The sequence below is a fragment of the Podarcis bocagei genome, assembly GCF_964188305.1.
Source record: "Podarcis bocagei genome assembly, chromosome: 4".
Taxonomy (NCBI): Eukaryota; Metazoa; Chordata; class Lepidosauria; order Squamata; family Lacertidae; genus Podarcis; species Podarcis bocagei.
In genome coordinates this window covers 40,088,211-40,210,106 of record NC_138128.1, presented here as the reverse complement: position 1 = coordinate 40,210,106, position 121,896 = coordinate 40,088,211, and the positions used below count along the sequence as shown (strand labels likewise).

The 121,896-nt window shown below is 44.0% G+C and overlaps 5 protein-coding genes and 1 long non-coding RNA gene across 14 annotated transcripts; 3 read left to right on the top strand and 3 right to left on the bottom strand.

Annotated features, from left to right (window-relative positions):
• Window positions 1-380: 380 nt before the first annotated feature.
• PFKL (phosphofructokinase, liver type) lies at window positions 381-41,600 on the bottom strand. Of its 2 annotated transcripts, none has more exons than XM_081192589.1 (22): window positions 41,441-41,600; window positions 34,189-34,262; window positions 31,937-32,014; window positions 27,170-27,359; window positions 25,329-25,494; window positions 24,100-24,144; window positions 23,816-23,924; window positions 22,246-22,341; window positions 20,285-20,377; window positions 18,053-18,178; window positions 16,239-16,303; window positions 14,284-14,347; window positions 12,410-12,556; window positions 12,000-12,070; window positions 8,521-8,608; window positions 7,497-7,649; window positions 7,080-7,244; window positions 5,417-5,478; window positions 3,647-3,762; window positions 3,133-3,228; window positions 2,363-2,468; window positions 381-1,473 (listed from the first exon to the last, which is right to left on the bottom strand). In XM_081192589.1, exons 1-22 carry the CDS (start codon window positions 41,544-41,546, stop codon window positions 1,326-1,328), a joined length of 2,364 nt encoding a protein of 787 aa, XP_081048715.1. In that variant the 5' UTR covers window positions 41,547-41,600; the 3' UTR covers window positions 381-1,325. The 2 variants fall into 2 exon arrangements, with proteins under 2 accessions (XP_081048715.1, XP_081048716.1); XM_081192590.1 differs by lacking the exon at window positions 41,441-41,600 and adding an exon at window positions 34,698-34,770.
• Window positions 41,601-46,425: 4,825 nt separating this feature from the next.
• On the top strand, window positions 46,426-54,832 carry LOC308586277 (endothelial protein C receptor-like). 4 transcript variants are annotated; one of them, XM_081192756.1, is made up of 5 exons: window positions 46,429-47,339; window positions 49,147-49,182; window positions 50,088-50,149; window positions 51,382-51,654; window positions 52,499-54,832. In XM_081192756.1, exons 1-5 carry the CDS (start codon window positions 47,068-47,070, stop codon window positions 52,609-52,611), a joined length of 756 nt encoding a protein of 251 aa, XP_081048882.1. In that variant the 5' UTR covers window positions 46,429-47,067; the 3' UTR covers window positions 52,612-54,832. The 4 variants fall into 4 exon arrangements, with proteins under 4 accessions (XP_081048884.1, XP_081048882.1, XP_081048883.1 ...); XM_081192757.1 differs by having other exon boundaries at window positions 47,141-47,339; window positions 50,088-50,339; XM_081192758.1 differs by lacking the exon at window positions 49,147-49,182 and having other exon boundaries at window positions 46,426-47,339.
• A 1,260-nt stretch (window positions 54,833-56,092) lies between these two features.
• Window positions 56,093-69,141, bottom strand: DNAJB11 (DnaJ heat shock protein family (Hsp40) member B11). Its single transcript, XM_081192714.1, has 10 exons — window positions 69,020-69,141; window positions 65,307-65,463; window positions 63,090-63,187; window positions 61,412-61,544; window positions 59,877-60,019; window positions 59,271-59,353; window positions 58,412-58,469; window positions 57,509-57,620; window positions 57,166-57,325; window positions 56,093-56,456 (listed from the first exon to the last, which is right to left on the bottom strand). The coding sequence occupies exons 1-10, from the start codon at window positions 69,085-69,087 to the stop codon at window positions 56,392-56,394; spliced, it is 1,077 nt and encodes a 358-aa protein (XP_081048840.1). The 5' UTR covers window positions 69,088-69,141; the 3' UTR covers window positions 56,093-56,391.
• A 382-nt stretch (window positions 69,142-69,523) lies between these two features.
• Window positions 69,524-80,571, top strand: TBCCD1 (TBCC domain containing 1). 3 transcript variants are annotated; one of them, XM_081192657.1, is made up of 8 exons: window positions 69,524-70,088; window positions 72,212-72,571; window positions 73,267-73,416; window positions 74,293-74,659; window positions 74,765-74,951; window positions 75,065-75,562; window positions 76,852-77,009; window positions 80,112-80,571. In XM_081192657.1, the coding sequence occupies exons 2-7, from the start codon at window positions 72,227-72,229 to the stop codon at window positions 76,979-76,981; spliced, it is 1,677 nt and encodes a 558-aa protein (XP_081048783.1). In that variant the 5' UTR covers window positions 69,524-70,088; window positions 72,212-72,226; the 3' UTR covers window positions 76,982-77,009; window positions 80,112-80,571. The 3 variants fall into 3 exon arrangements, with proteins under 3 accessions (XP_081048783.1, XP_081048782.1, XP_081048784.1); XM_081192656.1 differs by lacking the exon at window positions 69,524-70,088 and adding an exon at window positions 70,095-70,221; XM_081192658.1 differs by lacking the exons at window positions 69,524-70,088; window positions 72,212-72,571 and adding an exon at window positions 72,578-72,722.
• Window positions 80,572-90,275: 9,704 nt separating this feature from the next.
• On the top strand, window positions 90,276-95,733 carry CRYGS (crystallin gamma S). The gene is made up of 3 exons (XM_081191086.1): window positions 90,276-90,515; window positions 93,795-94,037; window positions 95,391-95,733. The coding sequence occupies exons 1-3, from the start codon at window positions 90,495-90,497 to the stop codon at window positions 95,661-95,663; spliced, it is 537 nt and encodes a 178-aa protein (XP_081047212.1). The 5' UTR covers window positions 90,276-90,494; the 3' UTR covers window positions 95,664-95,733.
• Window positions 95,734-106,001: 10,268 nt separating this feature from the next.
• LOC308586177 lies at window positions 106,002-114,899 on the bottom strand. Of its 3 annotated transcripts, none has more exons than XR_014007754.1 (3): window positions 114,139-114,899; window positions 108,907-109,515; window positions 106,002-106,800 (listed from the first exon to the last, which is right to left on the bottom strand). It is a non-coding gene; the product is annotated as an uncharacterized lncRNA (long non-coding RNA). The 3 variants fall into 3 exon arrangements; XR_014007755.1 differs by having other exon boundaries at window positions 114,419-114,899; XR_014007756.1 differs by having other exon boundaries at window positions 114,445-114,899.
• Window positions 114,900-121,896: the final 6,997 nt, after the last annotated feature.

The following is a 121,896-nucleotide window of genomic DNA, read 5'->3' as shown; positions in this document are numbered from 1 at the left end:
GAAGAGTACATAGCTCAGGGCACAGGCTTAGCAGGTTCCAGGTTCAGTTCTTGACATCTGACTGGATCTGTCTGAGACCCTGGAAAGCTGTTGCCAGCCAGAGCAGACAATGTTTGAGGGACAAACAGTGTGATCTAGTAAAAGAAAGTTTCCCATGTTCTTATGTCTTCATCGTGAGGAGACTAGAGGCAGAAGACCCATCACCATTCCTGTCTCTCCATCATGATGTTCCAACTTCTCCCCCAATGGAGAACTTAGGGTGCAGAAGGCTGGTATTCCAGCACAGGACAGCATCATTCCTGTTAGCCCATCCCATGCTGTGAGGTCAGAGACAGTTTCCCCAAACAGGAAAGAGAATCAAACTGAAAACACACAGAGGCTTGGTTCATTGATTTCTTTTAATGTACTTCTAGAAGTCACAAAGCTGTGGCACAGACAAATACAGGAAACACAGGACACTGAGTTCACAGACGTGTATTGGGAAGAGTACGCAAAACGGGTGCCACCATCGCAGCTCTAGCCAGGAAGATGGCTCAGTCAAACCAGTCAGACAGCGTGGAGAAGAGGGTTTTCCCATGCAAATCCATGACACACTGGGCAACCCCAGCCCACCATTCAGACATGCTGCCATGTCCTGGTTGGCATGCATCACCCCAGTGAGGGAAGGTGGGGCAGGGGAAGAGAGGAGCTGCTCCACTGCTCACTGCTACTTTGCAGTATGCTGCTGACATACTTCTGCTAGACAATATCTTTGTGCTGGATGTTAACATGATAGCGGCAGAAGGTCTTGGTCCCAGATCAGACCCATCAGTTGTCTTACAGCACTCCCCAAGTTGGGGAGGCCCTTGGGGACCTCACATTCTCTGTGACTCCCATCTAAGGGACACCCCCTTCTGGACTCCTGCAATCTCCATGGCACCAGGCCCAGAAAGAATCTAAAACCAATCCCCATTGTCCATCTGATTATTGAGTACATGATTCTTTAAATAGTGTCTGAATAAAAGAGTAGCCTGGGAAAGAGTAGCCTGGGATGGACCCTTTCTGGAGTGACTGTGCTGCCTGGAGTGAATAGGCTCCAAAGAGGGAGCCATGGACAGAAGAACACTCACCCTCTTAGGCAGTGAGGAGTATACAGCAGTGGGTATGGAGTGATTCCGCAATGTCAGCCAGGCTGGCCTCAGTCACACTCCTACAGGCTCACAGTGGCACCAGCACTGCACTCAAAAGGCATGAGAAGGCCAGAGGAAGGGGGGGGGGAGTTGTGGGTGTGTGCAGGGAAAAACAATAGAGAACTAGTCTGGGGTGAGCAGAAGAGAAGATTGCAGCTAGAACCCCTTTTCGATGCTGAGCGTGCGACGGGTGACATGCTCAATCTTCCCAGACACATATTCAGTCAGGCTGATCTGGTAGTGGGCCAACATCTTCAGCATAAGGCGCAGGTTCAGCCACCACTGTTCCTTGGGAAGCCTGTGCCTGCAAGAAAGGAGGGGGAAAGCGAAGTCAGCACCAGGGTTCAATCTGAGCTGGGGCTCAGCCCTGGAATGCGTGATGTCGTTAGCAATAAACAGAGCAGCTCTGTGCACCTGTGAAGTCAATTCCCCTCTCATAGTTGGGGGAATTCAAATCTTTGCAAATTGCAACGGGAATTGACCCCAATCTCTACCTCCCAGAGGGATGTACAGATCAGATTCTGTGCTGAACTTCACAACACAGAAGGCTCAAAAAGTGTAGCAAAATGCGTATTTTACAATAAGGTATAAATACAAGTGTGTACTTTGATGGGAAAAGCTTTCGCTAATGTTGTGGGGGAAAGACATCCAAATATACATATTTAAACACTAAACATTTTCTCCTGAAGTTTTTTAAAACTCAAAGAGATTAATGCAGAAATGGGAGGGGGTATGGCTGAACACATGTGAAACTGACACAGATCGGAAACAGACCGTCCTGCCCATATCCTTGTTTACAGGCAGCCTCCACCCATCTGTGGCTGTGGAGCATATCTTAAGTAAGAATTCATCAAGGGAGAGGCAGGCAAGGAACTTGCCCAGCTCACTTTGATGTTCAGTATGCTAAATTCTGAACATTTGACTCCCAGGAGGGATGAAAATGACCCCACCAGCAAACAAGTCACAAGGCTGGCCAGCAAACAGAGAGTACCTCACCATTTCCCAAAATATCTGGGCACTTCCCACTTCCCTTAGAAAGGAAGCACAAAACAGAGCTAAGAGAACTGTAGTTAACGCCTCACAGCCATTCTGCCCACCAGTCCTTTCCATGAAAAGCACTGGCAGGAAGTGTCCTCCCTGCTCCCAGAATCTCACTTTCCGTGACTCAGATGGCAAAAGAGGTGCCTACTTACTCAAAATCTGTGACTTTCTTGAGCTCAGTCACAGGGCTAAATGACACAGCCTTCCTCTTCAGGCCTATCACACAGGCAGAATCGGCAGAATTGGCAAATACCCGGCCTGTGGAAACAGAGAGGACTTTTACGTGTGGTGCCGAGAAATTCTGATGTCAACCAAACGGCTTGCCATTACTTGAGAAGGCCTGGATGTGGCTACCCTGGTTGTCTCCGGCAGAGAGCCAGTAGCTATAGAGGCTCCTGGAACCCCAGCAAGTCAACAGGACTCAAGAAAATTAGTTGCATACTGTTTTCAATGACTATGGGCACACACTGAAATACTGGTCTCGTGAGCAGTCCCCACAGAGCACTCAGTGGCTTCAAAGCACAAGCACAGCAAACCAAGGAGGCCTCACTTTAGGATGGCATCCTCCTCCTCGGTACAGGCAAGGTGCCTCAAATTACAATGGTTCCCTGGGGCGCCACCCTGCACAGTCCTGGCTAGGCCCTGGCAGGGAATGGACCATCTCTCATGGTAAGGGGGAAGGCACATGTGCACAGCAGCCTCCTGGCATTTGTCCCTTACTGAAGGAGCAGTGGTGCTTCACCCGACTCCCTTAATCCCTCTCCTCGGTTGATTAGCAACCATAAAAGTGGTTGACAGGCAGATGGAGGCGTGGTGCATAAGAAGTTCACCTCATTCTGCCAAAGTTCTCCTGAGGATCTTCCCTATTATGAAACACCGGGGTGAATATTTCCGTTCCCAAGGTGATCCTCTCTGAACATACCCTTGCGGTAAACTTCCTTCAACTTCTCCGACATCCACAGTACAGCTTTCACACCCAGCTTGGTGCCGTAGTTGCGGTCAAAGGGGGTTGGGGCGCCTCCCTAGAGACAGAGACAGGGAAATGAAGGGAGTGTCCAAAGGGCGGTCATGCCACTCCTGCTGCAAGGGAGGCCCAGCTGTTCTTCTGCTGGGGCCATCCCACTGAGCAGCCATTTTGCATGCCTCTTCTGCAAAATGAAGACAGTTCAATGAAAACTAAACAAAAAACCCTGGTCAGCTGAAAGCTGGAAAACAGGACCTTGGCATGTACCCCACTGCCCTGAATGGAAGAAGTAGCTGATGAGTGTTTTCATGCAAGACAAAAAGTATTCCGGTTACAAACTCTCAAACAAAAGCTCTGCTGTTTTCCCCAGTTCATATCTGCCTGCCTGCCTTTTCTCCACCAGTAATCTTCTAATCCATTAGAAGTGACTTAGCCTGACACTGCCTTGTGGCTACCCAATATGTAGCAATACTTGCCTGTTGGAGGTGGCCTAGGACGTTGATCCTGCAGTCAAATATTCCTTTCCCTTCGGAGGAGTATAAGTTGTAGAGGAACTCAGTGGTATAGTGCTCGTGGCACTTCTCGTTGCTAAGAAGACAGCAAAAGGGAGAAGGCACTTTAAAACACAGGCAGCTGCCTAATAATACCAAGTCAAAACTCTTAGTTCCTCTAGCTCAGTGCTACTGGCACTTGACAAGCGGTGGAGCTTCAGGGTTTCAGGAAGGAGCATTTTCCCAGCCCTGGTGGGAATCGAACCTGGGGACTTTTGCATGAAATGTATGTGCTTTACCTGCTGCGCTACAGCCCCTCCTCCCCTTTGACGCACTAAGTGAGCATGACTGTATCTCTCACAGAAAATACAGCATAGAAAGCATCCCGGGCCCAACTGATTTAAAATGCTGAAGCCCTCGGTGGCGGAGTCTTGTGTTTTTTATACACTGGCTTTTTCCATACAAGACCTTCTGCCCTCTGATTTCATAAGGAAGGCCCTGCTTCAGGTTTCATCCCCTAATCCACAACAAGAATAAAGGGTGGGGCTTTCTTGGTAGAAATCCAATGAAACACACCAGGGCCAATCATTCATAACTCATTCTTGATCTTGTTTCAGTGACTGGTTCCTGATTGTATGCTGCATTTTTATTGGGTTTTTCAGGATATATGTTTTAGCTTTTAAAAATATTTTCTGAGGTTCTGAATTCTGCACACAGACTTTATCTTAATTCCAAAACAAGGGAAAGACAGTTTTTGGAAAGAAAAATCAAAATGAAGTGAGTTTGTTTGCACAAGTTAACAACGCCAGGGATAAGAGCTTTGGAGAAGAGTCCTTTATGATCCAAGAAGTGTGCGGGATTGAATATTCTTAACGTTTTGCTCTGCCAGGACTACACAGAGAACTGGGTTTCAGGCAAATGCCAACAAAATTTAGACAAAGGAAGCAGAACTAAACCAGTGACAGTGTAGCCAGCTACTGAGCACTGGCAAAACAATTCTCTCCCCTGTACTAGCCTTGCACTTGAGGAATCTCCTCTGCCCTTTTTCCGCAGGACTGCGGTAGAATCCATCAGATCTCCATCCCGGCAGGGAGCCAAGCCTAATCTCATCACATTTCTAAAACCATCCATCTCTTTTCAGTGTTTCAGAGGTTTCTAGGCTGCAATTCCTTCATTTGTGCTGAGTCACTATTCACGCATGCTACAGAGATCCAAGTCTTGGCAATACTCCAGGGATTGGGTCATCAGAGTCACAGAGAACAGTGCCAACCCTGTGATCCAGGAGCAGATGATGGCATCCTGCACTATTAGCTGATGCTTCCCATAGTTCAGAGGCAGTGAACCAAGCTCCCATCATCCCTGAGCATTGACCATGTTGGCTGGGACTGCTGGGAGATGGGAGTCCAGAATCATTTGGAGGGCCACAGATGTTCCTATCACATATATTGTTCAGCATAGTACACTCCCTCTGCTGAACACATCACTTGCTCCCTCCTTTCTTGAGGGAGATAGTCTGAAAAAGACAGTCTGATGAACCCATTTTAAGCCCCAAATCTCTTTATGGCTTTTTCAGCTACCGTCTCAGCCTTTTTAAAAGAGCTGCTGCCATAGCATTGGCACACTCAATATAAAACTGTGTATTCAAAAAAGCTACAGAGATAAAAGTTATTTCAATCCCAGATGACACTGAAGATTTCCATCTTCTTCAAGAACTGAAGCACGGCCGTTTCAGAGCCTTTTCCGCAACTCACCGCAGTACTAGGCCTCTCTGAATGTCTGTTTTCATTTTGTCAGTTAAATGTTCAACATTTGCCTGGAAAGACACAAAGACCAATCGTTTTCATTGGAACAAATTTTGCTGATTCAAGTGAAAACAGCTCTTCAGAAAAAGGAAGAAGGAAATATCACTTCTGAGCTACAGAGAGAATGAGATTAGATAAGACAAGACTATAAATGCTTTGCTCAAGCCTGACTGTGTTAGAATCAACTGTCATTAAGTGCAACAAACAAGTGAAAAGAAAAGGTTAACCAGGAGGGAAACAGAATGTTTTAGCAGTTTAAATAATCTTGGTCACTGTTGTTCTTGATAGCAACACATTTATATGAACAACAGTTGCTGCATTTGTTCCATTGAGATCAATGTAAGTCAGCCTTCCCCAATCTGGTGCCCTGCAGTTGTTGGTGGACACCAACTCCCATCAGCCCTAGCCAGCCTGGCCAATGACCAGGGATGATGGGAGTTGTAGTCAGAAACATCTGGAAGACACTATGTTGCAGAAGGCTGTCTTCAAGTAAACCATTTTATAGCTTGGGTGTATTCATTGCCAGCAAACATGACAAAGGCAAAAGGCTCCCCCAGAATAAGAATGGAAAAAATCAGAAATGGAGAAGTGGTCACCATCAGATGATATATTGCTTTTGTTCTATGATCAGGAGTTTGCTAGCATAAATGCTTGTATAAGGCATGTCTAAGGAGAGGAGAGATTGTTGCCTCAAGCAAGCAAAATGCTTGTCTGATGTAACAGAGCTACTTTGAATTCCATCCTAACTGCCTTGGGCTTTGGAGCCAAAATTTGCTGTAGCGGAAAAGGGTGGCAGAGGGGTAATGCATTCTGCCTCATTTTTAATTTACCCTGTAAAAGGAGACAGACAAGTTGTCACGATGAGCATTGCCACCACACGTGGTCCTAATACCTCCTCTTTCTTTCAGCCAGTTCATCTCACCTGCACTTCCAATATCCAGATAAGTTACAGGATTCATTGGGAACACTTCAGTCTTCTCACAGATGGAACATGACTTATGTAAGAGAGGATGTCTGCATTTTATAGAACTACATATGTAATTTAGGTCTTGCTTTTTCAAATATTGTTTAATAATAATAATAATAATTTTTATTATTGCAGCATAATAATAATTTTTATTATTGCAGCATAATAATAATTTTTATTATTGCAGAAAATGCAGCACCGCCCTCCCTGGCCAAAACCGGGCTCAGAGAGGCTAACGTCAAATGTATAACACATTAACGTAAAATCAGCCAATCAATTAAAATACATCCGGAAATCAGATCAGGATCAGAATAAAATCCAATCAGATGGCAACCAGCAGATTAGGGTTGGGGACCTTAAATGCTCACCAGGCCCAACTGTTTGTGCTGAACTTATACGAGCCTGTGAGAAAAAATTGGGAGGCCACTTTCATCCAAGTTCTTATGAAAGGGGAGGGCTGCAACATGAAGTACACAAATCAATAACAATTTATAGATTCCTGATAAGCCTTGATTTGAAGTTTGGAATTTCCCCCCCAACCAGGATTCATCTTCTTTTCCATATTCCCTCCTCATCCACCCTCAATTATCATGCAGTCCTCTGCCCTTTGCACATTTGACAAATGCAATTCTGCCACCAACACACCTTTAAGTCATGAATGGTGAAAGGATCTTCGTAGACGTAGGCAGCATCAGCTCCTGTTGCAATGCCAGTCACTGTAGACAAGTAGCCGCAGTAACCGCCCATCGTCTCCACAATGAACACCCGTCTTTTTGTGCCTGAGGCGGACTGCTTGATGCGGTCACAGCTCTACAGATCAGGGAGGAAGGAAAAGGATGCTTAGTTGCCCAGGTGTTAAGCTGAGTTTCTGTCTACCATTCTGGGGCAGGTTTTACGTGGTCTGTATTACTCCCCTGCTCCACCTCCTGCCTCCTCTATCTTTCTTGCCAACATTTCTGATATATGCAATAGAAATACACTGATGAAAGAAAGGTTACATAATTCATCTCCCCGCATGCCTAGTTCCCGGTATTCTGCGGCTGCTGGATAGACCCATCTTACCTCCATGGCAGCATTGACAGCTGTATCGGAACCCAGGCTGAAGTCAGTGCCCGGGACGTTGTTGCTGATGGTGGCTGGAATCACACACATAATGATGCAGAGCTCATCATACTGCCCACGTGCTTCCACTAATTGTAGTACTCCCTCATATGCCTGCAAAAGACAAGAGTGGCAGAAATGTAAGCCACATACCCAAGCCTAAGCACTGGTCTGCAAGAAGTACAAGATAAATTTTTTTTTTACACCTCTGAGCATCTGAAATCTAAATTTTGATTGACTCTCTTGAGCTGGGTAGGAGTCATGACCTTGAAACGAACCCTTGGAAACTGGGTATCTATCAGTCCAGAGGTATTTTTGATACATAGTCATTTAAAGCGTATGTTTACTAAAGAGGATTGCAATTGTTGAAACAAAAGGTACTATGAAAAGAGACCAAAAAGAGACTAACTCTATAGATCTCACTATATACTATATTTAACCTAGTCCATCATCACATGGTTTTTATTGGCTGCTTCCCAAGGGTCTAAAGGCAGGAATGGGGGAAAGAGGATGGGGGGGCAAGGAGAAAGGAAAACTCATGTTTGTAGTACATGATAGTGGGGATTACAGGAAGGCCTTGGTGTGGGGAAGAAGGGTTTCTGTGTATGGCAGTTTTAGTTCTTTGGTGGCTGGGGGGAAGAGAAAGGAGGAATTGGGGAAGCAGCAAGTGGAACTGGCAGGGGAGTGGTTAAGGTGGCATTTGGAGATATGAGGGGGAATATGGGAGGGTTATCTAGGTGATGAGTGGAAGAAAGCTGGAAAGGAGGAGGAATTGGGATGGGGAAGGTGGAAGTAGATGGGTTTAAAGGGGCATGTGTTCTATGACTGAGCTGCAGCTCAATGTGGGTAATTCCAGCCTTGCAGGCTGTCTACAGACTGAAGTACCAACATCAGTGCAATCATGCCTGGCCGGCCCAGCTTTTTAGGAAAAGGAGAGAGGCATTTCTCATTCAAATCTGAAAGTGTCCAATGAACTTCTCCACACCTCAAATCCTCCAACAACCAGCAGTGCATGGATGTTAAATTTCCGGACATTTTCAACAATCTTTTCCATGCATGTCTTGGGAAGCGTTCTGGCAAAACAAGAACAAAACAAGCTGTTAGAAGAGCTGCATCACGATGCCTGCCTCTTCCTGCTTTACCGCACCTGCTTAAGAATAGGATTGTCTTAGCACAGTGAAGGAAAAGAGAGGAGACACCAATTCCATGAAGCAGGCAAATAGATCCTTTGAAATCTTCCACATTTAATTTGCTGCCTTACTTTCCAAATAACAGCATAAAGTCAAGCTAGAGCATGCGCCAACGGCCAGCCTTTGATAGGATATGTTCTTTGCCAAGGGAGCAGAGACAGACAGGCTCACTCCCCCAGACTGGCAAGTGCAAGTCATTTAGGAACAATGCACCTTTTGTATTGCTTCCTGCAGAATGAATGGCCTACTGACCAGCAAGAGGAAACATGCTTATTAAACCAACTTCCTCCCACTTTGGCCATGCTAACAATTGAAGAGTACAGTCCAGATACTCTGGAAAAGACTCTTATGTTCAGATAAGCCCAGTAGAATAGGTACTTAGCCAGATAGCTCACAGAAGTCTGTGGTCACTCTTCACCTGCAGTACTAAGCAGAAACGAGGCTGTCTATGTGAGGGAACATAATCCTGGCAGCTCACATAGCAGGTGATTACTTCAGTTGCTACTCATCACACTCCCTTAAGAAATACTGTACTACACAAGTGAAGCAGGGTCAGTATAAGAAAGGGTAAAGATGTCACATGCAAAACTGTTACATTTGCAATGGCCTTGTAAATGATTTGGAAATGAGTTCACGCTTGCAACCTGTGACTGTTGCAGCTTATACAGTCCCTGCATGGGATACAGCAGGGGTCAGCAAACTTTTTTTGGAGGAGGCAGGTTCACCATCCCCCAGACCTTGTGGCAGGCACCCACCCAGCATTGGGGTCTTCTCTCTCTCCCCCAGCCCCTCCCCCCCGCCTACCTATGGTGCTGCTGGCGCAAGGGCTGGCTGGCTCCGGAGAAGCTCTGTGCTCTCCCAACTGCGGCTCCTGTGCCTGCCCTTGCAAGCGGCAGAGGCTGTCGGCGGAGGGACAAGCGGCCCGAAAGGGCTGCTTTGGGCCGCTCATCCCTCCACCGCTGCCAGCCTCTGCCACTTGCAAGGGCAGGCACAGGAGCTGCGGTTGGGAGAGGCGCTGCCCTCTGCCAACCACGGCTCCTATGCCTGCCCTTGCGAGCGGCAGAGGCTGGTGGTGGTGGCAAGAGCGGCCCAAAAGGTGCTCGCTGGCTCCGGAGAGACACTGCCCAAAATGGCACTCAGCCAGCTCAGCCCAGCCCCCTTCCTCCTCTATGTAGGGCGGGCAAAAGGACGAGGAAAACCAGGAGGGAGGGAGGAGATGCCGCTATGTGTGTGTGTGGAAATGGTGCCCCGCCAAAAAAATGGTGGCGCAGGAAAAAAATTAACAAAATTTTTTTACAGAAGGAATCCACACGATTCACGGACTGTCTGTGGACGGGATGCTGAGGGCAATTGGGCCGGATCTGGCCCATGGGCTGTAGTTTGCCGACCCCTGGGATACAGCAACAGGATATACAGTGAAATTATCTGTTAAGCTGACACAGCACAGCTGAGACTGAGGACTGTAAGGAGACAAATCTCTGGAGGACTGAATTCCACAGGGATTCTTGACTGGCGAAACAGTCCAATGAAACTTGTGTCTGTAGCAGATCTGGTTTTGCATTCATTACCAGTTTAAATAAACCAGTTATTATAGAGGCCGCATGCACTTTATGGCAAGAATGTGCAACTGGTGTACATTATCCAAATTCATACTTGCAGTACACATTTTAAGATCCTCTGCCCCATATGTAATTTATAGATGAGTATTTGCATGCACGCAGACCCCATCAGGTTTCAGACGCAATATCACCATTGCCATCACATTTCAAACCCTCACAAAAATTCAGAGCCCACAGGAATAAATGGCAAGCTCAGTAGGTCCCCCTGCCCTGTTTACCAGAAAGGAGAGCAATTTGGATGAGATAATGCTTCCTGTCTGATGGGACTCAAGTCTCATGACACTATTATGCAAACCCAAGAGTTTGCAACATTTAAGACTCACCCTTTCTAACATTGCACAACTTGATTATCAACCTAAAGCAGGGGTGGGAATCTTTTTTGGCTTCACCAATGAGATCCTTATTAGGATCTGCCTTGTGGGTCAAATTTGACAGGTGGCATCATTATGACATCACATGACTGACAGGTGGGCAGGACTGCCCTATTGTCAAAAATCCCTTTCACCCCAATATTAAAGGCGGGGAGCAGGAAGAGGCTTCCAAAAGCCTTTGCAGGCCTCCCTAACCTTTACAGTTAGAGTGAGACTGGGGGATTAAAAGGGAAGCGGGGGAGGAACCTTGCAAAAGCCATTGTGAGCCTCCCACCTTAAGACTTGCAGCATGTGGGTGGCCTATAAAGAAATGAGAGAATGAAGCATGGCAATTCCACATTGAATAACTATTTTGGAAGCCCTCCAAATGAGACAATGAAGAATTGGCAAGGAAGTAGGAAACAGAAAACATTATGTTTGCTTATCATAGAGCACCAAAACATTCAGGAGAAGCAGATAAAGCATTCTATGAAAGAGAAATAAAATAAACAAAGGGCCATGAACTAACAATAATGAAGGATCCTGTAGAGATAATACAGGAGCATGATGACTGTCCAAGAAGTTCAGGCATGCACTTTCCATTTCCGACAGCTGAAAAAATAAGATAGAAGCTTGGCAATTTTAGGTTTGCGTCTAAGAAATGAAGAAGACAAATGACAATGGAATGTTAAAGGGGGAAAGTGTCTATGGAGAAAGCTGGTTATGAGATGACTATGGTAAGAAAAGAATATAGAACAGCAAAGGATGAGTACATAGAAAAACTGACTGTCATAAGCTTGGTATGTTATCAAGAGACCTTTCAGAGAAATATGTTGATATGTTGACAGTGGCCAGCAATTTTTAAGAATAAATCATACAGGAAAAACAACCACACAAACAATTAATTTCCACAACTGGAAGGCAGAGGTAAGATAAGCTGCAGGGGGAGAATTCTTAAATTACAATAGTTCTGTAATAAATTAAGTAGTGATACATCCCTGATCACCTTCATGAAAGGTTGAGAAAGGTTTGCTCTGTTTTAGGTGAAGGACAATTGTGTAAAACTGCTATGCTATGCTATGCACCCCCTGAGATAATAAACTAATTCCATTTTAGAACAAAAGATCCCTTGAAATGAGAGCCAGATTGCATGTGAGAATTGCAGGCTTGCATGCTCACTACACACTTCGTAACAGGTACCAACCTTTTGGAAGGTTTTACCTGTATCGTCCCCTCTTTGAACTCAGTCCTGCAATTTCTCCCCACCTGCAGAGAACCACTCTGTGGGCTGTCATGTCAACTTACCTTTTGGTCCCCAGCATGGATCCTCCACGCCCTAGCCAGCCTGCAACATCGTGCCAGCCCACCTCTCGGATCTACGAGAAGAAACATTTCATTAGACCTCTCATGATTCACCCAGCCATTCCCAACTGCACCAGGTTGTCTTCCAAACCTTGGATTTGAAAGTGAAAGCAGTGTGGTTTAAAAGAAGAAAGATCAAATTGATATTTTGCTTCCTGTTACAACCAACTCCGCCTCACCTCTCCCCCTTCCAATCAGAAATTCATAAATCATGGTGCCAGTTTTGCAGCACAAATGACAGTTGGAGTTCCAAATGAATGTTGCCCTGTAGATGCTCTACCTTACAAAGAAATGAGAAGGACTAGTAGCGGACAGGAGGGAGGACCTCCTCCCTTCCAATTAGAGAGACTCACCTGTCCTTTGCTCAAGCCTTCAAAGCCATCATTCACCACATACATTGTGTGGCCTTGGCAGATCCCAACACGCACAGCTGACCGGACTGCTGCATTCATGCCGGCTGCAGGGGCTCCCACATTCAGAATGGCAATATTGAAATTGCTCTGCCCGGAACAGAAACGGATAATAAACAGCTGGAAGAAGTCATTGTCAGCACTCAGAGGGTGCTGGGAGTGCAGCGAGCCCTTAGGAGGTACCTCTGCTACAAAGCAAGCTATGTAAGAGGACATTGTGCAACTTCCTTGTCCTGCAATACTTCAGGTAAGTATTTTGAGAACTTCAGACAAGATACTGAGTAGCCTTGGCTGAGATGTACCTCACTTCCTTGCATAATCATCTCAAACAAGGTGGTCCAACTTTTCATACCAAGAGTACTTTGGCACAGAACCCAAGGGCTGCAAACTGCCTTGTTGCACAGGGGGAAGGAAGCAAGGCCAAAATTTGACACCCCCTCTCAGTCCTTGCACTGCCTTCCCAAAACTGGCTAAGTGAGGCACAGGTTTTTGGGAAGGAACTGTGAGGCTCTGGCAGGGTCCTAGAGTCCTCCCACCTTCTTCCTAAAGCTGGGAAAGAACTACCTAGGCTTTGGGAAGGAGGAAGGAGGACTCTAGGACCCTGCCAGAGCATTGCGTTTCCTTCCCAAAGTCCAGAACCTCACTTAACCAGCTTTGGGAAGATAGCATGAGGGCAGCGGCGGGGGGCGGGAATAAAATGTTGTTGAGGGCTGCCAAAAAAGGCCACACGCTGGACTACCCTGATCTAAAAGAAATGACAGGAAGACCATATATCAACATAACAATTACAGTTCACAAAGTCTTTGCCTAACTTTTGGCTGTAGAAGAGGATCAAGTTTTTCCACCTTGTGCAAGGAGTTCAGAGCTCCATATAGCAGCAGCAGCATTGGGTCCTACTTCCACCTGCCCTCTCCATCTCTTTGCACCTCTGTTCAGGCGGCTCAGGGAGTCAGGCATAGCACTGCTGCCTATGTCCCTGGGATGAAGCACATATGAGCCAGAGGTTGCTTCTGCATTCCTTTGTTTGACCCTTGAGCAAAACAGATGGCAGCTCTTTCCTGGTCTGTAAGGACACATCCAACCTCTATTGAAAAAGGCTGGGCATGCAAGCAACTGCTTTGAGGCTGCGAGCATCTGCAAATGGGAGGGGGAAATGTCCAAGAGACAGCACTTCTTTTGTGACTGTATTGGAAACCTTTATTGGATATACAGTGTGGATTCTAGCATACACAGGAAGACATTGCTTTTACTGTCTGTGAACATAGAATGCAAGTGCAATTTGTGGACATTTTTTAAAACCTTGCATTGTATCCAATGCTGTGCCAGCAGGGTTCCACTAGTGCAAAAGGACTTCCGTTCCCTTTCCTACCCTGATGGGTTTCCAAAAGCAGCTCTGGAGTGTCCCCCAATATAATTTTGAGTGTGTACAGGGGGTTGGTGGGGACAGGAGAGGAAGTTCCATTGCACACAGAAGTCCTTTTTGGAGCTGCAGCATTGTATAGTTCCGTCCATCATTAAATGTCCAGATGCACCCTCTTGAGGCGTGCTTCCTGCTGCCTTGGGACTTTTGATTTGTGCTTGTGCACACAAATTTATTTATTTATTTATTTATTTATTGGTGGCTTTTTCAAACACTTTCCTTACAAGGAGCTCACAAAAACAAATTAATAACAAAAGCAACATGCTTACAACATGCAACAACAAACAGCAGACCGTGATAAATATGGAAACATTAAAGCAGTAAAAGAAATAACAGCTATTCCTTTCACACTGCAAGAAACCTGCAGAACAAAATCTGTTTCTCTTTGCTTCCTCACCTTTTCCATTGCAGGCTTCTGGTGTGCAAGAAGCTTGTAAATGTTCCAGTTGTTTTCAAAACTCCTGGTAAAACAAGCCCACAATTATATTGGTAATCTTTTATCGTAAGAAACCACCAAAGCCAAGTCTAAGAGACAGAGAGAAATTCTCTTCTCTTTCTTACTTGGACTCTAGAATGCTCCTAAGATGCACATGAACCTCTTTTTAATTCCTTCCAGAAAATGTACCATCACTGAAGTGCATTGTGGATGTAACTTCTCAAATTTAATTTAGCTTTTGCCTGAAAGTGCTGACCTATGGAATCTTCCACCTGTTTCAATTAAGGTAAGTGAATTTTCTACTCATGCATCTTAAAGCATGCTCAGACCTTTTAACTTATATTTGTTTAAACAAAAAATACACACAAGAATATTTGCACTCCCAAAAACAGTCTTAAATTGCTACTCCTGTGTCTCCTTGCCAGGAAGATCACTTAAAGCAGGCTTCCTAATTCTCAGGGAAATTTAGCTATTGCTGGACTCCTTCAGCTATTGTTGTATTCCAAGTACCATTAGCCCCAGCCAGCATGGCCAGAGGTCAGGGATGATCGAAGCAAAAGTCCAGCAACATCTGGAAGGTCACAAGTTCCTCATCTTTGCTCAATCTGGTGTCTTCCAGATGTTTTGGACGGCACAAAGTGGGGAAGGCTGCCTCCCCACTGCGTACAGAATAAATTATTGCCTTGTTTTGCTGCAACTGGTTATCAGTCATTTCCTCAATAAGTTATGTTTCTGTTTTCAAAATAGGCTGATAGTTTATCTAAGCCTTGAGTCTGCTATAGCAGTCACTGTGACACTGTCTTATAGGTGACAGGAAAAAGTGTTAGCCTGCAGTTCCTTTCTTAAGCATTAAGGATTTACTTAAGAGAGTGGCACGACCAGAATACTGGTCAAAAAATTCCCTCTATCTATCTTTGATGTCTAGACTTTCAGTGGATTGCTTATGTAGCCAAAATGGTGCCATCCATGCATGAGAGAGGGTAAAACCCAAGGTACGCAGAAGTACAAAAAACCTTGAAATATGGGAACCCTAAGGAAGGACTCCAAAAACAGCCCTATGAGGGCTAAGTGTGCAGTAGTCATGGAAAGCTAACAGACTCTGAGGAAAAATAGCAGCAGAAAAGAGAAATGATGGAATGGAGTGGCTAGAACTCTAAACAGAACCAATTCTCACCGCAACGTTTTGCATAATTCTGCCCCCCCCCCCAATTTTAGTTTGTATAACACTATATAGTTATGGAGAGATCCTGCCATTGAATGAATGACCAGAACATACATAGTATGTATGTTGTATGTCCACCCAAGTAGTAGTAGAACGGGGTTAAAATAGGAAGAAAACCAACTGCTCGCAATCCAAAACATGTGTGAGATTTATTTGATTCTCGTGAACCAATGATCCATGAAGAAAGAAGGTTAGACACTTAAGACACCCATGTTGCTATTAATGTCAAGGAGATGGGCTGAGTGGGTTGCAGTAGAAAGGAGAATGAAGGAAAAGTAACCATCAGCTCTGATCATTTGGCTCACAATAAATAGGACTGGCCATCAGAAGTTGAAAAAAGAGCACAGATCCACTAAACATCTAGAGATTTCCTCAGACTGTGAATCATGGCTATGGGTTGGGGAGTCAGGGTTTCTCTATGGGCAGGAAAAAAGAGGTAAAGAACTTCTGTAATATTAGAGGAGTTTTTAATGCTTTTTTTGTACCTGACTTCACATTTCCTATGAAAAAACACCTTGGAAATGTTAAGAAAAGAGAACTGAACAAATGAGTAACAAGTTCTTGTCTTTGCTACTAAATGCCAAAGGTCAACAGCAAGACTTGCCTTCATCAGTGTTGTTATTTTAAATGTTAATATAAACAAACAGATGAGAGGAAATTCAATTTCCACCCAGATCCCAGAAACATCTCTCACCTCCCTCTGAGCTGAATTGCTTCATCAAATCTTTTGTCATCCATTGCCTTCTGGACATCTTTGGTCTATAAAGATATTGTGGAGTTGGGGGTTAGAGAATCATAGCGAGGCTCTAGTAGAAATCTAATAAAACCAAGGGTACAGTGAGATTAAGTCATCTTCTGCCAATTCCTTTTCAGGACATTCACGGACACGCTCATCGGAGGGCCATTTCAGGCACAAAGAAAAAAGCGGCAGAAAAAAGGGAGGCTGGAAGGACCAAAGGATTGCAAAAACCCCTGGGGGGTGTATTGCCTTTCTACCCTCTTCTCCAGAAAGGCTGGGCAGGGGCAAACCAAGAAAAAGAACTCTCCCAGGGGGAGTTCACTGGCACAGCCTGTTCCATCATGTATGCCAGACTCCAAATGTGTATAGCCCTGAACAGGCATGGTTCAGGGGCTCTGGAGGTTCTGTGCTCAAAAATCCAAAGTCATACACCCACAAACTCCATGTTGATGGGTTGCAACAAGTTATGCATGCATAGTTGATCTGGGAAGTGGTTTTTTATTTTAAAAAATCTATTTTATTTTGTCAAAAACCGGAAGAAAATGGTTATTCTGGTTAATTATGTTTTTAAACAGTGCTTCATCCCAAAGGATCCCAAGGTGGTAAACAAATGCTCCAATAATATACAACACATAGTAATATTAAAACTATAAAGCAGTAAGTATCGGGGTGGCGGGGAGTAATATATACAATTTTGCTGTAGACAGACCAACCCTTAAGCTCACATATCCCTGAAAAGCTGGAAAGGGGGAAAAAATCAATTCCCCAGTGTGTTGAAAAGCTGACAATATGAGAACAGCTATATCTCCACTGAGAAGGAATTCCACAACTAGAGTGTAGAATGACAGAAAAGGCCCAGCATCACCACAGACCAGGCCTCAGCCATCAATGGGACCATAATAAGCCTTCCTTGCAAAGCTTGACTCAGGCCTCATGGAAAAATATGGGGACAAAAGACAACTGGACAGCTATATATAAGGGTGCAGATGCATGGGGAGAGGCTGGTACCTTTGCTAAACAAGGCTGCATTCAGACATGTTGTTTTTTCTGCTAATTTGATTATAATGTTAGATTTCTTATGTTTCTTTTATGTTGTAGCACATTATGGAACTGTGGCTTTTCAATCAGCATACTACCATGCCATGCTAAATTTTAATGGTGGGAAAGGACACGTACACTGGGATGCCAGCTTAGATTTCGTCATGTGCAGTTACGACACAAACCTCCTGCAATTTTCCATGTGAACAGGGTTGCAAATGGACTCTTTTGGTAGAAACAGTTAAAATGGAAATCAGTGCTAAACTTCCACTAGATTTCCAGAGGTGGTTTTTATGTTGTATAAAAGATCACATAAAACAGGGGAATGAGCAGGTAAGGAAATGTAACAAAAAGCAAAAAAGCAAAAACAACCCCAACTACAGAATGCAAGCTTAGTCATACCTCCCACCCACTGGAAATCTAGCAAAACCTCATACCATGTTTTCAGATTTCTTTCTACGTAGGCTATTTTTCTTGTTTGTTTCAATGAAAGCAAATAGTTTTGGTATTCCGTCTCAGGTGCCATATTCCCTCTACATATGCACAATTCCCGCCCCCCTCCAGAGAACCTTCCAAATATCTGCTTGTTTGCTGATTATCATCGTCATGTGTCAACTGTGAAGCTCCCTGTCACCCCACTCACATATATAAAAATGGAGGCCTCCCCCCCCAAATGCTGTGCTTCTCCACACTGCATATATTTGGCTTCAATGATCATGTGAACTACTCACCACTTGCACACATTCCATTAAGGGTAGGCGCACTGACTGGTTCCCGGAGAGACTGACCACACAGGCAGGAGTGTCTGGTGTTGCTTCCAGCAGTGCCATCACAGCTTCCATCCCCATTTTGCTGCTCTGGGGGACACACAATGCATTTCCAGAGACAGTCAGCTATGTATACCTTGCATATTTAGGCAAATACCATGTCTCTTTGGGATTCTGCAGCACAACATGCTTTGGAAGGTTGGGGCCTTGTCTCACCAAGCACTGGAAATCATACTTCATCCCTTCAAAAATGTGTACATGTTTCAATGTAAAAACCACTGAGACAGAAAGGTGGGGTAACTGTGACGCTAACAAATGCCCACAATTTTCACATCAGCAGCAGCACACAACCTGTATAATATGCATCTCCTAAAGTTACAAAGCAGCAGGACTGCAAAGAAGTGCTAATGGGAAAAGGCTTGCCTTGTAGAAACAAAAGACTCCCAGCAGCAAGAATATGAACTGAGATGATAGGAAGAGCCAGTATACAAAGTTTCCTCTGACAGAAAACACTCTTCCCAGGTGTTCACACATTAGGAGCAGCACAGAATGGCTTTGGTCCACAGCCGCTCCCTCTTACCCAACAAAGTTCTGCAGTGCTATCTGACACGTTCTCATAACAGCTGTTTTTCCAAACTACTGTATTTTCTCTCTTCTTAGTGCACGTTTCTAACTATCATGTCGACCAATCTTGTTTAACAGGCCTAGAGAGCCACCTCTTCAGAGGAAACTGAATACGTGCAACTAATTGGGTTGTTTGCTTTACTGAGAAACGGAAATCTGTCTTTTGCTGTTAGTTCCCATTCTTGGTAGTGGCAGATAGGAGCAGCCTTTACTTTGAGGGCAGTGCTTCCTCTGGGTCACAGGGTCAGCTTGCAAAGATGCCAAGGAGGGCACTGCCAGGCTGCACCAGAAGCTGAAAAATAACTCCTCCTATCCTGTAGAACTGGATAAACCAGCAGTTTGCAAAATTCAACTCTCCAAACACCAGGTTGACCAACTGGGCAAATATTACTGTAAAAACACATCTAATGGACCATTTCCGAAAGAGAAAACATGAAGAAGACGGGACAGAAGGTCATCCCCAGGTCTTAGAACGGTCTAGCCTACAAATGCAGAAAAATATTCACCCACTCCTTTCTTGCGGCACAGGAATTCCTGGTGCAATTTTCCTACCCTGTTTAATAGTGTGTTGTTGTTTTTTTGTGGGGTGGGAAAAGACTGCCTTGTTTCAATACCACTAAGAGTGCAGGAAATCCTCTGGAGCAGTGGGAGAGGTTAAGACAAAAAGAAAACCATGACCTAATGAAAAGCCTCTCCTTCCAAGTCCAGTCCTAAACAAAGAGGGAATAGAAAAAAGAAGTATCTAAGTATTCTGAGCTCTGAATGGAGCTCTGCTGAGAATCTTGCTTTTGACCAGCCAAAACCAGCCAGGGAGAGCTCCTAGCCCTTGCATTATTTACAAGTTAACTACTACTTGCAACAAGATGTGACACTATCTTGAAAGTGAAGACTGCCCCATCCCTGCATTAAAGAAGAATACTGAGATCCTGGAAAATTTCAAGGTTAACAAAGGTTTCTAATAGTGTTAAATAGAAATGGATCAGGCATTCTACACAATGGACTGAAGAACACAAGGCTGTCTCTATGATGCACAGCAGGGTTTATTGTTCAGACAGGTCTAAGTCACACCCAGAGATCTAGAAGCACTAGCCTAAGAGAAGGTCCAGGAAGCCTCTAGATTTAACACCAGAGCCTGCAAAACCAGGACAATTTTTCTGTTTGCTTCCGAGTGGCCAAGCCAAGAACAAACAAAACAAACACCATGAAGGGTGCAGAAAATGCCTTCTTGCCATCCAGTCTACTCCATTTGCCTATTGTGAGTTCTGCATGCCAGTTTTGAAAGAGGACTTGCAGTACAACATACCAGCAGTGTTTCCTTTTAGTTATGGCTTACTTATCTCCACCTATATACAGTGGGGCATAATGCTTGACCAGTGTGGGCGACTGATTTCTAAATGGCAGCAGGGCACGTGCACTCAGTCTGTGAGGTTCCTGCTTTTTTCAGGGTCTTCAGCTCTGACTCGCCTTTCTGCTGCTAACACAACGGCACTTTACCAAGAGAGTGAGAAGCCATTCCTTAGACATACCCTGAACATCCTGGACATCTGGCCAAAGAAAGAGAGTAACACTTACCAGGACACGATCAAATGCTGAGGGGGTCCCACCACGCTGCACATGGCCAAGCACAGTCACACGAGTGTCAAAACCCAGGCGCTTGACAACCAGCTGATCAGAAAGTGGGGGGAGGGAGAAAGAAAATCTGGAATTAAAGTATGCTTACACCCTCCCTGTACCAGATTCCTTGGTAAACTGGGAGAGGGGCTCTAGGTCAGACATTTATTATTACCATCATTATTACTATTATTATCAATTTATTAATCACCTTCTAAACCACTGTTGCACAGCAATTTACATGATGAAATACTGCTAAAACCACAAATATAATAAATACATTTAAAACAAGATCAAGTGAATACTCATAGTAAAGACCCATTTATCCAGTTGCGAAAGCCTCCTGGAACAAAATGCATTCAGCTGCTTGTGGAAAATGCAGATAGTAGGTGCCTGTCATATATTGACAGGAATGCTGTCCCACAGAAGAGGGGTGGCCACAGTAAAAAGCCCTGCTCCAAGTTACCATAGGGCAGGCTTCTGGTACATGTAGGAGAGACTCTCTTTGATCAAAGGGCATCCTGATCAAATTTGCAGATGACACCAAACTGGGAGGGGTGGCTAACACCCCAGAGGACAGGATCACACTTCAAAACGACCTTGACAGATTAGAGAACTGGGCAAAAACAAACAAAATGAATTTTAACAGGGAGAAATGTAAAGTATTGCACTTGGGCAAAAAAAATGAGAGGCACAAATACAAGATGGGTGACACCTGGCTTGAGAGCAGTACATGTGAAAAGGATCTAGGAGTCTTGGTTGACCACAAACTTGACATGAGCCAACAGTGTGACGCGGCAGCTAAAAAAGCCAATGCAATTCTGGGCTGCATCAATAGGAGTATAGCATCTAGATCAAGGGAAGTAATAGTGCCACTGTATTCTGCTCTGGTCAGACCACACCTGGAGTACTGTGTCCAGTTCTGGGCACCACAATTCAAGAAGGACACTGACAAACTGGAACGTGTCCAAAGGAGGGCAACCAAAATGGTCAAAGGCCTGGAAACGATGCCTTATGAGGAACGGCTAAGGGAGCTGGGCATGTTTAGCCTGGAGAAGAGGAGGTTAAGGGGTGATATGATAGCCATGTTCAAATATATAAAAGGATGTCACATAGAGGAGGGAGAAAGGTTGTTTTCTGCTGCTCCAGAGAAGCGGACACGGAGCAATGGATCCAAACTACAAGAAAGAAGATTCCACCTAAACATTAGGAAGAACTTCCTGACAGTAAGAGCTGTTCGACAGTGGAATTTGCTGCCAAGGAGTGTGGTGGAGTCTCCTACTTTGGAGGTCTTTAAGCAGAGGCTTGACAACCATATGTCAGGAGTGCTCTGATGGTGTTTCCTGCTTGGCAGGGGGTTGGACTTGATGGCCCTTGTGGTCTCTTCCAACTCTATGATTCTATGATTCTATGATTCTTGTGGACAGCAGTGATTTATTGGGTGTGTAAGGGATAAGGCGGTCTCTCAAGTAACTTGGTCCTAAGCTGTATAGGGACTTGTATGTTAGTACTAACACCTTGAATGTGGCCCGGTAGCCAATTGGCAGCCAGTGCAAATCCTGCAAGCAAATTGTTTGCCCCACAAGCAACCTAGCCGCAGTTTTCTGCATCAGTTACTGCCTCCAGATCCACTCCAACAACACATGTAACAACACATTGAGTGCATTGCAGTAATCCGTGAGGTTGCCAATGCAATGTTTACATCTGCATTGAAGCTGCAAATGCCCACTTTAAAATTCTCCAGAGCGATTCAAAGCCCGAAGAAAGCTGGGAAGCCCAAGTGAAAAATGGACAGCGTCAAGTTCACAGGATATTTATATACTCAAGATAGTTCCAAAATATGGAAAAGCCTGTTTTCTAAGAACCATGTGCTAAAAAATACTTTCACTGCTATGGCTCTACAACATTAACCAGTTACTTACATCCTTCACGTAGTTAGAAGTGATTGGTTTTCCATTCCTGTCTATGGCACCTTCAGCGATGATGATAATATTCAGCCGGGATCCTCTGCTCCGGGTCTATCCAAAGAAAAATATGGAAGCCAATGATTGATCCATCAGGGAAAGGCAAGAGGCTGTTAATGGAGACTCTCTCATAATCCTAACATTAACACCTTAGGCTTGACAGTCAAGCCTTTCCCCATCAGCAACTTTGCAGCTCAGGGATGGGGAAGTAATGGTCCTCCAGGTGTTGCTGCTCTACAGCTCCCATCACTTTTGAGCATGGTGATGCTGGCTGGGGCTAACAGGAGTTGGGGGTGTCCAACAATATCTGGAGGGCCTAATGTTCCCTGCCCCTGTTGTAGTTCCTGCATGCTGAGAAAGGATGACTAAAGGCAGCTAGGTGGTTCGGTATCTAATACTAAGATATGAAGAATGGTCTGCTGGATCAGGTCAGTGGCTCCTCTAGTCTAGCATCCTGCTCCCATAGTGGCTAATCAGATGCCCATGGGGAACCTGGAAGCAGGCCCTGAGCACAACAGCGCTCTCCCCTCTTGCAGTTTCCAGCAACTGGTATTCAGGAGCATATTGCCTCCAGGAGTGGAGGGAGAATGTAGCCTGGGTGGCTAGCTTCTGATAGCTTTATCCTCCATGAATCTGTCGAATCTTTTTTTAAAGATCCAAGTTGGTGGCCATCACTGCCTCTTGCGGGAATGAATTCCATGTGCTTCGCAAAGGAGTATTTCTGTCCCAGATCTTCCAACATTCAGCTTCATTGAATGTCCTCAAATTCTAGTACAGTGGTGCCTCGCAAGACAAAAAGAATCCATTCTGTGATTCTCTTCGTTTAGCGGTTTTTTCGTCTTGTGAAGCAAGCCCATTGACGGATTAGCGGATTAGCGCTATTAGTGGCTTTTATCGGCTGATCGGATCAGCTGATAAGCGGCTTAGCGGCTTAGAAAAAGGTGGGGGGAAGGGAAAAAAACCCGCAGGAACTCGCAAGACATTTTCGTCTTGCGAAGCAAACCCATAGGAGATTCGTTTTGCGAAGCACCTCCAAAACGGAAAACTCTTTCGTCTAGCGAGTTTTCCGTCTTGCGAGGCATTCGTCTTGCGGGGCACCACTGTATTAGAGGAAGAAAAGCTTCTCTCGATCCACCTTCTCTAAACTAAAAAGCCGCCAATCCTCAACTCTCTCTCTTTTGAGATCCTGTCCTTTCCCCCCCCCCAGCTCCATGCCTCTGCCAGCCAGCTTTTCCTATCCAGTGTCACCTGCATTTATCTGCAGTACAGCATACACACAAAGGAACATCTTCCACAAAGAGCAACACATCAGCAGCACAGAGAGCTCTGGAATGCTGCTGTGAGCTGGTCCACAGTGCATTAATAGATCTGATTCTGTAAGCTCTCTGGAAAAATATATGTGGCCCCATTAACTTAGATGTGGCCACTAAATAAGAGAATATAAATGAAATGCCCCCCCCTTTGTACTCATCAGAGAAAGAGCACACAATTTCATTTTTGTTGTGCAACAGATACCACTGACACCCACCTCACCAAGCCTCTCACACATGAAATCCTCCCAGTCATCCTCAGGAGGTGACTCAGGGATGAAAAGCCAGTCTGCACCAGAAGCCAAAGCTGAAACTAATGCAAGGTACCTGCAGAGGAAGAAGAGAGCTTGTGAATGATGAACCTGGGGCTATCAATCATGGTGAAAGATTTGGGAGATGGGTGGGTGGGTGGCAGGCATATACCCACGTTTAGATTTAATCCCCTAATTGGAAACCCAGGTCTCCCTCAACGAAACCAATAACAAGAGACCTCTCTCCTTACCCACAGTGCCTGCCCATCACCTCCAGCACAAATGTTCTCTGGTGACTGCAAAGCAAAAGAAGAGAATAAAGACTTGTCCAGATGGTCATTCAGTGCATGCTTCAGTTGCATCTTCTCATTACTGCAGTATTTACACACACATTAGCTGGACAGGGGAAGAGACAGCATCAATGCTGGGAGAACGAGCCCACAGATGTGTTTGAGAGCTTGCTGCTGTTGAGCACATTTTTCATTTTATCTTCCTGCCAGTCTCCTAGGCTTTTGAAGGGGACTCTCCCAGGCCTTGGGCTGACTTTGGAAAGAATCAAAAAGTCTCCAGACTTGGGAAAGAACATCTTGCTGCTTACTCAGCAAACCTCACTGTGACAGGGATGAGCACCTGAAGTCACATGCACATTGGAAGCGCTCAGAAGGATGTCACAATTAAGACTCCACATTCTCTCACAGAGGGAGGAGCGACCAAAATCTGTAGAGCCTAGGTTAGAAAACGAGCCACACCAGGGAGGAGTGAGAGGGGAGGTACTGTGGTGTTGCTTCTCCTCCACCTCTCTGAAATAGTGTAGGGTTGTGCATTTTAGCCCAGGAAAGATGCAGTGCACTGCTACTTGTGGAAGGAGCAGAAGGCTGCTGCGGCAGTGGCTGCTTGTCTCTGAAGATCAAGGAAGGCAACCAGGTCTTGCTTCTGAATCATTTGGGCAAGCAGATATTGCTTACATGGTGCCTCCAGCACAGCAGCTCCAAAGTGAAACAGTGTTCATGTGACAAGACTGCACATGTCGTGCAGGCAGGTAGGGATTCACATTTTCTTAGCAACATGTTGCTGAATGAGTGGGGAGAAATATAACATCTCAGCAACACAAGTGTCATCTTTGATGAAGACATCTGTGTACTTGGCTAATGAGTTCCTTTTATAGTGCAAGGAAAATAGCCAAGGGTGGCATTCAATGAAGGTTTACTCAGAATATACTCAATGAAAATGACTAAGTTAGGTCCATTGATTTCAGTGGCTCTAACTTAATTGTTCTGGGTGGTGCAACTATCTGGGAAGGCTCTAATAGGAGTTAGTTCGAGAGAAGCAGGTTCATCACACCTACACACCCCTCGGAAAAATGCTTCCACAGGGCAGGAACTATCTGTTGGTTACATAGCTCTCAAGCTAGTCCTAGGCATGCTGCAGTCTTTTGTAAAGAAATATAGGAAGCAAAAGACCTGAGAAATCATTTGCTGACCTCTGGGCAGTAGTGGTGATTGCGTCAATCACCTCCATGATCCGGTGCAGGGCAGAGTCAGTGCCAATGGTCATATCTGTACCACAGAAATCGTTGTCAATGGAGCCCACCAGGCCCACAATGTTTAAATGACAGTATGTCTGAGACACCTCCTCAGTGATCTTCCCTGAGGAAGAAAGAGAGAGAGAAAATATTAACAAATGGATATGAATGAGAGATGGTCTGTCTAGGGAAAGGACTATGGAAATGACAATTACATATGAAGAGAACATATCCTAAAGTAGAAAATAGGATGGTATTAGCCCAACTGGAAATGGTTAATTGTTAATTTGAGTGAAGTTATATTTCTTTCCTATTAACTTGAGACTGTAAATGAGATTATAACCTTAATGTCTTTTCAACTTGATTTGCAATCGCATCTTGATAATCTGAAAACCATAATTTGGCACTGATAATAGCTTGATTGCAGAATCATGTTTTTAACTAGGGAAAAAAAGAATTTTAAGGAGGAGGGCAGCAAATTAAACCCTACAAATTTAGTTAGCATTGACTCCATTGAGACAGAAAGTTTTCTAAACTCAAGTATAACTAACCTCATATACTAAATGTGTTACTATTGTGTAATTTTCAGAGAGATGAAAAAGCCAGACTCATTTGTTACTTGATTGTTTCCTTTCAAACATCTTGGCCATGGATACACAATATCATGTAACTGAATCACTGGCAAATTTTGTATTCTAAGCTATAAAGATTGCTAAGCAACTTTTTGCAGAATTAAGGAGTGCTCATCTTTAACTTTGCTCTATTTTGTTCTTTTTTAAAAATCATGAACAAAGTAGTGTTCATAGGCTCTCTTGTATATTTGAGTTTCTTTTCCTCTCCATTGTATGAAATCAGTATTTGTTTTTGGAAATTGAAGGTCTGCAAACTAGCAAGAAATTCGAACAGTGCTCAGTGGTCAGGATCCTGTGTGTTTATTTCTGTGCTACTGAAGGTCCCTTCTGCTCACCGCATGCATGTATTGAGGGTAAGCTGGTGTGTAATTGAATGTAAAACACAGTCACAGTAAGTTTCAAGGCCCTTCATAGTGATACATTTTCACAGAAGGTTGAAGTTGTAAGGACAATGCTGCCAGGGAGGTAGTTTGGGGAAATTAAATGGGGGGGAAAGCGTGTATATGAAACTGCTTCAGAACGAGTTTTTAATGACCCATTTTCCTTCTTCGTACCCAGTATAGAGTTTTTGTACTGGTAACCTGCATTTTACGGTTCTTCTATTTACATGATCGCAGCTTTGCACGGAAGCTGAAATAAATAAATGGACAGCGGAGGAAATCCACTCTCTATTTATTTATCCCCACCTCTGTGAAAGTTGAAATTGCAGGCTTACCCAGCTTTGGGAAGGCAGTGCAAGAGCTCTGACAGCACCCCAGGCCACCTGTGAAGTCCATGCCCAGGATACAGTAAGTTGTAAGGGAATCAAGCAAGACATTTTACTCATGACACCCGCCCACCCCAGTTTTTGTTTTTATTTTTGAACTGACACTCAACATTTTGAAGATATTGAGCAATGCATGCTCTGTCCTCAGTGGACTGGGAGTGGGTGGGGTTAAACCAAACCTTTTTTTAGGCAGGGGGTACCTCTAGAAACCTAGCATGCTGATACATCTCTTTTGTTTCTCAAAGGCTCAGTTTTGGCTCCAATTCTATTGGCCTTTACCATGTGGGCTCATTGTTACGAGGATTTCTAACATCCAAGACTGCTATTGGGATTTCTCTGATATAGGCATCAGGTTGACTCACTGGAGTAGTGCTGTGAAAGGAACTAAGGTTCACACGTACCTTCTTTGACCAGTTCCTCCAAAAGACCACCCCACTCTGAGCGGAATATATTTGCACCAGTCAGGCTTCCATCCCCACCAATGACGCACAAGTTGGTGATGCCGTGCTGCACCAGGTTGTAGGCAGCCTGGAGGCGGCCCTCCCGGGTCGTGAAAGCTTTGCAGCGGGCACTGCCAATGATGGTGCCACCCTACAAATGAAGAAACCAGGTGAGAAAGGAAGCTCAGAAGACAAATCGGAAGTCAGCAGACAGATCCACGGTTAAGCACAAAGGTCATCAACATCTTGAAGGGCTGGGAGTTCCAACAGGAATAAAGCAGGGGACTTTCTACAGCTGGGTTGGGGATCCCCTCCAGATGTTGGATTGCAAGTCCAACCACTCCCAGCTGGAATGGCCAATGAGAGCTGTGGTCCACCAAACCCCAGAGGGCTACAAGTTTCCCAACCCTGTTCTAAACAGAGATACTGTTTAAAAGATGGTTCCAGATTCAAGCAGAATTGGATTGCAATATCCTCTACAGAAGGCATATGTCACATCGGCCCAAGAAGTGCAGGATTCTTATTTCTAACCTGATGTACCAGTACTAGTGGGTATGAAGATAAATGCAACAACCCCAAGGCATGGGATTACCCTGATACACCATTATGTATACTGAAATGCGAAGAAGGGATATGGAAATGTCTCTTTCTCTATCCAGTCATGCTGCTGCCAGAACTGTGATCTTCAGTGGACTTGGTGCTGCAGTCTTTATAAATCATGTACTGTTGCAGTCCTTATAAATCATTTTATTGATAAACAGCAGCTCTGACTATTGCTAATAATAATAATAATAATAATAATAATAATAATAATAATAATAATAATAATTTATTATTTATACCCCGCCCATCTGGCTGGGTTTCCCCAGCCACTCTGGGAGGCTTCCAACAAAGTATTAAAATACAGTAGTCTGTTAAACATTAAAAGCTTCCCTAAAGAGGGCTGCCTTCAGATGTCTTCTAAAAGTCTGGTAGCTGTTCTTCTCTTTGACATCTGGTGGGAGGGCATTCCACAGGGCGGGTGCCACTACCAAGAAGGCTCTCTGCTTGGTTCCCTGTAACTTGGTTTCTCACAGTGAGGGAACAGCCAGAAGGCCCTCGGCGCTATATCTCAATGTCCAGGTAGAATGATGGGGGTGGAGACACTATGTAATATGTACCACTGAACAGCTGACTTCACTATCAGGCAACTCTCCTTTTGAAAGGGTCTTGGCCAACACAGCTAGAGGAGCATAGGCCTGGCCCAGTCTGTGTGCTGCAAACCAGCCAAGTGTGACAAATCTGCTCTGTCCCCCACCATAATACAGGGGCATTTCTCATTTCACTCAAAATCACTCCTGCCCCTCGATCAGTGTTCAAAACTTACATTGTTCTAGGTGCATTTTGCGACAGGGAATTTCATTAGCGTGAGCAGTTTCTGAGCTATGGGCGCAAAAATGCGCCTAAGATTTCAGATTAAAACTGCAGTGAAAGAAAAGGAGCACCTTTTTCTGCCTCCCCACTTCCAGCTACTCTCTGAAGACTGGAGAAGAGACCCTCTTAAGAATATTAGGGGGGTGAGCAGGGGAAGGACTAGACCATGTGAAAAATGAACATAATAGTTTTAGCTGCAGTTCATTCATTTTCAGCTTTGTATTCTTGTTATAAAAAAGCGCACCTAGACATTCTGTTGTTGTGCCCATAACCTAGGTTTAAGGTGCCATTTAGCTCCTGGCTTTCATATCTCAGTCTCTAACACTGCCTTCGATGCTCTTCACACAAAACTGCTGCTCAGTCGGATCTCCTGCTGGGATCCTTACAATGTTGATGAATGCTGCTGTGACAGGGGAAATGATCTTCCTGAACGCCCTCCCCACTCTTGAACAGCACGAGAGCTACGGGAATAGCACCACAAACCTACATCCATTGAGCTAAAACTCCAGACTATGACCAACAAGCGTCACTTTAGAGCAAGAAAACAAGAGGGGGTAGAGGAACACAACAATGAGGGATGCAAGTGTTACTGGAATAAATACAAAGAGCAATGTGCTGTGAAGGTCTGTAGAGGGAGAACATGCCGTTAGCACAGTTAAGATTCCTGCCCGGAGGCTTGCCGTACCCTGCTAAAGGGGTGCGCCAGCACCACAGGAACTGACACAGCTGCCACCCTTGTCCTCATCTTTCTGAAGGTAAGTCTACATGGGCAGGTAAAACAAAGCACTGCAGACAGCATGCTGGCTTTGCTTAAGCCCATCAGAAACAGCAGGCTGCATTGACAGCATCAGAAAGACATGGAGGGTGAAGGACAAGAAGGGGAAATCCTGCAGAGGCATGCAAGACCAGAATGTTACCTGAGGGAAAGGAGGCACACCAGTCAAATTGGGAAAGGCTCTAAGAAGGGGAAAAACAACAACACAAACACTATTAGGAGGGGGCTGAGCAGGTCCCAGTTCAGAGAGCTCCTGACAATCAGGATCACCTAGGAAGCAATTCCAGCCCAGTGGTGCGAGAACTGCAGCACTCCCACCCTACCCGCAGGTGACGGATGTTATACCCAGGTGAACGGAGCTGAGTTGGATTAGACCCGGCCTACAGCAGAGTTTCTGAGACATCTGGAATTACTAGGCGATAACTCGGGCTGTTATGATGAACCAGGTGGAAAGAAATAAAAACAGGAGTAGAGTCAAGAGCCAGAAATTGCGAATTACACTTAGTTATATTCTATACACCTGAACAAAGCAAGGTCACTTCAGAGAGAGAGAGAGATTTATTGGGAAAACACAATTCTCACATAGGTAGGGCTGCCATACGTCTGGACATAGCCAGGATTAGGCCCACGTAAACAGTGGAAATCATTGTAAGTGGAGTTTTTGGAGTATTTCCTTAAAAATAGCTTTTTAAGTTTTGTGTCCAGATTTTCACTTTTAGAAATATGATAATCCTACACATACGTATACAACGCAGGAAGCTGTGGCCATTTCAGGGTTGCTTGAAATCTAGACATGCTTCACACACGTATTTTAAATATAAGCATTGACTCTCATTAGGCATTTTAGGTAAAGAACTTAAAATTGACAAGGCCCTGATGATGATTTCTCTGTCAGCACACATTTTTTTGAGCCTGAGGAAGGAAAAAGGAAATTTAGCACCTGCCTAATAAAAACAATAGTAATAGTAATAATAATGATAAAAATAAAAATAATTTAAAAAATCATGTGACACAGATATGTTAAAACTGTGCCACCACAAATTAATTCCTATTACTTGCGACTGTGTTGGGCCAAAGAATGCATATGTCTAATCCACCCACAATAAATGGCTCTTTTGTAGCACAAACCCAAAGCCACCATTTTACCTTCCCTGAAACCAAGCACAGTGAAGAAATCATAAAGGTGAAAGGGCAAGTTAAGCATCCCAGGCTGACATGAAATTAAAGGAGTCTTTCTGGAGGATGTCTATATGAAGTAACAATGACTGACAAGGAAAAGTGATGTAATCTTTGGACTGGGGAATGCATCAGGTATGAAATAATGTGAAATCAATTCATTAGGAGATTTAACTGACTGGATTGATTTCTCCAAAACTCAACCCTTTCTCGTGATTCCTCCAGGAAAACGTTTCTTGGTAAACTACTGCAAAGCTTATGCTAAATATCCCAATTCAGGGACCCTGCCTCATTTCACAACTGGGGCCATATCAGGTGGAGAGGCTACAAGGGACCTCTGCCTGAGACATGGAAGACCTTACATAAGAACACAGGAAGCCGCCTAATACAAAGTCAGACCAAACTGACCTGGCTCAGTATTCTCTACACTGACTGACAGTGTCTCTCTGTGGTTTCAGGCAGGAGATGCCAGGAATTGGATGTGGGGCCTCCTGAAGCATGTGCTCTGGCCCTTTCCCAATCTTCCTAAAGCTTCTGCTAGCTGGGACAAACAGTACCAGGTTAGAATGAATGGGTTCAATTCAGGGCAGCTCCTGCAATCTTATTATTCAGGCTTCCTTTAGAAGTCAATTTAAGAGTACGATAATGTACCAAAACACTCCTCCTTTCTCTCTGCTGTGGCAGCCAAGTACAACTCCCATCTCTCATGAGGCCATGCTAGGCAGCTACAGAACCTTTCTTAAACAGACCAAGGGATCTCATTTCCAGTGCTAGTCAACATATATTTCTGGTCTGTTACCTAACCAGCTGGGCCATAGCTATACCCACTGCTGTGAATTCACACATTGTAGACTCTTCCTCCAATTGATGCCTGTTTCCTTCCTTCTAACATGGAGCCTTCTAGGAGAAGGAATACCTCACTGCCTATCCAATCAAGATTTTGGGAGCAGAACTGTTATTTATAAAGGGCACAGGAAAGCAGGGGAGGTGGAACAGGTCATAACTGGTGATCTGGGAGACAAAGGCCGAGAAGAACCAAACAGAGCTTTTGCAGAACTATGTAGGCCATGTTGCTGCCCCAGCACAGTCCTTCTCCCTTCCTGTGAGGAGAAAATTGCATCTGCATGAATTTGAGAAAAATGGAACCATGAGAGGAGGTGGTTTGTCTTCACTAACACCCATAAATTAGCACTTCAACTCAGAAATGTACAACTAATTTAAACCACTCAGAGAGCTACTGTAAGTCAGAGCTCTGTACTCCAGAAGGCAATGTGTGGCTATAGACGGACCTGAGATGGAAAATGTCATGAGGCCTGTCTGCTTCCACAGCAGGGAGTCAGGCAGCATGACCATTTGGACCTTACCAGTTGAATGATGTTGGATACACTGAGCCAGTTTGCTTGCTTGATATTCTCTCCTCCTTCTACCAGTCCCTCGTAACCCTGCAAAGAGGAAAGAGAGCAGTGTGAATGCGTCGTTGCACTAGGGAAAGCTTGCTCCATGACCCTTTAAAATTAATCCAGCATAAGGAGTGTTGCAAGAATCCCTTAAAACAGCTCTAAGCCACCCATATTGTCTCCATACTCCTCAGATCACACAAAGATTGACAATTAAATTTGAAGCCCTTGAATATACAAAAATAAAGTTGCAAAAGCTTCAAGGACACACATTACAAAGACAAATGGCATGTTATAACACCATTTCTACAGGATTTGATCTTGAGGTCTGGCAATTTTACAGCACCACAGCAAAAGTTCTTGCATAACTTGCTGGACTGTGAGAAGCTCATGAGGAAGACTATGGAACTATCTGCCACAATTTATAGGCGGTACAAAGTGTCTTGTGGATTTACAGTTTGGAAGTGATCACAAGAACAAAGGCGTTTTTGCCTGTTTATCTCACCATTGCCATTGCTTTAACTTTTATATGAAGAATATACTAATGTTTTTGAAAGATCCCTCAATGCTACTCAGCTGCAGAAATATAATGTATTCAGCATTTGTTCTTGTAAAGCATGTTGCTAAATTATTATACTACAATTAATTTTGAATCTCAGAGAATGCACAGATTGTCAATTTTTGTGAAGGGGTATCCTAAGTGACATCTAGTTCTAACTTGATCATCATGCTTCCCCTGAGCCCTGTTTTACAGTTGCCTCATATTCCTGGCCAGGGGCTGCCAAGGTGCCATGCACTGGGCTCTTCTTGAGAGTCATGTGATCACTAGTCAAACTGTGAAACAACTGCACCCAGGAGCACTAGTTTACTGCATGACTAATCATGCTGTGAATTGTGAAATCTGGCTTCAGATGTGACATCCAGTGCCTGTATGACGTATTAGATTTTTGGCTTCCCTTTTAAAAAACCACACAGGCATGCTATTTAATCTCAATAGGTGATGGGGTGGTTTGTTTTTAAAAGGAAAAAGCAATAGACAGGATCCAGGTGGCCATGCACACTTACTTAATTTGCATATCTAATTTTACTTCCTGTATATTCATTCCTGGATGCGGGTGGCGCTGTGTGTTAAACCACAGAGCCTAGGGCTTGCTGATCAGAAGGTTGGCGGTTCGAATCCCCGCAACAGGGTGAGCTCCCGTTGCTCGGTCCCTGCTCCTGCCAACCTAGCAGTTCGAAAGCACGTCAAAGTTCAAGTAGATAAATAGGTATCACTCCAGCGGGAAGGTAAACGGTGTTTCCGTGAGCTGCTCTGGTTCGGCAGAAGCGGCTTAGTCACGCTGGCCACAGTACCTGGAAGCTGTACGCCGGCTCCCTAGGCCAATAAAGCGAGATGAGCGCCGCAACCCCAGAGTCGGTCACGTCTGGACCTAATGGTCAGGGGTCCCTTTACCTTTATATTCATTCTAGAAACTGCACCCTGGATTCCCCTAACTTCAAAGGACTATTTAATGATACTGATTCTGCCCATGGGAGATTTGCAAAATTCGCTTTTCCAGGCTGTGGCTTTTTAGAGGGAATGGAGTGAAAAAGTCAGTTATGTTTCTTAATCACACAACTCCTGCTAAGACAATTTCTGAGCACCAGCCTTCAGAGAAAGAGACTGATACTGTTACCACATCAATGAGACCCAGGCCTACTTTGGAAGATACTCTACCTTCTTCCTTTGACTGTGTAGAGATGGAGTTCTTACCATCCTATTCTACCTACCAGGCACACATGACCTGCCTTCGACACTCCCAATATGTTCACAAAGTTTGAATAGCGTTATAGATCCATAAAATTCAATGCACATTAGCCCAAATCACACAGTCAATTTCCACCCTCACCCTGCCAAATCTGGGAACTGGCCCTTCCCATAGTGGAATTTATGCATGTATGCCCAATGTAAACATTACACTCTAGCATTGCAAGTGGTGTCAAAAGGATGGATAATCACATGGTGCGCAGGGCAGAAAGGTGTGATCTCACTCTCCCAGTGCTAAGAGGAAGAAGGTAGGAAACAGTATAGTCCAAACCAGGCTCCCCTGTCATTTACATGACTCCAGAGTCTCCTGCCAACTATCCAGCAATTTTAAAAAGAACAAGGCTATACCAATAACCACCCACATGCAAAGAAAAACAGCAACACAGCATTTTGATGGGTAAAAATTTTGAACCTCATAGATCAGGAACACTTTTGCTCCAATATATATCCCCATGCGAGTCACGGCTCGGACAGCAGCATTCATACCTAGAGAGATAGAAGACAAGGTAAATAAATGGTACAAACCTGAGCTAAAGTGATGCAGAATTCTGCACTTTTATTTAGGTAAGAAGCATAGCTAATTTTGTATAAAGCAACACACTGCAAAAATGTTGAATTCTCACGTATTTTCAAGGAATGGCACATGAAACTTACAATCCTCATTAGCTCAACAAGACTCAGGAAGTTGTCCTAAATATACTTACTAAGGAGCAAGCTCCTTTGAACACAGCAGGATTTCTTCTGAATATTTAGGTTTGCTTTGTTACAGTGCTCAGGGTGGCATTAGTGGAATGTAAGTTGCCAGTAACATGTTAAAACTCCTTGCACAGAAAAGCTAATACACTCAAAAACGAAGGCAAGAAACAAGTATAAATGGATAAGAAAATATGTATGAAATCCCACAAAAATGGCAAAACGTACCTGGGAAATAAAAAATGCAACTGCAAAATGTTTGTCTTGACGTATTCAGTGTGTACATTTGACTTTATTTCACTTTAGCTGCCAAAAGAAAATGCCAAAGATGATGTTGCCTCCTTCTCGCATTGGGCAGAATTATTGGAGAGGAGGGAAGTACAGAATGTTCTTAAATAAAAAATATATTAACTTTTAATAAATCATTATAAATTAACCAAGAGATCCACCTGACTTTGGCAAAGAGGATAGGACTTTTTAAGCTATTCTAGTTCCAGAGATTTTTTGATTGGAAATAAAGCAACAGTGTCTGCAATCTGTGGCAGAGATGCAATGACAAATAAGACACCCACTAAAGACTCAGATTTCATTAACTTTTGGCCTGAACATGAGGCAGTCAAACTAAAGAGGCATGAAATATATTAGAACCAGTGTCATTTGCCAAATTTCATATACTCTCTCTTAACTCATCACAACAATGCTGAATCTTGATATTTACCATATATAATGCCTTTCCTAACTCAAATCATTTCCACAAACGTTATCTGTGCAACCATAACAGCCTTGCAATGTAGAATGCTATTTATTAAACTCGCAGTGACGGGGAGTGGGGGTTATAAGCGTAAGAAGTAGCAGCTTGCCTAAGTCTACCCACTGAGCTGGGAATTGAACTGTGAATTCCCAGTTTACTGAAACCACATTCTGCACTGTTTCACACGGCACAAGTTCCAAAACTGAGACAATGCAATTTGGCTCCACTGATCATGTTTTCTTCTGCCCAGAGAAATGGGAACCCTAAAGCACAATTTCCCCCTCTTAAGTACCATTTTCTCTCTCTAATCTGACATTGGAAGCCAGGAAATTTGAATGGGCGTTTTCCAAAAAAGGCCTCTTTCTCCTTTAGATAACTAATAAGCCAGTTATGCAGGATGTTTCTTTTTTCTTGGTACATTTAGTTGTTGTTTCTTTTCTTGTCCTTGACTGAGTGTCAGCAGCTAGTCTCTTTGTTTTTCTCTCTCTCTTTCATGGCTCTCTCCCCACTCACTTGGCTCATTTGTTGGTTTTTTTGTAGCTTACTCTTCAAAATCTGGTTCTTCTCTTTTCTTTTCTTTCCGTACTTTCGCCTCCTGCCCCTTTGTGTAGTACAGTATATACCCTTCCATCTTTGAGTCCCTTATTTCCCTAGATTTCCATAGCATCTCCATCAGATGCTCATGTAAAAAAGTTATCTGTCTGCAACACATATCCAGTGGCTTTGTATTTTATGCCAATAGATTTCCTTAACATGAGGTCTGAATTCTAATTTCAAACAGTCCAGTGGATACTGACCCCTCATAGTCACACTGAATCCATGGAGTCCAATTCCCTGCTCTAAAGATGGGACGATCCATCCCACTCTCCCATCGTAACAGGCCACAAGGAAAGACAAAAAAACTGTCAGCAGGGAGCTGTGTCAGCTACCTGATAAACAAATCACAGTGGGCAGATGCGCTATCGGGGCTTCATCCCTGCAAAATATGCAAGTAGATCAGCTTGCCAGTGAAAACGCTATTTACAGAGACCTACTTCCCCTGGAGGGACGCGGGTGGTGCTGTGGGTTAAACCACAGAGCCTAGGACTTGCCGATCAGAAGATTGGTGGTTCAAATCCCCGCGATGGTGTGAGCTCCCATTGTTCGGTCCCTGCTCCTGCCAACCTAGCAGTTCGAAACCACGCCAAAGTGCACGTAAATAAATAGGTACTGCTCCAGCGGGAAGGTAAAAGGTGTTTCCGTGCGCTGCTCTTGTTCGGCAGAAGCGGCTTAGTCATGCTGGCCACATGACCCGGAAGCTGTACGCTGGCTCCCTCAGCCAATAAAGTGAGATGAGCGCCGCAACCCCAGAGTCGGTCACGTCTGGACCTAATGGTCAGGGGTCCCTTTACCTTTACTTCCCCTGGAGAAAAGCAGATAGAATCAAAATACAAATATGCCTAGTGTGTCACAATAGCTCAGACCAGATTTAACTCACATCTCATAGGAAGTTGCCTTGTGCCAGGTCAGACTATTTCGCCATCTAGTCCAACCTTCCCCAGATTGGTGCATTCCAGGTGTTTTGGACAACTCCTACTATCCAAGATATTCCCCTCTGTACTCAGATACAAGTTGCTACCTGCCTCTGATCTGTATATGCCTGCTGTACTTTGGTCCTTCGTGTAAAACAACTCACAAGCAGCTCTTCTTGTCATGCGAGTCATCTCTGAATTGGAGTTAATGTGTAAAACAAGTCCCAGTTACTTAACTAATTTGCCATATTGGGGCATGTATTGCATAAAATACTTTTCAATACCATTAAAAGTGATGCCCCAACAATAATGAGAGATCAAAAGTTGATTCTGAATATACTGCCATTTACTCTGCTATCAGAAGATTACTCCATTTGCTCCAGTATACTGTGCTAAAACTTGCAAGGATTAAACAACGTATTTATTTTAAAGCTTTCTATTCTGCTTTTCATCTACTGGGAGAAATCAAGGCAGCTACTTAAGAGTTAATTTCCATTTTTTGTGCAAATATAAAGTATTAGAACCACTGAAGAGAGAAGCCAGACAATGTGAAGTTCTAAAACAGGGGCGGGGAAAACTTTTTTACTGGAAAGTTGCATTGCCCCTTGGTCAATCCTCCAGGGGCCCAGGCCTGTGGTGGCCATGGCCAACTGGATGTAACCAATACCCCAGTACAAACACCACAAACATTTGCTGCCCTGATCTCCTTGGGGAGGAAGGGTGGGACGGAATAATAGTAACAAGACATACAGTACCCGCATGCACACAAAGCAATTTTATTGAATTCCGCGGATATGCTTTTCCCAATGATGCAGGGTGCTGTGGTTTTCCATGCTCAGTGGAGGCCTGCATCAGGCTGCATGCATGGAAGAAAAATCACTGCAACATTATTTTATTTTAAAACTTCATGACTTTTAAATCGGTTTTAAAACATTGGGATTAGGTGTGCCAGAGGACACGAACTGACTTAACTGATTAGAGGCAGCAATCACAACTGGCCATCTGGTGCCATCTGTCTAGTTGTCATCATACTGTGCTTTGTTTACAGGCCCCATCAGCTACACAAGAGTAGCCCTTGCCAATATTCTGCCATGTCGACAGCTTTTGCCCTTGGTGGGCAAAGCATCTAGAAAGACACACTGGTTTGCTACAAGATACCATGGTGATGTCAGAAACCTTGATTGACGTCATCCCCAACAAGAGGCAACCCCCCCCCCAACAACCCTTTTTATGTCATATAAAGCACTAGCCAAGTGATAATGTTACGTACCTTCCTACCTCGGGGCGAGGCGAACTATAGGCACTTCTCTCAGGGAAAGTACAGACCAGCAAGACTTTCCACATCAGAAGGCTTTGAGAAGGGATTTGCTAGGCACCTCCCTCCAAAAATTTGCTCCAAGCACCAAATGAGCACACAGGTCCACAAACATGCTTCAGAATCACAACAGATGTATTACCTCTTCCATACTAAATGGATTACATCCTTTATTGGTTTACGTTAGGCTGCTTCCACTGAAGATACACTCACATACTTCCACTTCAGCAATTAGGTAACTTGCCAAGCCCTGGAGCATATCCACAGTAAAGATCAGAAACCAAGACAAGGGAGTAATTAGTGGGACTAAAGGGCAAAAAAAATTTGCCAACTGATGGTTAATGCAGGAACTGGATAGTTCCACGTATGTTATGAATGCAATTTGCCAGTGGAAGAGGGGAATGGTTTCAAGGACACATAACGAGGAATATTAAATTGATTGTTTTTACAGTGCTGTTATAATGCATGGTGCTTTGCAGGCAAGGTATGTGTCATAACATTCTTCAAAACATTCTTCACTCTAAACCGAACAGATTATTTCATTACAAATGACCACAGAAACTACAGAACAAAAAAACAAGGGCAAAGAGAAAGCTGTGTAAGGGTAGAAAGCTGTTCCAGAATTTCCCCCTCCACACACACACATCCAGCAAATTCAGTTTGTCTGAAACATTCTCATTTTATTCCTAGCCTTTATGTAATCCCCCCACAAAGTGAAAATTAAATTCAATCAGCCTTCACTGTGGCACATGATAAATTTATTTGGATCTCCTGTATTCCAACAAAGCTCAAAAAATTTACTGCTAAAATGGCAGGGAAGAGGGAGTTGAAATTAAAAAGAGTTGGATGCTATAATATTGTCTATCATTAGACAATATTATAACATCCAACAAACAGTCAGTGTTATAACTTAACATCCAGCCTTAGGGCTGTATCCAAGTTCAATTCAGAATAGACCCATTGCAGTTAACAGACATGACTAAGGTTCATTAATCTAAAGGGATCTACAATGAATAAAACTTATTTGTATCGAACCCTTAATTTTGATTTTTCTTGGGAGTTTGTCATACCAATAAGTATTCTAAACTAATGTTTTAACATTCAGCAATTACAAACAAAATAGTGATAAACACTTTCCACTCATCTGCTTAACTAGGCTGGAGAAAACCCACTACTGCCCTCAACAATATGTTTATTCTATAGAAGACCATCATGATATATTTATCCCTACTCCATCATAGTATACAGACTCAAAGATGGCTCTGTCCCGTCAAGGGCAAAGCAAATTGATTAGGCAAAAATAGCTGTATGTCTATTTTTAATAGGTTCCTATGATGGTCACAGCTGCACCACAATACACAACAGGGGCAAGTTCAAAAGAGAGAGAAAATCATTAAGGTACCATTAACACAGAGGAATCTGAACTTCTACATATGCAACTGTCAATAGATAAATTAGCCCAGTTATACCAGAAAACTCATTAACTGCAAATACAGTTTTCCTTTCCTTATGAAGGAAAAATATCTTTTGTCAGTGAAGTTATAAATGTAACAGTTGTTCCATTCTAGCTTGCTACAGAGATACAGGCAGGAATCACAGAGTAAAATGGGCAAACCTAATCCAGGCCCCTGGAGCCATGTATATAGTTTAATTGCAGTGGAAGGGAACTAGAAGGGCCTTGACGTCACACTGAAATCATCTAGGGTATCTCATGGTTAGTGCTGTTTCAAAGAGTGCCTAAATATCTTTAATTAGCTTGCAATGCATCTCCTAAATTAGCATGTACAAAATATGAAAATTAGTGTAGCTGATTCCCCCCCCCCCCACCATGGAATGATCAATAAATGTGTTTTGGACCCAATGCTTCAGTAGATCAGCACTTGTGCTGTATACCCTTGATGCTGACCAGTGACCCTTGCCCTCCTGTGCCTAATCTTGGCATGCACTGCTAGAATGCACATTGCATAAATTTTCATGGCAGTTCTTACAAAAGTGGGGGGGGGGGCGGGCGGACACCTGGCCAAGGGCCCAATTAGGCCTGTCCTATTTAGCTGGCAAGGCTGTTTCAGCTAAGCCATGCCTACATCTTACATGAAATCAGGCATGGGGGTAGGCAGACATGATTTTGCCTGGAGGTCTCAGGGCAGTTCACAGAATCAGGTCATGGTTGGGTCTTGGAAGAGCTGGCCCCGGGCTTCACAAACCTGAACCATCAGCTGATCACTGGCACAGCGTACAATGTGCTGATTGTCTACAATGTGTGGGCTGTGTCTCTGTCTGAAAAGTTTGACTTCAAACTGTGCAGACAAAAGCAGGCCTCCTGACTTTGTTATGTGAGGTGATTTACCAGTGAGCGGCTGCAACCACTTGTCAAACTTAGCCCATGGGGGCAGGAGATAATGGTTTGGCTGCTGCCTTAAAATAATTATTTATGGTAGGCCAGCATTTATCCCCATATTGCAGACAGAAGAGGGATGAGGCAGGCAGCGCAGCTTGCCTAAATAAAGCTAAGGAGTTCATGACGGAGATGAAATGTGAACCAGGGATGGAGCCTTTCCTGCTTACTGACTCCCACACTGACTCTCACACTTACTCTTCTTTTTCTCCCTCATAGAGCTCAAGGTGGCATATGTGAAATTCTCAGATAGTTTCCCACCTAGATGCCTCCTAGAACTGCTTAGCTTCTCCAAGGTGACTACTTTTAACCACAAGGTCAGGGACGGGAAACCTGGTTCCTTCCTAAGGTCGCTGGACTCCAACAGCGCTAAACTAGGAAAGGCCCATCCATGGTGAAGACTGACGGGAGTCCAGTGGGCTCTCAGTGGGAATGTGCTCCTTCTCCCCAACCCCAGATGTACAAGGCCTGCTTCTGCCCACTCATCAGGCGAGAGAACTCTTCACATGCTCCAGGGCGCTCTCGCTGCTGCTTCACACATTCCTTACTCTTACTCTAGCCTTCCCACACGCCTTGCAGCAGGAAGATATGACCCTGAGCGTGACCCGAGGGGAGCAGCGGGGACGCGCACACGCGCGCCCAGCCCTCTGAAGCAACTGGGGAGTGAGTGGCTGAGAGGAAGCGGTGGGCGGAGCTCGCCTGAGGAGACGCCGGTCGCTTGAGGACTCCTTGAGGAATCCGTTTCTCTGGCTTCGATTGAGCAGGCGACCCTTCCCCTCGCCCCTCGAGGCGCTGGCCTTCCACTACTCAGGCCTTGCGAGGAAGAGACGTTCCCCCGCCGTGTCTGCCTGCACGTTCCACCTGGCGGCGCGAGACGGGAGTCCACCCCCCCGCCCCCCTCACGCAACATCCTCCCTCCAGGGTATCGAGCGCAGGCGGCAGGAAGAGGAGGCGGATGGGATGCTGAGGAGGATCCTTCCTCCTCCTCCTCCGACTGACCTTGTGCGTCGCCGCCGCTGGTGAGCACCGCGAGAGCCAGGCCGGCGCCCGCCATGCGCAGCTTCTCCAGGTCCAGCCCCGCCGAGCCCAGGCCGGATCCCGCCATTGCCCCGGCTGCGTCCAAAGTGCAGAGCCCCGGCGAGAATGACAGCAAGCGGCGGCGGCGGCACCCGGAGCCCGCGAGTCCAGCTCCCTTCAGCCACGCCCCCCGCGACCGCCCTCAGCCTCTGGCTCCGCCCACAAGGGGTGGGGCTACCTGCCTCGGCCGGACAGCAGACGTCACGGCGCGAAGGCTTCCCCGGGGGTCGGTTTTCTGAGCCCCGTCTGAGGAGGAAAGGGCTCTCTGCTCTTCCGGCAGACCAGACCACCACCTCCTACCTTAAAGGCCTGCAGGATTTGCTTAGCAAGGGTGATGTGGGGGGTGGGGGCCGGGGAATGGCAGGTCGTGTGAGCATTAAAAAGGAGCCCCCATTTCAGCATCCCGTTTCCCACAGTGGCCGGTCAGAGCAGAGCATGAAAGCTGCAGTGCTTTCCAGCAAATAGTGGTCAATGGAATGTTGCATCTGAGGGTGGAGGTAAATGACCCTGTAAGCATCGCAGATTCATAACCCCTGTGAATCCGAAGAGGATCCCTTCTAAAGGCAACTTTTATGTGGCTACTGTGTTGCTATCAATTTATAACGCTGCCTTTTGCCAGTTTCGTGTCGGTGTTCACGTTTCTCTCTATACCATGCAGCTTCATAAAACTCTTTGATACTATATATAAGGCCAGATTGCAAAAAAAGAACCAGCATATTTTAAGAGCACTTCCTTTTTTAATCTTTATTTGTCCTGTGGACACAGCCAATTAATTTTATCACCGTAGTAACACCCAAGGGCAGATTTAGGTCTAATGAGGCCCTAAGCTACTGAAAGTAATGGGGCCCTTTATATGTCCAGCTGTCCTTTGTCAACAACAAATTGTCGCTGTTTTTTGTGTTGAGTATATGCTATATGGTAATTTATGGACCTAATTAGTATCTAAAGTCATTTGCACATAACAAAATATGTATTTTATCAAAGTAATTGTTGAACTGAAATACAATTAAGAAGAAGTATATTAATAGTGAAATACAATTAACAAGTATATTGGGGGGGCCAAAAGAGTGAGGCCCTAAGCCATTATGGCTTGTTTAGCTTATACGTAAATCAGGCACTGGTCACACCAGTGAGCTGGCCAGAAAGATCCATGGTTATTCGTGGGGCATATCTATATATCTGGCCAACTCGTGATGAATGCTAAAAGTGTTTATTGAATATATGGAAAATAATTGTGTACAGCTGAAAATGCTGGCAGCATTAAGATAAATTCAACAGTGTAAATAAGTTTTGATCAATGCAGTAATGGAAAACCAACTGGTATAGTTTTTGCAAAATATTCAGGGATATAAGATATGCAAAATGAACCATGAAAAGAGAAGAAGGGAAGTCTTTGATAGCTTAAGTTGTAAAATGCTTATTTGAAATTGTAAAACAGAAAATTTAATATAAATCATATTTTAAAAAAATGATGAGTGCTAAAAGCACAAAGGGACAGTGAGGCTGATTCTATAGTTATGAGATATAAAAAAGTAACTGCAACAAGTGTTCTTAAAATATGCTTTTTTGCAATTTGACCTTGAACATGTTGAATGGTACTAGTTGGGGAAGGGGAAGGATGCACACCTTGCATGCAGAAGATCTCTGGCATCTCCACGTAGGGTTAGGAAATACTCCTGTTGGAAAGCCAGGGATGCTGCTGCCAGTCAGTGTGCACAACACTAAGCTAGAGAGGCCAATGGCCTCTTTATATGAGGCAGCTTCCTATGATACTAGGGGGTGTTTACTATGCTGATCTTTACATTAAGTACTAAGAGAGCAGAATATTTACCAATGGCTTCCAGGACATGTTCAAGATAAGAACTAGCACCAGGGTTAAAACAGTTCATAATGGAGATCTCTTTTTATATCAAATTATGCCAACTTTACTGATCTATAGAAATAAACTATAAGTTCAGATTGACAAACACCATTACAGTGGAGCTAGGATGGCCAAATCCTTTAATGCCATTCCATTTCATTCCTTTAACTATAACCCATAAATCAGTCCAGCACATGATGGCTTCCCATTTAACATTTCTGTTTCTTTTTATGGGTAATTTTGGTCAATTTTCATACTCAAAATACCAGAATACATAATAACAAAAGAAGGCTTTTCCCAGCACCAAACTGAAATGCTCAGGCTGACCGCACTCTTCATGAATCACCATGTAGAAGACCATACTGGTTATTTTGCAAAATGGAAACATGTTTTCACGTAAAATTATTGTATACAATAAGATTTCATACAAGGGGGTTGTGGAAAGAATGGAAGAAAGCTGTTCTGTTGTGGAAGATTGTAAAAATTGTAAGTTAAGGCTAAGAATAGTGTGTGATTGCTGGATGCACCCGAAGTGCAGAAGACAATTCTCAAAAAGTTAATTGATTTGTTTCTACTATTAGCTGTCCTCATCTGATTCCTGTTGGTCCTTTTGTTTCTCAGCTCTAGCCATGTTAACTGGGCCTTCTAATTATTATTCATATTAATTGACTGACCTCAGATGTTCAGCTTTAGTGAGCTCACCTGTATCCACGTCCAAGCACCAACCAGAAATGCATTAAAAATCCAAGACTGCTAAACCAGGTTAGATGAAAATAAGATAAACTTTGGTGTTACTCTTTTAAATTAAAAGATGAGAACTGGATATTATTGCTGCACCTATATCTTCGCACATCTGCACCACACAGTCTCATATATAGATTGAGCAGGAAAAGGAGCATGCATTTTAAACCTTTCAAGAATGCATAGAAGACTTTCTGACAACACTTAAGTTTGTTAACATCTCTGTTGCCCTTTGGGACTCCTTTGTTAGATATATAACTACATTCAGCTGCTAACCTATACTTGCCCAACAATCTCAGTTACAAGATGCATAACCTTTTGTGTTTATCCAATTCCAATCTTCATGGTAAGTACTCTACCAGTTTATCATAAAACTTAAAATTCAAGGCATGTCTGAGTTTTGTGAAATAAAACATCTGTTTTTCTTCTGGAAAATTGTTCCGGCTATAATTGTGCTGTTATGTTTTGGGTCTGGCTGTGCTATATCTCATTCAAAACTCCACCAGTGCACCCCCCACAACAGACTTTCTGAAACCACACTTCGTTTTCTCTGCAGAGAAGTGGGGGAGGAAAAGGAAGCATCCTTGCTATGGCAAGGCACAGTAACTTGGAAAACCATTAAAACAAATAACTCCAGAAACATGCTGTATAAAAGAAGGCCTCTTGATATGGTTTTTTTCACTGAACCGACTCCAGCTGGAACACTTAGCATGTAAGCATTTTGATGTTTTAATAAACTGACTGAATCCTGACAGTAAGGAGGTGCAGTGGCATGTGCAGATAATTTGTTAACTGCCTGCTTTGTATGTGGCCATACTCCTCTTAAGGAGCAGATTCATAGTTTGGAGTGCTCTTTGACCCATTTTGTCATGAGTCCCATTGGTGCAGAATATCACCATCATATTACTCCATTGCTGAAAGAATTGCACGGATTGATGGGGTCTGATAACTGACAGTTGGAGCTCTGTTAGGTGAGAAACGGAGAAGCAGAGAAAACAATATGTTTTAGTGGGTTCCCCTCCTTTTAGTGGTTAGAGTGTTGGACTAAGACTTGATATGCTGGGGTTCCAAGCTCTACTCAGCCATGAAGCTCACTGGGTGACCTAAGGTTAGTCACTGTCTCTCTCCCTAACCTACCTTATAGAGACCCATGTACACCACCTTGAGCTGCTCGGAGGAAAGGTGGGATATGAATATAGTACATACATACCTACTTACATACCTACTGTGAGCACTGCCAATTTGCTTGCCTCTTTGGGCCCGATCCATACCAAAACCTAGAGGTAAAAGCTGCTGTCTTGAGCAGCTGAACATGCAGTGAGAGCACAAAACGGCAGCAGGATCTGGGACCTGAGGGTTGGCAGTGGGTTGCCTATAGGGGTGTGGGCTTTGTCAGGCGCCCAGCAAGACAGACTTCTAACACCACCCCTGGAGACAACAAAATGGGGAGATGTAGAAGTATGGACCTGGGTTTACATTCCTTTGCCATACAGTCATATTACATTTTATATAAAAGCTTGTACTCTCATTTTTCTGTTGGCCTGAAATAAAGCCAGAAGTTTCCAGCCTTGCTTGCTAAAAGGCTTACAGCAGGATGTTGGGATTTTCTGTCAAACACACAAAGTCTATTGTTTAATTAAAGTTGGGAGCCCTGCATCACACAGACGAGATTTTGCTATCTGCTGAAAGGAGATTTTTCTAGTCGTTCTGGTAATATCCTCTATCTTGGAATTACTTAACTTAGTCATTGCTACTGATAGGGTTAATCAAGGCTGCAAGGAAATGGGTTTTTGTTTTAGCTTTGGAACTGTGAGTTAGAAATGGTTTAGTCAACAATGAAGAGAATAGAGCGCTAGAAAAAAGAAGAATAAAGAGGTCAGGCAGAAAAGAAAAAGAGCAAAGCAAACAGTCTGAAAAGGAACCTTTCTTCATAGAGGTTTAAAATTTAGCTAGTGAAGGACATTCAACACTCTCAAGTTGATTGGGTTTTTGTGTAATATTTTCTGCATTGTTTATAGTTGTCGTTTAATTGTTTAATGTTTACTGAGTTAATTCATGTTTTAAAGGAATGGGGTTTAGGAATTACTCAGCCCAGAGATGGATTAACCAGTCTGCATCCTCATATCTATATTGAAGAGATCATCCTGATATACTTGTTGGTTGACCATTGCTTTATTAGATGAATTGCTGGTTAATAGTCCAGGATGGAGTGGTATGGAATGGTTTTCTGATAGCTGGAAATCTCTGATCCAGCTCCCTGCAAATAATCTGAATCAGAATTTGAATAAAGTAAGAGAATGTATACAAAAGCACATGCACACATGCATGTGTGTTAAAAAGCAATGGGTCATTTAGGGAGAGTGAGAAAGGGAATAGTGAGTTGACTGAAAATTAAGCACGTTGCGATACAGAATCCCTGGTGACCTGCAGTCTAGTGGATACGCTGCCCTGCAGAAGTGCTTCTGTGCCTCCACATGTATTGGTAAATGCAGCAAATATCACAGGTAGCATAAATCTCTTGTGCATCGGATATTAGACCAAAAATGCAGCCTCTGGAGTAATCTAATTGCTTAGGGAAGTAGAGAGTTTGCAACAATATGCTTTACATATTTGAGCCTCAAAACTGTGTATTAACTGCAAAAGTCCCTGCGAACCCAAAAAGCTCTGCTAGAGGCAGGAAACAGGTTTTCTTTTCCAATGGGTATAAATAGTACTTTCCCCACAATGCCTTATTTTGATTTCCTCATCACATTTATTTCCTCCCCCCACCCGCTTTTCACACAATAAACTTGGGGAATCCTTTAAATAATTTTTAAAAAAATCATTTCCCAGTTATAGCCTGGGAATGTTGCAATAGTAATAGCTCTGGGAGAAAAGAGGGGCGAGGTCTGGCAAGGAAAAGTGTCAGTTCCTCTACTGCAGATGAGGAAATACGAAGATAGATGTAATGACATGCTCCACCCTTCAATTCCCAAGAAACCCTGGGCTCCCTCCTCTAATCCTGACTGGGCAGAGTAGACAGCTGGATCCCAGATTTTGTTTGCATTTCCAAAAGTGGTGGCTTGAGATACAGAAAGCTTGGATTTCTTTCCACAGACTACAACACTACACAGCACCTCCAGCACTCCTGGATTTTGCAAACAAGCGATCACCTTCTGGGAATGTTACTCCTGCAAATAATCTTCGCTTGGGCTCTCTGCCACTGGGTGTATGGCGTAGGTAAGTGAAAATGCCTTGTTCTCTAATGGTGCAATTTTACTCAGAAGAAAGAAGCTAGATTATTTCCAGAAAACTGCAGATAGCATGCAATCTGTTAAGACAGGGAGTGGTGTATGGCATAGTGCAGTTTTATTAAACTGAAAATGTTTGTAGAGAACTTTTTGGGGTGGAGACAGAAATGTCTATTACATAGGGGCTCCCTTCGTGTGTGATCTATATGCATATCTTTACTTCTGTATCAACCTGCCTAATCAGTAAAATCATCTGTCAAGATCCTCCATGTGTCTCGTCAGCGTTTTGAAGAACATCTACACAGCAGAGAGGCTTACTTGAACACCCTCCTCAAGAAGTTTGCCTGGCGCCACTCGCAGCTGCTTAGGCATTAGACAAAAACATTTGTATTTATCCAGACATTTAAATAGATTTCGTTTTAGCCAGCAATCCTTAAAGCGCCCAGACTAAACCTCATTCAACACAGTGGGGCTTCACTCTGCATAAACATGTACAAATTGGTTCTGTTATTCTTTTGCTTTCATCCTTTTGTTTTTACGGTGTACGCTGCCTTGAAAAATGTTTTAAATAAGTAAGACTACGGTCTGAAATCTGGGTGAGGGGGGTGGAGAATCAGAACAAGAGATATTTGGGAATCTAGCCAGTGTTTGTAAGTTCGGCTTAGAGCAAAAGATGGAAACGGCTGGCAGGAACACAGAACTGCAAAGTAGAAACTGAGTTCAACCTCATGTACAGGACCTGGTTATAAGAACAGCTCTTGTTGGTCTCAACAAAACAGACTTGCCTGATCCATTAAAGTACTATATGCAGGCACACACACATACCGTATTTTTTGCTCTATAAGACTCACTTTTTCCCTCCTAAAAATTAAGGGGAAATGTGTGTGCGTCTTATGGAGTGAATGCAGGCTGCGCAGCTATCCCAGAAGCCAGAACAGCAAGAGGGATTGCTGCTTTCACTGCGCAGCGATCCCTCTTGCTGTTCTGGCTTCTGAGATTCAGAATATTTTTTTTCTTGTTTTCCTCCTCCAAAAACTAGGTGCGTCTTGTGGTCTGGTGCGTCTTATAGAGCGAAAAATACGGTACTACTTCAGAGTTGTCATATTCAGAGTTCAGTGAGACATTCATTACGTTCTATAGAGCAATGGTGTTTTAAAATAAGAAACAACCCTTAAATGCAGGTGAGGGCTCTCTGACCCTCCTGAAATTGTTGGGAATATACTATCACAAGCCCCAGCCAGCATGGCCAGTGGTTAGGGATGATGGGAGTTCTGCAACATCTGGAGGGCCACAGGTTCCCTTCCCTGATTTAAAGAGTGTCTTGACACAGCTGTGTTCCACAAGCCCTGTCCTGGCCCCCTAAGCTAACCACAGATTGCCAAAGTTGAAGTAACATTTACTGCCAATCTAGTTAGCTTTTGTACTTAGCAGCAGGCAGCAAAACGTTTTCGGTTGACTCTGGCATCTATGCTTGCACCATGCCCCAGAGTTCAAGCTCTCCTGCTTACCATGGTACCATTACATAGGAAGAAAATCTAATCTGGGATCTTGACTTTTCTATGTGGCACAAAAAAGTGCTCCACTACAATAGGGACCATTATAGCCCTGGGTAATTATCACCAACTACTGATTTTAAATAACTGTCAGCTTTTGACCAGAATCTTGTGACTATTTGGCATGGCCACTAGCATCTTTCTTAAAAGCAAGCTTGTTCCTTCAATTTGGCATAATGCTCTATTATTAATTATTCTTATATTCTTATCACCATGCATCAAATGATTTATATTTGTTTTCAGAGAGAGCTCATCATTCAACAGCAGCCTGTGTAGCAGGTATATTATAGCATCCTTTTTCAAGCTCAGTATTTTAAATAAATTTCAAGCAAAACTAAAATTCTGACTTTTAGTTTCCCTGTTTGAACTGAGGAAAATGTCCCTTTTCGTTTTAAGCATGAGAGGGACAGAAATGAATCAGGTAGGAAATGTGCTAGCATTCCAGATAAACAAAAATATGGAATACATATATAATACATTCAGAATTATTTTAACTTTTAATAAAGCCTGCCAATTGGTTTAAAAATTCCCAGAACAGTTCCGTATGGTAGACTGTGACCAAGCTCTAACTACATCTCACCACCTTGACTGCACAGGGCTGGCCTTAATGGATTTTATTCTTTGCAGCTGCAGCAAAATTCAAATTGATACCTCACTTCCACTCATTGTTCGTTTGAACTGCACAGAGAGAGGATGGAAGCAGGGAAATAGCACTCCCTCTGAAATCTGTTTCCTGAAGTAGCTGCTTTTATCTTGCTTCAGAGAAAGGCCAGCCATATGATAAGGAGCTGGCATTTACCATGGGCACAGCATGCACCTGCATATAGGAAGCTACCTGCTCCCTCTGTGAGGGAAATTTATTTCCCTCTTAGCTGCTTTCGAGCAAGCCACTACAGGAAAAGGTGGTGCCTTCCAGTCTAGGAACAACAAGGGGATGGCAGTCAAATTCATGCCACTTTCAGCCCTGCGACTAGAAAAGCATCCCCTTGAAGGATAAGCCAGGAAAGAAACCCCTTCCTTCCTTCCTGTATGAAGTTTCCTGTCAACTTTAGTTTTATTCACTTGTGGCTGCCTCTGAGCAAAAGGGAGCAAGGATAGGCTAGCGTGAAAGAAAGTGCTTTTGCTGTTTCTCATTTGCAGGTGGCTGAAGGCAATAACTTAGGTTGTTCTGGTTTTCCTCTCAGAATCTCATGCCTTCGTTATGACTCACCTGGCCTACTTCCCAAACGACAGTTCAGTGGAAATGGTAGGTAATGCCACTCTGGATGGAAAACTTACCCACAGCGTGGAGTATCAAAATGAGCAAATGAATGCAAGCCAGTTGCTCCAGCTGGAATCTTTAGATCTCTGGGAGCAGAGGAAGAGTGCACTGCAAAATTACCTTGAGCTTTTCAAGAAATTGGTCAACCTATTTGCTCGCGAAAGGAAAATACCATGTGAGTATTGTGGTGCGATGATAATGGGCACAGTTGTTGCCATAGCAACTGTCACAGCTGCTTAAGATGATGGTATCATTGAGCACCAAATTTTGGGACATGGTGTGATCACGGAGTAAATAGTTTATCTAGAGATTTGCATATGACGGAAAGTATGGTGCCATTTACTGTTAAGTAAAATTAAGCCACAGAGGCAGCCAAGAAGCCAGCTCCTATTATTGCAGTCAGCTATGAGACCAATTTGCAGTCTGTGGTAGAAATAAAATTATATATTAATATATGCATTCATTCATATTATATCCCTTAATGAATACTAAGAACTGTTAAGGTACTTCATTTTGTATTATGCTTTATAACTAAAACATTCCAGGCCTTGTTCTAATTTGCTTGCATAAGTTTGTCAAATAAAGACACAGGTTTAGTAAAACTGACTTGCTAAGGAAAGCAAGAGATGACAAAGGGGCTGTATAGTGAAGATGTATTGCTTTGATCCAGCAAGTTCAATGCTTGGCTATTTTAGTGGGCAGTTAAGTGCTAAAACACCTCAATAAAAGGTAAAATTGCCCTGTCTGATGTCAGTTCAGATTTTGCACTGAGAAAGTGAGATCTTGAAAAGAAAAATGATATTCTCAAAATATTCCCAGTGTAGGGATGCATTTGATAAACCTTCCAGCCTCCTATACTGAAGATTATTTCTTCAGCCCCTATTACTTTCTGAGGTGTAGTTATTTTTTTCCTTGTCTATCAAAAAGTATGAAATAGGGACATGGTCAAACAATTATTTAAAAACATGCACATCTTGCTTATTGTGTTGTATGCATATTTACGCTTTCTGGAGAGCTAGCATTAGCTGTAGCCTGTTTCCACAATTTGCTATTATATATGTGAAATAGCTCTCTGTGGACATGTCAGGGCTAATTTCCCTGAGAAGTGCAGACAGAATGCTTCCTTAGGTAATTCAGCATAGTACAAGGGTGCATGTGAGAAAGATAAGAGGCCAGTTACGGGGGAAATATTTCTAACACATTTGCTTTTGTTGCAGACCCCCTACATATGCATTGTACTCTGGGGTGCCAGATCTTTGGGAATGGAACCAACAGAACCTTCTACGAGGTTTTAGTCAATGGGACCGATTTCCTGAGATTCAATGCAGCCAATCAGAGCTGGGTACCTTTACAGGAAACTCCTGTGGCCAGCTATACCAGTATGCAGCTGAACAAATACAATGAAACCAGTGCGGACCCAGCTTTCTTCCTGAAGGAAACTTGCATCAAGATTGTAACAGAGCACACCGCAGTGAAAGGAGCCTTTACAGGTATGTGAGACACCAGTTATATGATGTCTGAGAAGCACTCCTACTCCGTGCAGGTTGTCCAAGGGAGGACACAACCAAGTATCCTTTATGGCAGTCTTCTTACCCACACACACTAATGGACAGGGATGGGTATATTTTGTGGCGCTGTCACACCACAAGCATAGATGTTGGAATGAGGTACAGAATTCTGAATCACTGCCTTTCTTTAAAAAGAGAAATATAAGCACCTTGTCCTCGACATGCTGAAGATAGTCTTGGAAGTGTTTGATGAAAGCAGGGATGCAAAACACCTGACAATTCCATAAGATGGCATGGGGAGACAGTGGGGTGGAGAGGCAGAATGAGTGCAGCATATTACAGAGGCTTTCCAGAGATCCAGACTTCAGGACCCTTGCTAGCTTTGCTGCTTCTGACTAGCTGCAGAGCTCTGCACACATATAAAATGCTTTATTAGCTGCAGAATCCAGAATTATCTTGGTGCAGAGAATATGCCAACTGACATTTGCTTTGAGTTTTCTCTTCCTTGCAAGGGACACCCACAATCTCCTGCTGAAGCAGCGGGTTGAAAGTGGACGAGTCCATCAGTTCAGTCATATTTTCCCCCCAAACACCATCCTACCCAACTTTTTTCATGAGCTGACTCAAATGGTTAGACTTTTGAGAGTGAATGCATTAGTTCAGACAGAAGCAACTTAAATCTTGAAAACAAAAGTTCCAATCCTTGAACCTATCCACCTAAACAGCTAAAGCAACATTTACTTATCAAGTCTTAGAATGCAGCTGCAACCCCTCAGTTGTAGAAAAAAACCTCTCAAATCTTTTTTTTTTTTTTTTTGCCTTACAGGGAAACATGAAGGACGTTCACACACTCCGCTGGTGGTAGGCATCAGCCTTGGTGCCCTTGCTGTAATGGCACTAGCTCTTTGCATCTTCCTATGCACAGGTGGGAAAAGATAGCATCTCAAGTATTATATGGACCAGCAGCTCTGCAGATGAGTTAACCAAACACAACAGAAGAACAATGAAGTTGGGATGGGTGAATCTGCCCAATTCCGTTTCTCATCTTTCCAATTTTAAGTCCACTTCTCCACATTTCCACATCAATCAGAATTTTATTTTAAGAGTCCTTATGTAAACTCATTATTTTAATGTGAATTTCTATGTCATTTCACCAATATATGCATTTTTGTACACGTTATGTGGCTGGAGAGCTGCATTGCAAAATTCGGAGGAGGGTGAATTTCAAAGGATGGCTATATTTTGCTTTGTGTATTTTTGTGTGGTGTGGATCAGGTAGGTTAGCATTTACCGGTAAATGTAAACTGATTCAAATTCCTCCCATCCCTCTTTTTAAAAAAATTTCTTATGAAGAAATAAGCCAATGTCTATATAAATCTGTATCCCTTGCCTCACATCTACCAGTAAGAATAAGATGGGCTCTAGAACAGCAGCAAGATCACTGCCGGTCTCACAGGAATCGTTCCATCTCCTGTCATTACTACCAGGGCAAACAGCCTCTCCCCATAGAACTTTAGTGTTTCACCCACATCAATGGACAGACACCACAGAAGCACAGCATAAAAACATACCCGAACCTCTTTTTGCTCAGTCACAGCCTCTTTTAAAGCATCCTAAATCTGGGAATTATTACTGCTCCTATTTGACATTATTTCAGTCCAACAGTATAAGATATTGAGATGGGATCGATGTATAGTTTTTAAAATAAAGTCTTCACTGCCACAAAATGTGGTAATGGCTCTTGGGCCAAACTAATTAATGAAGTATAGGTCTATCCACGGCTATTAGAAAGACTGGCTGAATGAAGCCTCCATTTTGAGGCATCATGTTGCTGTAGTGAGCGTGTGTGTGCGTGCATGCATGTACAAACTACTGCCTTTATGCCCAGATTGTTGGCTTTCGGTAATCACCTGGCCGACAGCTGTTGAAACAGAATGCTGGACGTGAAGGGATGTTTGAATGATTCTGGATCCAGAACTGGGCATTGCAGCATCTTTCCCTAGTCTTCAGAAGCAGCAGTGAGATCACAAATAGTGCAGAGCTTTCCAAACGTTTCATGTTGGTGACACACCTTTTTGACACGCATCATTTTGTGACACATTGATTCAGTTCTCCTAGCAAACCAGAGCTCAAACTAACCCCTTATAAGAGATACAGACACATATCGCGCAACACACCTAAACGCTGCAGCCGACACACTAACGTGTCGCAACACAGTTTGGAAAGCTCTGCTGTAGTGTTTCGTGTGGCAGGTATATCCAAGGCACCGTGGTATACTTCAGCAGATTTTGGAGAAGAAAGCCATGTGCGACTCTTGTTATATCTTCATACCTCCCTTGGATATATAGCGTACAATGCAGAATGATAAGTTTCAACAATAACAACCCAACATCTCAGGAATATCTATTGACTGGGTGAGTGAATGGGGGCGGAGGAGGAATCAAGAGCCACAGAGATGTCTACTTTGATGAAAAGGAAGCCAAGCTAGAAAGAGTGCTTCTCTTACCAAAGCTAGTACTGAGCATACAAGAACACTTCCAGAAGCCAGGGCTCCCATTAACTTTCTTTCCACAGACTTCCTTGAGATTACAGCAGCAAGGGACAAACCAGGAGTTGCTCCTCAACTCTACACATTTTATCCTTGCAACAGATCTGAGTGGAAAGCCAAAACTCATTTAAAAATGCTCTTAGGAACATTAGACATCTGCTCAATCAAGCCTCACTGGGTTACACCCCAAATAGGTAAAACTCTACTATTTCTGCAAAATAGCAAACTTGTCTCTTTCTGCTTTGAAATGGTAAAGGTTCTTTACTAAAAGCAACCCTAAAACTCTTCCAGCTCTCTCTTTAAGACCTCTTCCCTTTATACATAAAAATACTTTCAATAGTAGGAGGAAGGATAGGAAGGGGCTGGCTTTCTGAATGTAGCAAATGCTGGATTTTTTTTATAAAATTACTCCAACTTATCAACAGTTATTTGGACAGTTTCAATGCTAATCTATCTCTAGTTCTCTGTTCACATAGATTATGGTGACAATACATTGTTACTTCAATGGCTGTTATTTCAGATAGTATTAGTGCCAATACAACACTTTCATCTTCAGCAGAGAAAATAAGCACTGATTCACTCTTATCCAGCACAAGGAACTGATATATAAAGGGGAAAAAAATCCAGCTAACATTTCACCAAGAAGAGAACATAAACCATATTGAAACATACACAACTAATTGCAGGGGATATACTTCAGGAGCCTGAAAGATTTTAAGATTGCTGTGCTCATTAGCCAAGGGACAGTTTGGATGATAAAGGAAGAGCTGGATACCATTCTGAGTCTTTCTGTCTTGCATGAATGTATGTGTTATCAACAAGTCTTCAAAGCAGTTGGAAACAAGGGCAAATTCAGATACAAAAGTGTGTGTTGCATATATGCCCAGTGTTTGCAGGAGTACAATACCATATGCAGTGTGAAATGGAGGCAATGGCTTGTAAGCATATGGGAAGCTCAAAGTGTCCTAGGTTCCTGAGTGGCTGGGGCTACCACGTCGCTTATTGCTGCAAACATACTTGTTCTGTAAAATATGAATTGGCTTTACAGTTCCCACAGAAGGCTACATGAGTATGTTGGCTTACATCAATTGCATAAAATGCAAATGCTGAATTTGTTGAAGCACAGGCTAGGGAGGAAGTGTTTTGATGCAGTTTCTAAGAAATAGGGAGAAAGCAGCAACAGCTGCACAAAGGTGGATGAGGGGGGAGTACATTTCTCTTTTGGAGCTGCGTGGAGCAAATTCTCTATCAGCAACGAGAGTCTTATCACTTTCACCCCATATAACCAAGTGTAAACCTTCTCTACTCAAATGGTGCTCCGTCTAAGGGACTGCATAGTCTTTGCTTGCTGGACAGTCTGTTTATGAACCACAGATTACAAATCCATACACATTTGCTAGAGTCTATAAAGGAAACTCAGTGGTAAGTACTGCTGCCACTCTTAGAAATGCATAGTAAACTGTCAAAATTTTTCATGGGCAGTGTCATGTACTGCAGCAATGCTTGTGCAGAACTAAATGCAAAACTGTGTGGTGGCAACAGCTACAGTACACTTCCACAGTACAAACAATAGGAAGTATCTGGACAGTTGTCAAACCCCAGAGGACAATGCAGAAAGCAAATGAAATTTCAACTGCAGAGATAAGGGTTTCTCATGCCTCAATTCCATTAGAGTGAGTGATAAGAGGACTAGGTATGTACAGAAATTAGGAGACTAAAAAGATTTTAAACCCATATTTTCCAAGCTGGGCCCAAGAACCAAAAATGCTAGCAGCAAAGAACCCATTAGTTTAAAAGTCTGAAACAGAGACAATATAAAGTAAATCGGAGGGATAGGGAACGAGTTATGAAAATTCACTCAGAGGGGCAAGAAAAAGTAACATCAAAATATATTTTAAAACCAGAATTTCAAACGTGGTACGTGTGTTAAAACGCCTCACATTTCTCAACTGCTGGAGCCTGATTGCTCCAGATAGAGCACCAGTTGTGTCCCAAATAAGGAAAATTCTTTTACCGTCTTCTGATCTGTCCCCAAATCACCTTTGCTATTTGTAAAAATGGAGGGCTCAGGAGTCACTCCAACACCCCTCAGCTTTGTTCTATAACAACCAGAAGACTGCAGTTCATAGCACTGATTTCTCTCATTTGCAACAAAGTTCATTTGTCACCACTTAATATCCCTGCAGTCCATTGTACACCTTCTGCACTGATGCCTGTTTCAGCAGTTGTTTGAGACCTGCAAAAGATTGAAAAAAGTAATAACCATACAATGTTCCAAATATGTCACAAGGAGGAAAGAAAATCAAATGAATTCAAGCTCTTCCAATTTTAAGCCAGCACATTCAGTTTCGATATTTTGAGACCGGCTCACTCAAAACGTTTTTGAGAAAAACTCCCAGAATGATCTCTATGCAAATACTCCCCATAGAAAAACAGATATGCTACAAAAGCAATGATATTACCTTGGTTAATAACTAAAGCAGACTAGGAACAAGCAAGACACCTGGAAAAGATTCCTGACCTGCTTTTTAAATTTCACTGTTTGAAAAGTTAGCAATATTTAGAAAATTGTACAAAGCAGCAATGGCTGCTCTCCTCCCTACCATCCCTAGTCTTCCAGAACATACCCCTGAAGAGATCCTGTTACTTTTGTCACAATGTCTGTAGTGGTTGGAACCATGTTATAGCCAGAGCAGCCCTTTCTGACAGGCTGCAGCAAACTGGTTGAATCAATATCTTGCAGCCAACTAATAGATGGCATGCCTTTCTGAACACAGAATCTTAAAACTGGAAAATGACAGAATGATACCCACAAGATGGACACTTTAGATGACAAAGTAACTTGCAGACCTCAGCATGAAGAGTATATCAGTACATGGAATTACTGATCAAACCATTTGGGATTTTACCATAGCAACACTATTCTAGGATACATAGATACAAACCTTCTCGTTGTTCACTTGTCAGCTGCTCTTTGGGAAAGTCTACATCAAATGTAATTATTAGAGAGCCTTTAATGTTATTGTTGTCAAAGTTGGGAAGACCTTCTCCTTTTTTCCACAGCTTGGCTCCAGGCTTTGTGGTTTTATCCCGGGCAACATGCACCTGGTAGATGGGAGTGTGGTGAAGAGTTTACAAGATTAGCATTTGTGACTAGATACCTTGACACATCAGCAACAACCCCCCCCCCAAAAAAATATTTTAGTGTCAACAGATGCAATTATCCTGGAAATAACATAGGAGACTACTCTGAAAATGTATTATTTCAAATAGAAAAAACTGCCTTACCTTATGCCCATCTAAATGGGCAATATCCATTTCAAAACCCACAAGAGCCTCAACCAGCGAAATAGTCACATTTGTATATAAATCGTCTCCTCTTCGCTCAAAAACTGGGTGCCTGTAGGAAAGATGTTGGAAAACGTTAACATATTCTACTTGTTACTTCATCATTTTTCTGTATACTTGTCAAACTCTCTAACATTTAACTTTTTAAAAATGAACGAAGGCTTGTGAATTATCCTGTAAGTCTGTCACTCTTGTTGCCAAAGGCAATAAATCCACCTCAGTCTTTGCAGGAGGGGACAATTTTCTATGGGGATCATCAAAACCTTCTGCAGCTTAGCAGGTGCAAAGTATTTATGCAAAGTAGTTTTACATCATGGTCAGAATGGAACTGACCCCAGTATGCTTGAGTCATTTGCTCTAACCTAGTAGGGAGGTCATTTGTTGAATAGCTACTGAAGTCATGAAAGGGACAGGCCTAACTCTATTGCAGTTACTCTCACAGATCCAAAGTGGATATGCAAGTCTTCTGCCAGGAAACATTCAGCTTATCCAGGTCTTGGGTAGTAAGGAGAGAAAGGTACTACTTGCATTAGAATCCTATCCATTTGGATAACTTTACACACACTTCTGTGTCCTGTGTGCCCCCTCCCCATTCCCCAAGGGAGGTCCACACACAATATGACAAACACTATTGTTAGGGAAATACTTTCCTCATTGCAGCACTTAATTATATGGGTTACTTCCCATACAGGGAATACATGCATCAATACACGTTTGGAACACTTCATCTTTCAACATAATCCAAGGAGGTCTGCTCAGTGACTAGTTAATATATGATTTTTTGGGGGGAGGGGCGGGGCTTAATTTCTGGGTAAACAAGGCAAAAATAACTAAACGACTTACTTGAGAACTTTTATTCGGAAGCGTAAATCACCTGGCTCTCCATCAACATGTGGTTCACCTGTGGAAGTTTCAATATGGATTAGGTCTGGTTTCAAAACCATTTCACTTCCCACAAATGAAACCCAAAGGCAATTCTTCCCTTTAAGCTTTCCAATAGTCACATGATCCAAGAAAAAGATGTTTAAATAATTTATCCTGCTCTTACACCAAAATAGGATGGTATAGTAGCTTACAGATGATACACACAAAAAATCCTCACTCAAGTCCCTGCCCTCATCTACAAAGTAATGATAAAAGTAAAATGGATTGGATGGCAGAAAATAAGTAAAGTCAGGTACAAGTTATCTGAAATCTAACAACTAGTTGGGGTGAAAGTGTTAAAGGAAAAGAGGTGCCAGAAGTTGATGGTTTCTCAGCTGTACTGATGGTGTGGTCTTGCATTCCTTCTCTTCTCTGCTGCAGCCTGACAGAATAGCTGCTGCCAGGTGTCGGGGGAAAACCTTGACTTATTAGCTGAGCTAATGGAAACCCTGCATCCCTTCCTTATTATAGCCTAATGCAACTGGTGCCATTGATGGGGGCATGGCTGCTGCCCATGGCCAATTGGAGGCTCTCCACCAGAGCATCCTCTGGAACTGCCATTGCTAGGGTAGCTGTGGGGATAATGTTCTGTGTAGATAGTGCTGAGTTAGAAGAGATGGATCTTTACTGCTGTTCTAGCCCCAAAACAGGTTCTTTCAACAAGGAAACCGATTTGAAAAATCAACTAGCTTTCTGACAAGTTCTATCCCCCACCCAAGTTCTTTACTACCTCAGACCCAACAAGTTATTAACTCCAAAGAGAAAGGGAATATTGTACCTTCTCCAATAAAGGGATATTCCATGCCATCTCTCACACCAGGTTCTATCTCCACTTCTAGGGTTCGCTCTTCATTTACAAGCCTAAGAAACAAGGGAGAAAGGCAGCACTCTTTTTTTTTTTAAAATATATGTTTTCTTTCTTTAATGACTGCACTATAGAAGAGATGTTTGCTTTTCTTTGCTATTCAGACCATGCTGTGCAACTGAACTACAGAAGTGTTGGGCTTACTACATACATTATGGAACCTTGGAGGTACACAAAAACAAGGTGTTTCCAGATGACTCAAGAAGTCATCTATAAGACTGCTGCAGGGAGCATTCACAAGTTCCATTCCATTCCATTCCAACAACACAAATGAAATGCTCTATTTTACAGGGGGAAAAATCTATCAGGGAATCTATATTGGTGGGGCAATTATTCAAATTCTAGTCAATAACCCTGGTTTTCCAACAATTTTTCCTTCCTTCTTTCATTCCCATAGATGAGCTACACAATACACCACCATGTGGCTCAAAGTGGTAATTCTCTCCCTGTGCTTCTTTCAACAGCAATGCATAATTACAAACTATGCATGCACCAAGAGCCAGAGGACCTCAGACTCACTTGACATTGGGACATTCATCACAAACTACTTCTTGGGTCATCTGGAAACGCCCTGGGCCTAGTTGAGTTGTCCTCATCTCTTGCCGGCAATTGCATTTCCGCTTCCCTGGTGCCTGCCTTGCTACTGGCTTGTTTCGAATAACCTGCAGAAATATAAAGAACCAGAGTCTCATATTCAGATTATACATATAAAGCACTTTAGTCTTGATGGCTTGAGTAAATGCACATGTTCCACTTACCTCAGCTTGCCACCTTAGGCTTTGCAGCTAGCATGTCACATATATAAGGACAAAACAAGGCAGCCTAGCAGAAGTGGGAGTGCTGCTGCTCCCTCTAAAAATGTATATATTCGGTGGGTAGGACTGGTTGTCTCTGTTGTATTAATGGGCAATATCCAATGCACTCTGTTTGTGCAATGGATCCCTGCTACACCCTCCCCCAATCTATTTTGGAGGCTTGAGGAGACCCAGAAAACAGATCTGGGGGGGGGGACAGGGGGGAATTCCATTGTGCAGCAGAAATCCTTTGATGGAACAAGTCATTTCGATACCAACATATCCTAATTTAGGTATGTGTCTGAAGAGATGTTTTTGATAGCTGTTGACTGGTGAAGATTAAATTATGTATTTTAAAATGTGTATTCCTTATATTGTATGTTGCTAATGTTTTGAATTGTAAAGTTGCCTATACCTTTTCTGCATAGGCAACTCATAAGTTTAGTAAATATTAATAGCAATCTTGACCTACTTATGAATAGCAAAAGCACAACTTACTTCAATGATTTGTGAATACCTGCAGCAGTTAGAGCAGGAATCCACAAGTTTGGATAGGGCTTACCAGAAGCCAGCCCTTATTTGTGTCCAGCTCTGGTTGTTCCCCTCTGAATCCAAAGTATGCTCAAGGATTGAGGGAGGGATTTATCTCCCTTTGCAGAAAGTAGAAGCTGTGTTAAAGACTGTTTCTGAAAAAGCAACAGTAAATATGACCCAACCACTACCAGAAGTCTTTTTTTTTTTTTTGGCATCAGTCTCATTTCACTTCACACAAAACTCTTCAGAGGGCAAGATGCAATTTGAGGTCGTTGCCACTTCCTTCTACACACACTAGAAGCAGAAATAACTTGGCATCCTGCTTGATAATGATGAAAGGCAGAAAGATCAATTAGCAAAGCTTTAGTTAGACCAGTTAAAATCGCTGCAGCTGTTCCACTGGAACATTAGAACTACCAGCTGTTCCACTGGAACATTAGCAATACCCTCAAGACTAGCTCAACAAGCACTCAGGTGACAACAACATACTTCACTGTATGGTCTGTTAAAGGCACAAGTGCCAGGAAAGGCAGAAACCACAAACTCTCAGTAGCAATACAAAAGTGATAGTGATTTGCTACTTTTCTGTATGCCATTCACGGGAAGAATAAGCCTGATGCCAAATTTCAGTGTAGACTCTCATTTATGTTCAGACAAGAATATATAACTTCCATATCCCCAGAACTTAACAAAATAATAAGATGAGGAGTAGACTGGCAAGCTTACTTCCACAAAATTTCCTGAGTACACTTCTTCCAGTGTAACTTCTAGGTCCACAATGATATCACTTCCTCTTGGAATGTTCCTATCTTGCTGGCGAGGATTACCTCCAAACATGAAACCAAAGTCTCCAAAGAAACTGTAAAGAAACGAACCATCGTTATTTAAGAGAAAAGAGTAATGGGCCTATTGTGGGGCTCCTTCAAATCAACTGGTAGGAAAGTATGCATGAAAGGGTTAATTTCATCAACTCAGAAGATTATCAGATTTGTATCACCTTCCTGAAAGGAATCTCTTCCCAATTTGAGGAATAACTTCTGTGAAGAAATAACTAATAAAAACAGGAAAAGGAGCTGCTTGTAAAAACAAAAGCAAACTGCACCGAGACAATCAAGTTGCAAAAATTGAAACATGAAAAAAGTTTATGGGGCAATCAGAAACAGCTCTATTACTCAGTTTTGCATAGACTTTGAGCCCCCTTCTCAGTAAACTTTGCCTGATCTATACATGGGTGGGTCTGCCTAGTCTTCTACTAAATGAACAGTGTCAGAACAGGAAGGAAAGGGATGCATAAAACCTGCTTCATATCCCAGAGTGGGTTTTTAAGTGGTTGTGTCCTCTCAGGGAATGAAAATATTACAGAATATATCTCCTGAAACAAGAGGTCTGCAAATTTGTGCATCATTACAAAATTGATATACATGTGGACAGGGAAAACTATACAGCTGGCTTACTGATTTTTATTTATTTAACTATTTTAAATATATTTACCTTGCTTCAGAGCATCTTACATAAAACCACTGATATATTCAGCTTTAACATTGCTTCTGAGAGCTGCAGAGATTTAAGCATATCCATATGCTACCTCCAGAAAATTATTTGGAACTGCTAACATGGTAACAAAAGGCTGCTGCACCTTGGAAATAGGAAGCCATAATACATGTTGGAACTAGAGAGCCACTGTGAACTCTGCCATGGCTTCAGTGTCTAGAGGGTTAACAGCTCCAAGAACCAAATACGCTTCTGCCAAAATGAAGCAAACAAGGTAATCTCTGTTCAAGTGGCCTTGATATTTGGAGGAAAACTTTAACCCTATCCCAAAGCAAGATGTGAAATCATTGGGGGGGGGGGAATCAGACCCAGGGGCCAGAGAATTGTGAGAGTGCTTTCTGCCTTTGCTTTCACTATCTGGAACTTGGAAAATAACTGTTCTGCCCCTTGCATGTGAACCGAGCCAATGTTGGGCCTCTCCTCATAAGGAGGATGAAAATATCCACATGGAGGACCCATTCACATCAATCAAGAAACTGAAGATTCAGACATTCTAGTTTGACTTTCAGATCCCCTTGGAAGCGTTTGCTCCAGCAGAAATCAAATTTAATTGGTTCTGTCTTCTCAGTCACAAGGGACTTAACTCTTCCCTGCCTCTTCTATAGTTGATTTTTAAAAAAAGGAATATTCACTTGTGTGATGTGGATTCAGTGCAGTGTCTACTCACCATGACAGACTTCTATTGCTGTAATATATTCTTGCACATGTCACTCATTATGAAAGAAGCCAGAGAAGAACCTCAAGACAATAAACTACAGCAATAGTGTTGGCTGCAATGAACTACCAATGATATCCCTTCACTGTAAAGCTTGTAATGTTGTGCAAATATGTTGGAGAAATAAAACAGACTTACTGTGAAAAAATATCTCCATGAGAACTCTGGTGACCCTCTTTCAATCCCTCTTCTCCATATGCATCATACTGCTTTCGCTTTTCCTCATCTGACAATACCTGCAGGAGATAACAGTGTGCATCTATGTATCAGGCAAAACTTTAACATAACTGTTACAAAGCAGTGAAATCTGGTATTAATTGATTCCACGTCAAGTGGAAACACGTTCCACTGATTTTTGTCAGGGAAATGCCTTCAGCAGTGGGCTTATGGCAGCCTAAAATGTTTGTTTGCTTGATTGCACTTGATGTCTTAAGGCTGATGGAAGATTTTGAATGCAGTTATTCTTGGAACTGCATGGAGACTCAGCATTATAAAACCTATGAACAATGGATTGTGTCCAGTATTGTCACTCAGCTGCCAGTAAGGTTTCAATTAGCAGAATGAGCAAAGAAACATTTTTTGGCAATTTCCCACTGGCAACCCCCTCTCCCTCGGACTCTAGAAGGTTGGAGGATCCTCCAGAGAAGATTTAGGGTGGGTGCAGGGGGAGGGGGGAAATCACAAAAAATTCCTCCTCTCCTTGTTTTAACAATGGAAGCTTTATTGTCAGTTGAGCGACACTTTTTGATATAACCAAATATGCAAATATTTAAACAACAATTTGTGACTTTTATTGACACTGTAGTTGAGATAAGCAACAGTCACTGGTTTCCATTCTCAACCTGTAATACAGTGAAAGCTGTAGAAGGGCTTGCAAAACATTTTTTCATTGTCCATACTTTATAATCAGAAGACGTATGCCCTATGTGCTTCATTTGCACCCCAATCCTATGTTTACACAAAAGCAAGTCATACAAAATTTAGCAACAGGCAAGTTAGGGTTAGGGTGATTAATTGCACATTTAATAACATACTGCAGACTTTAATTTCAGCATAAGAAGCGGTCAACTAGATAAAGCTAGCTTGCAAGCTCCTAGTGCAATAGTTCTTATTTCTCTAGAGTTCTCTTCCTGCCAACCCACACTACTGTGCATTCCATGCTGCAGCCTGTTCAAGTATCTTGATTCATTGAATTTACAGAGCAATGGATAAACTGTGCGACTGTCAAAAGGGGATTCCTGTTCTTCAATTCAGAAAAGAGAGATCTGGCTATCTAGAAAAAGCTAGCAGAAACATTAGGCATGAGCAATGCATAAAATGTTTAGAATTTCATCTGTTTACCTCCCTCTGCCCATAACATTCCTGAGCTTAATTTCTGTAACGTGTCATTCAGTGGTTAGGCCAGTGTGCTTTTTTATCCTTATCAGGAAGATGCACCAGAAAGCCAGGCATGGCCTATCTAACACTAAAATCTCCACTTGTACATTAGCTTGGACTAGCATTTGCAAATACAAGAATCACAACTGTGCTCACTTTGGGCTCCCTGGAGATGTCATCTGGACTAAATATAAAATCTTTTGTTGTAATTTCCTTAAGAGGCTTAAAAAAAGAGCAAGCATTATATAAATTTTGTTAAATAAATCCTTCACCTATGCTCCCAAAAAGCATAGTAACAGGCCAACCAACAAGCTAATGATTTTTTGTTAACCAGCCATTAACTTCAAGAAGTCCTTTCACTATGTCAATTTAAAGACAATCAGTAGAGCATGTTAATTCGGCACAGATAAAATACAGATATGATACATTTTGTTGCTAATGTAAAAACAACAGTAAAACCCCCCTGTGTTTTGTCTGTTTACCAAACTTATAACCATCTACAGACCATTTTCAAATACAGACGTACCTTGGAAGTCAAACGGAATCCATTCCAGAAGTCCGTTTGACTTCCAAAACATTCAGAAACCAAAGCGTGGCTTCTGAATGGCCAACTGGAAGCTGCAGAAGCACCATCGGACGTTTGGATTCCAAAGAACGTTCGCAAACCGGAACACTCACTTCCAGGTTTGTGGCGTTCGCGAGCCAAAACATCCGAGTACCAAGGCGTTTGGGATCCAAGGTACGACTGTATAGGTGTGTCTATAAATCATCCTAAAGAAATGAATGATAGGAAAGGGGATGGAGATGACTTTCCAGGAATGCCTGTTAATGACACTCTATCATAACCATGCTGTAGTTGACTTAAGACATTGTCCACTTACTGCTCACTCTGCTAAGGTTTTGCCAAACAGCAAAGATTGAAACAGAGAAAGCAATGGGTGCCCTAGCTGGGCACAGACTTTTCCCAAATACACCAACCTCATAGGCAGCCCCAAGATCCTGGAATTTTTCCTGCGCACGTGGATCATCAGGATTCCGGTCTGGGTGAAGCTGCAGGGCGAGTTTTCGGTAGGCCTTCTTAATGTCTTTAACAGATGCACTACGGGGCACCCCCAAGATCTTGTAGAAATCTCTCCTAAAAGAAAAACGAAGCCAGTTATTGTTGTGCATCTTCTTCCTTTAATGTGACCACATACTCAGGCTACACGTTAGAGAACAGCAGGAGGGCTCCGTTTCCTTCTTCCCCTCTAATATTGTTGCTTATAACTTGTAATTATAACTTGCAATAAAGCTCTGCAAGCATGGCATACAGAGAATGTCAGAAATGGTGCCTCCAAGGATGTATTAGAACTTTCAGCCAGAGAATACTTGGAGGGAAGGTCCTGTTTTTAAAATGTGAGTTCACTGAAAACTACATGCCTTATACACAGTAAGTCTCTCTCTAATAGTGCAATCCTAAACACACTTACTAAGGAGTAAGCCCTACTGAACACAGGGAGATTTACTCCAGAGTAAATAAACTTCAGATTGCCCTATAAATGTACTATGTGGTCTTAATCTACACATTAATAATATGCATATTCTCAAGTGTCTACTCAATGCCTGTGTCCCCTGAGGGAAAAGAAAAAAGAAGAGAAAGACAGGCAAAAATTAATGAGCTGATCTGATAAGAAGGCTACAATAGCGTGTTTGTGTGTAGGCATGCATACATTAGTATTTAAACTGGATACCCCTTGAATACATTGGCAGAAAACGGATGCAAATAAAATGGGATGCGAAGTATATGAAATAAAAGGTGTTACCAAAAATACACAATTACAGTGAAAAGAAAAACAGAAGGCTTGCTTGGTCCCCACTCTTAAGCTTCTGCCATTTACTGAAAACATTTGTGGTCCAGTTACAGATACACCCTGTGTATCTGAAGAAGTGTGCATGCACACGAAAGCTCATACCAAGAACTAACTTAGTTGGTCTTTAAGGTGCTACTGGAAGGAATTTTTTAATTTGTGGTCCAGTAGGCTTTTGGCCTGATGGACTGAATTATTTTAATACAGTACAGTCTTAGTAGACTTATATATGTTAGGCATTTATTATTTATTTAGGTAAATTTATATATTGCCTTTCTTCCACTACAGAACTCCAAGTCGTGTACATGGGGTTGCAAGACACACGCTCTTCTAGAAACAAACCAAACCCAGACATACTTAGCTCCAATAAGATGGCTGTATTGTAAAAGGCCACAGCCATTTATTTTAATTGTGTAAGCTTCCCTGTTTATTGCAATTTCAATAGAAAGGAATGTATAAGCTAACAAATAAGTGAATTTACTTGCGGGATTTATGATACTGTACATTCTCAACCAACGTCACGAGAAGGGACAAGGAAACATAAGTTACACACAAACTAACATTAGCTGTGTTTTATCTTGGAGTTCCCAGACCTTATCTTTATTCAATGTCATTTGGGGCAAGCCTACACATATTTACTCAGAAGTAAGACACCCTGTGTTCAATAGCATGCTCCTGTACTTTATTTATTATAGATTTATATTTTTATATATTTTAATTATTTCAAAAAATTGTACACAGCTTAATCACACCGATCCCTAAGTGGTGTAACCAGGTGACTGGCAAAATTTCAATTCACAATAAAACAAATCAAAATATATAAAAATAATACAAATAGAAAAGGCATAAAAACAAGTCCAACCAAGATAAAATGGATCATTCTGAATTAAAAAGTCTTGAGAAACAACAAGGCCTTTCCCTGAACCCAAAATGACATCAGAGTGAGTCTCCCTGGGAGAACATTCCACAACTGGGAGGCTACCACTGAGAAGGCCCTTTCCCCAATATTCACCCAACTGTACCTCAGATGGCAGGGAACCTAAATAAGGACCAGTTATGAAGATATTAATGTACAGAAAGGCACACAAGGATAAGCGGTCCTTCATGTACCCTGAGCCCCATATCATAAAGGGCTTGAACCAGCACTTTGAATTGGACCTTGAAATAGATTTGGAACCAATGCAACTGATGAAGCACAAGCATACATTATCATAATGCCTAGTCCCAGCTAGCAATCTAGCAGTTGTAGTTTCTAAACTGTCTCAACATGTATTTTTAAATTAAATTTGTATGCTTCCATTCATTATAAATTACCTCACGACAAGTAATAACCTCTAAAATTAGATGAAACCAACAAGAGCATAAAAGAAAATATACAGTGCAACCCTAAAACAATTGATCAATCTACCTATCATTATCAAACCATACAGGTTCTTACACCTAACATACTCAAAAGACCTGGAAGAAGGGCTAGGTCTTCAGCCTATGCTGAAAAATGTTCAGTGTTGGCATCAGTCAAACGTCTGGGACAGTGTGTTTCACAAGCAGGTAGCAATTGATAGAAAAGCCTTCTGGTGAAACAGACTCCCAAACCTTACTCAACAATATTACCAAAAGCGCCTCCCTGGCAGACTTCAAAGCTGAGACAGCACAATGTAGGGGGAGGTCCCTTTCAGGAGGTTACTGGATCCTATAATAATGCATCACAGTTGTCTAATCTGAGGATTATCAGAGTATGGATAAGTCAGTAAAAGATCCTCCATGACAGCAACAACCTGCACCTTGACAATGATGGATCAACTATTCCCATGCTGTGAACCTGTTTCTTTAGAGGAGACAAACACGTCCCCAACACGTCTCCCCCTTTTTTGGATCAGGCCACAGTGTACTGGCCTCCATTCAGTTCCTGCCTGTTCCCAGTGCACTAGCATCTCAACCCATACAAAAACGTGATGTGAGAGGCAGCACCTACTTCTGTGCCACGTACCACAGAGCCTAGGACTTGCCGATCAGAAGGTTGGCGGTTCGAATCCCCACAACGGGGTGAGCTCTCGTTACTCGGTCCCTACTTCTGCCAACCTAGCAGTTCAAAAGCATGTCAAAGTGCAAGTAAATAAATAGGTACCGCTTCGGCGGGAAGGTAAATGGCGTTTCCGTGCGCTGCTCTGGTTCGCCAGAAGCGGCTTGGTCATGCTGGCCACATGATCCAGAAGATGTACCGGCTCCCTTGGCCAGTAAAGCGAGATGAGCGCCACAACCCCAGAGTTGACCGTGACTGGTCCTAATGGTCAGGGGTCCCTTTACCTTTACCTTACCACATCTATAACCTGGCTTTCATCAAAGGAGCCCAAGGCAGTGGGCACAGGCCTTCCTCCAATCTCTCACAACAACAACAACCCTCTGGGGGGTTGGGCTAGGGTGGGCTAGGCTGAGCGTGGTCTGTGGCTGAACAGGGCTTTCAACACAGTCCTGGCCGGATAACTCTGATACCCCGAACCACAGGCGGAAATACACGACCAACCGAAACTCCCTCGTCTGCACAAGCTGCGAAAGCGGCAGCAAAACCTGCCTTCTTCCCGGTCACCCTGGGCGGGGGGGGGGGGTCCGAGGGGGTGGAGGAGGCGCCATAACGGCCGTAACCGGGGAAGGAGAGGGGAAGACAGGACCACCCGCCCCGCGTGGGAAGAGGAAGGCGAGAGCTGCCCCTGTGAGGAAGGGGAGAGGTGGCGGCGAGGGGCGGGCGAGACGAAGCCCCCTCGGCGGCAGTGAGGGGCGAGGCCACCTGCCAGTACCGGTGGGGCGGCGCCGTTTCCTCCCGGTCCCTTCCCGCTCCCCTCGGCTCACCCGGCGACGGCGTCTCCGAGCAGGCACAGCAGCAGCAGCAGAAGCCCGCCGAGGGAGCGGGGTGACATGGCGGGAGCGAGGGGGGTCTCTTCGAGCAGGCTCCTCGGCTCCTCTCACACGCCGGTAACCATAGGCACGCACGAAAGAGAACCCGGTGAAGCTAACCGCCCAATCAGGCTCCGACTCGGCGCGCGCCGCTGGCCAATCACAACCGCACACTTCACCCGCGGCCCGGCTACAGCTGCCCAACCAGGCTTCGAGACGTCAACAAATGGGGACGGGGCGAAGCCGCGCGTCGCTGCCTTAAAGCGTAGCGTTGGGGCGTTGCGACGTTCTATCTATCTATCTATCTATCTATCTATCTATCTATCTATCTATCTATCTATCTATCTATCTATCTATCTATCTATCTATCTATCTATCTATTTATTTATTTATTTATTTATTTATTTATTATTCATTGTTTTGCCTGCGGCTCCTTATGCATGGTTTGCAGCAAACGGGAGGACTTTAGAAGTTATTATTAAAAAATCAATCATGGGGATGATCGAAATGAATGACAATCAAAACGTCAAGCGAATGCCATTTTCAGTTTTCCTTTAAATGCCTCTGTGTGAGGCGGAATTGGGGAGCGCTTTATCCCCAGATCTGTGTTCTTTCCCGTTTCTTCGGGGGTTGCCCCGACAACAGCCTTGCGGTGCCTAAAGAATTAACAAATACCGGTACGTTCATGCCATAAATTGTATACTAGACAGTTCACTGCCGGATACCTGAAGTGTTTTCCTCAGTTGTGGCAGATAAATTAACATCGGCATATGTGTGCGAGGTGAGGGGATCAAAGCAAGGGGGTCAAATAGCAGAGAAATGTAAGAATCTGACGATTCCTCCCCTCCGCAGGGGGCGCAGTTGCCTCTGCTCGGCCTCTCCGCTAGCATTCGAACTGGACTACTACACATTTTTAGCGGAAGTGCTGAAAGCTAGTAAGCGGAGGGGGCGGCTGTTGCTCTTGCCACTTGCCGGAGATTCGAAATGACGGCCCTGCCGCTCTAGGCGAGCATTTCTCTCTTGGGTGAGTGTTTTATCTGCGGCTGGCGTCCAGATTCGTCTGTGCGCAGGCGCAGTGGTGGGCGGAGGCCGCGGGCTTTCGAAAGTAGTTCGGTCGGCGCAGCCGGGTCGGGAAAGGCGCCGACGGAGGCGCGCAGGTAACGGGAGGCGGGCGGGAGTTTCTTTCCTCAGCCTGAGGCGGGCTGTCGGTCCCCACCTCCCAGGCAGGGAAACGCCACAGGCTGAGGGCGGACTTTTCCTTTCTCCCCTGTTTCAGAGGTTGGAGCCGTCCTCCGCCTCCTCTTCCTCCCTCTTGCCTTGGAGCAGCATCCCCCAACTCTCGGCCCTCCAGATGTTTTGGACTACAGTTCCCATCATCCCCGACCACTGGTCCTGTTAGCTAGGGATCATGGGAGTTGTAGGCCAAATAATCTGGAGGGCCGCAGGTTGGGAATGCTTGTTTGGAGTCTTTCATGAGAAAATAGGGGTCGCCCTTTCATTCGCTCTTCCCCTCAAAAAGCGGGACTTCCAAATGCACGTGCAAGGGAGAAACTTTCCGCCTTGCTCCTGCTGCACTTGACATCGGGGGCTGGGGCTTCACTGGAGTGCCCTCCGTTACTTGTCAGAGAGGGGAAATGTGCCAGTGTTGACTGAGGGAGCAGCGGGATGCAGTTAGGAAACCTCTCTCCTTATACAGTGGTACCTCGAGATGCGAACGGGATCCGTTCTGGAGCCCCGTTCGTATTCTGACGCGTCTGCGTGGGTTGCTTCCGCGCATGCGCGTGACGTCATTTTGAGCATCTGCACATGCACAAGCGGCAAAACCCGGAAGTAACACGCTCCACTACTTCCGGGTTGCCGCGGAGCGCAACTTGAAAGCGCTCAACCCGAAGCATATTCAGCTTGAGGTATGACTGTACTACGGAATCAGAGGACAGAGATTTTCAACTGGTGGGTGGGAATTGCGGTCTGAGACAAGCTGGGTCTCATTGGTTTCATTAAAACCATTGCCAGTTACTCTTCACCCGTGGCTCTTCTCAGAGTGGCATACTAGGCAAATGGATAAAAACACAATTAAAACATGAATGTTGGGAAATAATTTTTAAACACCCCCCCCCCCCCAGAAATCATTTGCTTAGGGAAATAAGAAATGAGAAGGAAGTTTGAAAGGTGGGGTGCTATAACTGGAAAGTCTCAATCTCCTTTCCCCCACCTGCCTTAACAGTAACATGTTTTCTTGGAACAAAAAGTTGCAGGGTGAAATTTGAGGTAGTAATTTTTTATTTAAATTAATAATAATAAAAAAATCAATGGGGGATGGGGGACACACATGGAGCTAGGGGAACTTGGAAAAGACCCATAAAAATACTTTGCAAACACAGGTATGATAGCATTCTGTCCTGCTGCCTCTGGTAACTAGCACACAGAGGAAGAAACTTGTATGCAAAGCAGCAGGAAGACTGTTGAAAATAAAGTTTGGGGCTTTAGAAATAATGAAAGCTTGGCCTGCTTTCTGGAGTCTGGGCAACAGGAGGTATGTCTATCGTAATATTGTCTGGCTTTGAGGACATGTAGTAGTACATGACTCTACTGTGCCTTTGCTGCCTTGAATAGAGATGCCATTATTGAAGAGTTCCCTATATTGAGTGAGCTGCTACAGTAGAAACTCCTGAGCGTTTTCCTCTTATGTACTGTATTCCATCTGCTCCCTCATTTGCATGAGCAAAGACATATGCAAATGGGAGTGTCTAATGTGAATAAGAGAATGGTTTGCCCAAGCTTCCTGCTGTTCCTACTGAGGAAGAGGGATTAAAAAGCGAAAGTTGTGTGCCTTTGAACTTTGACTTAATTCAAAATACAGCTTTCGCTAAAAATATTTGCCGGTCGGGGCTATATGGCATCCAGTGACTGGCAGGACCCACTCAATATGTTAGAAAGTTTAATTTCTGAATAGTCATTTCTGTGTTATGTAGAATGAGTGTGTGCATACGGTTTGAGACTGCAAATGTTTAAATATAGGCTATTGAGCAGAAAAGAAGGCATAATAGATGGGGGAAATAGACCACTCACTTCCTTGAAAATATGGAAATGTGTATTATTTTTTAATGGTTGAACTAACTTCTTATTTTCATTTTCTTGAAAATATAGATGTGAGTTTTGTGGATGGCAAACATGGATCAAATCAGTGTCAATCTGTGGGTGAAAATGGAACCTTTTATAGTGGGAGCCTTACAAATCCCACCTCCCTCCAAGTTTAGCATGCATTATCTTCGGAAGATGTCAACTTATGTCCGGATGCGCTCCAGTGAAGGCTATTATCCACACCTTTCTTGGCCTATGTGGCGACATATTGCCTGTGGGAAGCTGCAGATAGAAAAGGACTTGGCTTGGCTATACTTTGAATTATTTGACAGTCTTGTTGAACGGACCACAGAGGAGCGACTGGAATGGGCGGAGGTGATATCCAGCTGTGCAACTGAGGAGGAGGCAGAGAAGCAGAAGAATAAGGCATGGAATGTCATATTGTCACTTTTAATACTATGGGTGTATGCTCTTCATAGCAGCCTTACCGATCCAGACTCCTCATGCACTCAGTGTGGAAGAAATGCCCCTGCCCAAGTACATTACATGCTGCATGCGAGCCACAATCCAATATGAGGTTAGCTGTTGGGCCACTGTAATTGCTTCTAGTTGTTAAGAAAATTAGCAGTGGTCTGTCTTTTTCTTTTCCACTTCACTAGGTAAAGGTAAAGGTACCCCTGCCCGTACGGGCCAGTCTTGCCAGACTCTAGGGTTGTGTGCCCATCTCACTCAAGAGGCCGGGGGCCAGCGCTGTCCGAAGACACTTCTGGGTCACGTGGCCAGCGTGACATCGCTGCTCTGGCGAACCAGAGCCGCACACGGAAACACCGTTTACCTTCCCGCTTGTAAGCGGTCCTTATTTATCTACTTGCACCAGGGGGTGCTTTCGAACTGCTAGGTTGGCAGGCGCTGGGACCGAACGACGGGAGCGCACCCCGCCGCAGGGATTCGAACCGCCGACCTTTCGATCGGCAAGCCCTAGGCGCTGAGGCTTTTACCCACAGCGCCACCTGCGTCCCCTTTTCACTTCACTACATGCTGCTAAATATAAAATAAGAACCCCTGCTAAATTATGTACTTGAATGTTCTTTAAAATAAACCTTTTTTTAATTTCTGCTCAGTTGTCTGTGGACACTCTACAGTTCCTGCTGTTCCTTTATATTCAACAACTAAACAAGGTTTCCCTGAGAACATATCTACTTGGAGATGAGTGGCCGAATCCTAGATCCAAGAATTACAGTCTGACTGGAGAATCCACCAATCAGATTAAGGTATTGCTTTGAGGTTCTTTGAGTTCTTCTTTCATCCATGCTTTGGTAACCATTAGGTTAAATTGCTGCAATGTGTTATATGTAGGGCTGCCTCTGAAGACGGTTTGGAAACTTCAGCTAGTGCAGAATATGGCAGCCTGGTTGTTCATTGGGCAAGATGGTTTTAGCATAATCACACTGTTCCTGCTGACTGAACTGGCTGCCAATTCATTTCTGGGCCCAATTCAAAGTGCTGTTTTTGACCTATATAGTGGTACCTCTGGATGCGAACGGGATCTGTTCCGGAGCCCTGTTCGCATCCTGAAGTGAACGTAACACACGAGTGCGCGGAGTGCAACCCGAAAATGCTTAACCTGAAGCATGTTCATCCTGAGATATGACTAAAGCCTTAAACAGCTCAGGACTGCAATTCCTCAAGGACCACCTCTCACCATATGAACGGACCTGAACCCGGTGATCATCATCCAAGGCCCTTCTTTGTGTGCCTCCATGAGATATCTGGAGGGTAGCAACACAAGAATGGCCCTTATCTGTGGTGGCAGCTCCTGGTTTGTGGAATGCTCTCTTCAGGGAGGCTTGCTTGGTACCTTCATTACATAGGCTTAGGTGTCAGGCGAAAATGTTTCTCTATAACCAGGCATTTGGTTGACTAACATTCTATGGCCTTTAAAATGTGTTTGTGGGAGGGGGTTATTGAATTGTTTTTGTTTTATTATGTATTTTGTGTGCTCATTTTGTATTTTTATGTTGCAAACAACCCTGTAATCTTCGGATGAAGGGCAGTATTCTATTACAACCACCACCACCTAGGATTTTGTTTGTTTGAATGTCCATCCTGTATCTGATATTTTTCTGTTTTTATTCTTTTGGTCTAAGAACTGGAATGATAACTATCAGCAAGACTTTATCCAGAACCATCTCCAGGATATTCTCGAACTGTTGCTGGACCCGGATCAGCTCACTGCCTCCTCACATTCTACCCACAATAGCCTGATGTCACCTGAGGCTGTTCGCGCTCTTGGCTTCCTTATTGAAGGATGTGTGAACAGAAACAGTACCGTCCACCCTCTGCATGCGCTTGCACTCTGGCAGCCATTACATGCAAAGAGTGGCTACTCAAAGATCTCCAAAGCCTTCTCCTTCCCCAGGCTTGAGTCCTGGCTGAGGGCTTGTCTGACCGGGAACCCGTTTGGAACATCAGCTTGTCTCAAGTCTGGGAAGAAACTTGCATGGGCACAACAAGGTACATCAAAGCTTTGGCATAAGAATAAAATCTCCCTATTCTCTTGCTGTTATAAAATGGCTTCTTTCACTTTTTTAAAAGCAGTGTTTAATTTTATTCTTGCAGTTGAAGGAACAACCAAGCGAGCGAAGATAGCCTGCAATACTCATATGGTCCCTTCAGCACACCGCATCGTTGTGATGAGCCAAGTTTACAAGCAAACACTGGCAAAAAGTTCAGGTACCCTAGAAGATACGCACGTGAAGATTCATCGCTGCTGTGAATCCTTCATCTATTTGCTTTCTCCCCTGAGGTGAAAGAGCTTTCACCAGTCATTTTTTGCAACCACATTTCGAAGCTATGTGACCATTTTTGTTATGTTATTTTGCTCCAGCTTTAATTGGCTGCTTTCCCATCTTCTTTCAGATCTGTGACCATAGAGAAGTGCAGGAATAGTACCTTTGTACTTGGCCCAGTGCAAACAGTAGTTCACCTCCACAGCTGTGACAATGTCACACTTATTGCTGTTTGCCGCCGTCTGTCTCTGTCATCAACCACCAGTTGTACCTTGCATGTTCTCACCCCAACTAGACCTCTCATCTTACTGGGGAACATAGGAATAACTTTTGCCCCCTTCCATACGCATTATCCAAAGCTTGAGGACCACATGGGCAGGACTGGCCTGGCTACCGTGCCTAACTATTGGGATAATCCAATGTTAGTATGTAAAGAGAACTGTGATCGAAATGTCTTCCGACTCCTCCCACCGTCAGAGTTTTACCCCTTTGTTGTCCCATTTGAAATGGAAGGAGACACCACAGAAATACCTGGTGGGCTGCCACCTGCGTACCAAAAGGCACTGAGTCAACGAGAACAGAGAATTCATATCTGGCAGAAGACCGTGAAGGAGGCGGGGCTGACCAAGTAAGTAAACAACCTTCTTCTTCCAGGTAGGAAGAACCAGCTGCAGCAGCAGATAAGAACAAAATGCAGCAGTGTTAACAGATAAAAATATTGCTATATGTATGTTGCTCAAGTATATATTCACAATTTCTGCAAGACAGCTACAAACCATTTGCTAATCTTTCATAAGTTATAAACTTGTTAGCTAATGCTTTTTAAACTGACGAAACTAAGAAAAACACTACATTGATGCTTTTTAAACTGACTCACGAAACTGAGAAAAACACTACATTGATGCTAAACATACTGTGTAACCTGCCACCATTTCTCTAAAAGTACTGCGCAGATGTGCAAGTAAATTTTCATTGAATTAACACCTAGATGGGATTGCTTGGATATGATGTTTACTATCTGATTTGCTCTCGTATAGCTGCAATCCTGTGCACGTTTACTTGGGAATAAGACAACTGAACACAATGGGGCTTAATTCCAAGTAGAAATGGATAAGATCAGGCTGCATGTCTCAACATCTTTTGGCCTACATCCTAACCAATGGAGCCATGGTAGACCTACTTGGTCAGGCGTGTCCTTTGTCCAAGCTTTAAGAATTCTCTTGTCTTCCAGAAGCACCCCAAACTTATAGTTATTTTAAACCTCATAATTTCAGAGGCAGTTTGAATAAGGTTTGAATTCACATGATTGGCCAAGTCATTCAGTTTACACTTAGAGTTAGTAGAATCCGCAATGTGTGGGGCACGAATGGTAAAAATTAATAGGAATTAATATACAAACTCAAAGCCATCTTGGTTAGAGGTTCCCTTTCACCCAAGAGCATTTAAATAATCTCTACCCTCAAAGTATACAAAAAGATGCCCACCCAAAGCAAAACCCCATGAACAAATTGCCTGTTTTTCCTTGCAGAATTCACACCTTTTATTGCAGGGTTCCTACTCCTCTGATGGGCAGAAATAAGTTCAACAGATTTTAAAAGACACAGGAGTGTAATTTAACTATCACTCACCTGTTCTGTTTTCAAAAGTGTCCTGCTCTCTTCTCCAAGAAGGTAAACAAAAACAGTTTGAAAGATATTTTGTGGAGGAAAGGTTTCCATATCTTTGAAAATTGATAAATATAGCTCTCCAACATGTATCAGTACTTAAATAGTAATGAAATTAGGTAGGACCATGAAAATCGCACTCCCCCACAGCCAGAACTTCTGAATCATGTGCACGCACTTCAGCAAATATTTTCATTGATGGGTCTTACATTCACTGTATGCATTATAGTGCTAATCTTTTACTGGATTTCAGGGACCAGAGAAAGACGTTCCAGGTGTATGTGGAGAACAAGTTCAATGAATGGCTAGTCCAGACAGGCAGTCGCCAACAACTTGACAGCCTGGTGCTTCCTGCTGCAGGTTCTAAGCAGGCAGCAGGATAGGAAAGCTTTTGAAGTACACAGTTATTTGGTGAGTCCGGAGGCCATGTTCTCCTCTGCAATTGTGAAAAGCTTGTATATTGTCTTTCACACAGTTTACAAACTAGAATTGCTCAGATGGATCACTTCGTAGGTCCAGATGGTCTGGCACCCCTTTACCTGTGGAGGATGTTCCTTAAAACTAAACAGTTTGTCTCCTTTGTTTCCTTCTCTTTTTCTCCCCACTCCCCTGGCAGACTCTGTTTCTTCCTCAGTTGGGGAGGGGGTGTTGTCTTAATTAATTAATTAATTAATTTAATTAATTTACTAAAATTTAGATACCTCTTGATTGTAGAAAAAGCATCAAAGAGGCAGTCAGAGGCTTTGCTGGTTTGGTGCAGTTCGAAAACTCAGCAAGAATGCATTGTCCATTTCCATGAGGGAGAAGGTCAGAGGCTCTTCTTTGCAAGTACTGAGCTTCAGATTATGGTTGTGCAAATATTACTGTTTACTTCAGCTCCAGTGCACTCCCACTGCTGGTTTTTTGTTTGTTTTTAAAGCGTTTATTAATTTTCCAATAAAAACATCCAATTAACGTATCAAATCCAATAAAATAAATAAAATAAAATAAAATAAAAAAGTCCAATTGTCTTCCAAATTGTAATACTTTTTGTTTTGGCTTCCCACGGTCTGAATTCCGAAGTGCTTTCAGCATCATAGTCCTGCCTCTCATCCTCAATGTTTTTCATAATTCCATATCCGATTTTTTCCTCCACGTTTTGACTCTGGTTCTGCGATCCTCATTCATGTCAGAAAACAGATATTTTTTCCCCTATGGAGTGCAGATTTGTCTGTATATTGTACTCTTTCAGCTGTTTTGGTTTTTTCATTGCTCCGCTTCATTTAATTGCATCCAATTTCAAAGTTCTGTCCAGCTCTTTGAGAATTGTTATTTTGGCAGCTCCCAAATCGTTGATCTTTCCCATCCAGGTGTTATCAAAGAAACAGAGAGAAATCTCCTTTATTCTTAAGCAGACTGTTTGTAATGTAGCCATATATCAGACAGTTAACAATTGGCCTTTGGAATCCACCCAATCCCCCCTCCGGGCCCTAGTGGGGGGCTGCCAGACATCCATTTGGCCCTCTCTCTCGCTCATGATAAAAAACATCTTTTTGCAAACAGTTGTATATTGTTTCCAGTCTTTATGACCAACCATCAGTTAGCTCCTGTTTCTCTTAATCAGGGAAGTATTTCAGATATTCCACAAGTGCGTGGTGGGTAGAAGCCATTTTGTCCTTTGTTCTTTGTTTTCGTCTTTAACAGGCATTTCAAATCTTAGAAGAAAAGCGGCTGCAAATAGGTCCCAATTATATATGAAAGTCCATCTGTACTCACTTTTTGAAGAGCAATTTAGGTTCTTAATGAGGCTTGGCATGCAATACAAATTGTTAATGTTAGAGGGAGAAGAAAAAAAAATACCAAGCCCCTCCAGATTCCAAACATCATGATGAGGATCTCTTTGAAGTTCAATCTTTTGCACCAGAGACTGTACATACTGCAGGTTTTCCCCCAGCTTCGTCAGTTCAGAGCGTGTCTGTTTGTTTTCCAAATCTTTATATTTTCCCAAACAGATGCGTCTGGCTATGGGGTGGCGTCGCAGGAGTGTCAGTCCGTCCCTTGCTCCGTGACCCAGTGCCCCTGCCGTCTGCCACATCGGCAGTCTGGGGCAAACCACGGGACGTCAAGACAGTCCTCTCATGCCCTGGGGAGGCTGCCAGGGCTAATTACGCCCATATCAGCCCTGAATTATCGGAACGGCTGAGGTCCGATTGTGTGGGATCCGCCATTTCCCACCGCCGGAAACAGGAAGTGCCCACTGCTGGTTTTTGAAGCAGAGTACACATGATGTCACCCACAATTGATATGCATTCTCTGGTTTCTTGAGAAATCATGTTGCTTTATGTGTTTTCCCTCAAACCAGTTTTTATCTGGTTTGAACATATAAGGTACAGCTAAGCTGAAATGTGCACATTTTACACATGTGCAGATGATGGCTTCATTGAATAGAATTGGTTTTGTGTGTGCAAACAAATTAGGTAACGGTGTGTACAGCAACATAAAAATGCAGCTTGAAACACTGTGTGTGGAGGGGTCGAGGAATGAGCTTAACTGCGTTCCAGGCTGCTAATGTGTACACGCTGAAAGCTCTGCCATTATGTGAAGCTTCTGAATGCCTCTAAAGACCAGTGAGAGGTCCAAGATGAACCACTGCCCATCTCTCACTGTGAACTTGAGCAGGTATCCAAAATATGCTTTCCACTGGTTGTTCTTTCCTGAAGCCTAAGTCTTTGCATCATCTCCCTCCTCAACCACTAACTCATTTTACTCCATGTTCCTTGTATTTCCATTTAAAGCACTGTGTCATTCGTTATGCTGGTTCTCTCCATTTCCCTTCTTTTCCGTCATATTCTGCACAAGCTCTCCTGTTTGTTCTTTTAATCCCATCTTCAGAATATCCACTGTGCCACTCTGTGCACAAAACAACCTAGCTCTTCTTCTCTGTCATGCTGCTACCTTTTGCCTTTTAAAACATACTGCTTCAACAGAGTCTTAGTGACTTTTTTAGTTCCTAGTTAACTGTTCTCTATCTCAGTGTCACTAAAGCTGTAAGGTCAGACATGGCCAAACTTGGCCCTCTAGCTGTTTTGGGACTACAACTCCCATCATCCCTAGCTAACAGGACCAGTGGTCAAGGATGATGGGAATTGTAGTCCCAAAACAGCTGGAGGGCCAAGTTTGACCATGCCTGTATAAGGTCATTCCATCTCTTTAGTATTCTCCACAGCACTGATATAAAGCAAATGCTTTATATGTGTAGTATTGGTATTTGACTAAGCTTCTGATACTTTTATTTCATTCTTGTGGCAGTTGCATAGTGGTGGTGAACTAAACTGGAATTTTACCCACATGATGACGTTTTTGTAGTGGAGTGTGTGTGTGTGTGTACATGCAAGAGAGTGAGAGAGTGTGATGCCAGCTAATAATTGCTGTGTAGTCAGAAAGCAATGGGATTGTTGTTGTTTTGTAAAGAAGCAATGGGATTGTTGATTGCTGTATTCCACAAATACAATCTGTTTATCTGCTTTGTTACAGTTCTAGAGATGAACTTTGCAAAACTGAAAGTGTTTTTACTGCAATAAACTGGAGCCAAGCTGATTAAAACTCTTATGGCATTGCTAATGAATTTGGAAACTTGAATTTGCTTTGTTTATTGTCAAGGCAAGGATCGACTTTTTCTCCCTGTTACAGCTGTCATAGTATCTCCCTTCGTTCTACACCTTTTTCAGACAGCCAGTATCTATAGAAAACAAGCCAAGACTTTGCTGTTAACACTTCTATCTATGGCTGAAATGAAATTTATGTATAAAGGTACCCTGAAAAGGACTTTTACTTTCCTGGTGTGAAGATAGGAATAAGGTTCTGGCTGCTGAATGAACCTTTTCACTTCTATTAACTAAATTTGTATTGTATAAAACTCACAGATGTATTTTTATACCAGTTGTTTAACACTTCAACTATGAAATTTGATTAAATTCACGTGATTTCTTTTGTTTCTTTTTCTTCTTTTCCGTATTTTAATTAAAAATGACATTTTTCAGTATTGTCATTATACAACATAATAAGGGTCATGGAGGCACCGTTTTTCCTCTTTAAAAAAACACTGGTATCCTGCTCAGTCCCCTGCTCTCTTAAAATACTTTACAGATAGAGCATTCTCATCTGAAACATTCATCTCACTCCAAAGATGGATATACACATTGTGAATCCCTAAGATGTACTGACTTACCTTGCTTTTTCTGAAGACACACTTGGTAGGACAGTGAATTAGCCCAGGCAAAAGTTTTTCGAAATGGGAAGGTAAGGAAGTGAAATAACATGTGTCCAGGTCATCTATGACAACTGTAGGCATAACAATTTTGAACAAAAGTTGTTCAATTATAAAAAGTTACCGTATTTTTCGCCCCATAAGACGCACCGGCCCATAAGACGCACCTAGATTTTAGGGGGGGAAATGAAGGAAAAAAATTTTATTTCCCCCCCAGGTGCGCTGCGCTACACCAGGAGCTTGGGGCGTGCGGAGCTCAGCGCGCCCCAAGCTTCTGCGTGCCGGCAAGGTCTCCGCTAGCGTGGGAGAGCCGGCGCCTCTCCCAGGGCTAGCGGACCCCTGCGCTAATCCAGAAGCTTGGGGCGTGCTGAGGTCAGCGCGCCCCAAGCTTCTGCATGCCGGCAAGCAGTCCGCTGCCGCCCCAAGCCTTGCGCACCCGGCGGGACCTCCTGCCGGGTGCGGGAGGCTTGGGGCGGCAGCGGACTGCTTGCCGGCATGCAGAAGCTTGGGGCGCGCTGACCTCAGCACGCCCCAAGCTTCTAGGTGCGCGCAAGCAGTCCGCTGCCGCCCCAAGCCTCCCGCACCCGGCGGGACCTCCTGCCGGGTGCGGGAGGCTTGGGGCGGCAGCGGACTGCTTGCCGGCATGCAGAAGCTTGGGGCGCGCTGACCTCAGCACGCCCCAAGCTTCTAGGTGCGCGCAAGCAGTCCGCTGCCGCCCCAAGCCTCCCGCACCCGGCGGGACCTCCTGCCGGGTGCGGGAGGCTTGGGGCGGCAGCGGACTGCTTGCCGGCATGCAGAAGCTTGGGGCGCGCTGACCTCAGCACGCCCCAAGCTTCTAGGTGCGCGCAAGCAGTCCGCTGCCGCCCCAAGCCTTGCGCACCCTGCCTTCAGGGCGCCCGATGCTCCGAGAAGCAGGCTGCTATCCGCAGCCTAGGCAACCCTGTGGGACCTCCCACAGGGCTGCCTGGGCTGCGGAATGGTTCCCGAAGCGTCGGGCGCTCTGCCTTCAGGGCGCTCGACGCTGCGAGAAGCAGGCTGCTATCCGCAGCCTAGGCAGCCCTGTGGGACCTCCCACAGGGCTGCCTGGGCTGCGGAATGGTTCCCGAAGCGTCGGGCGCTCTGCCTTCAGGGCGCTCGACGCTGCGAGAAGCAGGCTGCTATCCGCAGCCTAGGCAGCCCTGTGGGACCTCCCACAGGGCTGCCTGGGCTGCGGAATGGTTCCCGAAGCGTCGGGCGCTCTGCCTTCAGGGCGCTCGACGCTGCGAGAAGCAGGCTGCTATCCGCAGCCTAGGCAGCCCTGTGGGACCTCCCACAGGGCTGCCTGGGCTGCGGAATGGTTCCCGAAGCGTCGGGCGCTCTGCCTTCAGGGCGCTCGACGCTGCGAGAAGCAGGCTGCTATCCGCAGCCTAGGCAGCCCTGTGGGACCTCCCACAGGGCTGCCTGGGCTGCGGAATGGTTCCCGAAGCGTCGGGCGCTCTGCCTTCAGGGCGCTCGACGCTGCGAGAAGCAGGCTGCTATCCGCAGCCTAGGCAGCCCTGTGGGACCTCCCACAGGGCTGCCTGGGCTGCGGAATGGTTCCCGAAGCGTCGGGCGCTCTGCCTTCAGGGCGCTCGACGCTGCGAGAAGCAGGCTGCTATCCGCAGCCTAGGCAGCCCTGTGGGACCTCCCACAGGGCTGCCTGGGCTGCGGAATGGTTCCCGAAGCGTTGGGCGCTCTGCCTTCAGGGCGCTCGACGCTGCGAGAAGCAGGCTGCTATCCGCAGCCTAGGCAGCCCTGTGGGACCTCCCACAGGGCTGCCTGGGCTGCGGAATGGTTCCCGAAGCGTCGGGCGCTCTGCCTTCAGGGCGCTCGACGCTGCGAGAAGCAGGCTGCTATCCGCAGCCTAGGCAGCCCTGTGGGACCTCCCACAGGGCTGCCTGGGCTGCGGAATGGTTCCCGAAGCGTCGGGCGCTCTGCCTTCAGGGCGCTCGACGCTGCGAGAAGCAGGCTGCTATCCGCAGCCTAGGCAGCCCTGTGGGACCTCCCACAGGGCTGCCTGGGCTGCGGAATGGTTCCCGAAGCGTCGGGCGCTCTGCCTTCAGGGCGCTCGACGCTGCGAGAAGCAGGCTGCTATCCGCAGCCTAGGCAGCCCTGTGGGACCTCCCACAGGGCTGCCTGGGCTGCGGAATGGTTCCCGAAGCGTCGGGCGCTCTGCCTTCAGGGCGCTCGACGCTGCGAGAAGCAGGCTGCTATCCGCAGCCTAGGCAGCCCTGTGGGATCTCCCACAGGGCTGCCTGGGCGGCGGAATTGTTCCCGAAGCGTCGGGCGCTCTGCCTTCAGGGCGCTCGACGCTGCGAGAAGCAGGCTGCTATCCGCAGCCTAGGCAGCCCTGTGGGACCTCCCACAGGGCTGCCTGGGCTGCGGAATGGTTCCCGAAGCGTCGGGCGCTCTGCCTTCAGGGCGCTCGACGCTGCGAGAAGCAGGCTGCTATCCGCAGCCTAGGCAGCCCTGTGGGACCTCCCACAGGGCTGCCTGGGCTGCGGAATGGTTCCCGAAGCGTCGGGCGCTCTGCCTTCAGGGCGCTCGACGCTGCGAGAAGCAGGCTGCTATCCGCAGCCTAGGCAGCCCTGTGGGACCTCCCACAGGGCTGCCTGGGCTGCGGAATGGTTCCCGAAGCGTCGGGCGCTCTGCCTTCAGGGCGCTCGACGCTGCGAGAAGCAGGCTGCTATCCGCAGCCTAGGCAGCCCTGTGGGACCTCCCACAGGGCTGCCTGGGCTGCGGAATGGTTCCCGAAGCGTCGGGCGCTCTGCCTTCAGGGCGCTCGACGCTGCGAGAAGCAGGCTGCTATCCGCAGCCTAGGCAGCCCTGTGGGACCTCCCACAGGGCTGCCTGGGCGGCGGAATTGTTCCCGAAGCGTCGGGCGCTCTGCCTTCAGGGCGCCCGACGCTCCGAGAAGCAGGCTGCTATCCGCAGCCTAGGCAACCCTGCGGGACCTCCCACAGGGCTGCCTGGGCGGCGGAATTGTTCCCGAAGCGTCGGGCGCTCTGCCTTCAGGGCGCCCGACGCTCCGAGAAGCAGGCTGCTATCCGCAGCCTAGGCAACCCTGTGGGACCTCCCACAGGGCTGCCTGGGCGGCGGATATTTTCCTGAAGCCTGGAGAGCGAGAGGGGTCGGTGCGCACCGACCCCTCTCGCTCTTCAAGCTTCAGCGAAAGTCTGCATTCGCCCCATAAGACGCACCCAGATTTTCCCTTCATTTTTGGAGGGGGAAAAGTGCGTCTTATGGGGCGAAAAATACGGTAGTGGTTCAAGACATCTCCTGTTGCACCTTGTTAAAAGGAAAAGAAAGTCATTTTGCCTGCAATCCTATATAAATATATTTACTTAGGAGTAACTCTATTAAACTTATTTTAAGGCTTATTTCTGAGTAGAGCTGCATATTTCTCCCCTTCTACTCACATTTTGCAACTTTTCTGTCACTGTGTGTATAAAAGTGGAGGGAGAGGGATTGTTTGTGTACTTGGTGTTGGCTAAATTTGAATGCTAACGTGGATGACAAAGTTAAAATCCTTCCTTTCTGAAATCATGGTGGTTTTTCTAATTAACTAAAACTATCTAGCTCTTGTATGCAGTGGGAAAAAATATTCAAGGGAATCAAGGTTTTAACATGGATGTCTTTCACATCATCAAACCCCAGAAGTGCTTTGTTATGCTTCTCATCTATAATGACTTCAAAGCATGCACGCCTAATTGGTCTAATACTACAAATGTCAGCTCTCATTAATACTCTGGATTCATAGTGCAAAGAGAGCCATCTTAAAATTTTCCATTTACAAAGTCACATTTTCTTTCAAGCAGCAGAAACTCCCAGTTGAATATCTCTTCATTTTTATGGAAGAGGACTGAAATGCACGTTTCTAGGTTCAATTGTTGCAGAATTAATGTCAGAAACCGTTATAATAGTACACTAAAAGCTCAAACATACTGAAGAGGAGCACACACAGATCAAATGTCACATTATTCCTAAACCCATTTCATATTTTTAAGAATTAATATTAAAATGTATACCTCAAAAATTACATCTTGCATATATTATAGATTTTGGAAAGAAGCCTGCCACAGATTGCAGTTCGCTACTTTCAAAACAGTTCTATTTATCGCTCTGGTGAACAAAGCATTTCCAATAATATGTTTGTTCAGATTTCTTTATCCTGGAGACTTGGGAGTAGGTTGCCGTAACATAAAATGAACAAAATAAAAAAATGCCCCAATCCTATTCCATACACTGCAAAAATGCTGCTTCCCATGTTGCTTTTTAATGGTATGGGGATGAATCTTTTATGTTGGGGGGGGGGACTAATGGAAGAAGGCATGTTAAGTGAGGATGTCCCAATAAGCAGGAATGAAGAAGCGTGCAACCCAAACATAACACTGTTTGCTGGAAGAAATCCCAATAGTTTTGAAAGAGCTGTTAGTGTTGCTCCCCCCTCACCCTTTTGAAACCTGTGCAGTCATGTGCAAAGAGCGTGGTGGCTTTTTGGGTACATGGGAATGGGAAGAATTCAAAACAGAAAATCGCTGCAGGGTTCATCTGGTGGAATTTTTCTTTAGGTCGAAGAAGAGAAGGCTGGGAAGATAAATTGAACTAATGAAGAAACACTCTTTACAAACAGTAAAAGTGCCTTCTAGTCTTTGGAACAACTTGTAAAATCTGATCCAGCAGAGGTTTTGGTCAGCAGTCACACCGAGGGAGGCCATTTTTGCCAGTTTCCTCCCACTGCAGGCCCCTGCTGTGTGCTCCAGAAGGTTGGGGGGCAGTAGCTAACCGAGGTTTTTATACTACATTAAATTATTATTATTATTTTGCAAAGCTAGTAAACTGCAACACGTTTTTAAAACGTGTTTCTCTGCATAACTACCATTCTAAGTAGTAATAGACTGAAAGAAATCCAGACCCTAGCAGTCCTCTTAAATACAGTTTACTTAATAATGTAAGAAATCTCAAGGAGTTTAATGCTAGATGTTGCATCTGATGGTGTCCATCCACTGATGGGAGGCTCTTTGAGTCAGAGGAGGCTTCTGTCAGCAGGAGGGAGATAGGGAGATGAGAGGCATCTTTGGCCACTTCCTCCCATGCAACCTCTCACACTGTTCTAAAGGGTCCTCCAACCTTCTGGAGCAAAATAGAGGGAGGCTGTGGGACGAGAAATTGGCAAAAATACCGTATTTTGCGCCCCATAAGACGCTCCGGCCCATAAGAAGCACCTAGTTTTTTTGGGGGGAAATAAAGAAATTTTTTTTTATTCCCCCCCCCCCAGGTGCGGGGCTGGAAGAACCAGGTCGGGGAACAGTGGGAAGGCATGCTCTGCCTCCCCGCTGTCCCCCGAGCTTGTGGGGCTGGCGATGGGGAGAAGTGCACCAGTCCCGGGACGGCAGGCAGCTCTGTGCCGCCATCCAGAGCGGGGCGGGACTTAGCGCCCCGCTCGGGATGGCGGCGCAGAGCTGCGCTGGTCCCAGGACCGCAGGCAGCTCTGCACGGCCACCGGGAGCGGGGCGGAGCTTAGCGCCCCGCTCCGGATGGCAGCGCAGAGCTGCGCTGGTCCCAGGACCGCAGGCAGCTCTGCGCGGCCACCGGGAGCGGGGTGGAGCTTCTCCCCCGGCTCCCGGTGGCCGGGCAGAGCTGCGCTGGTCCCAGGACCGCAGGCAGCTTTGCGCGGCCATCTGGAGCGGGGAGGGCTTCTCCCCCGGCTCCCGGTGGCCGCGCAGAGGTGCGCTGGTCCCGGGACTGCAGGCAGCTCTGCGCAACCCTCGGAGCCGGTCTCCCGAGGGTTGCGCAGAGCTTCCTGAAGCCTGGAGAGCGAGAGGGGTCGGTGCGCTATTCTTCCACCAATAAATCCATTTTGGGATTTTGCTGTTAAATAACGTCCCAAGTGTATGGGGATATTTTGCTAGCTGGTTGCACTGATGAGTGTAATGAGCGTCTAGTTAATTTTTTGAGCTGTACCATTTCAAACTTTTTAAATCTTCCCACACAAAGGATAATTAAAGCTCAAATTGTTCTGTAGAAAGTAAATTGCTTCTAAGAGCGCCACACTGAAATTCAACCTTCTGAGCAATTAATTGTGTGCATTATTGTGCATATTGTAGTTTCCTGCTCTTAAACATGCCAATTGGCAAGTATTTTAATATCTAGAAAAATGTGCAGGATTTGGCTCATCAAATTAGTTTTATTTTGTGTGTGTCTCTGTGCTGCATGGTTTAAATCCTGCTCATTTATCTTCTCCCACATCCAACTCAATGTAACATCTGAATGTAGGTGGTCTCAAGTCATGATAAAAACTGTGCTGATTGTGCACAATTCAATCTTCCTTTTATAGATCTGGATCCTTCTTATCACTTAGGCAATGTTTTTGGGTTTAGCAGTGGTCTTTGCCACATTGGATAGCTTGGTGAAAACAGATTTAGGAACTCCTTTGGTATTTTGTAAATGTGGTTTGTTTAGTTATAAGGTCAAATGCTTGAAAATAACGCAGTAGAAGATTAATTGTGTGGTCGATTTATCCTTAATTCTGAGTAGTGTAGCAATCCAGAGGACATAACGGTAGGTAAAGTTTAGGGCTACAATTTGTGAATCACCAGGATTCTGGGAATAAATTGGTACGGGCTAGTCAAAATCAAAGGAGTGTTCGCTTTGCTAAACACACTAAATTGATCTCAAATGGGACAGAGTCTCAAATATGTGCTCTCCCAAGCCTACATTTCCAGCATGTTTGCACTCCTATCTTGGTAACATCTGCACTGACTTGATCATGTCCACAGAATGAAAGATGGTAGGATCCCCAAGGACGTGCTGTACAGGGAGCTGGCGTCATGTACCAGCCTCCCTGGCAGACTAACTCTGTGTTACAAAGATGTCTGCAAATGCGAAATGAAGGCTGGCAACATCGACCTCTCCATGTGGGAATCCCTTGCAGACAACTGCAGTGCCTGGAGACAGGGAGGTTAGGTAATCCATAGCAGTAACCAGAGGAGGAATGACCACTGGGAGGAGCACAGAGAGAAGAAACTCCATGGTGCATCTGCAGCAGCATGATTGGACCTTCATCTGCCCCAGCTGCAACAAAACATGTCTCTCCTGTATCGGTCTCTACAGCCACAGCAGGTGCTGCAACCTTCCAACAAGTTGACTTCACCCTCAAAGGCTCATTCCTTTATTTTCTCCTGAGACAGACGGATGCCAGAGTCCAGTTGTGAACGACTCTGGGGTTGCAGTGCTCATCTCGCTTTACTAGCTGAGGGAGCCGGAGTTTGTCCGCAGCAGTTTTTCCAGGTCATGTGGCCAGCATGACTAAGCTACTGCTGGCGAAACCAGAGCAGTGCACGTAAACGCCGTTTACCTTCCTGCTAGAGTGGTACCTATTTATCTACTTGCACTTGGATGTGCTTTTGAACTGCTAGGTTGGCAGGAGCAGGGACCGAACAACAGGATCTCACCCCGTCACAGGGATTCGAACCACCGACCTTCCTATCGGCAAGCCCTAGGCTCAGTGGTTTAGACCACAGCACCACCTGCGTCGTGTCCCCAACTCTAGCCTCAAGGTATTTGCAGTGGAAACATAGATGCCCGTAAAGAACTCTGGAAACAAGGTTTGCTTAACAAAACCCTCACCTCACCAATACCGCAGAGGAATTGCTCTGTGATATTGCCCCCTTCAGTCTGTGTAGGGCTTAGAGGCCCAGGGCAGGAATCTTGTTGAATAAAATTATAAACTCAAACAAAAAAAGGAGCTGGTCCTTGCCTTCTGAGGCTTAGCCTTCTGAGGCCCAGGACAAGTGGCTACCCCTCCCGCTCTGCACAGGCCTGGCTCCTTTTGTCTCACATCCTCAGAATAATAAAAGCCCTATCATTTGCACCCACTTCATATAATAGTTTTAGGTGTATCTCTAAAAACTCAATGCCCAAAGCCAAGTGGGTACAATATGCAATAGCAAACCTAGGTTTGCTGTTGTGTGATGCACAAAAGCATCCCCATATTATGGTCTACAAATAAGACATGTTGGCACTGCTCAGGAGATATTTTTATGGACCATCTCTGGAGCATTGTAGTTGCAGAGCTTCTGTGCTCCAGTTTAAACTCCTTTTCCATGTGGGTCTGTGAAGCTGAAATGAGCAATATGCAAAAGCACGGCACATACTTTAGTCAATGGCAGATAGTGTTACTGCCCCACAAACCCCTGGGCAGGATCCCAAGGGCCACATAGATCTGGAGGCCTCCTGCTGTAGTGGCACCAGTATTTTAAAATACTGTTCCTAATGAAATCAGACAGGCACATTTTTGATATTTTCTTGTTTGCTGAAAGCCTTTTTGTTTCATCAAACATTTTTAGAGAATTTATTACATCCATTATTGGTCATTTGTTCCTGGACTTTATTATTCTATGATGTCTTAATGGTTTTTATTGTATTTTGGAACATGCTGCTGCAATATACCTTATCAGTTTGCAGTTTATAGATACCCTTAAACAATAAAATACCGTACCCCTTGAGCTGTCTTTCAGATGATTCTCTGTAAGCAAAGGCACTTTTCTTGCTCTGCTAATGTTGCCCAGTTTACCTTCTGACTCATGGAAGGTTGAGGAGTTGTGTGGTTTTCTAGATTTTGAGTCCCCCTGTAGGGTTTCTGTAGTTGAACTCATATCAATACATATGTCAAAGTTGGGTTGGGAATGTTGCCCCACTCCACTAAGATGGTACATGCCAGAGTGGTACTCTGGTTATCTCCCGCTTGACTGTTGCAATGTACTCTATGTGGGGCTACCTTTGAAGGTGAATGGGAAACTACAACTAATCCAGAATGCGGCAGCTAGACTGCTGACTGGGAGCAGACGCTGGGAACATACAATACCAGCCCTAAAAGATCTACATTGGCTCCCAGTATGTTTCCAAGCGCAATTCAAAGTGTTCATGCTGACTTTTAAAGCTCTAAACAGTTCTGGGCCTGTACACCTGAAGGAGCGTCTTCAACTCCAGCATTCAGCCCAGATACAGAGATTCAGCTCTGAGGGCCTTCTGGCTGTTCCCTCACTGTGAGAAGTGAGGTTCCTGGGAACCAGTAGAGGGCCTTCTAGGTAGTGGTGCCTGCCCTGTAGAATGCCCTCCCATCAGATATCAAGGAAATAAACTGACTTTTAGAAGACACCTGAAGGCAGCCCTGTACAGGAAGGTTTTGAATGTTTGAGGTGTTTTGTGTTTTAATACTTTGTTGGAAGCCGCCCGGAGAGGCTGGGGCAACCCAGTCAGATGGGTGACATATAAATAATAAAATTATTATTATTATTATTAGAGGGCAAGCACTTTTTATTTTGAATATTTCTGACAGGAGTTCAGTGTTCTGACTCAGCAAAGCATTCAAAACCTGATAATGCAACAGGCAGTGCTGAAAAATAAAAGGAGCAATGAAGCCTGCCTTTATTTTGTAATCCTGTTTGTTTTTCTAGAACAGATGAATAGCCTCAGAATCACTGACTCAATTTTTGGATCCCATTTTCATGACAAAGCGAATGTCTAGTCTAAAAATGAGCTCACTATAAAATGAGGCTTCCTGATTCTGGCTCTGGCAGCTGCTTCTAGTTCACCTCCTCCTCCAGGAATATTTGCACCCCACATTGATCATGTCCAAAACTGGAAGCAAGGTAAGTATGTTTGTGGTCTCAGGATGCCTCCCTTCCACTCATTGTCTGCAAGAAAATGAACCTCTTCTAACAGGAATGCATTGTTTGCCAGCTTGGCAGAACCAAGAAAAGGGCAGATCCTTGAGTGGCTCCCTGTCTAAGGAGGCAGGTGGTTCATTACTAGTGGAAGACGTACCAGGTTAGATAATAAACAAACACCTGGAATAATTAGCGGACTTTCCTAGTTTTCCTGGTAGCAGCTCCAGCAGATATAATTCTGTCAAACTGAGATCAGTATTTGAAAATGACAACATTAGACAGTGTGAGATGCTTATTTCCTTTGTTGTTGTTTGTTCTGTGGAAGAGGAATAAAGAGGAACATGCTTTTCTTTTAAATGCGGCTTTATTTCACATATAGAATCAATAGTCTTGCAGAGGACATGCAACTCAGCTTGATAAACTTGCAGCATACTGAATGTGAAATAAGTATCTTTGCATGTGCTCTACATTTGTATTTATTTACAAGGCATAAAATGGGCAGAGAACCTGTGATCTTCCACATACAGTGGTACCTCTGGTTATGAACTTAACTCGTTCCGGAGGTCCGTTCTTAACCTGAAACCGTTCTTAACCTGAGGTACCACTTTAGCTAATGGGGCCTCCCGCTGCCGCCGCACCGCCGCTGTGTGATTTCTGTTCTCATCCTGAGGTAAAGTTCTTAACCTGAGGTACTATTTCTGGGTTAGCGAAGTATATAACCCGAAGTGTTTGTAACCTGAGGTGTTTGTAACCCGAGCTACCACTGTATTGCTGGACCACAATTTCATAATCCCCAACCATTGGCTATGCTTGCTGGGGTTGATGGGAATTGGATCCTAACAAAATCTGGAAGGCCGTGAGTTTCTCGTATTGGGGATGCATGACCAGAGCTGTTGAATTTGGAAGGTCACATAGGCACAATTGTATCTTCTTTCGCATCATACTAACAAGCCAAACTGCAAAACCACTCATAATTACCTAGAGTTTACCATGGGATAGGAGAATAAGCTCTCAGAAGGAAGCTTTCCTTGTGCTTCAAGTTATGACACTGCTTCACTGAGGGCATTTCCAGACTTCTGCTATTGTCAAGTGTGGGTCATTCATATTGACAAATCCAAATGGACAATTATGGCAGATTGGGAGGTCTCGCATAACATACCCATTTCCCCACTTGATCGGTTATCAGAGTAAAAAACAAAGTGCATTTTGTGTGTGGCTTAGATGTCTTCCCTTCATGTTGCATTGCATATCTGTTGCTGTGCTATTTTGTCTTACATGTCCCAGCTGTGATTACTGGGGAGATACCGCCATTGCTATTGTAACTGCAATTTGGAAAGTGGACACATAAGAGTAATAGGCACCTGTCAGATATTATCTGTGATGCTGTTTGTTTCAAAATCTAAGCAAATAGCTACCAACACCCCACCCCCTTATTTGATGAGCCTCTCTGGGGAGGGCATGCCGCCACTGAAGAGTTGGCCACCTATCACACCTCATTTGGCAGTGATACATGGAGAAGGGCATTTAAAGATGTGGTGACTCCTCTCATCCACCCTAGTCCTAATCTAGATTGCCTAATTGGGTCTTTGTACAAACAATGAAGCACAGAAATACAAATGTATTGTTTTGCGTGACCTTTAGATTCTTGTTCTTCTAATTTAAGAAGAAGAGGCTTGACCAAGTTTGGAGAACACTTCCTGCCTCTGAAATGTCAAGCAGCTACAACCTTTGGTACTTGGTCAGGGGTCCAGTAGGTAGACTCTGGTGGGAGCAGGGCTAATAGAAAATTGCTTTCTGTTTGCTCTGCTGGGTGGTGCTAGCAGATGGTGGGCCAGTGATGGGATTCTGCTGCAGGATTCATGCAGAGAATCGGGTGCAAATGTAATCCCCACACAACCACTTCCCCCAAACAGCAATCTGTGTACCCACTGAATATTTGTACGGTTTGAATGTGCAAAGCATAAGTTTACTGCTTCAGATAGAACATATTGGAGGAGGGGACAGCTGTGATCTCACTTTCCCTCCTCATGTTCCTATCCCTGGATATGTTGTCCAAATAGGGTTTGTGTGAATTGGCTTTGATGCACATTCTGAAAGGGACAGGTGTTTAAGGTAGCCTGGAGTTCCCCTGTCTTGAACTGAAATGATGATTCCCCACCCCCTCTGGTGCTCAGTGTGATGCCCTTGAGTGAAGTAGCAGGATAGGATTCATTACCAAGCTGCCCATTTTCTAAGAATGTCAGAGGAGGTGTTTTTCCATGTTCCATCTTTAGGTGAAACACATCATATACAAAAGAGAGGGCCTTATCTGTGGTGGCTCCCTGACTGTGAAATGCCCTCCTGAGAGACATACATCTGCTACTGACAATATATTATTTTTGCATCAGGTCACAACCTTTTTATTCACGCAAGGCATTTTGAATTTTGGCATTTTGAGCTGGTTTAATAGCCTTATTCCTCCTAACTTTATTGTGCTGTTGGTTTGTTGTATGCTGTATTTGTAATTTTACATTTCTTTGCATACTGCCCTGAAATCTACATTTGGATGAAGGGTGGTTTATACATTTTTTAAGTAAGGAAATGCTGTGAGCTCAAGAGAGTCATGTCATCCATAAGAAATGCAAAATGTCATCTGTACCTATTGCTGTAATACTGGCTAACCTAATTGCAACCTTACCATAGACTTCCTGTTGACGCTTAGGGTACTTTTTGCCTAAATGCTCTGTCAGCTTGACAGAACAGTGCCTGGGTTGTTTATGAGCCTTGGCATTCACCTAAGGTAACTAAGTTGCAGCTACTCTTGTGCAACTCTCTTGTACCTAAAAATGGAAGAGGAATTCCTAGTGGAGCTTGTTATTTAGGGATAGGAAATAAATTTAATTCAAACTGACCTAAATGCATATCAATATTTGAACTGAAATTTACACTTCTCCAAATTTTGTGACGCAGTTCTCCAAGCAAAACAGTGCACAGAAATAGTTTCAAAATAGCTGTCAGGAAAATTGCAAAAAATGAGGTAAAATTGCATGTAAAATGCGCATTGTAGAGGATGCATTTTCCATAAATTTTCATGCAGATGTGAAAGAAATTGGAAACTGATGCCGATATGGGCCAAATTGGAGTTAAGCTTGGGGAAAAATAGGAAATGGAGAGAAACTGAAATTGATATACGCTCCCATCCCTCGTGTCCATGTAATTTTAGCCAAGCTGCACCATGTCCAGTGGAAGCATGATTCCTTTTGTACTTTGCTTGTGTTTCAGATCACCTTCTACGAAGGCAAGAATTTCCAGGGGCGCCGCTATGAGTCTGACAGGGACTGTTTGGATTTCCACACTGACTTGAGCCGCTGCAATTCTATCCGCGTGGAGGGGGGTGCCTGGGTTGTTTATGAGCGGCCAAACTTTGCAGGGAACATGTACGTGCTGACTCATGGGGAATATCCTGAATATCAACGGTGGATGGGCCTAAATGACCGCGTCAGCTCATGCAAATCTATTCAGCTAGTAAGTCGGACATTTCCTTCCTCTCTGTTGAACTCTGAAATCTGGGCAAATGGGATATTGACACTTGAGACAGGTTCATTTATAAGTCTCCCCTTTTTTTAAGTACACACAGATCCTCACACTGTATCTGTATCTAATGTTATTAACATGGATAAACACTAAAACAGGGGTGAGGAAACTGTGGCCCTCCTGATGTTGTTGGACTCCAATTCCCATCAGCCCCAGGCAGCATGGCCCATGGTAAGTATTGATGGGAGTTGTAGTTCAACAACAAATGGAAAGCCATGGGTTCTCTGCCTGCATTGAAGAATGTGAAAGCTTTCTTGCTTCCGAGAGCCCTGCTGAATCAAAGCAAAGAGCCATCATCTAATCTGGCATCCTGTTCTCATAGTGGCCAACCAGATGTCTATGAGTTGATCCACCTAAAGCAAGAGTGGTCAGAGTGGTGCCCTCCAGATATTGTTGAACTGCAGCTTCCATCATCCCTGACCTCATGCTTTTGAGGCTGGGATGGTGCTGGAGGACTCACCTCTTTTGATAGAGCCTTTTGCCTGGGTCTGCAAAAGTTCTGGTAGGCTATAAAGCATGGTTAACAGAATGCATGTCGCATGGGACCTTGGAGTCTGATATGCCATAGGATATTAAAGATGATATATGCCATATTGGGAACAGCTTGCCCAGAGGGCTGAAGCTACAGCAACAGCCTCCTGGCAGCAAAACTACTGTTACTGGAAGGAAGGAGGCAGAACGATGATGAGGTAAGAACTCTGTCAGTGCACTGGCAGGAGTGCTGGATTGGCTTTGCCGGTGCACCTGTGCAGCCCCAACTTTACCATTGCCTCATTCCTCTGGTAAGCAGCAGCAACAACATTGCTTCTGGGAGGTTATTGCTGCATCTCCACTGCAAGCCACTCCTGTGCCATGTGCAATTCCCACCATTTGGTTTTACAACAGGGATGGGGAACCTGTAGTCTCCCAGAAGTTGAACTCCAACTCCCATCAGGCTAAGCCAGGATGACCATTGGTCAGGGATGATGGGAGTTGGAGTCCTGCAACAACTTGGGGGGGGGCACAAGTTCTCAATCCCTGTTCTATACTCACAATTGGTAATGAATTAGATCCTTCCTGCTTCTTGCTAGGGGGCACTGGCTGACAGGGGTCTCACATAAAGTATAAAAAGTATAATAAAGATAACTAAATACACATAAAGTGGTGGTTGGTTCTGCAGCCACAATACATTCTTTGCTTTATTGGGTAATGTCTATTTTCCATCCAATATTGCAGTCTGAACTGTACACAGCCTCTGCTCAGCTCCTCAATAACATGTTGTGTTCTCCATCCTCCTCCTTCTAGCCCGGTGGAGGCAAATACCAAATTCAGCTCTTTGAGAAGGGTGACTTTAGTGGCCAGATGCACGAATCCACAGAAGACTGCCCTTCTGTCATGGATCAGTTTCACCTGCGCGAAATCCACTCCTGCAAAGTCCTGGATGGGGCCTGGGTTTTCTACGAACACCCCAATTTCCGTGGCAGGCAGTATCTTCTGGAGAGAGGAGAGTATAGTAAACCTGTCGAGTGGGGGTCTGCATCCCCAGTGGTCCAGTCCTTCCGCCGTATTGCAGAGTAATGGGCAGCATTAAGTCTAAAGCCGACATGAAAGCTGACTTGATGCCATAAATAAAGCACTTGTGAGTTCAGTTCCGCTTGTCATCATTCATGGTAAAAATGTGTGTCTGTGTGTTTTCTTTAAGGAAGATGACTAATCTCTGGAACATCCATTCACAAGGAAACTTGAGTTTTGCTCAAATTATTGGGGGTGGAGAAGAAATGAAGTTTGTCCCTTTACTTTCTATGACAGCCCATAGAATACTGTTTTTGTTTGTTTGTTTTAAAAGGGTTATTCCCAATGGTTCTGCTAAAACAGAGGGCAAAGGTTTCAGGATTCCCTCCCATTTCCCTTTTTGACCCCACCTGCACTATACATTTAAAGCAGTATCACACCACTTTAAACAGCCATGGTTTCCCCCCAAGAATCCTGGGAATTTTAGTCTGTTAAGAGAACAGGGATTGACTATTAAACCACTCTAGGAACCGTAGCTCTGTCAGGGAAATAGAGGTCTCCTAACAACTCTGAGAATTGCTGTAATTTCCATCATGATAATCCAACAATTGGTTCAACCTTCTCCAGCCTTCGCTCTCCAGATTTCTGGATTATTATGATTTGAAATGCACTCCCTGCCCTTCATCCCCAAAGCCGCAGGGCAGCTTACAACAATTAAAACTCAAGGTTAAAAACAGTTAAAAACAATTGAGAGTCACAGAAAGAAGGTGAGTTTTAAAAAAAGCTACACTGCAGGTGTCTGAAGTCAGGGTAAAGAGGACTGCAGCTCCCATTAGCCCTGGCCAGCACGTCTGTTAAATTGAAATAAAACTGATAAAGTTTGTAGTCTTTCCAGCTAACTTAGTCTACTGTAAGCAGACAAAGAAGTCCAGGAGTACCTTTAAAGCTTCATACAATGATCAGATGAACACCCCAGTTTAGATAATAATAGTGGGGTGATTAACTCTTTACTGGAGTCTCTGTACAAAAAGCAAAATAAATAAATAAATGAAATAACAATATATGGACCCATGCGTTCAGAATTTCCATCTCAACATGGACATGTACAATTATAGAGTGGGCTTCTCATAAAAGCACTCTCAAGTATTGCTGAAGGAAGCACATTCAGTCGTGCACTTGAGAAAGCTCTTCTGTATTTTAGATTTGTTAGATTCCATAGATAAGGTGCCATTGTATCAAGGGGACTAGTTAGAAAATAGTCATAGCAGGGATGAAGTTTTCTCATTGCAGAGAGATTGCTCTGTTGTTCAGTGTCAAACAGGCATCGCTTCAATATGTGTTTTGCTTTACCGAGACGTAAAACTTAGTAACTATTGTGGCGAAAAGCCAAGAAGGCATAACCTTAAATTGATGGCTTTCATTCAGCTGCTTTTGTGGGAATCAGGCAGAACTAAAGGAAGCAAGGCAGTAGTGGCTAAATTCAACTCGAGTCAAAAGTTAAATGCCCTCATCCAAACCTGCGTGGAAACGGAGGGAAAACCAGCTTTGAATCACAGAGCAGCATTCAGAACACGCCCTGGTACAGGGAACATTTATCTTAAGGTATTAAGCAGTGCTTTCCCCCCTAAAAAATGTTTATGGCATAGCTGTCAACGTTTCCCCCTTTTTAAGGGAAATTCCCTTATTCCGAATAGGATTCCTCGCAAGGAAAGGGAAAAGTTGACAGCTATGGTTTAGGGGTACTCTCATTTTCCTACTCATATTGAAATACTGCCCCTCAATGAGGCCAAACTTAGATTCACAAAATGTTTAGGGCTATGCATACCCCTGCATCCCCCCAGAAAAAAAAGCACTGGTATTAAGACCACGGAAGGTCTTGTGGGCTTTATAAGGCTCACCCAAATTTAAATCTAATGAAATAGTTGAGTTAAAGGTTTGGCCTTAAGAACTTCAAGCAGAGCAGCTATGAAATCATGACCTTTCATTTGGAAGAAATGCATTAAAATGTTAATACTACTCATAGCTTTTTCGACCAAATATTTTTGTTGAGCTGACCACATTCCAGAGGCCAAGCCCAAATACATTAAAACTCTTACAAGCCTTGGTTTTGGTGTAATTTTTTAATTAGAAAAAGGAGTCTTTTTACAGTTGATGCAGTTAGTCCCGCCCCCCTGAACCTCATGTGCGAAATTGAATCAAATGTTGTCCTTAAGTCAATGGATACTGCTTACAAACCACCCCTGGACATTTCCCCCCCATATTTATCAACTAAATGGTTTAGAACCAAACAATAATCTACAGTGGTTCTATCCTGCTCAAACCCTACCTGTTCATCTGCCAAAGTGGCTTCCTCTTCTAATCAGCTAGTTAGTGTACTGTGCAGGTGCTCTGCATAAAATTCCCCAATTACACTTAACTAGGGTTGCCATGTAGGGACGCGGGTGGCGCTGTGGGTTAAACCACAGAGCCTAGGACTTGCCAATCAGAAGGTCGTGGTTCGAATCCCCGCGACGGGGTGAGCTCCTGTTGCTCGGTCCCAGCTCTTGCCAGCCTAGCAGTTCGAAAGCATGTCAAAGTGCAAGTAGATAAATAGGTACCGCTCCAGCGGGAAGGTAAACGGTGTTTCCGTGCACTGCTCTGGTTCGCCAGAAGTGGCTTAGTCATGCTGACCATATGACCCAGAAGCTGTACGCCAGCTCCCTTGGCCAATAAAGCGAGATGTCGGCCACGACTGGACCTAATGGTCAGGGGTCCCTTTACCTTTAGGTTTGCCATATTTCAAAAAAGTGAAAATCTGTGTATGTGAGAGTGTGTAGAAAGCAGCCTATTGGACAGAGGTTAAAATCTGGCCACATCCACTACTGGGAAGTGGCTCTCAGAACATTGCCAATAAAGGAATGCTGCCCTTAGGACGAAAAAGTTTTCCCGCCTCTGCTTTAAAGAACATATTGTAAACTGGCTTTATTTCCTTTGCCTGCAGTTAAGAACTGCAGTCTAGAGAAAGTTAGCAATGCTTACAGTCCAGTGAGATAAGCAGCAATTAGACATGTTTGGTTCCTTACCAAGCACCCCAGGTTGCGTCCCAAGTTCTTTCCTGCACTCTTGATGCAGAATTCCCAATTCTTTTCTAATCTGAATAGATGTTCTTCACCTCTTTGCCACCAGGTGCCACCCTTTCTCTTCTTTCCTCACCCACAGAGACAGTTTGATGAAATCTTTGGGTAAGCTGACTTCAATGACCCCCCCCCCCCCAGCTTCCCTGGTTATGTTATGCCTCAAGTCTTAGAAAATAACAAATGTTCATTTTGGGTGGGCATTTTCTTTGCTGGGTACTCTGGGGAACCTGAGAATTTTTGCATATCAAGCAAGGGAACGGGGGACTTTGGATAATGATATTCGGTGTATAAAGTGCGCACTTCTATAGCAAGGGCCCTGCAGTCTCTTCCAGTTTGATATATGAGGTTATTATGTAGCAATGAGGCGGGGGTATGTGATGCTTGTCAGCAGCTACAATAATACAACCCTTGTGAATACCGTATTAATTAGGGATTGGCCAAGTAGGATGCACACTATAGTACAGTGGATGCTCGGGTTGCAAATGTGATCTGTGCGGGATGCATGGTGCGTCTGCACATGCGCGGGTTGCGATTCGGCACTTCTGCGCATGTGCAAAGCGCAATTTACCACTTCTGCGCATGTGCAGCTGCCGAAACCTGGAAGTAACCACTTCCGGTACTTCTGGGTTTCGGTGGTCCGTAACCCAAAAAAATGCAACCTGAAGTGTCTGTAACCCGAGGTATGACTGTAGGGTCAAGAGCGAGGAACTCTGCTTCAGTCTCATGCTCTAGGATGTTTGATCAAGGTGTACTTGAAAGTGATGAGGTGAGTAGTGGATTAGGGCCTCATCTGCACTACACAATTAAAGCAGTATCATACCACTTTAAACAATGCTGATTATCTCCCCCGCCCCTCTTATAATTCTGGGAGCTGGGGTTTGTTAAGAGTTGAGATTTATTAGGAAGTTCCCCCCGCCCCCCGCAGAGCTACAATTTCCAGATGGGCTTAGCAGTCAATCCCTTTCCCCAGGTAATGCCGGGAATAGTAGCTGTGTGAGCCCAATGACGGTTTAAAGTGGCAACGTAGTGTTTTGAATGTATGGGGTGAAAGAGGGCTGTAGGGCACTGAAATCAGGAAGAGAACAACTGATCTGATAGGTGACGGGCAACGTGTTTGGATCTTGGCACGCAGATGATATGAAATTGGCTCAGCTTCACTAGGGGCATGTATAAAGTGGCACTGGGCAGGAAGTGTCAAGTTCAGTTTAAGCTAGAGCTAAAATGGCGCCACAAACTCTGCGCTCTAGGAGGAGAAAGGTAACCATTCTGCAGCATATACTCCATGGAGACGATAACTTCTCAAACATTTTCTCAGGATGGGTAATGGGACATCCACGAAGCCCAAAGACCAGCCACCATTTTGCAACCACTAAAATGGCCCAGACCTAGCATCATTCCCTGCTTCAAAGGCAAAGAATATTTGAAGACTATCCTGGAAAATGTCCCCTTTTGTGGGAGAAGTGGGTAGAAAAGAAAAACCTCTGGAAAATTTCTTCAGGGAAACTTGGACTCGGCTCTAGTTTAAACATGCCTCTTCCTCTCCAGGATCAAACTATGAAGAAACCGGTTCTACAAGTTCGCAAAAGCTGTCTGTGCACAGCCTTGACAGGTTGGGACCTACAATGTTGGTACCAAGACACATTCCACCCCCCCCCCGGCCTCTCCAGAGGAGCTCAGCACTTTAAAATGTTCTATATAACAATAAATATTAATATAATAAATAAAGCAATAAGTGCAGGCCATGCTCAGAAACATGCAAACAAAAGATCAGGCAAACAAGCAACCTGAAACATGGCAAAGGGTGTCAGACTAGCAGCTGAGCCAGCGTTCAGTTGGCTCATATGCATGTGGTATTTATTATAAGATTTGTTACCTGCTTTTCACTCTTAACCCCAAATTGGGGTGTAACACCATGTCTTGTCATTTCAGTTGTGAAGATGGGAGACAGCTGTACTTGGCTCCCCTTATGACTGAGGGGCACACTGTGAGCTTGCTTCTTATTAGGGAATGTTTGATTCCAAATCAATCTACAGACACTGTATCATTCCCCACAAGGGATTCAAATGCATGGAGAAGTGGTTTTAGTGGGAAACAGTAGGAAGCATCAAATAAGCAGCATGCAAGTCATTTCCAGGAGTGAGGATAGGTCAAGGTTGAACGACGTGGCCCAGGGAGAGAGGGGAAAATAGTGGAAGTGAACAGCTGGCTTCGCAAATGGTGTAAACAGGAACGGTTTGGATTCTTAGATCACGGACTGCAGTTTCTTGAAGATGGACTTCTGGCAAGTGATGGGCTGCACCTCACAACGGTTGGGAGGAATGTTTTTGCCAAAAATCTCAGAAACCTCATCAGGAGGGCTTTAAACTGACTAATGTGGGGGAGGGCGACAGTGCTCCTGAAGGTAGGAGTCTATCAATTAATGAAGATGATCATCCAAATGTCATAGACCAAATAGCACGCGGACCTAGTGGTGGGAGGAAAAAATCCTTAAATAAGAGACACGGGGGAATGATTAATGGACTTCAATGTCTGTACACTAATGCGCAAAGCATGGGAAATAAACAAGATGAGCTTGAGCTCTTGGTACAGCAAACTAAATATGACATAATAGGCATCACTGAAACCTGGTGGGATAAGTCCCACGATTGGAATGTAATAATGGGGGGATACAATCTATTTCAGAGAAACAGACCAGACAAGAAAGGAGGAGGAGTGGCGTTATATGTCAGGGATGTGTATACCTGTGAAGAGATCCAAGATTTAGAACCTCAAAGCCAATGTGAGAGCATTTGGGTCAAAATTAAGGGAGAGAAGAATAACAGAGACCTCATTGTGGGAGTTTACTATAGATCCCCAAGCCAAACGGAGGACATAGATGATGCCTTCCTGGAACAGATGGCCAAGCATGCAAAAGGAAGGGAGATAGTAGTAATGGGGGACTTCAATTACCCGGATATTTGTTGGACGTCAAACTCAGCCAAGAGCATAAGGTCAAACAGATTCCTCACTGGCCTTGCAGACAACTTCATTGTCCAGAAAGTGGGAGAAGCAACAAGAGGAACAGCCATTTTAGATCTGGTCCTAACCAATGTTGATGACCTGGTTAGTGGGGTAGAAGTGGAAGGATCATTAGGCGCGAGTGATCATGCTCTTCTGAAGTTTACTATACAGCGGAAAGGAGCAGCCAAGCATACTAGGACTCAATTTCTTGACTTTAAGAAAGCCGACTTCATAAAACTTAGGGAAGTGCTGGGTGAGATCCCATGGACAGCAATACTAAAAGGAAAGGGAGTTCATGATGGCTGGGAGTTTGTTAAGAGGGAGATAGTAAAAGCACAACGTCAGGCAATACCAATGAGACGGAAACATGGAAGGTGCCTAAAGAAGCCAGGGTGGCTATCTAAAGAACTTTTAACTGAATTAAGATTAAAAAAGGATGTGTACAAAAAATGGAAAAGGGGGGAAACCACCAAAGAGGAATTCAAACAAATAGCCAGCACGTGTAGACACAAAGTCAGAAAAGCTAAAGCACAGAATGAACTCAGGCTTGCTAGAGAGGTTAAAAGCAACAAAAAAGGCTTTTATGGGTATGTTCGTAGCAAAAGGAAGAACAAAGAAACAGTGGGGTCACTCAGAGGAGAAGATGGTGAAATGCAAACAGGGGACACAGAAAGGGCTGAACTCCTCAATGCCTTCTTTGCCTCAGTCTTCTCCGATAAAGAAAACAATGCCCGACCTGAAGAATTTGGAGCAAATGATTCAGCAAAGGAAACACAGCCCAGAATAACTAAGGAGACAGTACAAGAATATTTGGCTAGTTTAGATGTATTCAAGTCTCCAGGGCCAGATGAACTGCATCCAAGAGTATTAAAAGAACTGGCAGATGTGATCTCAGAACCACTGGCAGTCATCTTCGAGAAATCCTGGAGAACAGGCGAAGTCCCGGCAGACTGGAGGAGGGCAAATGTTGTCCCTATTTTCAAAAAGGGGAAAAGAGAGGACCCAAATAATTACCGCCCAGTCAGTCTGACATCAATAGCAGGGAAGATTCTGGAGCAGATCATTAAGCAAACAGTCTGTGAGCACCTAGAAAGGAATGCTGTGATCACCAATAGTCAGCATGGATTTCTGAAAAATAAGTCATGTCAGACTAACCTGATCTCATTTTTTGACAGAATTACAAGCCTGGTAGATGAAGGGAACTCAGTGGATATAGCCTACCTTGATTTCAGTAAGGCATTTGACAAGGTGCCCCATGATATTCTTGTAAAGAAGCTGGTAAAATGCGGTCTTGACTCTGCTACCACTCAGTGGATTTGTAACTGGCTGACTGACCGAACCCAAAGGGTGCTCATCAATGGTTCCTCTTCATCCTGGAGAAGAGTGACTAGTGGGGTGCCACAGGGTTCTGTCTTGGGCCCGGTCTTATTTAACATCTTTATCAACGACTTGGATGATGGACTCAAGGGCATCCTGATCAAATTTGCAGATGACACCAAACTGGGAGGGGTGGCTAACACCCCAGAGGACAGGATCACACTTCAAAACGACCTTGACAGATTAGAGAACTGGGCAAAAACAAACAAAATGAATTTTAACAGGGAGAAATGTAAAGTATTGCACTTGGGCAAAAAAAATGAGAGGCACAAATACAAGATGGGTGACACCTGGCTTGAGAGCAGTACATGTGAAAAGGATCTAGGAGTCTTGGTTGACCACAAACTTGACATGAGCCAACAGTGTGACGCGGCAGCTAAAAAAGCCAATGCAATTCTGGGCTGCATCAATAGGAGTATAGCATCTAGATCAAGGGAAGTAATAGTGCCACTGTATTCTGCTCTGGTCAGACCACACCTGGAGTACTGTGTCCAGTTCTGGGCACCACAATTCAAGAAGGACACTGACAAACTGGAACGTGTCCAGAGGAGGGCAACCAAAATGGTCAAAGGCCTGGAAACGATGCCTTATGAGGAACGGCTAAGGGAGCTGGGCATGTTTAGCCTGGAGAAGAGGAGGTTAAGGGGTGATATGATAGCCATGTCCAAATATATAAAAGGATGTCACATAGAGGAGGGAGAAAGGTTGTTTTCTGCTGCTCCAGAGAAGCGGACACGGAGCAATGGATCCAAACTACAAGAAAGAAGATTCCACCTAAACATTAGGAAGAACTTCCTGACAGTAAGAGCTGTTCGACAGTGGAATTTGCTGCCAAGGAGTGTGGTGGAGTCTCCTACTTTGGAGGTCTTTAAGCAGAGGCTTGACAACCATATGTCAGGAGTGCTCTGATGGTGTTTCCTGCTTGGCAGGGGGTTGGACTTGATGGCCCTTGTGGTCTCTTCCAACTCTATGATTCTATGATTCTATGATTCTATGATTCTAAGGTCAAAGTAATAGTGCCACTGTATTCTGCTCTGGTCAGACCTCACCTGGAGTACTGTGTCCAGTTCTGGGCACCACAGTTCAAGAAGGACACTGACAAACTGGAACGTGTCCAGAGGAGGGCAACCAAAATGGTCAAAGGCCTGGAAACGATGCCTTATGAGGAACGGCTAAGGGAGCTGGGCATGTTTAGCCTGGAGAAGAGGAGGTTAAGGGGTGACATGATAGCCATGTTCAAATATATAAAAGGATGTCACATAGAGGAGGGAGAAAGGTTGTTTTCTGCTGCTCCAGAGAAGCGGACACGGAGCAATGGATCCAAACTACAAGAAAGAAGATTCCACCTAAACATTAGGAAGAACTTCCTGACAGTAAGAGCTGTTCGACAGTGGAATTTGCTGCCAAGGAGTGTGGTGGAGTCTCCTACTTTGGAGGTCTTTAAGCAGAGGCTTGACAACCATATGTCAGGAGTGCTCTGATGGTGTTTCCTGCTTGGCAGGGGGTTGAACTCGATGGCCCTTGTGGTCTCTTCCAACTCTATGATTCTATGAAAGCCTGGTTTGTGTATGTTGAAAAAGGGAGATTGGGGCAGAACTGGTCTCACTTTGTGTGGGGCCAAGTCAATGGTCTACTGATTGTGGGCCCTGAATGTGAGCCCATTACAGTCAGTGTTACATCTGTCTTAGACCACAGTTTCCCTGAAGGATCTTTGGGACAGCAGTTTTAGGAGACAAATGATAAATCCTTCAATAGATACTTTCTAGAACTACAATTCAACAGGCCTGAATTAAAATTAAAATTAGATGGAGCGGAGTGAAGATGCCCGTAAGTGAGCTATAGTTACAAACTTCTGGCCCTTAGGGGGCTCCTGTAGTTTTATAGTTGATTCTTGGGATTCTTCTCTTTTTACTGTCAGCGTGACAGAGACACTGAACCAGTCTGTTAACCTGCCATTTGAGTCTCAGGTGACTTCCGTGGCAAAGAGCGCTTATGCCCAACTTAGACTGGACTGTCCTCAGTTTTCCATTACTGCACTCTAGGTGGGGCTGTTACACCTTCAAGGCTGTCCTTGAAGAGGGACTGGAAGCTGCTGCTGGTGTGGCGGACAGGTTGGTGAGTGGGGGCAGCCTGATGGGAGCATGTGTCGCCAGTCCTGAAAGCAATGCACTGGTTGTCTGTGAGCTACCGGATCCAATTCAAGGGGTTAGTACTAGTGTACAAAGCCCTAAATGGCTTGGGACCCAAGCACTTCCTCCAATATCAGTGATCTCTATGATAATTTAAGGGCACAGGAGACCTTCAGATAGCGAGTGGTGGAGCAGGGCTGGAGAAGAGAAGGTTGCAGTCAGGAATACGGTACATAGAGATATGAAAGCAGAGAGATAAAGTGGGGTAGCAGCAAAGCCATGGAGGGCATTATAATAATATTTACATAATGAATAAGAGTATTTGCATAGCACTTTTGTGCATCCAAAGCACCTCACACAAATTTTCTCACGTATATTTTTTGGAACAGTTGTGATGGGGAAGCTGTGGGGTTGGACTTGAAGCACGAAGACCCCTAGTCAACCATGCACAGTGGCCAGGGATGGAGGGAGTTGGTAGTCCGGCAACAGATGGAACCACAGGTTCTCCATTTATGCTCTGACATATAATTGTTAGCATTATTATGTCCAGTGCTTTTTCCCCCTTAAAAATGTTTAGGGGTACTCTCATTTTCCTACTCATACTGAAATACTGCCCCTCAATGAGGCCAAACTTAGATTCACAAAATGTTTACGGGTATGGATACCCGTGTTCCCCCAGAAAAAAGCACTGATAATGTCTGTGCCTCAGAGGAGTGTGTGTGTGTGTGTGTGTGTATGTAGGCCAAAGCTGGGAAAACAGAGCCTTGTCTAAGTCCACCTGGCAAGTTCCTAGCTGAAACGAGAATCCCAGCTCCCACTCTTAGCTAGTACAATATAGCAACTTTCAATAATCACAACACTAACAACACTCCAGGCCTTTGTGCTGTCGATCCAGAACTAGACGATGGGCAAGCAGGTTGCTTTTAAAGATCTGAAAAGTGTAATATCAAAATCAGAACATCCTGTGATAAGGGCGAATACACATAAGACATGACGACCCCTACTCATGAGACCTCATTTTAGCACTGCTGCTGTGACAACTGAGGCTCCATGTATCCGCATCTACGCATACAGAGCATTGCCCATCACTTATGCCAGGACAGCTGGGCCAGGCATGACTATGTAAAGGGGGAAGCTGAGTAAGATTTGAGTGCGCGGAAGCCATTTTGCTTGCTTGTTCCACTTGTCCTACATTAGCATTTCCTTTGAGTGTCCTTTTATTGGATTGCTTGATCTGCCTAGCACCAAAATGCAATTATCAGAGTTCCTTTCTCTCCCCTCCAAACGGCTCTTGCCCTCTGGTGAATTTCACATTGTGCCCCAATGTTGGCAACTAATACGAATAACAATAAAGTGTGGTAGGTGTTTTAGAAAAAAAAAATTTTTTTTAGATTACTTTTTCCAGTGGGGGCTCCCTTGTTGGAGCAGCAGAGAGAACAGAGTGGATATGGATATGAGCCACAGACAGAGAGCAAGCAATCGGAACTGCTCAGCTGATGCCTTGCCTTGACAGCTAATTTCCATTTTTCAGTATCAGGGGGTCTGTTCCAGTAATTGGCATGCAGATTGTGTCTGATGGGCCTGTTAGACAGAAGAAAAGAATCTGCTAGTTAGAATAAACCAACCCCAGGCTGATGGATGGGGCATAAGGAGGTCATTCCAAAAGAGAATATATGTAGGTATATATACCACACACTCTACATAGCATGTATATAGAAATTCACAGTCCGTGCCCTCCCCTTCGCCCCTTCTCCCTTTATCCTGCAAAGTCTAATTTATCATGTTCCATTGAGACAAATCCGGCTCCATTCCCCTCTCTCTTTCCCTTTTTCCCTTTAAGGGATATTTGATGGAACCTATTCTTGGTTTTAATAACAAGACGGTGGGGCAAGGAAGAAATTAAAGTGGTGCCATGGTTCATTACCAGCCCAAGATCCTCCAGAACTGGCCCAGTTGTTAATTACACTAAAGAAATTAATTCCTTTCCTCCATCATCCTTAATCCACTGGGCAAGCAGGGAGCTCTTTGAGCCTGGCAGAAAATCTGGGCATTTGTATTTGCTCCCTCTACTTTGTCTAAATGATTGTTTATATTGGCTTTCAAACTTGGGATCTTTTCCAGTGCTGAAATGCGCTGGGCTGCAGCAACGTTGCCTTGAGTGTGCCGACTCAAGCTGTGCAGAGGCTTGGAGGCAGTTTTGTCAATGAGTTGCCACTGATGCACATTTGTGTGTGTGGCCCGCCTCTGGTCAAAACAGCTTGGCAGGTTTTGTAGTAACTTTGACCAATACACTGGAGAAGCCGCCCAAGAGAGAAACCAGCACTACTGGTGTCTGTTGGATGGTGCCAGTGGGAAGCTGCATACTCACCTCCCCCCATAATACTTACAGCAATTTTGAATTGTTTTCATTTAAACAATTATTACTTTTTTAAAAAAAGAGAGTGGGTGTGGTCATGTGGCTTTTCGAAAAGTACAGTGGTAGCTTGGTTCTCAAACTTAATTCATTCTGGAAGTCCATTCCAAAATCAAAGCGTTCCAAAACCAAGGCGCGCTTTCCCATAGAAAGTAATGGATTAAATGGATTAATCCGCTCCAGACTTTTAAAGACAACCTCTAAAACAGCAATTTAACATGAATTTTACTATCTAACGAGACCATTGATCCGTAAAATGAAAGCAATAAACAATATACGGCAGTCACAATCAATCAATCAATCAATCAATCAATCAATCAGTAGCTGAACTGGGTTCCACACAGTCACAAAAACAACAAAAAAGCTGCAAAAGCAAAAAGGCAAAATAAACAGCAAAAACTGACAGACCTTGGTGTAATACTCAAAATGGAAGTGTGGCACTCAAATTGAAAGCGTAACACTCAAAACGGAGCATGTTTGGCTTCTGAAAAAGGTTCGCAAACCGGAACACTTACTTCCAGGTTTGCAGTGTTTGGGTTCCAAGTTGTTTGAGTACCAAGGCATTTGAGAACCAAGGTACCACTGTAAAAGTAAACAACAATGAAATGTTGCATGAGCACCTCCAGTTTCTTTAAAGGAGGAAACAGAGTTTCTCTCTTCTCACGATCTGCTATTCCCCCTGCAGCAAGACTTCCCCTCTCTTTCATTACATTTGTGCCCTTAACTTATCAAGCTACAGAAAGAGGATCTCAATGATAGTGCCACCATGTTTACTTACATATAGTAAGTAATTAGCAGAGCTGGACAGCGGAAGTGTGCTGGGCCCATAACCTTTGTTGGTTTGACTCCAAATCCACCCAACACAACATGGGAAAATGTGGGATATGAGTCTCATTGTTCTATAAACTTTTGTGCCTTCCACTGCCAAGAGTCCCTTTCCACTTGTTATGCGGCTAGAACAGCATAGAGAGTAGGATAGTTATAATGACTATAGCAAAGGCAACTGTTTGCTAGTCTTCTGCATCTGATGAAGTGGACTATGGTCCACAAAACCTCATGCCATAATAAATCTGTTGGTCTTTAAGGTGCCACCAGACTCTCTCCTTTTTTTGCTGCAGGAGGCTTGATGTGGCTATTCCTCTGGAAGCCATTTCCCTCAAAAGTTCTCTGACTTGGAATTTTAAATGATATTCTGAATATTCAGCAGATCAGGTGCCTAAAGCCAGTAGCATTGTAGATGCCTGCACAGATGTACTTTTAGGTTAACTGCTTACCTGTGATGGAACTTGTGCTAATAAATGGGACCTGCAACAAAATGTTGCTGCATGGAGTGTTCCTGTCCAGGGTTTCAGCCAGGGCTTGGGTCCGTATACGCCATTCCACATACAACCATTTTTTGACCCCCACAACAGAAAGTCAGAACTCTATGCCCACTGTGTATGCTTAATTCTCATAGGTTAAAGCGAAAGCTTTTTTCTTTTTGCAAACTTTGGGGTTCCTCTAAACCTGCTGACCTCTCTCTTTCATGCATGGATGCTGCTATTTTTTTCTACTTACAGCATTCCACTCAGAATGTGGTATCCTGGCAATAAATCCATATTCCCACAGCTTTTTTTATAGATTCAACATCACTACCAGTTATACCAAGGATGTCAATAGCTTTGATCTCTGGAAGTCTGGCAATTTCTGTTGCTCTTCTGCTTCTGAACTGAGGACATCTCTGTTGGTCCAAGGTTAATATCAAGTTGTCCAAGTTCATATTTCTGAGACTTCTGAAAATGCCTTTGCAATCCATTGCTCACATATTGCTGTAGTCCAGCTCTTTTGCAAAAATGTCCCTGCCTTTGTTTTTGATTCCTGTTTAGAAATGTCCATATGGCAACCTGTGAAGGGGAACAAAGAGGGAAGGTCGAGAACAACATCCAGCCTTTCTCCACTTATTCCACTGGCAATCTCTTGCTCTCTTTTAATATGTTGTTAAGTACTAGCTCTTAGTAGGGTGTCCTGCTAGCTTAACTATAGTATGCACAATGTGGCCGTGAACTACAGGTTGAAAATATATTTTCTATTCTTTCAGAATTGCCAGGGTAGAGAATGGCTGTTAGCATTTGCCCTTGAATATCTAATTATACAATTCTGGCTGCAATGTGTACACAAGGAGAGAGATGCGTTAGCAGCAGCTTGTAATGGATTGGTGAGCCTCCACAGAATTGAGCAAGACTCAGTGGGAGAGGAGTGCAAAAGATCAGGTCCTCTAAGCAAAGTAGCTCCTCTGAGATATTCAGAGAGAAAAGAGAGAGAGAGAGAGAGAGAGAGAGGGAGGGAGGGAGGGAGGGAGGAGAGAGAGAGAGAGAGAGAGAGAGAGAGAGAGAGAGAGAGAGAGAGAGAGACTGACTGGCTAGCATGGGGCTTTAAAAAGCACTATCACACTCAGTAAAAGAGGAATCTGATTGGAATTGGGGAAAACTTCAGAGTACCCTGTTAGGGACTGTTAGGGTGGCCTCAGTGACTTCAGTACTGTTGCAGTTACAAGATACATTCTAAACCTATGGTGGCTGAGAGGAGGACATTGTGGGAGTTGGGGAGTCCTCCAGAGTGTGGGAAACTGGTTTTGGAAATACAAGCCTAGGGAGAACAATAGAATCATAGAATTGTAGAGTTGGAAAGGACTTGAGGGTCTTCTAGTTCAATCCCTGACAATGTTGGAATCTCAGCTGAAGCATCCATGACAGATAGCTATCCAGCCTCTGCTTAAAAACCTTCAAGGAAGGAGAGTCTACCACATTCCAAGGGAGTCCATTCCACTGTTGAACAGCTCTTATGGCCAGAAAACTCTTCCTGATGTTTAGTCGGAATCTCTATTCTTGTAGCTTCAAGCCATTGGTTCAAGTCCTGCCCTCCAGAGCAGGAGAAAACAAGCTTACTCCATCTTCCATGTGACAGCCCTTAAGATATTTGAAGATGGACTGTGAGGAAAGCTCAGAATGATTTGAGAAATGCAGAGTATGCAACAAAAGACTCCAGAACATAAGAAGAGCTCTGATGGATCAGAACAAAGCCTGTTTAGTCCACGATTCGGTTTTCCACAGCAGCCAATCAGATGCCTATGGACAGCCTGGGAGCAGAAAAGGAGGTGTGACTGTCCTCTCTGCCTGCTGTTCCCCAGTAAGTTGGTTGTCTGAAGCATGCTGCCTTTGAACTTGGAGGTAGCCACTGATGGCCCTATACTCCATGAATTTGTCTAATCTCCTTTTAAAGCCATCCAAATTGGTGGCCATCACTTCCTTTTGTGGCAGTGGATTTTGTCATTTAAGTTGGTGCCGTGTAAAGAAGTATTCCCTTCTGTCTGTCCTGAGTTCCCACTATTCAGATTCATTGGATGACCATTGGTTTCTGGAATAATTTATGGCTTTCTTAAGAGGAAGCTAAGACGGGGAAAATGTACTGCAGCAAGTTGGGAATTAGGAATGCACCTTGTCCTCTGAGCAAGCCTGAGGCAGAAAAGTTAAATTGTGCCTTCCTCCCCAAGGCGGTAAAAATGTAAGAACCAAAAATACAATAATTGGCAATTTACTGCTCTTTAGTGAGACCCCAAAACTGTTGAGCCAATTCTCCCTTCCTAAAGATAGGATGTCTCTGTCTCTGGAATAGATAAAGTTGGGCACACAACTAAAACGACCGGTCATTTTAGGTCCTCAGTACAGGCCATGAATAGATGTACTTTTTGTAATGAATGATATTGTCAGTTGTTTATGAAGACAGACTATGGTTTCCCTTTCCTACTTTTTCGAGGGGGCAGGGGAAAGAAAAGATATCTGAGAAAATGTATTATTTATTATTAAATGTTCTACCCACCTTTCAACGACAAGTCCCCAAATCTGCTTACAAGAATTTAAAAACAGCACACAATAAAATCACAGCAATAAAAGGCATTTAGTAAAACAGGGACCTAAAAGAAATAGGAGCAGCAACATCACAAACCACAAGAGAATGGTTAAAGCACCTTGGTGAAAGTGGAATATCTTCACTGCTAGAGAGGGTGCCAATCAGGCTTCTTTAATCTTGGTGAAACTACCCAAAAGGCCCTGTCATGGTTCAGAAGATGGTACCATGACAAGCACCATGGAGAGTAGCTTTGAAGATGGAAGGATAGGTGATATTGTATTAAAATGTTTGACATATTGTTGGACACATTGGCTTGGATCTTATAGATCTCTTGTGCAGGGCCAACCTTACTGTTAGGCAAAGTGAGGCAACTGCCTGAGGCGGCAGACACATTTTTGTGGGGTTGGGGGGAAGCTGTGGCAGCTCCTGTCCTAGCTGTTCCTTGTGGGTTTCCTAGCCAGTCGCCTCTGTTAAAAAGGGGGCTACGTGTGCCACAGGTTTGACATATACCTCCTAAGCTAGCCTGCTGCCCTTGAGTGTAGTGGCAGATGCCATCTCACTGCCCGTATTCAGCTCCTAGTCGAGTCATCATCTACGGGGCAGCCTCTCTTAACTGTGCTACAATTAACTGAAAGCCAGAATGAGGCAACATTACGTGGAATGTTAGCATCCAAAATGCATATGTAAAGAGTTAAGGTTTAAAAGGACTTTAGAGCCCTGTGATGCCATGTGCATGAGGCAGTTGTTGTAAATTGGTTCAGTTATTAACCATCTGGGGAGTCTTAACAGAGCAGCAGGTATGTTGTGTTGTGCTGCGGTCTGCCTCAGAGTCAAGAATGTCAGCCAGTCTGTAAATGTTTGTTTGTCTGTAACAGTTTAGTGTATGTAAGATGTTTTAGCAACTAAAAGAAACATCCACCTGCGTGGTATATATATTTAATCTTCAACTGCAAGTACACTAGCTACAAGTTACATGTTCTATATAAGAACGTGTTTTGTGTAGTTATTATAGGAAAGAGAACTAAAGGGTCAAACAACCCAGGGCTGTCTTCCACATACTCTGTAAATGGGAACTAGAGTCTAATTCCCCACACATTAGAGGCGGACTTCTCAGTAGCAGCACCTCATCATGGCACCCCCTTCCTTCTCAGATATTGCTGGCACTGATTCCTGTCAGTTTTCAGCATCAGCTGAAGATCCACTTATTTGCGCAGGCTTTTAGGCAAGGACTGATGGTTCATCATTGTTTATTTTGTTACCTGTGTATATTCCGTGCCTCTTTTGTTTTCATATGTGCTGTGTGCTTGATATTAATGAAACCCGCTCCAGGCTTGCTTTGGCAATGAAGGAGTTGGTGACAAATATTTTAAATAAATAAGGACACTATGGTTGCTGGGACTACAATGAATCTCTGTAGCTCTATTCTTCCTGTAATCTAACGGAAACCGATTGCCTCCCTTCCCCCCACTCACCATTCTGTTTTTCACCTAGGCTTCTTCACTAGAAAATGTCAAAGACGTTAATAAGACAGGATGCGCTTTGTGCCAGGGGGCGTAAGTGATATGCTTAGGAATGAAGAATATTCCTCTGAATGTTGTCAATTTGTAACTTTTCAGAGATGCCTGGTGGCTGCTTAGCAAGGGGCACGGTTATCTTTGAAAGTGGGGATCAGTGCGCAGATGTTCTGCCTGGTCTCTTAGATAGTGTTGCATAGTCCCAGCGGGACATGCAGAATTTTCTTTTTTTTACTAAAAAGAAAAGTTTAAACATCCAGCAGATCCTGGTTGCCTGTATGTATCACTTGGGCTAATACAGTATGACACCATTTAGTAGCTGGCTTTAATGATCATGGGCAGAATGCATGTCCTTAAAAAATGCGGGTATTAGCTACAGTGTTCAGAGCAACTGAATTCAGGAATGAGTTTGTAAGTGTAAGGTAAGTGAATATGTGAGTACAAAGAAATATCTTTATCTTGCACTCAAGAATGTAGAAAACAATCCTCCCACAATCCAAACTCTGAAGGTTTATCTTACCTCACTGACTAAAATTGACTTAATAGACTTTCTCTCCCCTCAGGGATCTCTGGGAATTATAATTCTGTGAGGAATCTCAAAGTATTACCACCCTCATTGCATTTCCACTCCCAATATTCTTCGGAGGAAGCCATGACAGTTACATTTAATAAAGCAGATGTAAGGCTATAATATAGAATAGGGATGTCGGAGAATTCTTGCATAAATAAGAGCAGAAATTGCAGGTGTTCGCTTATTTGTCCATGTCCAGAACAGAAATCAAGGCAGGTAATATGATTCATATTTGATGCTGTTGTTGCTTTCGGCCTGCAAATGATACATGACTGATCACATTCTGTCTCCCCCTACCCCAAATTTACATTGAGTTTCCTTTGTATTGAAAAAATGTGGTCACATTTTTCTGTAATTATTTTTGTAAGCTATGCAATTTCTGTAATTAATTAAGTCCGTTGTGTAATTTTGCCACAGCAGACAATGAGATGGATAACATTGTTTTTGATGGAAGATGAACTGCAGCAGGACAGAAAAAGTGTTGCATACACCGTAAGTCTTAAAGAAATAGCCATCAATTTAAGTATAGTATTTACCTTTGTGTAGTACAAGTCAAAGCTTTCTATGTACAGTTACACCTCACACACGCCGTCTTACAAATCCTTGACCTTTCATTTAACCCCAGACTGAATTTATGTGGATGGGGACCTTTTTCAACCTAAGGACTGAATTCCCTCATGGGCAACTTTCCTACCTAGGGCCACATGCCAGCAGTGGGCAGAGCCAGAGGCAGAAGTGGGTGGACCAACTTTTACCTGATTTTACCTTTGTCATTAATAATAATTAATGAGCAACTTGTTACTTTTGTTTACTTACAAAATGAGTATGGCTAGTCTCTGCACCTTGGCATAATGGAGAGATAAGTCATGAGTATTCTGGAAGTAGTAACAATGGGAATGGAGAGGGTGAATGATTTAATGCGAGTGTAGAGGTTAACAAGCTACTCTGGGAAAATGACCCTGTGAGCTACTTCAAACAAAATGGCTGCCCTGCAGGAGTTACTCAAAATGGCCTCTGTGGCAACTGCTCCATCCAACAAACCATTCATCTGAGTCACCTCCCATGGTGGGATTTATCTCTGCAGCACTGACAGCAGTTTCATAGTTACTCAGAGACAAACCCCATGGGATACTTGACCCTGCTGGATGAACTGGTACAAGTTAAGCAGACTGTTGTGTGAGCCACATTTATGGCAATAAATAAATACACATTGCTTCTCTTCTGATATCTGATGCCAGCACTGAGTACTTCCCTTACTTCAGAATGGACCTAGCTTGCAGATCATTAAAAACACAAGTCCCCAATTATCCCCATAATGTCTTAGAATAGTCATGCTCTATTTTCAATATCCAGCAGAGGGAACCAAAGGCATACTTAAGCCACCCTGCCTTCAAGCGAGCAAGTTTCACTGACATCTGCTTTCATCCCTCGGTTGTGAAAAGTAGTCTACAAATCCTACTCAAAATTCCTATTAACTTGATTTGCTTTGAATTGATGGCTAAATGAATAGTCGCTTGACTGGCAACATTTGTGTAATGGATTGCTATTGCTATATAGGCTCCGGGGGACAGAGGAGAAATTGATAAAAGGTTACGCCCTTTTTGTATTAACATGCATTGTATTTAAACGTGCAAAGTGTCAAGGGTTCACAGAGCTCTTAATCAGGAAGGAAAGATCAAATATGAAGGTTAGTGTGGCAGGCCTGGAGAACCTGAGTTCCTTGGGGCTCTTCTTGAGCCCTGCCCTCCTCAGGCTACAGTCTCTCACTGGCTTCCCACAAAGAATCCTGGGAACTGTAGTTTATTGAGACTGTTGATAGTTTTTAGGAGACCCCTATGGAGGAGACTCTTGAGAGTCCCATGGACTGCAAGAAGTTCAAACCTTTCCATTCTGAAGGAAATCAGCCCTGAGTGCTCACTGGAAGGACAGATCCTGAAGCTGAGGCTCCAATACTTTGGCCACCTCATGAGAAGAGAAGATTCCCTGGAAAAGACCCTAATGTTGGGAAAGATGGAGGGCACAAGGAGAAGGCGATGACAGAGGACAAGATGGTTGGACAGTTTTCTCGAAGCTACAAACATGAGTTTGACCAAACTGCGGGAGGCAGTGGAAGACAGGAGTGCCTGGCGTGCTCTGGTCCATGGGATCACGAAGAGTCGGACACGACTAAATGACTAAACAACAACAATGTGTATCCCACAAAACTACAATTCCCAGAGTTCCCTAGGAAAAGGGATGGACTGTTAAATCACTCTTGAAATTATAGCTCTGTGAGGGAAATAGGGGGGCTTTCAAGCAACTCTCAGCACTCTTCACAAACTACAGTTCCCAGGATTCTTTGGTGTGTGTGGCAGAAGCCATGGCTGTTTAAAGTGGTATGATATAGTTTTAAATATATAGTGCAATTGGGACCTTTGACATGTAAATGAAAGACTGCATGGAGTGCTCCCTCACACTGTACCCCAGGGAGAAGGCTTTTCTTAAAGCTTTTTGTTTTTTCACAGAGGGATTTCTTATTGAACATGCAGGAGCATGTAAATATGAACTATCTTACCTGAGGTGTTATGCTCAGGAAACGTTTCCCTATGAGATATTTTTGAACGTGGCTCTTGGTGTCTGTGGCTATGACACAGGGCGAGCTGATCATATGGCCTGGTTCTCACAGTTGGGCTGTGTCCATGTTGCTGCCCAACATTTCTCACCTCAAATTAGAGTACAGCAGGGAATGCGGACCAACCAGCCAGTGAGGGACAATCTGTGGGCTACTGGTTCAGATGAATGGTGCTCTGCAGCTTCAACTTGCCATATTATAGGAAGCCATTTTCTGTCTGGCGGTTCAGTCATATATGGCAAGCAATCTGAGAAATGACATTGCAACAAATCAATATGATGCGATGCAACTGAAACAACCCATTCTCCATTCACAGACAATGTCTGCAATATGTGTTGGAAGTTCATGCTGCAAATTTCCACACGAGGGTGCTGCTCTCTTTGCCAAACTCGGAGACAGCTAAAAAGATGCTGAATAAACAGAAGAGAATTCACAAATAAGAGGTTGTCGGGAATCTAATATTTGTGTTTCTACTATTTTTTTTTATATTAATAGACCTAAAATAAAGTAACAAGGGGGTTATGTTGCTATGCAATCCGGGTCTGTTAATGCAGGGTGGGGCTGCTGGGAATGCAAGCAACTGCTGCTGGGACAGCTTCTAAGCTGGCTATCAATCTTCAAGCCTCAGACTTTGGGGCAGAATGTGTCCTTCCATGTCCCTTTGAGACCCTTCCACAGGCCACAGCTCCCCTTCCCAGACTACACCCCTCACCAGCCCTTCTTCATGCCCTCCTCAAGAACTTTTGCCTGGCTGGAATATACCTTCATAATATGATAATGCGTCTTGGTTGCCTGGATATAGAGGTGTCTGTAGAAAACTCTAATTTTCAAAAAGCTTGGGGGAACCCCCAGAATATTTCCCTTGCAGAAGGGTAAATCCTTTTTTAATATTTATTTTTTAAGTGGCAAATTTAACAAAGAAGGGGGTGAAAGCTCAGTCAGGCACTTGGAATAGCTCAGTTGGTAGAGCATGAGACTCTTAATCCCAGGGTTGTGGGTTTGAATCTCACGTTGGGCAAAAAGATTCCTGCATTGCAGGGGGTTGGACTAGATGATCCCCATTGTCCCTTCCAAGTCTACAATTCTGTGATTCCGTGATTTTAAAAGAAGAGAGAACACACACAGACAACAATAACACACACTGCCAGCTCACATTGGGAACACAACAGCCATTAATACTTTCAGCTGAAATTAAACATATAAGTTGATTTAAGCTCTCCAACTATCCAAATAGGTATCCACGTGAAATTGGCATTCATTAAAAATATATTCAAATATTTATCCTTCCACGCTTGAAGTAAGTCTCTTGGCAACCATAAGGGCTCACAACATCCACTTTTATATCCCATTGTTAATCTCCACACTATAGGAATATAGTTTAAAATTACATGAACATCTGCAAATATCAAACATTTTGCCAGTACAGCAGTTATACAAAAACAGCTTTAGACCAAAAAGACTATAATGCTGGACATGCCCACATCATAGGTCTCAACATGGCCTTCACAGCATTAAACTTCCAACATCTATCTGTATTAGACAGTGCCTTCCTGTACAAACATTGTAGAGTCTAATATATTAGAAAAATCATTTTTTTTCTTGGTTCAATCTATTTTCAAATCTAGTGAAATGTTCCTATATTCTTAAGCATTTTTTAAAAAAGTTTCACCGTGCAAGGTTAGATCCTGATATTCACCACCTGTTATTGTGGTTAATACCACAATATTGTGACTTTGTGAAGAAGAAGAAGAAGAAGAGTTTGGATTTGATATCCCGCCTTTCACTCCCCTTCAGGAGTCTCAAAGCGGCTAACATTCTCCTTTCCCTTCCTCCCCCACAACAAACACTCTGTGAGGTGAGTGGGGCTGAGAGACTTCAAAGAAGTGTGACTGGCCCAAGGTCACCCAGCAGCTGCAGGTGGAGGAGCGGAGACGCAAACCCGGTTCCCCAGATTACGAGACTACCGCTCTTAACCACTACACCACACTGGCTCTTTGTGTTATCCAGAATTCCACTTCTCACCTCCCCTAGCTCCAGCAAACACAGATTTACTGTATTTTTCGCTCTATAAGATGCACCAGACCACAAGACGCACCTAGTTTTTGGAGGAGGAGAACAAGGAAAAAAATATTCTGAATCTCAGAAGCCAGAACAGCAAGAGGGATCGCTGTGCAGGGAAAGCAGCAATCCCTCTTGCTGTTTTGGCTTCTGTGATAGCTGCGCAGCCTGCATTCGCTCCATAAGATGCACACACATTTCCCCATATTTTTTAGGAGGAAAAAAGTGAGTCTTATAGAGCAAAAAATATGGTACTTCACTAACTGATTTTCTTCCAAAGATAGAATTAATGAACTGACAAACCCACTGATCATGCCAAATTGGGCCTAAGACTATTTTCTGTGTGGGTTTGCTCTGGAATTGATTTTTGTGGGACCTTATATGAATGGACCACAGGGCCAATGTAGGTCATGTTGAAGGGCAATGGGTGAGAATAAGTTCTTTCAGTTCTGTTGGAAAGATGTTCTCTGTTTTGTCAGAACGCAGTTGCATGTGTATTTGCAAGGCAAAATATGTCACATAAATTGGCCTAAGATTTTCCATATTGGGCTGTGCAACAAGTATAATTTCACAATGTTTGTAAGTTTGGCCAGGGGTGCCAACTTGAATAAAATATGGGGGGGGGGGCTCAGGTAAGCCCCACCCTGCATAATTGATCATATGACACGGTGCACACACACTATTTGAATGGCAATGTCCATCAACTGGGGGGACGGGATGACTGGCCCTCTCAAATATTTTATTGGGGGGGGCGAAGATCCCTTGGCCCCTAGGAGTTGGCTCCTATGACTTCAGCTCTACATGAAGGTTTGCATTATCACAGACACAAATTAGCCGAACTGATGTTTATTTGTAACAAATGACTAGTAAGTATTCTTCAGTAGGTTCTGTCAGTTTAGGTTTTGATGTAGGTTTTGTAGCTGTGAAACTATTTATGAATTATACTGTTTGAGAGGAATAGTGAATATGAGGCAGGATATACAGTTATTGTGGGTCATATTACTGGAAAAATAATATGAATGCTTACCAGGAAGTAGTCCTATTGAACTTTGTGGGTCTTCTAAGTGGACCTAAATAGGATTCCTCTTTCTGTCTCTCTGTGTGTATGCAATTGCAGTAAGAGGGAGTACACAACTTTATGGCAATATTATAACTTTTTTGCTCCCCTGCTCTCTTCCTCTCTCTCCCCATTGTTCCAGTAGCAAGAAAGTGAGGAAAAACACAAGAAGGAAAGCTTGAGCCAGCAGTGCCTTTGCGTCTAATAAAGGTAAGTCAATATAAAGATCATAAATATATTCTCATACAATTACAGGCAATCCTTGTTTTGCATGGGGGTTATGTTCCAGACACCTGCGTGCTTAAGCCCACCCCACCCTGTTTCACCCCTTTTTGTAATGTCTTGATGATGTTTTGGGGCTACTTCCAGGTTCGGTGACACACCTAAATCGGTTGTTGCCTATATATCAGTTCTGGTTGTGTTTATAGTCAGTCATTCTTTCCCTGTGCCAGCACCCTGATTTATGGCATTGCCTGAAATATAATGTGACCAACTGGTTGGTTTGAATTATGGGTGGGGAACCTATGAGCCTCCACAAGTTGGACTTCAGCTCCCAATAGCCTCAGACAGGTCAGGAATGATTGGGAGTTGTAGTCCCAACAACATTTTTTTTTTTGGGGGGGGTACAAGTTTGCCACCTCTGGTGTGGCTAATAGCAGTTAAACTTCTGTCTAGATTTGCTTCTCTTATCGGTTGCTACCTGCTGATATCAGAATGATGGCTATGATCTGATGAGGTGTTATTCTCACCAGCACAAATGTGTAGAGGAAGGCCTATGGAAAGTACAAACTCTTTTGATTGTTGAATTCTCAATGACTTTGTCAGTCCACAAACACAGACAGGGAAAAAGATTCATTTAGGGTGTTCTAAAGGTAACCGGAGTAATGGGCTGAAATGAAGAACGGGGCAATACATTGTAGCACACTCCCATTACTCTATGGCATTATCAATTACCTTTGGATTATTACTTATTCCACCCAAAGTGAGTCACGGACAGCTATTTCCTAATGGGGAAATGTTACAGGCAACGTATTAATGAACAATACATTGTTAAAGGGGAAGAGCTTCAAAGGCTCATAAATGCATTTCAAAGAATACAATACGGATGGAGTGTGTAGTCACATATCTGGGGGACATGGCAAAATGTGTATCAAGGAACAAACTGGTCCCAATGTAATTAACTAATTCTGATCAAAGAGGTTTAAGAACTGAATGGCCAGGGAATTCAATTATGGATTTCCCAATGAACCACTGTTTGCTAAGCGTGCCGGATAATTTCCTGTGGAAAGATGTAGCTGTGGATGTGGCCTATACTTGGAGGAATGTGTGTGTGTGTGTGTGTGTGTATGCGCGCGAGAGAGAAACTGGAACCTTCCAAAGAGGGCCAGTAAAAGCTAATACTTGGCCTAAGTACCATGGCTTGTGCCACGAAAGGCTCAAAGCTATTTGGGGCTCACTTTCTCAAACAAGGTAGTGCTATTTGTGCACCTTCATGATAATGGGCTTACTTCAGAGGTCAGTTTAGTTTGCATTAAGCAATTCAAATATAGGCAACAGCTGTCACTGCAGTCATTATTATTATTATTATTATTATTATTTTAAAGAACACCATTTCCAAAGCCCAGCTAACCTAAAATCCCTGGACCTAACTGGTTTGTGTTAGTGGGCTCCTGAAATAATTATTGCTTTCATCAGTGTGAAGATCAGTTCTATGATCTTGGCAAGTATTTAAGAGACTTCCTGAGTAATAATAGTTACGGACTAGTTACCTCATGTCTTGTATTGCTCTTAAAGGTAGAGGAGAGTCTTGGAAGAAGTACTCAGTTAACTTTTCTGTCATATTAGCTAGACCCCCTTAACTTTCTATCCCAATGCCATTATTTGTTCACGACACCCCCTGCTCCCAGCAGCAACTGGTGCTCCAGCTTACCATATTTCTATAAGCTACTGCATGCAGTGAGTAGGGAGGACAGTTACACATGGCAGAAAAGAGGACAAATTTGCATTATGGTGCCTTCTCAGTCTGCTATCTAGGTGCTTACTGTTGGTGGAGAATTTTCCTCCCTCACAACAACCCATGTGAGGCGGTTTAGGCTGAGACTGAGTGACTGGCCCAAGATCACCCAGTGACTTTCATAGCAGAGTGGGGATTTGAACTCTGATCTTCCAGGTCCAACACTCTTAGCAGTGAGAGGACATTGCCTTGCCTGGTTGTATACTATCTTCAGGATCAGAGGTAGACAGTCTCTCAATGCCAGTCACTGGGGGCTCAGCCACACTTTCTTTTTGTCCACAATTTCCTCTGCTTTTTCTGTGACTTCCAGGCACTGGTTAAAGTGGGGTCCCCCCCACAAGAAAACCCAGCCTAGGAAAATGCCAGCATCAGTTTCTGAGCCTGCTACCTCTGGCAAGGTTGCTGAAGAATTATTTATGTGCCATATCTGTGGATGTGTGTGTGTTAATTTTGTTACTGCCCCCCATGCACATTTGTGCAACCACATTACACAGTGCTTCACCAGTTGTGGGCTCCATTAGCTACAAAGCCCTTTTCTGGGATTAAATAAACTT

Excerpts from the sequence above, each read along its gene's own strand:
- PFKL (XM_081192589.1), bottom strand. The coding sequence starts at position 41,546 with ATGGCGGGATCCGGCCTGGGCTCGGCGGGGCTGGACCTGGAGAAGCTG. Across the intron at positions 3,229-3,646 it reads AGGCCACCTCCAACAGGCAA|GCGCCCCAACCCCCTTTGAC; the intron begins GTATTGCTACAT and ends GTCTCTAGGGAG. Across the intron at positions 2,469-3,132 it reads GAAGGAAGTTTACCGCAAGG|GCCGGGTATTTGCCAATTCT; the intron begins GTATGTTCAGAG and ends CTGTTTCCACAG.
- LOC308586277 (XM_081192756.1), top strand. The coding sequence starts at position 47,068 with ATGACATGCTCCACCCTTCAATTCCCAAGAAACCCTGGGCTCCCTCCT. Across the intron at positions 49,183-50,087 it reads AACAGCAGCCTGTGTAGCAG|AATCTCATGCCTTCGTTATG; the intron begins GTATATTATAGC and ends TTTTCCTCTCAG. Across the intron at positions 51,655-52,498 it reads AGTGAAAGGAGCCTTTACAG|GGAAACATGAAGGACGTTCA; the intron begins GTATGTGAGACA and ends TTTGCCTTACAG.
- DNAJB11 (XM_081192714.1), bottom strand. The coding sequence starts at position 69,087 with ATGTCACCCCGCTCCCTCGGCGGGCTTCTGCTGCTGCTGCTGTGCCTG. Across the intron at positions 59,354-59,876 it reads GATGAATGTCCCAATGTCAA|GCTTGTAAATGAAGAGCGAA; the intron begins GTGAGTCTGAGG and ends CTTGTTTCTTAG. Across the intron at positions 57,621-58,411 it reads TTCCGAATAAAAGTTCTCAA|GCACCCAGTTTTTGAGCGAA; the intron begins GTAAGTCGTTTA and ends TCTTTCCTACAG.
- TBCCD1 (XM_081192657.1), top strand. The coding sequence starts at position 72,227 with ATGGCAAACATGGATCAAATCAGTGTCAATCTGTGGGTGAAAATGGAA. Across the intron at positions 74,660-74,764 it reads ACTTGCATGGGCACAACAAG|TTGAAGGAACAACCAAGCGA; the intron begins GTACATCAAAGC and ends TTATTCTTGCAG. Across the intron at positions 75,563-76,851 it reads AAGGAGGCGGGGCTGACCAA|GGACCAGAGAAAGACGTTCC; the intron begins GTAAGTAAACAA and ends ACTGGATTTCAG.
- CRYGS (XM_081191086.1), top strand. The coding sequence starts at position 90,495 with ATGTCCAAAACTGGAAGCAAG. Across the intron at positions 90,516-93,794 it reads TGTCCAAAACTGGAAGCAAG|ATCACCTTCTACGAAGGCAA; the intron begins GTAAGTATGTTT and ends CTTGTGTTTCAG. Across the intron at positions 94,038-95,390 it reads CATGCAAATCTATTCAGCTA|CCCGGTGGAGGCAAATACCA; the intron begins GTAAGTCGGACA and ends TCCTCCTTCTAG.